At 37.7% G+C, this 138,671-nt stretch overlaps 18 protein-coding genes and 2 long non-coding RNA genes across 33 annotated transcripts; 10 read left to right on the top strand and 10 right to left on the bottom strand.

Moving 5' to 3' along the window:
- Positions 1-1,632: 1,632 nt before the first annotated feature.
- LOC124301684 (farnesol dehydrogenase-like) lies at positions 1,633-6,000 on the bottom strand. Of its 2 annotated transcripts, none has more exons than XM_046757052.1 (5): positions 5,870-6,000; positions 4,311-4,590; positions 4,096-4,219; positions 3,826-3,961; positions 1,633-3,614 (listed from the first exon to the last, which is right to left on the bottom strand). In XM_046757052.1, exons 1-5 carry the CDS (start codon positions 5,888-5,890, stop codon positions 3,402-3,404), a joined length of 774 nt encoding a protein of 257 aa, XP_046613008.1. In that variant the 5' UTR covers positions 5,891-6,000; the 3' UTR covers positions 1,633-3,401. The 2 variants fall into 2 exon arrangements, with proteins under 2 accessions (XP_046613008.1, XP_046613006.1); XM_046757050.1 differs by lacking the exon at positions 5,870-6,000 and adding an exon at positions 4,780-5,152.
- Positions 5,360-9,734, top strand: LOC124301688 (uncharacterized). Its single transcript, XR_006907538.1, has 3 exons — positions 5,360-5,826; positions 5,903-6,434; positions 7,909-9,734. It is a non-coding gene; the product is annotated as an uncharacterized LOC124301688 (long non-coding RNA).
- LOC124301685 (farnesol dehydrogenase-like) lies at positions 6,888-10,126 on the bottom strand. Its single transcript, XM_046757053.1, has 6 exons — positions 9,988-10,126; positions 9,160-9,462; positions 8,458-8,584; positions 8,206-8,338; positions 7,941-8,090; positions 6,888-7,552 (listed from the first exon to the last, which is right to left on the bottom strand). The coding sequence occupies exons 2-6, from the start codon at positions 9,458-9,460 to the stop codon at positions 7,511-7,513; spliced, it is 753 nt and encodes a 250-aa protein (XP_046613009.1). The 5' UTR covers positions 9,461-9,462; positions 9,988-10,126; the 3' UTR covers positions 6,888-7,510.
- Positions 10,127-12,050: 1,924 nt separating this feature from the next.
- Positions 12,051-15,417, bottom strand: LOC124301686 (farnesol dehydrogenase-like). The gene is made up of 5 exons (XM_046757054.1): positions 14,640-15,417; positions 14,200-14,326; positions 13,995-14,121; positions 13,723-13,875; positions 12,051-12,319 (listed from the first exon to the last, which is right to left on the bottom strand). The coding sequence occupies exons 1-5, from the start codon at positions 14,938-14,940 to the stop codon at positions 12,278-12,280; spliced, it is 750 nt and encodes a 249-aa protein (XP_046613010.1). The 5' UTR covers positions 14,941-15,417; the 3' UTR covers positions 12,051-12,277.
- Positions 15,418-15,965: 548 nt separating this feature from the next.
- Positions 15,966-18,391, bottom strand: LOC124301687 (farnesol dehydrogenase-like). Of its 2 annotated transcripts, none has more exons than XM_046757055.1 (5): positions 17,450-18,391; positions 17,072-17,284; positions 16,732-16,982; positions 16,427-16,573; positions 15,966-16,267 (listed from the first exon to the last, which is right to left on the bottom strand). In XM_046757055.1, exons 1-5 carry the CDS (start codon positions 17,535-17,537, stop codon positions 16,226-16,228), a joined length of 741 nt encoding a protein of 246 aa, XP_046613011.1. In that variant the 5' UTR covers positions 17,538-18,391; the 3' UTR covers positions 15,966-16,225. The 2 variants fall into 2 exon arrangements, with proteins under 2 accessions (XP_046613011.1, XP_046613012.1); XM_046757056.1 differs by having other exon boundaries at positions 17,357-17,482.
- Positions 18,392-19,428: 1,037 nt separating this feature from the next.
- Positions 19,429-20,023, top strand: LOC124301689 (uncharacterized). The gene is made up of 2 exons (XR_006907539.1): positions 19,429-19,781; positions 19,887-20,023. It is a non-coding gene; the product is annotated as an uncharacterized LOC124301689 (long non-coding RNA).
- Positions 20,024-23,183: 3,160 nt separating this feature from the next.
- LOC124300532 (farnesol dehydrogenase-like) lies at positions 23,184-24,499 on the top strand. The gene is made up of 3 exons (XM_046754742.1): positions 23,184-23,387; positions 23,627-24,067; positions 24,182-24,499. The coding sequence occupies exons 1-3, from the start codon at positions 23,256-23,258 to the stop codon at positions 24,353-24,355; spliced, it is 747 nt and encodes a 248-aa protein (XP_046610698.1). The 5' UTR covers positions 23,184-23,255; the 3' UTR covers positions 24,356-24,499.
- Positions 24,500-27,314: 2,815 nt separating this feature from the next.
- On the bottom strand, positions 27,315-31,703 carry LOC124300481 (protein GUCD1). 2 transcript variants are annotated; one of them, XM_046754636.1, is made up of 5 exons: positions 31,527-31,703; positions 31,100-31,259; positions 30,878-31,004; positions 30,211-30,505; positions 27,315-30,056 (listed from the first exon to the last, which is right to left on the bottom strand). In XM_046754636.1, the coding sequence occupies exons 1-5, from the start codon at positions 31,546-31,548 to the stop codon at positions 30,043-30,045; spliced, it is 618 nt and encodes a 205-aa protein (XP_046610592.1). In that variant the 5' UTR covers positions 31,549-31,703; the 3' UTR covers positions 27,315-30,042. The 2 variants fall into 2 exon arrangements, with proteins under 2 accessions (XP_046610592.1, XP_046610591.1); XM_046754635.1 differs by having other exon boundaries at positions 27,316-30,042; positions 31,527-31,700.
- A 13-nt stretch (positions 31,704-31,716) lies between these two features.
- On the top strand, positions 31,717-36,156 carry LOC124300478 (2-methoxy-6-polyprenyl-1,4-benzoquinol methylase, mitochondrial). The gene is made up of 5 exons (XM_046754633.1): positions 31,717-31,940; positions 32,213-32,625; positions 33,224-33,312; positions 35,589-35,712; positions 35,930-36,156. Exons 1-5 carry the CDS (start codon positions 31,754-31,756, stop codon positions 36,017-36,019), a joined length of 903 nt encoding a protein of 300 aa, XP_046610589.1. The 5' UTR covers positions 31,717-31,753; the 3' UTR covers positions 36,020-36,156.
- A 2,094-nt stretch (positions 36,157-38,250) lies between these two features.
- Positions 38,251-42,761, bottom strand: LOC124300482 (dynein light chain 2, cytoplasmic). 3 transcript variants are annotated; one of them, XM_046754638.1, is made up of 3 exons: positions 42,582-42,761; positions 40,683-40,800; positions 38,251-39,979 (listed from the first exon to the last, which is right to left on the bottom strand). In XM_046754638.1, the coding sequence occupies exons 2-3, from the start codon at positions 40,788-40,790 to the stop codon at positions 39,818-39,820; spliced, it is 270 nt and encodes an 89-aa protein (XP_046610594.1). In that variant the 5' UTR covers positions 40,791-40,800; positions 42,582-42,761; the 3' UTR covers positions 38,251-39,817. The 3 variants fall into 3 exon arrangements, with proteins under 3 accessions (XP_046610594.1, XP_046610596.1, XP_046610593.1); XM_046754640.1 differs by lacking the exon at positions 42,582-42,761 and adding an exon at positions 42,180-42,285; XM_046754637.1 differs by lacking the exon at positions 42,582-42,761 and adding an exon at positions 42,208-42,229.
- An 874-nt stretch (positions 42,762-43,635) lies between these two features.
- On the top strand, positions 43,636-48,525 carry LOC124300479 (serine/arginine-rich splicing factor 1A). The gene is made up of 4 exons (XM_046754634.1): positions 43,636-43,923; positions 45,545-45,938; positions 46,343-46,537; positions 47,545-48,525. The coding sequence occupies exons 1-3, from the start codon at positions 43,754-43,756 to the stop codon at positions 46,532-46,534; spliced, it is 756 nt and encodes a 251-aa protein (XP_046610590.1). The 5' UTR covers positions 43,636-43,753; the 3' UTR covers positions 46,535-46,537; positions 47,545-48,525.
- Positions 48,526-51,554: 3,029 nt separating this feature from the next.
- On the top strand, positions 51,555-55,711 carry LOC124300475 (phenoloxidase 1-like). Its single transcript, XM_046754629.1, has 7 exons — positions 51,555-52,192; positions 52,501-52,911; positions 53,101-53,556; positions 53,696-54,017; positions 54,144-54,443; positions 54,536-54,768; positions 55,094-55,711. The coding sequence occupies exons 1-7, from the start codon at positions 52,082-52,084 to the stop codon at positions 55,337-55,339; spliced, it is 2,079 nt and encodes a 692-aa protein (XP_046610585.1). The 5' UTR covers positions 51,555-52,081; the 3' UTR covers positions 55,340-55,711.
- Positions 55,248-57,815, bottom strand: LOC124300477 (peroxisome assembly protein 12). 3 transcript variants are annotated; one of them, XR_006907223.1, is made up of 7 exons: positions 57,503-57,805; positions 57,316-57,424; positions 57,037-57,230; positions 56,548-56,916; positions 56,290-56,375; positions 55,954-56,159; positions 55,248-55,322 (listed from the first exon to the last, which is right to left on the bottom strand). XR_006907223.1 is itself a non-coding variant. In XM_046754632.1 (6 exons), the coding sequence occupies exons 1-6, from the start codon at positions 57,620-57,622 to the stop codon at positions 56,048-56,050; spliced, it is 990 nt and encodes a 329-aa protein (XP_046610588.1). In that variant the 5' UTR covers positions 57,623-57,805; the 3' UTR covers positions 55,474-56,047. The 3 variants fall into 3 exon arrangements, 1 of the variants encoding a protein (XP_046610588.1); XR_006907224.1 differs by lacking the exon at positions 55,248-55,322 and having other exon boundaries at positions 55,474-56,159; positions 56,537-56,916; positions 57,503-57,815; XM_046754632.1 differs by lacking the exon at positions 55,248-55,322 and having other exon boundaries at positions 55,474-56,159.
- A 593-nt stretch (positions 57,816-58,408) lies between these two features.
- On the top strand, positions 58,409-66,150 carry LOC124300476 (merlin). 2 transcript variants are annotated; one of them, XM_046754631.1, is made up of 9 exons: positions 58,409-58,668; positions 58,794-58,923; positions 59,689-59,894; positions 60,139-60,366; positions 60,645-60,854; positions 60,957-61,063; positions 61,699-61,828; positions 61,935-62,270; positions 62,441-66,150. In XM_046754631.1, the coding sequence occupies exons 1-9, from the start codon at positions 58,570-58,572 to the stop codon at positions 62,816-62,818; spliced, it is 1,824 nt and encodes a 607-aa protein (XP_046610587.1). In that variant the 5' UTR covers positions 58,409-58,569; the 3' UTR covers positions 62,819-66,150. The 2 variants fall into 2 exon arrangements, with proteins under 2 accessions (XP_046610587.1, XP_046610586.1); XM_046754630.1 differs by having other exon boundaries at positions 60,645-61,063.
- Positions 66,151-68,161: 2,011 nt separating this feature from the next.
- Positions 68,162-70,804, top strand: LOC124300483 (ubiquitin-conjugating enzyme E2 L3). The gene is made up of 4 exons (XM_046754641.1): positions 68,162-68,319; positions 68,686-68,781; positions 69,838-70,024; positions 70,320-70,804. Exons 1-4 carry the CDS (start codon positions 68,293-68,295, stop codon positions 70,484-70,486), a joined length of 477 nt encoding a protein of 158 aa, XP_046610597.1. The 5' UTR covers positions 68,162-68,292; the 3' UTR covers positions 70,487-70,804.
- A 1,666-nt stretch (positions 70,805-72,470) lies between these two features.
- Positions 72,471-79,740, bottom strand: LOC124300471 (DNA replication ATP-dependent helicase/nuclease DNA2). Of its 2 annotated transcripts, XM_046754623.1 has the most exons (15): positions 79,499-79,740; positions 78,867-79,389; positions 78,152-78,725; positions 77,637-77,901; positions 77,143-77,320; positions 76,732-77,008; positions 76,138-76,554; positions 75,812-76,054; positions 75,585-75,731; positions 75,087-75,483; positions 74,607-74,800; positions 74,291-74,477; positions 73,850-74,050; positions 73,495-73,680; positions 72,471-73,416 (listed from the first exon to the last, which is right to left on the bottom strand). In XM_046754623.1, the coding sequence occupies exons 1-15, from the start codon at positions 79,529-79,531 to the stop codon at positions 73,204-73,206; spliced, it is 4,035 nt and encodes a 1,344-aa protein (XP_046610579.1). In that variant the 5' UTR covers positions 79,532-79,740; the 3' UTR covers positions 72,471-73,203. The 2 variants fall into 2 exon arrangements, with proteins under 2 accessions (XP_046610579.1, XP_046610578.1); XM_046754622.1 differs by having other exon boundaries at positions 78,152-79,389.
- Positions 79,741-80,076: 336 nt separating this feature from the next.
- LOC124300474 (dual specificity mitogen-activated protein kinase kinase 7-like) lies at positions 80,077-89,161 on the top strand. Of its 2 annotated transcripts, none has more exons than XM_046754628.1 (8): positions 80,077-80,437; positions 80,862-81,352; positions 82,752-82,931; positions 83,048-83,182; positions 83,261-83,508; positions 86,154-86,846; positions 87,035-87,322; positions 87,533-89,161. In XM_046754628.1, exons 1-8 carry the CDS (start codon positions 80,266-80,268, stop codon positions 87,666-87,668), a joined length of 2,343 nt encoding a protein of 780 aa, XP_046610584.1. In that variant the 5' UTR covers positions 80,077-80,265; the 3' UTR covers positions 87,669-89,161. The 2 variants fall into 2 exon arrangements, with proteins under 2 accessions (XP_046610584.1, XP_046610582.1); XM_046754626.1 differs by having other exon boundaries at positions 86,148-86,846.
- Positions 88,892-94,305, bottom strand: LOC124300473 (integrator complex subunit 2). 3 transcript variants are annotated; one of them, XM_046754624.1, is made up of 5 exons: positions 93,925-94,305; positions 91,359-93,451; positions 91,058-91,262; positions 90,347-90,653; positions 88,892-90,033 (listed from the first exon to the last, which is right to left on the bottom strand). In XM_046754624.1, the coding sequence occupies exons 1-5, from the start codon at positions 94,206-94,208 to the stop codon at positions 89,581-89,583; spliced, it is 3,342 nt and encodes a 1,113-aa protein (XP_046610580.1). In that variant the 5' UTR covers positions 94,209-94,305; the 3' UTR covers positions 88,892-89,580. The 3 variants fall into 3 exon arrangements, 2 of the variants coding, with proteins under 2 accessions (XP_046610580.1, XP_046610581.1); XM_046754625.1 differs by having other exon boundaries at positions 89,896-90,033; positions 90,347-90,519; XR_006907222.1 differs by lacking the exon at positions 88,892-90,033 and adding an exon at positions 90,738-90,941 and having other exon boundaries at positions 90,528-90,653.
- A 1,846-nt stretch (positions 94,306-96,151) lies between these two features.
- On the bottom strand, positions 96,152-100,061 carry LOC124300571 (uncharacterized). Its single transcript, XM_046754804.1, has 4 exons — positions 100,019-100,061; positions 99,713-99,872; positions 99,130-99,231; positions 96,152-98,037 (listed from the first exon to the last, which is right to left on the bottom strand). Exons 1-4 carry the CDS (start codon positions 100,045-100,047, stop codon positions 97,720-97,722), a joined length of 609 nt encoding a protein of 202 aa, XP_046610760.1. The 5' UTR covers positions 100,048-100,061; the 3' UTR covers positions 96,152-97,719.
- A 2,123-nt stretch (positions 100,062-102,184) lies between these two features.
- LOC124300484 (uncharacterized) lies at positions 102,185-109,655 on the top strand. Of its 2 annotated transcripts, XM_046754643.1 has the most exons (4): positions 102,185-102,218; positions 102,678-102,900; positions 105,245-105,336; positions 105,756-109,655. In XM_046754643.1, the coding sequence occupies exons 3-4, from the start codon at positions 105,256-105,258 to the stop codon at positions 109,080-109,082; spliced, it is 3,408 nt and encodes a 1,135-aa protein (XP_046610599.1). In that variant the 5' UTR covers positions 102,185-102,218; positions 102,678-102,900; positions 105,245-105,255; the 3' UTR covers positions 109,083-109,655. The 2 variants fall into 2 exon arrangements, with proteins under 2 accessions (XP_046610599.1, XP_046610598.1); XM_046754642.1 differs by lacking the exons at positions 102,185-102,218; positions 102,678-102,900 and having other exon boundaries at positions 104,864-105,336.
- Positions 109,656-138,671: the final 29,016 nt, after the last annotated feature.

The raw sequence follows: 138,671 nt of genomic DNA, 5'->3' as shown, positions 1-138,671 counted from the left end.
TACGCACGTATATTGCATGCATTATGCGGGATTGAAAAACGCTTTGCATGAACGAAGTTGCAAAATCGAGAAGCGTTCGTACGTTTACAAGATATAATTTCAATGCGTTTGAATTCCATAGCTTTTTCTTCATTCACATACTTAGTTGGGATACGGTGAATTTGTTTGTGAGTCAAGTTTGTGATTTAGATTTCATTGATTTTTGCAAAAATTTAAAACGCGACTAAATTTATTTTTTCCAGGCTAATTAGCTGCTTAATTATTCCTGCTTCGGTATCTTGTATCAATGATAGTGCTACGTGTTTGATTAGCTTTAAAAACTTGTCAAGTTTTTCAAAAACGTCTTACTCTTGACGCGTAGAAGTTATTTGCTAATAACTGTTGCGAGTGTTGGAGATTAATATTCAAATACTATTTAAACCAAGTACGGTGTGAATTGGGTTTGGAATGGCAGAGAAATGGTATTGGATATGCGGCTTCGTTTTACCTTACAATAGTTTAGAATTAAAAGGTAAAGCCAACGAAGTTGACGTAAAGTAATGACTTATAATTATAGGCGATGTCGAAAACCGCAAAAATACATGGCAGTAAACGTCTTACTACATGAGAGTTGATAAAAAATAATCACAGATATATTCAAACGTACGCTTACGATGTGTAACCGAATTAAAATCGCAAAATAATAAATTGGAGGCGCAATTATTCATTCGACTTTCTCTCAAGAATACTCTATCATCCAAAATTCATGCTGAAATACACGTGAGCGGATAATTAAAAAATAACCGAAGCTAATTCCAAAATTATGACGGTAATTGAAGTAAAGAAATTTACTATGTTTCAGTTGCAAGGTATCGATAATAAAATAGCGTGCGAAGAGATACAGGAATAAGTTTAGCGTATGGCCTGAATTCAATTCATTGGCCAATAACAAGGTTATTGGTTTTTTAAAACAGATTTTGTACAGCGATAATGTTTAGGTGAAAAGATTACTTACCTGTTAATGGAAAATGAAATTACTGAGAAAGTCAATATTGTTAACGATTATTTTATAAGCATTAAAAACAAGATGTTAAAAAATCATCAATTGTAAACAATCAAATGAAATAAGCAATTGTTACTGAAACTATCTGATTTGCTTTGAAGATAGTGAAATTCACAAACTTTGCATGATTTCTAATCGAATTTTAATATTTTCAAAAAACAATTTATCCAATGCGTTTCGCTGGAGAAAAAACCCCTTAAATCAATAACAATTTGTTTCGGTATTTTGTATAAAGTTCCGAAATTTGAAAATATTTCGACATAACTATCAGAAAAAAAACATTGATCGAAATTTTGTCGCTAACAATTGACATTCTGACATGAATTATAGAACATCATAAACAATATACATGCATTCACAGTCATTGAAATTAATACATTTTGTCTCTACGGTATAAAATCGACGCAAAAAATGGTCGAAATGTCCCACCACCAATGATTGCGAAACATGCCAACAACTGTAGACAATAATCATTTAGATGGTATTAAGCAATAACGTCTTACCCAACAAAAATGAAAATTCCGAGACTTTTACGTTCACATTTTTACATTGATTTTTGTCTTCCACAACAATAAACTTAACTAGCACCGAAACTTTTATTTTTTATTTACCGTTGTTTTCTATAGTGAAGGAGTACAAAATGACAAATACCAAAAAATATCCTGACGAATTATAAAAACAGTTGATTTGTTTTTACGTAAAAAACGTTGTTTTACGGAACTTTTTAATTTAAGGAGTGGTTGGATAAATTTGTCTAACTTATGCTGATATTAACTTATAATTGTGTCAATAAAAACTATGAAACTTGAATTTCGTTGGTGTTATTCAAAGTATTTGTTGGATGTAAACGCGAGAGTTATACATATGTATAGTTGATACGTCGTTATTACGAAATACGGTATTCAAGTTACACTTGGCGTGAGTATCGATGTGGGGAGAAAAGCGAATAAAATATACTCGAGTCTCATTCTCTGTATGCATTCGTAATTCCTCGTTTTTTTTTTTAAATGTCGGTTCAAGACGTTATTCCCTAATACCATCCATTTGTAAAAGGTAAGAATGTGTAAGTCAATACTTGTGGTGGTGACAATTCGGTTGTTATAAGTGCGAAGTGCGTGCTGTCCTTCGTGATCCGAGTTCCGACATCCAGAACAGGTGAAGACTACACGATGAAGAAAGCCGGGCGATCGCCAAACACTAGATACGGTTATTCGAAATATTTCGTGAGTTGTGCGTGTATGTATAAATTTACATTCGTACTGAAGAGTGATCGTGTTGTTGACCTTTGGATATCGGTACAACAAAATTATGCCGGGAACTAAAATAGTGAAATTATCCGGGGCCAAACACTCCGCATTTCCAACCCGACATGAACACGGTCACATGTGACTCGATCGGCCTTTGTTTATACCCGCCACTCCGTGAACGTTGCCATCCATGGATCTCGAATTCCACACGCGTGACGCCCCGTCGCGGTGAAAACGTGTACTACTCACCCTGCCTTGTTTGCGCGCGATATGACACGAAATTTGAATTGCGAAAATTATGCAAACTTTGACTGGAGATTTGCGATGGTCACTAACGCTTGTGAGAGTTGATAAATAAATTGAATCAGGGTGCACAATTTTTATGTATTATTTAGACAGTGTGAAAAAGCTGGGAAATTCCAATTTTAGACAATTACTGATTCGATTTGTATACCGTTCCGGTTGAACGAGTCGATAAGTGTAGGAAATTAGAATTCGATTGACAACGAGCAGAATTACTTTCCTAACTTATTGTTCAAACTACTAAATAACATGCAATTTCCAGATATTTCTGGTTTCTTGTTTTTTAATGCAGTTGATATTTGGACTGCCCTCGTATAAAAATTGATGAAAACAAGAAATGTAATATTACAGAATTTGAATCCAACATTTGATCAGCTGAATTTATTATTTCAAGCCGTTGCATTAGTACTATAATATTGAGTGTTTCTGCATTTGAAAGTGAGAAACGTCTCGAGGACGATGCTGACTTTCATTATTCATTGCTACGCAAACTTTTAAATATTCCTTTTTAGAAAATGTAACGCATTTATTTAGCCGCGTATAGTTGAAGACTTTTATCGAGATTCATGCCTAGCACATAGTTGAGATCGATAATCTAATCTTATTCTTAATACCGTATATATTTTCATTCTCATTAATATTCTCGCTGAGATTATGTCAGCTGTTATCACAAAGGTGTACGAATAAATAAGAAAACTCATTACGATTCGTTCCATTCCCCCTGGGATGAAAATGAGATAAAATCAGATTCTTGTATCGGCGTACCAACAATTTGAAGAAGTACGTAATCATCCTCGTCGACGCCATGTTTACAAAACTGCCCCCAACGGCTCTATAATCAACTCGCGTATCTCCACGTGCGGGGGTGTTTCCAAAACGTAGAGCACTGCGTCGGCAATGTCTTTCGACTGAAGAGTTACTTTGTGTTGAGAAAGCTCCGCCATATCCTCCTCAGTCAATTTTTCAGACAAATTTCCAAGCCCCGCTGCCATTTCCGTCTGCACGGTGCCCGGACTCAGGTTCTGAAATGTATTATATGTACGTAAATTGGATACTTCTGGACGTGTTTTCGAGATCCGGCGTGGTAAATCGTCAGAGCATAAGATACTCGAAAGCCTCGATCCGCAAGATCGAATTTCGGGTGAGAGAAAAAGAAACGTATAGAAGAAGAAAAAAAAGTCCAAGTTCACTGGATGCCTGGGGGCTATTTTTTATGCATGCAAATCAACTCACCGTGACTTTGATCCTCCTCTTATTGCGGGCACACTCCGCCCTCAGACTGTCCGAAATAGCTCGAAGAGCGTGTTTGCTTGCGGGATAGACGTGCAGGAAGGATGGAACCAAGTTCGGAATCCGATGACCTGCAACGCTGCGAAGGAAATCGGGAATCAGAGGATATTTCGATTCTAAAACGTCCCTCTTACCTTTTCGCGATCCAATTTCATACCCAGGATACAGGAGAAAAAGGAGTAACAAATTATAACAAAAACTAAAGCAACGAACCTGCAAATATTTATCACATGACAATGCTCACGATCTTCCATCAGCTGCATGGATTCCCTCGTGCAGATGCAAACCGCCAAAACGTTAATGTCCAGGATATGCTTCCAGTCCTCGGTGTGCCCGTCTGAAACCATTTTCCGATTGATATACTACATTTACTTTTGACACGAACTCGCGAGAAACTCGGAACCGCGTGAAATTTCTGCAACACTAACTTGTCAGGGTGGATAATTTAAAGACGCCTGCATTATTTACGAGCACATCAACTCCTCCCCATTGAGCTTTGATCCAACGAAAGGCCGCAAGGATGTCTTCCTCCTTGGTGAGGTCACATTCACAGGCGTGTAACTTTCCCGGTTCTTCTTTCAATTCCGTGGCAAGTTCTTGAACGCGATTTTTCCGTCTGGCAAGACCGACAACCGTGAATCCTTTTTTGACCAGACCTTTTACGACTTCTGCACCGATTCCAGCCGAGGCGCCAGTCACGACGGCGACCTGAACAAAAGATCCCAATTTCATTGTCGATTTTCGGATATATCAGATCGCAGGCTCTGGCCGTAAATTACGCGGCATCGTAATTGCCTGGTGATTTACCCCAAAATACAGCTGACGCTTACGGTGCGTTTCGAGGTGCGTGCAGCCGTCTTTATAACCGGCTGGGCAAACTCCTGAGTGAATATTTACCTGCAAGTTTTCGATGAGCCAGGATTTCACCTGAGGCGAGTTTCGCAAACTCAACCCTCCCCCGATATACACGTATAATCTACTCAGTGATTTCGTGCGTATGTTCAGGAATATAATTTCCCAGGAGCATCGTGTACCTGGTACGTATGAATACATCAGCAAAGTATGTATACATATATCTACACAAATTTCCCTGCCGAAAAATATTCTAAGGGGAAACGGAGCGAGTGGCATTTTTATGCCACACGTTCGACGCGAAGTGCGTACCTCGTAAACAACGTCGTTTGAACCGTCTTGTTCGCAGAGTAAAGACCGAATTCTAAGTAGCCATATGTTAAAGTGTAAAGTCTGCGTGCAGGTACGGATAGAACGATTCCGCAGACTCTTTGATGAGGCAGAAATTACCTTCGTTCGTAAAATATACTCACGCTGTCTCGTCGTTTTCACAGCAATGGAACTAACGAGTGTTAAGTGCGATCCGTTGCCGATTTCTACGACTTATCACACGTGTTCAAGTACCGGCACGATCAGAAGTTAAAAAATTATTTTCTCGGGGGCCCCAAACCTCTATTCGTCCCTGGGCTCGAGCGTCACAAGTGCCAAGCTAAGGAACCAGCTGTAATAAACACGACTCAAGTTGATACGCCAGCGATGCTCTCCGAGCGAGAGATAAGAGGCAAGAAACGGAATTACACAAGAGCGTTGCGCCGCGAGTTTTACGCAAATGCGCACGTCGAATTATTCTCTGGCAAATAAAACTTGTAATTAGAAATCCTAACGTCAGTCAACGCCGTCATAGTATTTGCATGAAAAGTTTAAGCCTGAATCTAACAACGACGGTTTGTGCAGTGTAACTACGTTGTGTGACTACGATGTACAGTTTCAAGGCGACAAATTCGGATTGAATACAACGGCAGTGTATAACGGTATAATCATCGTGCTTTCGGTCTTATAATTAGCTTGGAGATGCTGCCTACGCTGGGTGAATATTTAGCAAGTTTGCGAAACCTCTAAGCCACATCTAAGGAGGCCTGCGTCGGGGCTCTGGTAAGTTATATGGGAACCAACGGGTCCAGTGACGGCTGCTTACCTTATCTGCCCATCGTTCCATGTCCCTGCACAGAGTAGGTATCCGATTGGCGAGAACGCTGTCGACGTCTACGTATGAATACCGGAGTGACGAATCCTGCGGACCTCGAATTGAACCCAATTCCACTAAAAGCCAAAGCCAAACTGACCACCGGGCTCAATTCACAAAGGAAATAAATATTCAGATAAGGTCGTCTACTCGGCAGAATCCCGAAGGTCCCACAGAGGATACGCCGGGCGACTATCGACGGACGTCGTCCGTTCAGAGAGAGAATATACTGTACACTGTCATGTTTTTATCTTAGCGACAGACTCTCGAGCAGTCTCAGCTCGCTATTCCGTAACCGGATCACACAAAGCCCCCTGTATACGACGCGCTAAAGATCCAAACAATTTGGCTGACACAGGCTGAATACGTAACGTACAGCTTACACATTTTCCAGAGATTGACACACGACTTTTAATCCAGGTGTATTCGCACTTTCAGCTTCCAAATGCCGACTGCGGACGGAACGATCCGTGCCAAATTGAAAAGCGATCCAAACGATGATCGAACGCTCAACTTGGTGAGTGTAATTTTATATAAACAGGTTTTCACGACCGTCTCCTTGATCCTGGCATAGTTTCAAGGCTAAGATTCAACGTCACTTATCTAATAGATTTATTCTACGTGATAAACTTGAGTAAATTGTGCAGCTCCGATACGGTTGTTTAACGGATTTTGTTACAACGTAATTACTTATCGCTAATTGATGAAGATCGCACGCAATTAATGACCTGATAATCGCACGACCTGTGAATCGAAATGTCGATGTTTGGAAAATTTACAAAGTGATGCGTTATAACATGCAGGCAAGGGTATAACGATCAGGCTTTTATCAGGTCATTCACAGGAAATGATTAGGCAAAATCTTACATTAGCAATTCAAATCTCTGTACTGACGACAATAAATGGTATCCCCAGCACATGGTGTCTTTAAAAGTATTTCTAGCTTTACAGTCGAGCTCGTGGCTACGAATAAGATTAAGTCATTTTATTTGCAAAATGTATCTAAACTTAACAAAAACACATACCTAGTACCTTCATTAGCTTTCAGGAAAGATTTGACAATCGCTGTATCGGTATGGAAAACTAATTATCACAACTATGCGTACATCACATATCTTCGTCAAAGTGAACCAAATTAGTCTCTTATCGTCGACGAGAATGAAATATAACGTAGTTAAATTCACATTATAACACGCGGTTTTAACTACGTGATTCCTTTCACCTAAGAGTAATAACTTCGTAATGTATGTATAATCATCCGTGATGGAAAGATACAGTTAAATCTGCGACATTTAATTTCCCGCGGTGAACCAGCTAATGCTTGCTTGCTCGATGGTTACGATGGTTACACTTGGAAACCGGCAGGGAGAAGGTAAACCAACGTAATGTCCGAGTCTTCGTTATACTCGCCAATCTTCGATCATTTTCTCCCGTTACGGCAGGAAATATCAGAGGTTTCACTGTTCTATGTACGGTTAGATAGGCGTCTTGTCTCGTCTTGTCTTCCCTCGACGGAAATGGCGAACAAAAATACCGAAGCGTTTTCGGCAGCGCAATTCCACCAAGAAATTTTCCTTCTCTGCCAAATCGTACTCAAAGTTGTTCTCCGACTGGTCGAATGGTCAGTTCTGTTATCTGAAATAAATCCCATATGCATTCGTGCATTTCAAGGCACTTCAAAAGTTCACAAGTACTTGTAGAAAAAATTTCTGAATAGCTAATGAACAGGGAATGAACAGAAACGTCACGATTCGTGGAGAACTTCGGAATTCATTTGCTGTATTCACAAGGTCAGCGGCAATCGTTTAAAGTCGTTTGCTGTCGTTGATCGTCGATGCGAGATTCGATCACAGTCAATTCTATAATTCCTGCACTTTAGCCAAGAGAAGTTATACAGGCACCGTTTCCACAATGCCAAAGGCTCAAGGCTGTTCGGAGTAGTTCGAAGCTACTCAGACACAGAGACTAACTGGTGTTTTTCATTTTTTCAGGAAGCATCGCTACCACGAAAACAAAAATTTACTTGAACGTTTGGCGGTGTGCTGAGTATGTAAAGAACCGCATCTGAGATGTCCTTGGCCTGCAATGTCGGAGCATCGGGACTTCCTGTGTTTTCCACGCAATATTCTGCAGCCTCCATGATCTCGGTCTTCACCAGTCCAGGACTAAGACTCTGAAAAGCATCTCAGCTCTGATTAGAACGCTTAAAAATACAAGAGTGATACGCGGTACTGTGAAAGAGATAACATGTCCGGACATTCCGCTTTTCACTCGGCTTTTCTACTCACCGTCACTTTGATGTTCGTTTTAGCGGAAATTAGCTCCCGGCGAACAACCTCCGTCATGGCGGTCAATGCGTACTTGCTACTTGGATAAAGGCTCAGATGATTCGGTAGATTCGGAATAGCATGTCCGGTTACGCTGGAGTCGGAATTGTTTGCAAATGTAAGATAATTTCGTGAAACTGGGAGAGGAATTTTACGTATACTGATCTGGCTTCGCGGGCATCTGATAATGATAATAGCGAAGCGTCCGTTTACCTGTTGATGTTTATTATATGACCATCGACTCGGCGAGCTCGCATATTCGCGACTGCCTCTCGTGTGCATATGGCCACTGCCAAGACATTGACATCCAGTACACGCCGAAAGCCTTCCGTGTCCCCGCCTAAACGAGAAGACCTTGAAAATATATTCACGCCAATCGAGGAAATTTGGTATTCCTATAACATGCAGCAAGTATATGCGAATGCCTATGAGACCATTCGAAAATCGTTAGTGAAAAAAAGAGCCAGAAATCTTGTCTCAATTTAGGAGAGACATCGCGTCCTTCATCTTATTGTTGATTTAAATTCGACGCGATGATTTTTGCAGCCATTTTATAAAAATTATATCGAAACCGAGGCGTTGGGTGATGGATATTAGGGTGTATCGAAGAACCACGTTTTTCAAATTTCGACACGGTCTAGTGTTTCACTACCCTACAGCTATCTATTGAAAACAAAAATATACCAGTATTGACTTTTCTTGTTCTCCTTACTATATTCCAGAATATTCGACTGTGTTAAAGAAATTTCCAAATTTAACAATGTTTTCCTTGAAACCGATTTATTTTTCTGTCAAGACCGAAATTTTCCACGCCAGTCCGTGCCGAAATTAGAAAAACGTGGTTTTTCGATACACCCTAATAGATATACTACAAATTCATTCTTGTTGCATGGAGAATCGAATAGTTTTCTTTACTGATAATATGGGCGAAGTGGGCGACACCCGCATTGTTCACGAGGACGTCAATTGCTCCGAGATGATCCCTGATCCATCTGAAGGCATCCAAGATTTCTTGCTCGTTCGAAACGTCGCATTGGACCGGATACAGCTTCCCTTTCGCGATACTCAAGGCCTCGGCCGTGTCCTGGAGGCGATTTTTTCTCCTCGCTAAGCCTACGACGATCATTCCTTCCCGAGCCAAAGCTTCGGCGATGGAAGCCCCGATCCCTGAAGAAGCTCCCGTAACAACGGCCACTCGACCCGCCCAACGCTCCATGACTTAAATTTTTACGGATTGAAATCTTCGTTCAACTTATCCGAATCTCCTGATGATCAAGTTTTTATAAAGTTTTTATGAATCTATCGCAGTAATGTATTCAGACGTGTTGTATAACTTGGACAAAGACAGAACCGTTTCCGTATTTGATCGACGGATGATATCATGCACGGGCTCGAACGCTGTGTAATTATCGGTGAAAAAATATTGCGCAGTCACGGCAAACAAAATGATGTGTAATACATGTAGAGGTACATCAGGTATTCATCGCTGACAAAAATAAAATTAATGGGAAAAAAGGACTACATATAATAAGAACGTGATCACGAACTGAGAACCAGTGGCCACGGAATCGTTTACGAAATTGCGTTTCTAAGCTAAAATTCATTACCACCGAACGTATCCTTGCAAAACTGACCACAATTGGTGCTCGCCAAATACCGCGGTTTTCAAAAACTCGAGAATCGAGTAAAACAGATTTATTGCAATTAAACCAAACTTGTAGAATCGAAAGTCACCTGACTTACCTCTCAATGTGAATTAAAGTATCGAACGAAGTGGGTAACTTTATTAATTTCACTCCTGAATTACGGCCCAATTATTTCTCCTTGTAGCGATAACTAACAAAACCAAAAACCACTCACATACAAGTTACGCAGACATGAAATAGACCTATAATCGCAGCAGAGACGCTGACCGACTCGTTCGCGTACAGCAACTGAGAATGAAACGATGCTTTAACTAAGCAAAGACTATCCTTGACATCATCATCGTAATATAGTAGACATCCCTGAACCGTGTACCCATTAATTTCTTTAGGAGGGGATTGCACTGGGACTGACGGCGTCGAACAAAAAGAGAGATATGTAGACGGTAGACATGGTATTATGGGATGTTGAATAATACCAGAGGCACTTCGAGCCTCGTATATTTTTATTCCAGTTTTTTCGCATTTTTTCTGTTCAATTTGTCTTTACTTTTCGTGATTGATTTTGGCGATTGCGCAAAGAGAGATGAAAGAAATAGTTTTTACGACTTCCTATTCGTGCGTTGGGATACTTTGTTACGAAGTTCTTGAAACCATAATGCTGTAAATTTTTCTATGCGCTTAGATAAGTTTTTTACCAATTGGATAGAAAAAAATTAAATTGGTAATTACGACCGTTTGCCGCTCTCTCTTTTTTCTTATAATTTTTGGTAAGAAAGGCTGGGTTTTCGACCTTATGTCATTACACGCTTGGTATGTTATTAGTTACACTTATATCATACTAGATTACTTTTCTCCACTTATACGATTCGAAAGCAACGGAGTTCTTCAATTGCCGGTGCAGTAATCGAATTATCAAGAACTAATTTATCCACTAGGTGGAATCGGCGTACGCTTAATCTCAGATTTTAAAATTAGACATTAGAAATGTCACAAGCTGATAGGAATTAGTGAAGTAACAGAGATTGCAAATCCGTTACTAAGGTTATAAAAATTTCACGGAATTACGAAAGATAACAATAACGACCAACCCTTTGGAAATTATACGGACACAGAAATTTCAAGTACCCCTAAATGTGTAAAAGCAGTATTAATTTTCAAACTTTTGATTATGAGTTCTAAAATTGACCGAAGGCTTCATTACGTATAACCGTATTAAATTTCTGTAGTGATTTATGATTGTGCATGATTTCTGACATTCGTAAGACACGTAATTGCCGATATTTATCTTAAAGGAAAGCAAATTTAGAGCAGACTTTACTCCGAGCTAATAATAGAAATTAGTGTAAGCATGCAAAATGGATTGAAAGTGTCAGAGAAATGCGGCACTTCGTTACCCTGTCAGACTTTACTGTTACAATCCTGAGTGGTTTGCAGGGCCGAAACATATTGTACTCGTTATTTTGTGCTGTCTTCGTGAATTCGTTATGAAACGTAATGACGCAAAACGACGTACAGCGTTGAATTGACGTGATTATATGTACATATATTTCGACGCGTTTTTTCGTAGGCATTCAATACGCATATATATATAATTTCAAGACCGCACGCAACTACGTGAAACCTGCACGTAGTTTCGGAATTTAGCCAAATTCGTTGTTGAAATAGTGGGAACCTTGAGATATCTCAAGAATTTATAATTCGCTTTAATATCAATCGAAGTTCCTCGCGAGCTGCTTATCAATGCCTGGCCTCAATTTTCCACTACGACACTTATTTTATTCATTCAAAGGCATGAACTTTGTGTCCGTGAAGCTTCAGTGACTGACTTAAAGCCGAGGCCTTCATGATTAACACATTTTAAAATCATTTACCATAAATTGTGAGAAAAATTTAACTTCACAATTCATCAGTATAATGGACAATCGATTCCGGAATCTCGTGTTTACTTTTACGTCGTTGAGCAAACTACGGCCTCGTCGAGTAATTGAAAATTTTCTTCCCATCATCGTTAAAATCACACTCTACGTATAGTTATGATACACATCTAGGCATGAGTACAGATTTAAATTTTGTGAGTTTCGGTGAGACGCCTCACGATCAGACCAAGCCGTGCAGTGTCTGAACACTTTTCATGTTCTCGTTAAATATAGGGTGAAAATATAACGTTTCGTTTCTTTTATTTGCGGTGCGTAACAAACGAGTGCACTGTAAATACTAGGTGTAGTTATCGCAATTGAGGATTGGCAGATTGATGATCCTTTCCATAAAATTATACTCAACCAGGGTGTTCCACACACGATATCACGTGTCTAATCAAGCAATCGAATTACGGTTTCGGTGTGCCAGAATGCCCCAGAGTGCCGGCATTGTTGGGTACATTTCATGCCTCAGAGAGTTTCCCCAAGGGGTCGGAGTGTGAATTCCGTGATCTGTAACAATTAACAAATATCCTTACGACAAGCCGGCAACAAGAACCGACACGGGATCGAGTAATTAATGCAGACGTAACGTGGTCGAACAAGAATCGCACTGTTTCACATCACCCCGACCGGTTCCTTACCTCTGTCGTCAAGTTTCGTTTAGAATACAAAAATGCGAAAGACCAAAAAGTCGAGTGAACGAAATCCCGAAAGTCAAAAACACGATTTGGCGTAATAATTTCTTGAATGAATTGAACGTACGGTGAGAAAGACGTAGCGTTTAATAATTTATTAAAAATATGCTGCCCATTCCTTTGCGTTCTTTTTTTCTTTCATCAGACGAACGATTGTCTGATACAATTAGATGATCTTGATAAAACTACCATCGAGTTGACGAATTTCACAAATTCCGAATTCTCAGGAGATTCGGTATTTCGTCCTGTCAGGATTCTGGTCCTCCTGCATTTTGCGGATCGAGATTTTGCTCCTTCTGAATTTTGATTTTCGACAAATAATTATTTTTTTGTTATTTGGCTGTTCGAAGTATCAGCCGCTCTCAATTTTTTATTTCGGAACTTTCATTTTTCTATATTTTCATATTCTATGCTTTCTTCATTCAAAATGCCGACTGTTCTGAAAATACTTTTTCGGATAAAAGAGCGTTCGATTAAATGAACTTTCCGGAAAACAGTTATTTTACTGGGTGACTTATCGAAAATTCCAATTTCGATACATTGATTATTCGTTATTTTCAAATTCGTATCTCGAAAATTTCGGCCTTTCGACAAGAAGACTTTTTAGTTTTCCGGGATTTTGACCCCCGCTCCAACTTTCATACACACCGCCTTACAGATAGTTGTAGAAAATTACAAAGCCATTCTGTTCCGAGACGTTTCCTTGAAAATCTACATAATCTGCAGTGACCACGCCTATGCATACGGCATGAGAGTGTAGAATTTATACGTGCGTACTACAAGATCTCGAGATTTTTATTCTGGAACTTATGATGAAATTACGGAAGTCTAGTCCACGGAGATATAGAATTTACATCAAGCGGGCGTCTCCGAGAAGCTTCGGAAAGTAGTGAAACGATATTATCTACAACAGCTAGCATTCGACATAATTCTCCGTTGATATTTGGATGCAAATAGATTTTAGAGATTCCTGCAGAGTTACTGGCGTTACAAACGGTGAGCCCGATTCGATGTCCATAATGGATAAATATATTTATATATTTCACAGTAAGTGTTTTCCGCCATCTTCAAGGAAAAAAGCTTACCATCTCTACGATACAAGAAAATATTCCCGTTTCACAGCAACGTATCAGTGAGATGAAAACCGGCCCAGTCACGCTAAGCTCAGAAATAGTACGCGAATTTACATTCGTAGACGTATTTGATTCAGTTTCTTACGTGAACGTTGGGTGGAGTTGACAGAATGTAAATTGCGGCATCTGCGACATCCGAGGGCTCCAGTCGTGGAACGTCCTTTTTCGATACCGGAACGTTTGCTTCGGCAGCTGCTGCGTCCAGGATTTCCGAATTTACGGCACCCGGGCTGATGCTCTATAGAAATAATGGAAACTGCACGACGGACGCATTTCTCGAATTCCATGAATAAGCATCTGACAGTAGTTAGATCGAATGGAAAACCTTCGAAGAATTCACTGTTCGATTATACTCACCGTAATTTTAATTCCACTTTTAATACCAATCAACTCTCGACGGACCGTCTCTGTCATGGCAGTGACTGCGAACTTGCTGGGCGCGTACAAGCCTCGATTGATGCCGACGACTTGATGACCGAAGATACTGAGAAAGCAAAGGTGAAAGTAGGAATCCGTGGAGATGAACTGTTATTTCATCCTGCCCTGTTGGCCATGTGAATACCTGTTAATATTGATGATGTGCCCATCGACTTGACGGTCACGCATCGATCTGACTGCCTCCTTGGTGAACAGAGCTACGGCCAGGACGTTCGTCTGAAGGACCTTCAGGAAACCTTCGGTGTCGCCATCTGATCGACGGTTGATAAATGACAATTAGGTATGGCTCGTGCGATGTCAGTCAACGGACTTCTCAAACGTAACACTTGAAATAGCATTGGCATTAGCCAGTTACCGGTTATCTAACAGGCCGATTCTTCTAATCGCGGCTACACAGGTATATCGGAAATGGTCCGACCACTCGACCGAAAGATAATTACCGAAACTTACACTCGACTCGATTTCTCGACAATTCGATCGCATCGTTAATTGGGATTTCTTTGACATTGACGTTGTCCTCAATGAGAACCACCTCGTATCCATGGGTTAGTAAATTTCACTTACCAGTGATGTTTGAGAGATGGGTGACTCCAGCGTTGTTTATCAGAATATCAACACCGCCCGCTGTCTCCTTTGCAAACTTGAAGGCAGCCTCGATCTCTTCCAACTTAGTTACGTCGCACTGTTTGGGGTAGAGCTTTCCTCGAGCAAGCCTGAGTCTCTCTCTGAGGGAAAATAGCCGGACGATCTTGACGTCCAGGGCGAGTACGTTGACCCCGCCCTTGACCAATGCCTCGGCGATGGCTGCACCGATTCCATCGGCGGCGCCGGTTACCATCGCCAGTTTACCTACCCAACGTTCCATGACCGTGCTGTAGAAATTTTGCTTACAGACTCACGAGGGTAACTGTCCGAAGAAACTCGAGTGACTTGGGCATATCCAACTTGGAAACCACAATACGGTCATATCTTTACCACCTATCAATGCGATAGCAATCTTCGAAATAAACCTCGGAGATGGGGGTTACATAAAAGTCGGCGCCCACTTAGGTCTCAAGTTGTTTCATATCGTGGTCTGGTGACACACCTTTCAGAGTGACTTGTGAGGAGCAGTTATGTACTGCAATCGGTGCTAAAATTTCACTTTCTTATTGTGCTGATGCTTTGTTTTTTTTGTTTGGGGGGGGGGGACATACTCAGACGGTTATAAATCGGTAATAGAAAAGGAGCGAATGTTCAACACGTGTCCAGTCATCATCGTCTACCATCATTTTTTAAACGTTGAAGGGATCAAATAATATTTCGAGGATGTTCGCATACGATGGTCTGAAATATGGGATCCAAAGATGAAAAATGTTGCAACTAATGATAAACGAACGAATTCAAGATTACCGCTGTAGTACATACCGCCTGCCACTTGCGATAAGTTACAATTTATGAGTGCAATTTATCGATAATATCGATTACTCAACAAGTAGATTGACGGGAAGAAATATAGCAGAGCACAGTGTATATTTAAGCCGACGGCAAACTTCATTTTTCACCTACTCAACTTTTAGACATTTTGCCGTTCTGCGAGGCCTTGGTTCGATTGTACTTGATTTGAGTCGATAAGGCTTCCGTGATTCATTTTTTCACTTTGAAAATTTTAACCCTACGTGTATCTTCTCGTTCATTGGCGTGGTTATAGAAATATATATCGCAAGCTTGTGACTTACCTTATCCAAATTGATTATTCTCTTACATCTCGTCGTCGAACGAGTTAATACAGTGGCTTATTGTGCCGATAGGAATATCAGGGCGTGGATATTGAAGGTCAAAATATTATTGCAGTGCAGCAGCAGCGAGTGAAATAGACGTTTCATACTTCGGGGGCGTGTGACAATCGACTTATAATATGCCTGCATGGTTTATTGATAGGAACTTCAAAGAATCATAAAACTTTTCCAAAGCGAAATACCACAACCGCAATTATTATCAGCCTACAATTAAATTGTTTGGTTAAGAAATCGATTTATATTACATCTGCGTTAGTTAAACAATGCTTGCTACGACCACAATAAATCACTTTTGCTATCTGACCACGTTCGGTATTAGATTCAAAGAATCAAACTTGAAAACTCCCTGTGATTGCATCAGACTGCATTAGTTTACCAAGATTCGCCAAACGGACGGAGCGAAATATCTTGCACCTAAAAGATAAACGCAGAAATTGACAATGTATTTATTGTAAAAAATAAAATCGTTTCGAGAAATCCTGATCTTGTTCAAACTTCTGACACATCATACCTTCCATTACTTGATTAAAAATGGAAACACATTATTTTTCGATGCACGATTAAGTACCTCACCTGTACGTGAGGCGGTGTCGATAATACGTAGACAATTGCCGCCGCTACGTCATCGGGTCGAAGAGCAGGCATGGCTGCCAAAGCTTCTTCAGAAAAAGCTGAGTAACCGGACAGTAACCCCGTCGCTACCAAACCAGGACTGACGCACTAGAATGCCGAAGAAATAAAACTGTATGTAATAATGCCGTAGGTGAATTGCCCTCTCGGCAACTGCAAATATTAAAATGTATAATTAATTATCCGAAACGTTGTCTCTGACTACGTAGACGTTACATCTGTTAAAAAGATCGTCAACGCCGCCTTACCGTGACCCGAATCTTCGTGGCTCTTAATTCGTGGCGCAGAGTTTCCGCCATGGCGGTAAGGGCGCGCTTAGACCCTGGATAAACGCCGAATCCAGGTACCGCAGGGACACGTTCCCCGGCGAGGCTGTTTACATGGACAACAAGTCCCTCGACGTCACCCTCGCGCATTAACCGCACAGCTTCTCTGGTACAGAGACAGAGGCCAAAGACGTTAACGTCGAATACGGCCCGCCATTCCTCCAGGGAACCCTCTGCGCGTGAGAGAAGGATCGTTAACGCCCGTTATTGCTACTGGTCAAATTGTTCGAAATTCAAAATGCGGAAGGGCGCTTCTACTCACCAGTCAGCGTCGTTTCCTTCGCGATCCCGGCATTGTTCACCAGGACATCGACGGTTCCAAGTTCCTCCCGGATCCAGGCAAACGCTGCGAGGACGCTTTCCTCTTTGGAGACGTCGCATTCCACGGAGTGAAGTTTACCCGGGAATTCGATTAGCGCATCCGCAAGCCTTTCGACCTTTTCCTTCCTCCTCGCGAGCCCGACGACTACCATTCCTGGGCAAAAAAAATAAAATGCGAAAATGATGTTCCGAAGAAGCAGATTGGCCGTCGTTTGAGCCAACTAACGCTGTCTTTTTCGGATTTACATTCAGGGTGTTGTTATTATGTTCCGCGATCATACGCAGCATTTTTATTCTTCTCTTAGGATAAATCGCTTACCTTGACGGACCAGCTCCTGGACAACGGAAGCCCCGATGCCGGAACTCGCCCCCGTTACGACCGCCACTTTGGAAACCCATCGCTCCATTCTGACGAACTTCTGGACCAGAAGTGACTCGTGAGCGAGGCTCAAAGTAATAGGATCGCACTTGCGGGGTTTGAAATCGATCCATTGAAGATCGTTTGAAAAATATATCAACTGGTTTGACCGGCTACTCGATATTCTGCGGTTCCATCGGCATAACTGTCATGCAGATGTATTCTCCGAACACGTCCGGCTCTCCTCGAGTTGCACTGCATAAATCGCATAGGGCATGAAAATGTATGATTCAATTTGCAAGACATGTCTCACTTGGTACACAACTGTATACGTAGCCTGAATCGTAAATGCATCGCCGATGCAAAAAATTATGTGGAATTCTGCAAGTTCACATTACCGAACATATATACAACAACCGTTAGAGCAAGCATGAAAAAAACTTTTCGAAAGTTAATTCCTACAACGCCAACTAACGACTGGTCTTGTTGAAAAAGTCTCAAGTGCACCTGTTAGGTCTCTCTGCCAGTCTTTACTCACCCGCACCACATCTTGGCATACCTACGCAAATGACTATTCACACAGAGCTAGTTTACGCGATTGTGTCCGTGCTCTAGAAAGGGCGAAAATAATTGCGTAACTACCGGCTAAGTTTTCCAATAATTTCTAGTTTGCACTTGTAATTCAGGGTAATTTCTTTACGAGAAAACGAAGTTACTTTGCGGCTTTATCACTTGACTGCAGCTTTCTCCGGTGCCTGCGTGGATACTATTGCCGCAGATACGACGAGACGCGATGAACAAGTATATGTACTACTGCAAGTTTTGGCTAGAGTGCGTCGGTGTCTTCGATCGTCATGGAAAATGGTGTTACGTCTTAATGGCCATGTCGCTACTTGTCAATGTATCTGCTATTGTTGCTGGATTCGCCGAGCTCATCCACGTGACAGACGATTTGCAACTGACCGCCGAACTCATGAGTTCCTGGCTGCTCACCTTCAATGCTTTAGCGAGACTTCTCTGCTTGATTATCAATCGAAAGAAAATGAACTACCTGAGAACCGTCATTGAAACGGGCAAGGTGAGCGAAGGACAGAGATCCGAAGCCGATGATCCAATTCTAGAATATTACGACCAAGTAGGACTACGATTCTGCAGAGTTTACGGATCCGTAATACTTTTAGTGGGCGTGGTTATGTTGGTGCAGCCTGTGCCGGGTGATCATTGATCTACTTTACCCTTGACTTTTCGAAATTACGATGTAAGATTTGAAAATTTTCCCTCCCCAGGCATCTTACTCGGATACGAACGAAAGCTGCCTTTTCCGACCCGTTATCCATTCAGCGTAAACACAACTATTGGCTACAGCGTCGCCTACGTTCACCCAGTCATAAGCGGCTGCAGCGTCGTTGTCCACGTCTTGGCCTTTGACACGTGGTTCATATTCCTAAACCATCACGCCTGCAGTAATTTTCACCTACTCCAAACTTGGCTGGAAGAAATTAGCGAGGTTGATCCTCGCCGTGAGCACGAAAAGATTTCCAGGTGCATTCAACTTCATCAGATTGTCAATAAATTTGCCGCGGATATCGAGGACGTCTTCAACGGATCTATCATTCAGCTGTTCCTTGTAACTACCGTCAATACCTGAATCAGCGGCTATGCGTTAGCCAAAGTGCGTGAGACATGAAATTGATATCTATGTACGTGTAGCTGCGGTGAAAAAAAATCAATGGTCAACAAAGTAACACACTCGTAAGCGTATTATATGTATATGCGTATATGTATATACGACGTTTCCAGATATCTGACTCTTTCAGAGCCGTAACGAGGTGCGATTGATGGTAAAACATTTCTCTTCAATTTTCGGACTAATCTTGCAAGCCTTGATACTCAATTGGTGTGGGCAGTTTATCGAAGATAAGGCTGGTATATGTGTTAACGAAATAATAAAGGAATCTTTTATACTTACAATCAATGCGAAATAAACAAGAAATTCCAAGCTGTTGCAGATATCCTGATTCGGCATCGAAACATTTCAATTGAGATTTTTATATTTTCTGTAACTTCTGATCGAAGAATTCAACTAAAATTTTTTTCTCACATTCGTACTTAATTTAGGCTCGACGTGTTTCAGAGCATCGGGGTAAGCCTTGCTATTTCAAGGTCCAAGTTATACGAACTAAATGATCGTCATCAAAGAGATCTGAGCTTAATTATGCTCATACGAGCTCAGAAACCGACTTCGCTGTCAGCTGGAAAATTCTACAGCTTATCTTTACCAACTTTCACGAATGTAAGATTTCGGAGCATGTATTCCGCTTATTGGATCGACATGCCAAACTTATATCAAGCTTGAAAAGAGAGACAGAAAAAAAAAAAAAAAATTTTACGATTGCAGATCGTACACGCGTCCATGTCGTATATGACCGTGCTGATGAGCATTCAAAAATGATGAAATGGCTGTAAAGGAATCAGCTATACACACCTGTAGTGAAAAAACAATGTGAATACCAATAAAAAAAAGAAACAAATTAATCGCAGGAATTCACTCGACTGTTCAGCTACAATTATTTATACATTTTGGAAGATACCCGTATCTTCCATCATCCTTGTCTCATTGATACACAATTGTAGCGAAACAGCAAAATCGATTGCTAAACTGGGCGTAGTTTGAAAATTGATTTCCTAATTCAAAATCTTCGCAATATTCAAATATAGCTACTATAGTTCATTCAATTGAAATATCAACAAATTTTATTCTTGCAATTCAAGGCGATAGCCTATTTAACGGATGAACGTTTCATTAACCAACGAAAGTGGACAGTAAACGTCCAGTACATAATTACGCAAGCGGTAAATCAGAAGAAATATGCATATAATCGTGATCTGCACATGATTTTCAGCTGAAGCTGCCCAGTCGAAGGTCGATTCATGGATTATGCAACCGCGATACGGCTTGGGCACTAAAATTAACTTACTTAGTTGCAATTTCGATTATCGTAATCAGTTTAATAAGTGATACATATTACGCCAATCTTATACAGACTTGACCAGAACGGGTCGAATGGAATCAGAAAAATCATTTTAGGCGGCCCGGGCTGAGGGTCCCAAAAGTTGAAGACATCTTGCAAGCATTCGGCCATAAACTCGAATTTATCGCACAGACTGTGATTCTATCGTGGAATCGCTTCACACCGAAGCGGAATGCCTCGTACAGATTTATCTTCACACATCTCATCGTGTCTAAAAAAAATGTCTCTTTCTCAACTTTCAAATATGTTTCATCACCCTAATATTCGTTTTCGCGTATTTTTATGCATACGCAAAAGGATGAACAAGAAAAGCTTGATAATTTCAATTTTATTCACCGTGTTTAAAACCGGTACACCGATACACTGCACGCCCGTAGATTAGCGCCAATAAACTTCTGTAGGTCGAGACGATCGAGACCTTCGAATCAGTGTGTAATCATATTTGTGAGCTTTATTATTAAAAAAAAAACATCATAACGCCCGACCAATCTTTGTACAGTAGCAGCTGGTATCCGCGATTACGCGACGTCCGACAGTTGAGCAAATCTAGATAGACGTGCATGTTCGAAAACATGTTTTTCACTGGATTACTGCGAGAAGGAAAACTACTCTGCATAGACTTGACACGCCATGACATGAGATGAAAATAACAAGGACAAGTAGAAATGACGATAAGATTCTTGCTCATAACACAATAATGTGTTTTCGTCGATTGTTGCGTAAGGTTAACGTCGTGACATGAAACTTTAGAATGGAAAATACATCATCGTATCAATATAGAGCCGATTAATCCACGCAGCTTTACCTTGGGCATTAATAATTCAGGAATCAATACTTGCCTGAGAGTTATTGAGAAATACAAAATCCCTTATTTCCTGTTATTAATTGCTGCTCGCGTTTATTCCATGCGACTTGGCGTGTTTTGAAAGACCTTAAAATCCATTTCCAGACTTATTTATTTAATGAATAATAGGCTAAACTAGTTCATCCCTTTAGAATGACGAGGTTCTTTACATTCAACATAATACCTTTACAAATTAAAACTTATTGTTCGTATGCAATTAGGTATCGATTACCAATGTTTTATGAATCTCTTATTCAACGGAATTATTAACAGAGTCCAGTGCAATAAAATATAGTTTTTCCTCGGGCAGTAGAGCATATTCTGGACAGAAGACGTTTTATTTCTTCCCGTCTAGGGTAAATCTACACTCGGAAAAAACTTTTGGTCGTTATGATCAAAATTTAGTCCTGGTAACGAAATTTCAGGATTAATATTCATTCGACCAAACGTTATTTTTACCAAACAAAATCGTTTAGTTGATATTATAGTGCGCAGAAATCGAAAGGTTTCAGTAATGTCGAAGAAAAGGTTCGGCACCACAATCCCATAGATTCTGTTGCGATTGCGAAGTCAGGTCATGTACACAGTGAAATCATTTTGTAAAGATTGAAAGATGATTCATTAATTGCTGTAATTGAAAAAATTATCGTATGATTCTGATTTATGCTACACGAATCAAGTGCCACGTCCAAAAACGACAAAGAAATATGCCACTGGCTGATTCAATGGTATTAGACCACAAATAATTTAGTTCTGCCGATTATACTACAGATTCCTGGAGCTCCTGCTAATAACTGCTCATCTTACTTCTCTTGCGAGAAAGGATTTTTAACGCGTTGCAAGGTTTTCAAAAGAATATTTTGTAGATTTTCGGTGCTAGATATTATTTGATAGCGGCAATCAATTAGTAGCTCCCATGACTTCGTAAATTTTACTGACATTCATCGAGCCAACAGATTTAGTGAACTATATGAAACGATTTAGTTGAATCTACCAGAGCGTGTTCAGTATTTTAATTGTACCATGAAAAAATTATTATTGCGTTGAATCGATTAAATTAAAATCGATATTTCATATTCAATTAAAATCCCTTTGCGATTTATTACGATTATTTCATTAATTTTGGTATTTTCAATGAAATATTGTGTACAAATTGATTTCTTTAACAAAAGCAAAAAGTTTTCTCTGATTGTAAGCGCGTACAGCAATCTTTGCACTGATTGCGTCATTTCCTGCAGTTCATAAAAATATTGGTGCTGTTCAGAGATTTTTCTACCTCGGAACAAAACATGTAGCAAACGAATTTACATTAATTTATATTTATACGAACACATCATAAGTCCGCATATAGGACATGATATCAATGATTGACAAACATTATACACTAAAAATTTAATAATTCAAAGTTTCTTTGAGCACAAAAGTTCATTTTACCTCCATTATCAAGTGATTTCAAATTATCGAAACGATTACGCTTTTGTGCCGAAAAAAGTTAAATAGTCTGTTTTAGCCAGACAGCATATATCCGGTTATCTTTGAAGGTCAGGCCTGATATTTCATTCCCTTGTTTTCAACATTGGAACTGCGGACGGGGTTGGCGGCTAATCTGCATGATTTAGCGAGCATCGAAGCTCTGCGAGAGAAACACTACCTATAGTAAATCGATAAGGATAACTTCGAGGAACATAAATTGTTGCTGTTTACAGAGTAAGTGAGAATTAATCTTGCATGGCTATTAATGTATACTGACCCGTAACCCTCTCAATCTTGGACCACGTTCGTTTATGTATAAAAGCCGGATTCATTCGAAGAAAAGCATCAACCTTTCGAGGTAACTTGCTGAGTTAAGTCTTACTACCGCAGTAAAAGCCGAAACCACTCTAAATCCAAAATGGATCGTTGGGTCGACAAAGTTGCTCTAGTCACCGGTGCTAGCTCTGGAATTGGCAGAGCCATCGTCGAGGAATTAGTCCGGAAGGGAATGAGAGTCGTCGCCATGGCTCGTCGCATTGACAAAATCAAGGTAAGTCATTTTGGTGATTTATTACAATTACTTTATTGCCGTTCTGACAAACAATAGAAAACAAAGATACATTCTCTAGAGATTTTCAAAGATGAACGGTCAAATTTTACACCTTTTAAAATAAATACATGTATCGGTGGAATTCTAATACGAAATTTTTCGCTTTGACTGGAAGCCCGAATCAAGAAATGCCAAATATCGAAACGGTTGCGTCCATAAAACTATTTCACATATCACAGGCGTATGCCGAGGAGTTGAAGCACCACCCAGGAAAGCTCCACCCTCTGCAGTGCGACCTGACCAAGAAGGATCAGGTGATGCATGCAATGCAGTGGATAGAGAAGAACATGGGAAATATCGACGTCTTGGTGAACAACGCCGGTGTTGACACTCACACCTCTTTCCTCAACGGGACAATGGAAGACTGGGAGAAGACATTTGACGTAAACATCCTGGGCTTGGTAGCAATCACCACCGAATTCCTGATGATGAAGAAGAAGCAAGGCTTGATGGACCGCGGTCACATCTTCAACATCAACGACTTCCGATGCTTCACCCGCCACAATACCATGGAGAACAGGATGTCCGCTCCATACATGGCCAGCAAATGGGCTATGCGTGGAATCACGGACATGCTTCGTACGGAACTCAAGGAACTCGAATCAAAGATCAAAGTTACCGTAAGTCCGAAAGAATTTCAGTCTACTGAACATCCTATCCGTATCATCCTTCCTTGTATACACGTAATATTACTCAAACTGAACTTAACACTGTTTATATCGTTTTTCAACCAGAACATTTGTCCGGGCATGGTCCACACCGAAATGACAATGAAGACCATAAAGGAACACGGTTGCGCTGCTCTGGAACCCTGTGACGTCGCCGACTCCATCATCGTCGCATTGTGTACTCGTGACACCGTCCTTATCCGAGACATGATCGTATGTCCCTCTCGTGATCTCTACTAGAGAGCCAAAAGGACGTCAACGTCGCAGATCACTGACCGCTCTTGGTACATACTCGTTCCAAATTTTCAACTATGTCGTTTGTTGTAATTGTATGTTTTCGTAAATGATGTTATAAAATAAAGTCTTTGGATCTGAGCATACAAATCCGTTCTCTGTGAACTTTATTTAAAAAACCCTGCGCAGACGAGATATCATCTGGATTGCACAATATATTCGAAGAAACGATTTTTCGAAACAAACACTATGAAGCTGTCTGAATATAGGTACAGTACCGTTCTGAACATCTGATATTCGATAAATGAACATTTGCTATTTTTCATGACATCTTCCAGTTGTACTTTTTCTATGTGACTTTTTATATACTCGAAACGTCGTATGCCTAATTACATACATAACATTCAATCTAAATCGGTTTAAATTCAAGACTCAAAATGCGCCCGGCACAGGATTTAGGCCATTTGGAAAAGCTGCTGATGACTACGAAGACACGTTATCAAAATGCGCACAGTGAGGCTATGATGGTATAACAGTATACCTTCATGTCATCGTCATCGACTCATCTTCTACCTCGTAGTGTCGGCAATATAGGCTATTTGGAATAAAAATTCAAACATTATCGGGCTGGATTAGAATATTTTGGACTGTAGCAATATATCGCTGTGAAACTCAACCCTCGATAAATATTACTTAGTTTTCGCAAAACTTTTAAGGTTTCAAGTACTTTCGACTCTAGGTAGTATTTAATTCAATTCAAGCAAGTTTTCGACGTTTACAACAACTGTGACGGTTATTTTCACCTTATTAAGATTATCCTTATGCGTCATTCCTGCACAGTTAAAAGTACTTTGGACATACGAAAAAACTCTTGACAAAAAAGGTGAAATCGAGATGGCTAATAAGTACCTCAAAGAAGCTACTGAATTAGTCAAAAACCCTGACGAACCATCGGAAAAAGCACTTCCTGTTATCAGGAAGGGATTGCACATGAACCCTCATTCACATCAGCTGTATGCTCTTAGAGGACAAGTTTATGCCCAAAAAGGTAAATTCGAATATCTTACACGTAGAATTGAGATAAACACGAAACACCATATATGCTCAAGATTTTAAGCCAAGTGGCGACGGACCTCGAGATTTCTCTGGATTCTGAGATACAAAATTCTTCGATGTCTTACACACACGTGCAAAAATGTTTACGCTGTTTAGGGGATTGGCAAAGGGCAACGAAATGGTACGAAACCGCGAGGAGCATGGTGAAGTTTGATCAGACATCCGATGGTGAAACGATGGCACAGTATAGAGAGGAATTGGTAAATGCATACTGCAAAAGGGGCCAATGGCATGAGAATAACGAGAGACTGATAGAGGCTGTAGCTGATTACGAACAAGTCCTAGTACTTGATCCCAAAGCAAACGGAGGCTACGAATTACAGGCGAGTGCAAACATCGTCAAATGACGTTGGAACGTCCATCCCAAAAACACGATCAACGTTGAATCAAGTTTTTCTTTCCCCTTCTTAAGGACATGCTCTTGAAATGCCTTCGGAAACTCGATAAATACGACTCGTATTGTTTGGCATGGTCCGAATTCGTAAAAGGGACGAAATCGCAGAGGAATGCAGAATTGATGACGCAGCATGCTGAATTCAAGATTCACATCCGAGAAGTCGCTGCCGCACGGCGAATGTTGCGCCAAGCAATTTCTCTAGACAAAAATAATATGGAAGCTCAGGATCTACTTCAGGTATTTTTCCAAATGCCGAGCACCGATCCTCAATGGAAGATAATTTTCCCCACCGTTTGGTATTTACCTACCGTCAGTCCTTCTTGCAGGTGATCTTCGATACCGGGCACACTATGCTGTCTTACGCCATAATATGGTGCATAAATGGATGCTACGATAAAGCTCTAATGACAATCGACAAAGGGACAGACTGCGATCCTTACAACCCAGGCTTTACAGTCCTCAAAACTATCGTATTACGACTTTCCGGTCGCCTCAAGGAATCAATGCAATGGCTCGACAACGTGAACAAAGCTTTCTACAAGCTGCTTGAACCATCCGAAAATAAACGGGGATCCCTGATGGGAAATTTGACGGTAGAGCAAACTAGGGAATTGTTGATTGACCAGTGGTGTTTAATCAGGTACATATTTTCACGATTGAACCACATGCGCTTGCAATTGGCTCGACACGACTTTATACGCAAAACGACGGTGCAGGTACGACATGGCGATGGAACACATGATCAACGGGAGATACGAGGAAGCCATAAAGGTATTACAGAATAAAAAACTCTTGGAGAAATCCGGGGAACCACGACTTCTGATGGGTGATTGCTTTATGCAACAAGGAAAAATCGATCAAGCTCTGAAAGCGTACATGCAAGCGCACGAACAGAGCGTCGCGACGGGCTGCTGGAAGACGTCGGACAAAAGGAACCTCCTTGCTCAGCGAATAACGGAAATTTTGAACAGTCAGTCACGCCCAGCGATTCAAACGAAGCAAACTCGAAAGGCCCTTAAGAAATCCGAGGGTGCCCTGAAGGTGTTGAGGGAGGAAAACGTCCCTGAAACACGACTTGGTAGTCAACGTAGCGAGGCACTGATGTACCTTGCTAGATCCCACTATCAGGCATCGCCAACGCATCCGACTTGCCCTTGTCTGAGATCATTAGTGGATAGTTTATCCTTTGGTCGAGGTGTCGATGACGGTGGCATTCGTAATTCCGTACTGGGAGACAATGCGAACTTGAAGAGAGCGATCGCTTGCTTTGCTTCAAAAAAGAAATTTCCGTATTGTACGAAAATTTTGATGCAAAACTGAATATGGCATATTTTTGAGAATATATTTTCAACAGTATATAAATCAACTTTCATCGTTTTTCATGCAACTCGTATGCATAAATAATTCTCTGCTGATTTCAAATATCAGTAATAATATATAGAAAAAAAATTATTAAACGAAAAATAATGTATCGACTATATTGCACGATAGACAAAGTATCAACAGATAGATATTATTGGAATCTATTCACGATTAGTCCCTGGCTCTAAACGAGTTACACGAGAATTTTTACGTAATGTATTAGCTATTTGTCTGTACATATGGTGTGAATCATGAAATTATCACCCAACGATATCTTCAAATTGTGACTTGTTCTTTTCTTATCAAGAACCATTATGTATAAATGATAAATTTCTTTTTGGTTTATTCGCTAGACTTGAACTTGACCAAGACGAAAATTCGATCACTTTCATTTCTATATTTTTATCCTTTCTTCCAGCAGCATTCGTTAGTAAGATTTTTTGCATAATATAAATATACCTGCACGTTAATTTATGTGGAATTTTATTATGAATTTTTTACCCACCACTCAAAACCGGATAATATAGATTAACTTCTACATAGATATACACACTCGTTAAATGTATTCGAGCGACTTTAGCTAATTGGTGGTCTACGATCATGTAATAAAAAAAAACGCATAAACGAATTACGTTATGTTCGCTTCAAGTAAATAATTATGTTCGGCGATGGATAGAAAAAAAAAACAGTTTACTCATTGACCTAACTGATAATTCATCTATTTTTGATGTGTGATACTTTTATTTTTCCTTTGGTGAAACTTCTATTCATGAAATGATTAGTAGAATTGAAATCGTTTTCAGGACTCGTAACAATATATGCATGAGCCAATTGGCACGTAATTTTTTGCACCATAATATTTTTTATTTTCACGAGTATAACGGTTTCGCAAAACCACAAAAGGCGTAAACAACAAATCAGTACTTTTATGGATGTAGCGAGTAAAATTTCCAAAGCTGAGCTTCCACCAACATATTATGTTAAAATATCGAGAATTCGATAGTTACGTGTATAACAAAGGTGGTCTATGGGTGAAAATAACTAGAAATTAAATGCATAACAATATTCTACTTATGTTATTACCTAGTGTTGTTAAATCCACACATTGTACATCGAATCTAATTAAATAGTTTTAAGAAATATTCTGGGTACTTTATTCGTATTCTTTACACCTACGATTGATTTGTCTCCGAATACCCTTGTAAACTGGTATCTAGTTAGTACATTTGAATTATGTCAAATTTTACCAATATCGATAATATTTACAATGTAAAACCTACAGAGAAGATTAGGACAATGAAGCTATACGGGTCAGAGTGAATAATATGTAAAATGTACGTTTTGAACTTTCATGAAAAATAGCTTTCATTTTGTGTATTTATTACACTGTATTCCGTAACTTGTTAATTATTGTAACAGGCATTATAGTCCAATAATTTGTGTTACACCGTACAAGCATTTCACCCTCATCTTCCCTAATTCTATATAAATATGACATTAAGTTCTTGTATTTTTTATAAAATAATTGCATGTTCGCAATTTGTACTTGTGATCATAAAATGGATATTGCACTGTGAACTGGAAGAGTTCTCAAGTATTCTCAACACTTATGAAAGATGCCCATTCATAAGTTACGGCAACAATGGTAGGCGCAATAAGTACATGTCAAAGTTATAGAAAAAATGAATACTTTGTATTTGTATATAGGCATTCATAATAAACTCAACATGACTGTTGAGGTAAATTTGAAATTGATCGTAAAAATCATATGCACATACAATTCATCGATTTTATAATACGCTGTTCGAATCACTATTGAAAATCCATGTACATTAATATATAAATTTGTATATATTTTTTTTTATGCTTGTGTAGTTTTATCACAGGAGTCTGCCCGGCCAATATACTACAACGTCAAATCAAAACACCTATGTACATCAAGGCTGCATAATACATTGTTAATAATACATGATACCATCACCAAGAAGTTATGCAAAAATTACAAAGGTTGTTACAATTTTAACCTAAGAAATTCGTCAACAGTGGCTGCTGGCTCAATGTGAAATGGGGATCCTAATCCTTCAGAAAAAAAACGTAGCGTAACCGAGATTTTAGCGCCCAGTGGTTATAGAAAAACTATTTTATAAAATTGCGTACCGTGGAGAAAATTCCATATTGTAATTTCAAAAATTTCAGATTCGAACAACCCTGTTTATTAAATTTGGAAAGTACTGTTAAATTCTACGGAATTTGTAAAAATTTACGTATCTAATACGAAAATAGTTTTGTAAGAATTACTAAATCTTCATCATTGTATGTGAACTGTTGCACTTTGTTTTATCATGAGATCATGAACCAGAATAATGTATCTTCGACCTTTAGATCTGGTAGTTAATCTTTTAATTAGTTCTGGATATAATTGCACAGTCGTACGTGGGTATGTCATATTATCAATGTTCTATGTTTTAACTGATTTATCATTAATTAGTAACGAATGATCGAGGCACTGAATTACATGTCATAAAAACATGCATATCTTCTATCCCTCCACCTACGATGTGTTTAACGTAGATTGAGAAATACATAGGTAATTCTTCAATATTGATTATCAAAACTATTAATCTCAGTGATAGTGATTTTCCTTTGAAAAATCCTATCATAAAAGTGACTATATCTTTAACTATGGAAATCAATTAGCTACATCATGAACTATTTATTAACGGAGATAAATTTGTACTATATATCAAAATAACATCTTCATCTGTTCCATAAGATTTCCTTGCTTCTTCCATATGGTAGTAGGACATTGCGCATATACCTATATGTACAAATCTGACTTTTTAATCAGGTCTTGTCCCGACTATTACATGAGGGATAGTAAACAATTAAAATCTCTGTCGGTGATCATTTCTGCCATTTCTCTTATAATCTATTATCTAGTGCAGTAAGTAGTATAACATGTCAGAAAAAAATATGAAGTACTCACGTTCTCTATATGAAGGATTTCTATAAAGGAATCTCTTTCTACGGTCATTGTAACCCACTAAGACAATGTAATGGCCGTTATAGCTTACAGGCCAAGGAAAGCAGTTCCGTAATTCGCATGTAATTTTGTTATTTTTGCAAATATCACACCACAGCAAACTTGCATTAGTTAAGAGTATAATCGGTCCTTCAGCAGTCAAGTGCCTTATGAGATCTGTATTTAACAATGACGTTCTTTTTACTGTAATATTATTCAATCGTGCCTCTTGAAATCTCTTATTCACTCTGTCTTCATCCTGTTAATAAGATAATATAACTTTGACAAGCAATTCCAGCTTGGAATACCACATGCCAAATGCATCGTTTGAATCGCAATAGCTTCAATAAAACCATTTTAATTAATACAGGTAGTTTACCCTACAAAAATACATCGCCATTCGCATATAAATTTTTGTTTACGACCTTAATTTCTCACCAGTTTTAGTAAACTGCCTTGTCTCAATTGTTCTCTAATTCTGAATTATTAGATAGCTGAATATTGAGTATGCAATCATAAAACACCGAACTGAGAGTAGAAAAAACAAATACTTGAAAATTAAGAGAATTCTCTGACGTAATGGTACTGACTTGCAGCAGCACAAATCAGATAGAACATATTTTGTGACTACCTTGTGTAGTATCTTGTCGTAAAAATGTTCTCCACGGTATCCAGGATGAACACCAAAGGTTATAGTGCAATATTCATGCGTAACCCCGAATCTTTTCAATAGATAACATAGATCTATACTCCAGGTGCTGGAAGTATTAAACGTATAATTTCGACTATTCGGATGTAGGAAACATATCCATTAAATATCATAGATGCATTGTGGCGAAGAAAGGAAATTTACCTCTTGTCGAATCCCTCGTCTTTACAAACTTGGTCAAAATTGTCGATAAAATATTTTCTCTGCTCGTCAGGTAGGACCATCAACACGCAGGATACCCCACAGTCCCAATTAAAACGTTGCCTGATGTGGGAAATCTTGACTTCAATAACATGCTGTGCTTCTGGAAGGTTAGAAACACAATGAGGATGCGAATAGTGTTGGTAAATTTGTGGTCTGTCGTTCTGGGGATCTAAGGAATGACCAGCAAAGGTTACAGTGCAATACTCATGCGTAAGCCCGATTGGTTTCAATAAACAACAGAGATCTGTACTCCAGGTGTTGAAAGTATTAAACACGTAATTTCGATTCTTGGGACGTAGAACACTTACCCACGAAATATCATAAGCACACGATCGGAGAGAAGAATACGACAGCATGGTGTACTTACTGTCATTTTTGGAGCCAGTCATGGTGCAACGAGCTCACTAGCGAGCCTTACTTTACCGTGTTTACAAACACATGACTTTTATATTGCGATCTTTTTTGCGCCATTTCGCCATGCGACACGCCCATTAATTGTCATTGATCAAGTCGAGGTCGTCGACTATCGAAATTGAAGGCTCGATCGGCCTGATCGTCCTTGACCCTATCGACATATGTCGCTTTGACATAAATATGGCGCTCTCCAAGTGTATCAATTTTAGGTTAGCAAGGACAGGCAAGAGCTTTGCCAACCGGCGATTCAGCGTTACGTCTTCCCAGCGAAGTTCAGCTTATAGTGAAAAAAAAAACGACGAAGATGAGAGCAGAGAAACACATTTTGGCTATCAAACTGTCAAAGAAAGTGAAAAAGCGAAAAAAGGTAAGGTTAGGTCGTAACCTTCGATGTTTACGGTTTAATACAAGATTTCTGTGTATATTTTAATTGTTTTCATTGAATGGGACGGGCTAGACGAAGTACATACACTTCACATGAAATCATTTGCAAATTCTACTCGTTACCTTTTCCCTTTGAAAATATATCTGAACAGAATTACAGATTACCGCAGACTTATTACAAAACTACAATAGTGTTTTTGATTTGCAGATTAAACTTATTGTTAGTTTGCTATTAAACGTTGCTTTATATTGCAGTTCATGCTGTGTTTGAAAACGTTGCTGGGTCATACGACGTGATGAACGATGCAATGAGTCTCGGTATTCATCGAGTGTGGAAAGATATTTTCATCCAACGCTTGGGACCGACACACGGTACGAAATTGTTGGACGTAGCTGGCGGCACGGGTGACATAACTTTCCGATATTTAAATTACTTGAAAAATACGAGAAACCCAGAAAATTTGCAAAGCCATGTGACTGTGTGCGACATAAATGAGGCAATGTTGGATGTTGGCAAAGCTAGAGCTGAAAAACAAGGATGGACTGTCGACAAAGGCTACGACATCACCTGGCAACAAGGTGACGCCGAGAAACTACCTTTTGCCAATGATTCTTTTACAGCCTACACTATTGCCTTTGGGATTAGAAACGTCACGCATGTCGAAAATGTAAGAACAGGCATTTAGAGGAAGATTATTCTCAATATATTTGTGTAAAACTTAGACGACCATGATTCGTTTTCTCAATGAATTTACAACGCTATGCACGTTTTCCTTATTGAAAAATAATCTGCCAGTACGCATTACACGCTTGTTTGAATCAAAATTTAACTATTTATATAATACTGGTCTTAGTTGCTACTTAACTTGAATATCCTTCAAAACTGTACACTGTAAACGAAATTCTGTTAGATCTAGAATATGTATTACTATAAATTGAGTGAAAGCTATGTTTACAGAAAAATGAACTGTACATTTAAGCAATTCTTCTTATGATAAGATATGGGTGTTGGATACAATACGTTACTTTTGCAAAGATTGCAGAATGCCATGAAAATAGAGAATGTAGAAAAGATTATTGAAAATATTCAAAAAAATAATGCAAGGAATCAGAGGATGCTTCGTTAATATGCAAATTGCAATAACGGCTTTTACAAGAAGCCAATATACCCTCAAACTACATATACGCCAGCTTTAAAAGTGGCTTGGAAATATGAATCATGTAACTAGTAAATATATCTCAATATGAGTATCCGTTACATTCCAGGTACTCGCCGAAGCTTATAGAGTTCTCCAGCCAGGTGGACGTTTCTTGTGCCTTGAGTTCAGCCATTTGAATAACGAGGCATTGCAATGGTATGAAATAATGGCTTGTCTTTCATGTGAAGTGTTAGTAAATTCAATTGTGATAGTTTTACAATTGATACAGTAAAGTGATATTATATGTAATTATGATAATTCTGAATCAACAAGAGGAAATAATTTTCGTTATTATTTCAAGATGAATGTACCATGACTGGAATTTACGATTTGTGAGTCTAAATCTATTATGCAATGTTTCGTTAGTGTAACTTTCTCTGAAAATCAGTTGATAGACTTCCATCAACCCATCATCAACTGGTGTACTCAGTACAAAAATTGGATAGTTATTTTTTGTAAAAGTGAAGTACTGAGGGTCAAATAAGATCTTTAATTTTCTCTGTCTTTCAATACCATGTTTGTTCAGGTGATATACTGTTAAAAAATATCCGTAGTGAATGTTAGGATGACAATGATGTAAAGCTTAAGGGTGGGAAGTCTGCTACTGCATGTGTATTGATTTACTCAACTCGTGGAGTTAACTTAATTTCTATAGCAAGTCGGGTATATTGCAGATGAAACAGACTACTGCCTTGATGCAAGTTTTGGGACTCAATGAAACGTTCCATGTTTTGAAAAAATGAAGCACATATTGAAGAAATCCCCTTATACTCGCCTTAGTGCCAAACGTGAAATGTTGTTCTTCTGTGATTTGTCTTTACATGTGTATATTCAAGTTTTAACGAAGCTTTATGCAATTTCATCTACCATTTGTTTTTTCACGCAATTACAGCTAAAAATTACCTCCACTGCGCTTTTAATATCCTAGCAATAGTTTCAAGGATTCAAAAATCTCACAATTTTCCATTTTTGTACTGTAAAGGAAAGCTGTCCTATTGTTTGGCATATATTAATCTTCTATCACACATATCATAAACTAGACCTTTAACATAAATTTTTAAGGCTTTCCACAGCAGTGGAGAGTATTTTCATTCTATAGCTATCCGTGCATCTCGGCTCCCCTTCATGTTTACCTTGATACATCAATATCCTCAGATTCTATTTATAAGCACAAACGCACAAGCTACCCCTAACAGAAAGTAGCATCCTTCGAACTGGTGAAAGTACACTTCCAGAAAATTGTCAGCTATTAAGAAAATTCACGCATTTGCCTGAGTGAGCAAATACTGGTATATGGGAATTGCATATTTTGAATTTACGGTAAACTGCACTCTCAGCATCGCATTGATATAAGTTCGCAAGTAAATCTTGACAAAGATATTTCTGCATGAAAAATCTTTCTTCCACTCTTAGATCTCGAATAGAATAACAACACAATTAAATTTCCAGTCGTGAGGATTACTTTTGTCTGTAATTTCCAGTGCAGTATCAGATTGCACAGACTGAGATTTTGTGATTGCATCTCGGTGGAATAAAACTTGTTATTATTTACACAGATTCAATCCTATACAATTTTTTTAATCCTGATACTCATACACAGGACAATTTCAATTTTTAGTTAAACTTCAGCAAGTACATACGTATATGCGTCCTCTGATTCTACCCATAATTTTGATTCAGTTGTCATCTCTTTCCCAGCTGAAAAAAAAATGTGGAAATATACTGAACTGATTAAGACATATCTCAAAATTCTGTAATGTCATACTGATTGTGAACAGTAACTGTTTGCTGTGGTTTATGTTAGCCCTCTCAGCGCCCCGTTCATGTGCAAGTAGAAATTCATAATATGGTAGTCTATAAAAAAGAAAGTTAAATCTGTTCGACTTGCATTTGAATTCAGCTAAATGCCAGATACCATAGATGCAAAAACTTAGTATACGACGTTTCAATTTTTGAGTGTAACGTAAGAAAATTTTTGCTCTTGTTCAGTTGGGTCATCTTTGAGCAAGAGAGTTATGAGAATAGCATCAAATTCCTTTTCAAATCAATAGAGAGTACGTTTATGCTTGATCAATACCGATGAGACAGAAATTATTATTCAAATGTGATTCAGGCATTATCATTCTATATTTACCTGATACAATGAGGAATCTTGACCTGACCTGACTACGAGTTTTCCATTGACTATTTAAGATTTGAGTTTCAAGTGCATGAATGTGAATACCTACAATCGCAGCAGTTATATTGAATTTTTCAATATTTATACAGTTTTACGATTACCCCTTACAAGTTACACTGCGTGAATCCAAACACTAATATTCCATTGCATTGGTATGCATTATCATACCTAAGCATTGTCCTTTAAATTTGATCTAAGAATAAGATATTTGTGCGATTTACTGTATTCTTCATTCATCATCATTTTATCACAGGATCTATGACAAGTACTCCTTTCAAATGATCCCAGTTATGGGCATGCTAATTGCTGGACAGTGGGAACCTTACCAATATCTTGTTGAAAGTATTAGAAAATTTCCCAGGCAAGACGATTTTAAGGTAATTTTTAACTAGCATACTTGATTATTTTTATAGTTTTTTAATGGTCCCCTTTAAGAAGCGAAGTAAACGTTTTTGCATATCTAATTCAGTTCATTTATCGCAACCCACTCCGAACAATCGGAATCCAATTGCGACGAATTCTTATGTACTTTTCTCATCTGCAGCTCCGATAAGATAAGGATAATATACAATGTGACATTCTATTTACTTTCAGAACATGATCGAGGATGCTGGATTTAGACAAGTAAATTACGAAAATCTAACTTTTGGTGTTGTCGCCATACACTCAGGATTTAAACTATAATTACCTAATTATTCTTGATGAGCAGCACGAACACATGTATCAATAACTAACGTGTATAAAGTTATATGATAATTTAGTGTATTGTGTGTAATAAATAGTAAAATGTTATCGCATCATTAAATAAACAGAGAAATGTTTTACATTCGTTTTTATTACACATCTCTAAAATTTTAGAGATGTCAAGTTATGGATATTCATATCATACCTTCGAGTTTACTTCTAGGCATTCATACTTGCTGTACCTCTGATACAAAGTCTGAAGTATCAAGATTGGACGGCGAACTGCTGCAAAGTATTCAGAGGTTGGCGGCTCTCGTATCCTCTACACACAGGCCTACAAACATTCACAGCTTCCAAGAATTTTCTATAACTGTTTTTCCTATCTAGATTGAATTCCAAACAACCTAAGAAATTTTACAAAATATAGAACCGCCATTGACGATTACGCAAGAAAAATGAAAATATAAGTCTAATTACTGATAACTCTTTGAATATTATCATGCTCGTTATCGTTTTTGATAATTTTTATCTAAAATATGTGTAGGACACGAAAAGGACATGTAATCAGGATAATAATCACGAGTACTTTCAGGGACAACTGTATTAATATTTAGTAGTGAAAACAGCAGCCTCAGATAGAACAAGTAAATACACACGCAGTACATTCCATCCAGAGATCCACAACATTAAATTAATACCGTTCCCCCACAGGAATTGTTTAAGGCTGTGTCTCAAGTTGTATAAATTTTATGTCTTGTTTTTGTCATTGAATATCACTGTACCCTGCCAAATTTCGAATATAATACACTGCAATTATCCAATTGCAGCGTGCTAAGTTAGCATACACTCCAGTTTTATAAAATTTTTCTAGGAAATTCATGTTTGCCTTACAATAATGCTTACTGTCAAATATCATCACTATCTTAATTTTTGCTGTATAATGCAATTAATATACCTATACATATGATAAAGTTATGTAATATTAAAATTTGAGACACGCCTGTCAAGCATTTATCTGCTAGATTCCATAGTTAAACTTTAATAGCCAACATGAGGTATCCGACACATCATAAATTCGCCCAAGTCTCGTTGATAAAACTAGTTAATACTGGAGCATGTACGAAGATTGAAAAAATGTCTATCTAATAACTTGCGAACGTAGTAATCGTTGCCAAGATACAGGTGGTGCGAGGATGCAAGATGATTGCTACACAGAATAATCCGTGACATAAATCAATGAAACTTATTTCAGGCTGTGTACAAAGGTGGTCATATTAGTTTAAAAGTTCGACATTGTGAAGGATAATTAATCACTTGTGGTGAAAAAAAAAATTGTGTGTACAATTGCTAGGTTGGTGGCACGTCAGTTTTTTGAGACTATGGGTCGCTTCTCACACAGAAACGTCGATTCAGTCTCCAACATTCAAGTTGAAAAGTATACTTTCATTTTCCAGCTATGTGTATGGGATTATAATACTTATTCCAAATATTTGACGAGATTGCTATGCAAGTGAGGAAGAAACTGTGGTGTGAGATACACTTAAACTATTTCAACTTAATCTTCATTAATCGGGTCAACAGTTAATTCAGAAGAATCCGTATTTCCATAGTACTGTGCTGTTCTGCATTTTCTGATATTAGAGAATTCTTCAACCACAAACTCATAACTATCCAACACATAGGCCAAGAATTTCGTTATGTTTGTTGATTTATTCCAGATTTTCGTAATAAAAATGTAATTGAAAAATTGTTGAACTAGCACAACACTTGCAAATATCCAGGGTATAGCACTCGAAGAAGCAAAGATTTTGCATCTTACAATCTTCAAGTCACAAAATTATTTCACCTTGTTCTAAGCTGTTTGATGCGACACCCAGATCCCAAAATAGTGGATGTTTGAGTAAAAATAGGTTTGAAGTATGATTCATTATGGCATTAGGGTAGGATAAGTATAATCAATTCTCATTACTCATTATTTCGCATTAAACAATCGATTTTCTCAGATTTATGAAATAGCTTAGTTACTAGAATCTGTGCATTTGGAATCACAGTTTCAGATCTAAAGTGAGAATAATTTCCTCAAAGGAGAATTCTTCTGCTAGGAGATGACGGAATTAGGTCCAATCTAGATGTAAATAATAAATGTGTACGATATATACTTATCGTGAAACACTTAAGTAAAAGGATGAGGCAAATAATTCAGTGATACTTAGGAAAAAACGAAAAGGAAATTGGATTTCAAAAAAACAAGTATACTTTATTATTAATTTATATTAAATGTAATGAATAAGTGAATGACACAGATTCCAACAATGGTCCAGACTTGCAAGACTTACGATTTGAATAACTTGATGAATTAATCAACTATTCAAGCAATAATAATAAATGTTTCAAGTGCTTATTTCCAATAAATTGTGAGATTATGCTTTCTACACACTCAAGAGGTACAATTCTCTCCTAGTTTTTTGACTTTTGCCCTTGTGTTCTGGCAATCCTTAAGTCCTACAACGCTATCAATGTTGTGAAAATATTACCTAAAGATACGCACTATATGCGTAGATGGTGGTTAATTAAAATCATGCTGAGGCCTGAAATTTGGAAAAACGTTGTTACTCTTATAGCAACACATATAATTTATTTGCAGGGCGCAAACCCGATTCATTCTGAATTAGAGAATATCGCATGTGGATTGCACTATGTATAAATAGCATATTTGTATAATCTATTTATTAATTATGTTATGTGTAATTAGCGTATGGAGTATTGAATGATCAATAGTGACGATGGAACAGACAAACATTGTCTGAAGCAATTCTGGAGCCCGAACATACCACTGATTTTTAAGTATGCATCGCCCTGATAAAACGCCAGTGAAAAATCCAGTGTCAGTTACAAAATACAACAATAGTAACACGAATGTTTCTAATAGTATTAAGTAGTATCGTTCTTTCTCTTTTCCTTCTTTATGAAAATCGATATTCAATTGTTATGTAATTAATATTTATTCAATGTATAATATATATATGTGTGTATATATATATATAAAAAAAAATCTGATGCTTTCATCGGCACGTTAAATTTTTAATACTCCTCTTCATCTTAATATTAAACAAAACGTCATCAAACAAGTAAAAAAAATCATTCAACTAATTATTCATTGTGTGTAGCATTGTGGGGGAGGAGGGGGTAAGGCTAAGTAGGGAAAATTTCGAAATTTTTGTTGTTAATTATGATAAATTGTAATTATTAGCTTAATCAGTGTTCGCTAGTGATAATTTCCAGCACCAGGGGATCTAGTTTCTGACATAATGTATACACAGACTAGTCAACACGTTGCATTTTCGTGATCCTGAACAATAACGCAGTACCAAACTGCAACGATGAACATAAGGTGGAGAACCCTGAGCAACTGTACATTATCACGAGTAAGGTCTGATTACACGTAGTATATACCTAATAGAAACAAGAACACAACAAAGTTTTTTGTTTTTTTTTTCTTGGCATACGCAATACATTTCAACGTGTAAGGTAGTATGTCAATATTTTTATATGTCCCCCAACCCTTAGATTCTCTACACAAATAGATTTATATTTTAGTCCATATATTGTTGTCCAATACGCAATTGGAGAACAAACGAGATTGTTGCGTCATATATGCCATCTTTCAGGACCCTCCTTTACCTTTTTTTTATTGAAATCAGTTCTTATCATATATTTGTATATGTAATACAATTTAATTTCTCAGATGACATAGCGATTGAAGGGGGAAGGGGGATAGTACAGAGGATAGAATCCAGCTTATCCGCTCTTGAAAAGAAGAATGGCTACCTGGCCCAAATAAAAATAGATGAAATGTCTTGTTTCGTGCGTCACATAGCTACCAAAGTTACGTCCAACGATACAATGCCACGTGGGATTATATTTTTTGTCAAACTCCTTCTTTATGAAAGCTGCAATATCCTATAACACACCAAAACATGAGGTTTATTATTAAATATTCATCAAAATACCAAATCAAGTTAGAAGTAATATTATAGGGGTATATACACGATTTCTTCAAGAAAACCCACCTCCCAGAATAATAATCAGAGAAATTTTGAGATTAACAATAAGTAATGTTAAATGTGAGCAACTCCTAATTTGTACTTTTGAAATATAAAGGCAGATTTGACAAGATGGATTGGTAACATGTCTTCAAATATGAGTATGAAATATGTCACTTTTGCAATGGCTAATTCAAAATATAGATATTATACGTAACATTCATGTTGCTTTTGCAGCGTTTGCTTTATTAAGGTTACTATATCGTCATTATCTTAATTAACTAATAAAAACTTCCTCTCATTTGCGTAACGCTTCCATTATTAGGACACCTTAAGAAACTTCCGGGAGACATGTTAATCTCTATATTTAGACAGATCAAAATAGCTTAGGACAAGCTGTTATCGAACTTTCGCACCCAAGTGAACCCCAAAGCGCATTAATTAGTATTCGTACTTCTAGTTTTGGATAGTAATGACAAAAAGAAATATCAGGTTATCTGTAAGTAGCAGTCAATTACTCAAATATTCAATAAACATTATTGACGATCAAAGAAAAAAATTGAGCACAGAAAATAAATTCAGAACACTTGAAAAATTAATTTGTGAGTCAATTCCCTCACCTTTTCAATATTAAACTTCTCGAGGGCCTGAGTGGCGCAGTCCACGGCGTCCTGTTGCATCTCCTCGGACATGTCAGCATTTTTGATCACAGCCTTACGGTCTGACATCTTGTTTGGTCTGAAAACAGCAATGAAACGTTTTTCTCAAGATAAGAATGATGGCCCGATAGGTATTTGTCTGAAACCTTGCATGTAAACCATGTTCAAAGACGATTAATTACTCGGCATTAATAAATCAACTGATTGCTATATAATGGATTACTGACGATTAAATAATTCATTGAAATGACACCTGCGCTGGGATTATTAGAAATGAAAGTGAGAAGAAATGGACCCAAATTTCAAAGTTAATTATTTTTGGACATATTTACATTGAAATTTATCAGTCAATGTTGATGTTCATAAGTTTTCGCGATTCCTTAGATATTAAACTTTCTAGTTGGCTACTCTTTCAAAAATATTTCATATTTACAATCAGCTGTAATATTCATGTTGTTTGGTATTCTTGTCAAGTTTGTAGCAAAATGAGTGAAACATTCGTTCCACATTATGCATTTAGTTGGTATGTGGAAAATTAATCAGAAAACAGAAAAAAAAAACGAGCAGATGCCCAAGAGTATAAAATAAATCCCTACTGTTTCAAATAATCTAGTACGTATGTTGTTTTACCAATAATAAACATTCCAAATTTTGCATCTGTTTTTACAATTTTATGAGCCAGTTCTCAAGTGCAAAATATTCTCAAGGTGGTAGGCCAATGTGAATTATTATCTTTGCAAAGCATACAATTAAAATTTTATCTCTTATGCTGCCTTCTCATGTTTATCGTCATTCTAATGGGTGCTCATGTGCATTATACAAAACTATAAGTCGATGCATTAATTTTTCCACAAGATATTTTAGGACGTCCAACAAAAAAAAAAGTAAAATACTTTTCTCAATAGATAGCAATCATGGTGAACTAGAAAAATTTCATTTGCTCATTTTGTGATAAAAAGATAATTCTAAATTTTGTAAAAGATTCTGCTGAGAAAAAAGTGAGTGAAAAGCTTTCAGATACTCGTCAGTGGTTAATAGTGTCAAGTCGCAAACAGCGTTAAAGTACCCTTTGGAAAATTAACCAACAGTAGCAGCACTTGAAAGATTTGTAAGCAGAAAAAAAAATATATCAACTTGCCACAAGACTTTGAATATGTGCTACAAAAATAGTAATAAACTCTGTCTCACCACCTCGAGTAAATACTTTGTTCAGTCGGCAGGTTGACATACAGTTTCGACTGCACATCGACAGTAACTGGTGGGGTGACTGATACGTAATTACAATAGACACGTAAATTGTGGAGCTACTTGATCGACATGAGTAATTCAGAGTATAAATTTAGGGCTATGCACTTAGATGAAATATACTAAATCGCACAAACGAAAGAAGACGATGAGATTATGGAAACGAAAACAACGAATTTTGGAGAGTAAGGTGTAATTTGTGAGGTTTCGCACCTAATATGCGAATTAATTTTAAATGAACCTCGGAGGTAGAACACGCGCGATTTTGACAGTGGCGTGAACGTCAAATACCGGCATGTCAATACCAGATGCCAGATCGCCAGCAGCAGAAGAGGCTCGGTTAATATAAGCGGGCGGGAGCGACGGCGAAGCGCGAGGAGAAGCGCGGGACGGGTATTGTTTTATCGATAAGAAAATATGTCGCAGGATCGGCACGCGATCGAGAATAACGAGTGATAGAATTGTAATTGGTAACGAATATATGTCATGTTTAATATTCGCGAATACGTAATGGGTGATATAGAGACCGCCAACCAAAGCCAAACTTGACAGTAAGATCATTGCCCCCCCGACCGTTTGAAACCGAAATATTTCGTAAAGTAGCTGTTAACATACCTTTTAAAAAGCTACACTCAGCTAGTTTATATTCTGGCAAACACTTGAGGCTCTTTCGATTACGTTTCACACAGTTTACCGCGGCAAACCGAATTTACTCCGCGATTTTTCCGCGCTCGAGCCAAACACCAAAAATCCCTTCACGGGTTGAAGATTGTACCTCAACGTATCTCGACCCTGATTGGTCGAGGTGTAGGGTCTTCTATCAGGGTCCTCTATCAACCCGGCATGCCTTGCGTCGTACAGCCCGCGCAAGAAGGGATACCGATGACGCATTCAAACGTTATTCAAACATTATTACACCCGCAGCCAGAAATATCACATCATTTCTTGTTATTTTTCAAATTATTAGTTTTGCGGACTTATTTTTTCTTTATTCACCATTTTAAATCGAATATACACCAGCAGCAAGGTATTTTGGCTTGTTCCAATTAATATTGTACGTAATGAAAACATAATGCAACATACGCCTCCAAGCCTAGCGATTATTGTGAAATTTAGTATATTGACGGTAAAATATTAGAGTTCATGAAACGAAAATGGGATGGGATACGTTAACGAGGGATTCGTACGGTAACATGTGTAATCAAATATCTAAACTTACCTACTGTAATTTCTGGAAAAACGAAAATTTTTTTAAGACTCAATAGTGACTTCACAAATTTCAGGATCGGATATAAATAAACCGTCACGGTAACGTGCGTATCTTTGACAATCACCAGCTTGCTTTTATTTATATGTCCTTTTTCCGTTTATCAAAGCATAAGTGATCGATTTTTTTCTTCTGAATATATATGTACGGAGTGAAATGAAAACTACAAAAACATCGTACTTGCAACAATTGGTCACCGTCAAATCAACATCTGTAACTGAAATCAAAGCTCCCTCTCGGGTTTGTAGCATTGAAAATAAGTTGAAAAATCTTCGACCCATGAATAATGATTAATTTTTTCTTATTCACAAGAATCTTTCTCTTCTCAGTTTTAATTAAACCAATTCAAAAAGACTAGTCAAATCAATTAAAGTATCCGCTTCCGAACTGTGACCGGGCCACGCCATCTTGTTTGTTCCACTAAGAGTGAAGCAGCGGCCGTGAACAATTAAGGCGCAAATATCGTCACTGTTGCATTTGATGATTAACTAGACTCTGTTAGTTATTCCGTTTAATCAAGATGTCTCACGGTGGTAGGAACGAGTGTAGGATTTACGTGGGAAATTTACCACCAGATATTCGTACCAAAGACATTCAGGATCTTTTCTACAAATTTGGTAAAGTTACCTTTGTTGACTTGAAAAATCGTAGGGGGCCGCCATTCGCCTTCGTTGAGTTCGACGACCCAAGGTACGTATTTTTTTGCGTTTCTACCTGTTAGGTTAACATACGGGTGTTGGGCATACTTGTTTATCGCATATTATGCTCAGCGCGCTCTATTCCGCCCTTGTCGCTAATAATCATGCTCATCTCTAGGCCTATGCAACGTAACCTTGTACTTACATTGCGTGATCTATTTTTGATAGCAATCACAAATTTACCAACCATTTGAATTCATGAGCGAATTACGTCTATTAACACGTATCCGCATTTATGCACAAATACACGCCGATACTTTAAAGTTAAATTGTGCTTAATCGTTTTAGCGGATGAGAGTTCATGCATATTGCATAGCTTGCAGAAGTCACTGTGAAACTTGTTACACCGAGCGCACATTTGAATGGAAATTACATATGACTGTATTCAAACTTTACATCAATTAAGGCCCACAGTATCTAGGCACTGGCAGTCAGTGGATGTAAATGACGGCAAGATTGGCAGCCGAAAAATTTCACGGCTTTATAGCAAAATACTCTCGGGTATATTCCATCCTTGAGCGAGCAGGTGGCGCAGTGGCTAAGGCTCTGGAGCAGTGAACTGGCAAGCTTGGGTTTGAGACTTTGGGCCATAGAACTTTCTGTGTCTTATTTTTTGAAAGAAGTTCGACCTTCATCATACTTTTGCTACGGGCTTGATAAATTATTGTATTGCGTTGTTATCCGAAACCCCAACACACACTGGGTAATGATTTCGCTGCCAGTTTGTAGCTACCAACCATGCTGCTATTATAGTTGTTATTCTATATGTAAAAACTCTGGGTCTATTCCATCTATAAAGTGAATTACATATCACTCCAAATACGTAGTCTGCTAACCTCTCAGCCAAAAATTCTGGGCGTGCGTCTGGTTACTTTGTAGTGCAACAAGCCACACTGATCTAAAAAATACAAGTTTTGCAAGGTTACTGAATTATTAACTTTGCGCGTCCTATAGTTTTTACAAGACAGCATAATTGGGAAATATCTAGGAATTTTACTGAACAGATCAAACGTTATAAAAACTCGAAAAAAAAATTAAAAATAAATAAATAAAATAAAAAAAAAAAAACAAGAAAAAACAAAAAACTGCAGGTTTTGGTTCTCCGACTTGCAGTTTATCGAAACTCAAGACTGTTTCAGATATATTTTATGATACAAAACAGGTTCTACTCGGAATCAAGATTTGCATAGTTGATGAGGAGTAGTAAAACATGATTTTTTTAAAAAAAAGATTGTATATTTTTTAATAGTAAACCTTACTAGCTGTCATGTAAATCAGTCTTCAATTTCATTCAGTTGGACAGCATAAATAGCTAGGCAAAAGTTTTTTTCAAAGTTACTACAAATTTTGCAGAGTTTGGCGATTAGGAATTTCTAACAATCTGACTTCTTGACAGTGTCTTTTGTATGCTCAAAGTATCTCCAATAGTTGACTAATCTTTTCGAAGCTATTCAGTTCATATTGTAGAACGATAGTTTCATGTTGCAAACCAATTTCATATATGATGTGAACTAATTTTAAGTTACACAGCTTCAGTAAACTTCACCTGAAACATTTTGATCGAATGAATAAAAATAAATAAATAAATAAAGATGTTTATATTGAAATTACAGGGATGCCGAAGATGCAGTACATGCTAGAGATGGTTATGACTATGATGGCTATAGGTTGAGAGTAGAATTTCCCAGGGGTGGGGGACCAAGTAACAACTTTCGCGGGGGACGTGGTGCAGGAGGTGGTGATAGTGGCGGTAGAGGTGGCAGAGGTGAAATGAGCAATTCTAGAGGCCGTGGTCCTCCGGCTCGTCGATCTCAGTATAGAGTATTGGTTACGGGGTTGCCATCCTCGGGAAGCTGGCAGGATCTCAAAGACCACATGCGCGAAGCAGGTGACGTTTGCTTTGCAGATGTCTACAAAGATGGGACTGGTGTCGTTGAGTTTCTACGTTACGAAGACATGAAGTATGCGGTCAAAAAATTAGATGACTCCAGGTTCAGATCGCACGAGGTACAACTTCTATGTTTATTTGTAATTATTTAGTGGAGTGCAATTAACTGAACTATCTTTTTCCATATCACAGACATATTTTCTCTTCTGTAAATGACAAACTAGACATTGAAAAAATGTAATTTTCTAAAACTGAAAATTCTAGCTTATCGATTTAAGTTCATTTTTGATGTACTGCAGGTAAAAATATTGCAGTAATTGAATTGGCCTAAAATTTTTTGAAGGATTGCACCTTATTTCATGACAATTACAATAAATTTTGTTTGCCTCAATATTAATACATGCCTTAGCCACAACAGTTTCTCACTACTTCAGCATTTTTCAAATATATTATTATTTAAACAATGATCGTAAATGTCTTATTTGTTGTGACTGTCACGTTAACTTTTTATCCCAATTCTCAGGGTGAAGTTGCATACATTCGTGTCAAAGAAGACCACAGCAGTGGAGATCGCGGCCGCAGTGAAGATCGAGAGAGAGGACGTACTCGTTCGAGGAGTTACAGTCCACGTCGTCGTGGTTCTCCTACCTATTCGCCATTGCGCCGCAACTACTCGCGGTCACGCTCACGCTCCAGGTCTCGCTCATACGATTAGTGTGTACGTATCAATACTATATAACTTCAGTGATAATATGAGTGATTTTTCAACCACTCATGCCTTGCCGAATTTCGTTTTCACTGCTTTGACTCACTAAAGACATTTGTCTTGGCTGAATGAATTGTAAATTGTATTTTACAAACTGTATTCAGGTTGTCGTTGCATAATTGACAAGTATGTTGTTACCTGTGTAATACATACGATCACAGGTGCAGTGTAACATAAGATATTTCACAGTCTTTGATAAACATGATTCTTTTTCCTAATAATTTTTCATCCCTTTCTTGATCACTTCAGAGGGAAATCTTGACAAGTTTTTGGCATCGAAAAATTGAAAGAAATGGAATACTATCATTATACTTGTTGTGAATTGCATCACTTTTTTTCTACAAGTTAAACCTAATCAGTTTTATTAATTGTCAATTGTCGTTGATGTACTGATATTGAAATAGCTTTTCATGCATAATGTCTGTAAAGTTAACAGTGTTCGGTTTACTCAAATAAATTTGTACCAATTGAACTAGACAATTACAAAAGTTCAAGGAAAACATCTTTAACGGCCACATTTTTTTTTAACATAATAGTGCTTTGATACAAGATATGAATCGTCACCGAAACTTATAGTGATTGCCGAAATTTTTGAATATACATCGTGAGTAATATTCGATATGTCGAATAATTCTGTACCACTATTGTTTTATCAAATCAATCTGCAATTTCTTGGAATATTACATAAAGTCTTCGTTCCCTTTCTTGGTACCATAATATTAAAATGTGCATATTCTTTACTATGCCCATGTAAAGGAATAATGTTTTCAATCCTGATTAATTATCATTATCAGCTAGATCAGGGATAGGATTGTAGATCCGGAGCTGGCGTAAAATTCGCAATTCACAACAAATATGACGTGATATATCATTATCATCTACAAATACGGATCAACGCGTGATTTAATGTTTTATTTTTTGCCCATAAAAATTGTTTTAAGCCATAATTATTATTGCAGGATAACAGATCTTTGTCAGATGAGACCTCATGGTAGCCAAATATGAGAACAATGATTTGGTGATCATGAGCATTGCGAGACATTGCGCTGACAACCCCACTGCATCTTTTTACTCATAACATGCTGTACACCGCGTCATCTCCCACCTTATGTTTAATACGTTGATAACTTTTAATGAGAAAACTATCTGCAACAGACAAGTTTCAGTATTCATAAGTCTTAACACTTATGAAAATGGATTGTGAAAAACACTTTTTCAAAGCATATACGTGGCAAACCACAAAGTATAGTCATTTTAAAGCTTATGCGGAAAGTAAAACGTATTCTCCTGCATTATTAAAACCACCAATCCATTTCTATAAGTCTTTGATGGATAACTCAATCCTGTGCTTAAAAGATGTAAATGTGAAAAGATTTTCTAACTGCACACATATTTATAAGCTTTCGCTCTGAGTCGATAATGCAAAGAGGCTCTGAATATTATAAATATTTTTACCAATGGGAACATCTGAATATATTTACATGTATTACATATTATAAATGTTTAAGTAAAATATCCATTCCTTTGAGAATATTATCAATTGTATATACGAGTCATAGGTCAGAGTTGCATGCTCAAATTCAGCAATGTTCCTTACACAACTCGTCGCAAAACGATTTCACACCAATTATATGTTATCTGAATCTTGAAGCGATTCCTTCGATTGCAACAGAGGAATAGCCTATAACGTATTTTCATTGTATTTTAAAATATATTTAATTCTATTACAGAGTTAATATGTGTTCATAATTCGAAAGAAATACAAAGATTCATTCCTGTTGTCGTTACAATCGCTTAGGGATTGCAGAATACGCGTTTGGGGTTTAAAGTTTCGAATCTGATATCGATTATCTATTATTGTATCAAGAAACTAATGTATTTTTTCTTCTTTTGTATATTGGATTGGATTGTAACACAATGAATGAAAAACTGAGAAACTACACGATGTTACTTCTTGGATGGATATAATGCTTCGTTCATACTTGACGATGGGATGGGATGGAATGCATTTTGGATGGATTTGTATGGAGCATAAATTTAAGCGGATTAAAGATAAGTCGCAGTGAGGATAATCAGGATTAAGGATAAATTTGGACAAGAGGAAATTCAGGAACGCGATCCTCAAGCAAGGATATATTCGATTCGAGGATTATCGATTAGCTGGGATTGGATTCAAGCTGATACACATTGGCAAGTCCATTGAAAACTCCGTGAAATTGACGTGGTTTTTTTCGTGTTTCTTCCTTTTTTCTTCCTAAATTACAGTCTGTTCACGTCCATCCACAAACACTTCAGTGTAGAAATTTAATAATATTTTTAAACGTGGCTAAAACATCAAGAACATATACCATGTTTTAATGTATCAAGTTGAGATGATTTGTTCTTTAAAAATTCATATGCATATTCATTTCATTTAAGTTTTATTATTTTTTTTTTTTTTGTTTCAAGTTAAAAAATTTGTGAGTGGTAAATATCCATGTGTCAATATTGAAACATCTTTCACTACCAATCAAAGTTCTTCAATAAATCACATTTTTTTCTGTAGCTTATACCCAGGAGTTTTATATCCAGGCATCAATCAAAGTAAAGCACCACACCATTCTTACAATATTATGATCATCTTTTTGCATTTCTCTCTGATATATAGTAATACTTTGCATTAGTAATTGATATTAGTATGATTACTATTAGTACGACTGCTCAAATTTAGAGAAAAATAGTTAGCGCTAATAAAATGTTGTTTAAACCCTTGGATTGATTGTGAAACATTCTGCATACTATGTTAAACAAGTTTTAGCCAAGTACACTCCTGGTCTCGAATGTGTTAGAATCAAACTAAAGGTCTATACATTAACTATGCAATCATCTCAAAAAATACATGGATAGTTGTATATAATTATATTTTGAACTTTAACATCATTGGAATATTATTTTGCTTCAAAGTTGTTTTTCTATCTCAGGAATCTGATATCATAAACAGAGAAGCTTCAACAAGAACAGTTCTATTAATGCCAATTTTATCGGTTTTTGTTTGACTTCAACAATGCTATACTTTGGCTAAACTAAAAATTTTTAAATCACACTTTTAACGATATACTTCGAACTTATTAAAACATATAAATACCAGTGTTTAATATTCGCATCATTTATATTTAAAAGAAATGCAAAACGGAAAGAAGAGGATTTCACTTAATTGAGACTTTCTTATTTTGACGTGAACGGACTATAGTTTTTTGTGGATTTGGATACCGCGAAAATATATCTGCTGCGAAAGGAACGGGGAGATGGACAGGACTGGAATTTATTGGGATTCAGAAGCCTCGCGGGATTGATTATTACGCATGGAGGATTCTGCGATCTGGATAAATTCAATGGATAATATAATACATACCATTTGGACTTGTCAAGTGGATGGGACAGGATATTTGGCGGAAGGATTCATATTTCGATCAGTTTCAATTACATGAGACATGAATGAGGAACGCGCCTCACCGCATAGGGTTCATGGAATGCTCTAGGTTGGATTCGGACTTGCAGTCGCTTAGGAGGAAAGGTTCAGGATCATTACAGAATAGTTGGAAATCATTTTTAATGGAGTCAAAAGGATTGGATGGCTATTTATAAGGTACTTGTACACCAGTTTTGAAACTGAGGTACTTTCCATGTTCGCTTTTTGCATGCCTTGCTTTATTCCCTTCTGTCGTCTTCTTTGAACACCTCCTAATTATCTTTTCATTCATTGGCTGAATGCATTCAAGTTGATCTATCCATTAACTAACACACGTCCAGTACTTAGCAGGAACTCTACTCACTGGATGAGTTTCTCTAACTGCGTGTATATACACATATATACACAATTAAGTATCGCTAGTGGCTTTGTGACGATATAATCCATTGATTTGATGTGAAGATTGTTCTAAACAAACTTATTTTCAACATCAGAGACGAAACATCCATGTCTTAGAAATAATTCGACACCTCATACATTTGCAGAAAACATCCACATAGTTTATTGTTTCGAAGTTAAATCTATACATCCTCAGGTAACGAGGTATTCAAAATGGATTGAACGTATCGTATATTAAAAAGTAGCTGTTTTTTAAGTCAGAATGATCAATAATGTAAAACTGACTATTTTTATGATAAAACTGATATAACGATATTTCTTCAATATTGATTGTCTTGGCCATAAACTAAAAATGAATTAAAATGCTGAAAAAATCTTCATAGTAGTAAGTACATAACGGGGAATTTAAGTTCGTCAATCTCTGAAATAAATATATACTCTTCATCAGACTTACAGAGAATTTCAATTTATTTGAAAATTATTATCAAACAAGGGTTTTTATGTGAGTTATACTGACTACGAGCAGTAACAAAACCTGAGGCTGTTTAGATGTTCTTTTCGTTGGCTGGTTACTATCTTTGGTTGAGTAGACTAATTATATAGTTAATTCGTTTTATTACCACCTTTGCAGTTTGTTCAAGCTAAGTTTAATATGTCATTGGTGGTAAAGTAAAACATTAGGCGATTTTAGTTTTTAAAAAATTGTACCCACTCATATTGCCACCAATCCCATAATCACTCATTTCTTTCGTGCATGTTCTGATTTCTCTACAGCAAGCACTTTGAGAGAGCTTAATACAATAGGTTCGTTTTGTAAACTCACTTCTTTTTCAAGATGTAGAAATATATCACGAATAGTGATCATTCCATATTTGTTTACTTGAAACATTCTGCTGGTAATGTACATCCTGGGATTTGACCACAATAAAATTTATATATGCCGATTAAAAACGTCGTTTATTCAACCAAATAATTTATCCTATCCAAGATACTTGTACTCGTTCATACTTTCCATATACTTTCATTCGCAACTTAATCATGATTATTACTGATCTGAAAGACCTAGAAAATTGATAATTTATGTTAAGAATTCCACAATATTTTATATTTTAGTACTATAAGTCAAAGCAAGATCTGTAGTGTTATTTTCTAAACACAGAAGACTTTACTATCTTCTGATTATTCAAGAAGATATAGATATTATCGTAGTAAAATACAATATGATGGAGTATGGTGATTTCACAGCAAAGGATCATCCAAACATTCTATATCTTGTTTAATCCATGTGCAGTAATCAACCAAATCATAGTGTAATATATTTTTAAATTATAAGTGTGTAACAGCTCTAGTACTTAGTTTGCTTCGAAAACAAACAGTGGTTTTATTTATCAATCTGTTCACCACTTTCAATCTTGGAAGCAGGAAAGGCGCAAGCCATCAGTGGACATCCGGCATAAAGAACCACAAAAGTTGTTTTTATCGTACATAATTAGATACAAACACGAGTTGACCGTACATAACATTCAATGTTTGCTAACAATAAGGATGTGGTCTCTTACTCACCCCTTTCTTTCACTATATAAGATATCTGCAAGGATTCCTGCAGTAGTTAGTCTTGTGCCATCTTATACGCTAGACAGTTTCCCAACATGTCGCGAAGTGTGACAGACATACTGTATCTCTATGATCGTCCATCGGAACCAATATTTGTCTCACGTGGCAATAAATCAACCACATTTGACGTTCCACCAAGTTATTTAGTAAGTATTATTCAGGGCGAAAGACCAAATATTCATAATTCGTTTTCAAGTGAATTACATCACCTATGAGGTTGAAGTGATAAAATTGCCAAATCACATATCTGGATTTCGAATAAAATGGAGAAAAATTTGAATCTAAATAATTCAACACTGAGTTAATTGTGATGTGAATAGATGTAAATTCATGATTGATACCATACTTGATACAATCAATTTATACTGTCTCTAATTTTAATAACTTATATTTTACATAGTATGATCCATTCAACGGATTATCAATTACCGAACTTTATAACCATTCATTACAGGTGGAAAGATATCAATCTGTTCCATCGGTTTTATCGCGGGTTGGTGATGATGTCCCTAGAATTCCTGTCAAGAAAATAAGCGTACCATCACTCGGCATAGCAACCAATCTGGGTCGCGCAGAGAATTTTTCTCTTTTTATGCCAAGCCACCGCAAAATGGCTGGACGTCTAATTGAGATTCTACTGGGAATGGCAACTTATGATGATTTTCTATCTGCATCTGTTTTTTGTCACGATCGAATCAATCCCCAAATGTATATTTACTGTTTGTCCGTTGCTATTCTGCATCGACCAGATACCAGAGATCTGCCAATACCTACCTTGTGCGAAGTCTTCCCAGACAAGTTTGTAACAAGCGGAGTTTTTGCACAAGTACGAGAAGAAGCAAACCTTGTTGCACCTGGCTCAAGGGTGAGCAAAAATTTTGATGTAGTTTTTTAAGTAATAGTACAGACAAATGCGACTCAATTACTCAGTATGTAATTATTTAATAATTATTGCTTCATTGTGATTTTTCTGCAATATTTTCTGAAATAATCCAATCCATGTGTATGTTAGTACCAAAAGTGTATCGAAGTTCTAACATTAAATGCCTTTTAGATGCCAATCGAAATTCCTCGAAACTACAGTGCATCTGATTTGGATGTGGAGCACAGACTTGCATATTTTCGCGAAGATTTGGGTATCAATCTACACCACTGGCATTGGCACTTAGTCTATCCACCTTCCGGGCCAATGCAAATAGTTAACAAAGATAGACGTGGCGAACTTTTGTATTACATGCATTCACAGATTATGGCTAGATATAACTGTGAACGATTTTGCAATGATCTTCCACGAGTGGAGCGTTGGAACAGGTGGCGCGAACCAATTGCCGAAGCTTATTTTCCCAAACTGGATTCGCTTGTAGCCAGTCGTGCTTGGCCAGCTCGTCCAGCTAATTCAGAGCTTAAGGACGTTAATCGTACAATTGATCAACTTCAATTTGACATACAAGACCTGGAAAGATGGAGAGATCGTATTGCACAGGCAATTTCAACTCAATCTGTAATAAATGTAAGAGACTATTTTTCTCTGTCTTCAACTAGCCACAACACGGTAATACATTGAAGACTGATTCACAATCTGAAAACTGTGTCCTCATTCACATTATGTATGATCATGCAGACATTTTTAAAGGTAATTTTAACTATAGGAGAGAGGTCAAACTATACCACTGACAGAAAAGGATGGCATAGATGTATTGGGAAACCTCATGGAAGCTTGTATTCTTTCTCCAAATTTTAATTATTACGGTGATTTGCACAACTATATGCACATAGCACTATCATTCGTACATGATCCGGATCACAGATATTTGGAATCCTTTTCTCCTATTGGGGATCCAGCTGTCACTATGAGAGATCCTGTGTTTTATCGTCTACATGGTTGGGTAGAATCTATTTTTCAACTGTATAAAGGGACGCTCCCTCCATATACAGTGGAACAATTGAATAACCCAGGAGTTGATGTTACAGGTTTGTAGCAGTAATTTTTAAAAAACTACTGAGCCAATTTAAAGAGTATGCGTGGGTGCTCTTTACATAAAAACTACAGAAGTGATAAGCAGCAACTAACGAACAGTTTTATTCTGTGAATCGCAGGTGTGGAAGTGGTGACAGAGAATCAGCCAAAGAACGTATTTCATACTTTCTGGCAGCAGAGTGACGTTGATATGTCACGAGGCTTGGATTTCATACCCAGAGGTTCTGTTCTCGTAAGGTTCACACATTTACAGTATACTCCATATATTTACAGAATTCAGGTAAATAACAAAAGTGGAGCAAATAAAATGGGAACCTGTAGAATATTTCTGACACCAAAACAAGATGAGCTTGGTAGACCTATGGCTTTCACAGATCAAAAAAATATGATGATTGAACTGGACAAATTCACCGTGAACTGTAAATAACTTATTACTAAAAATTTTAATACCAGTAAACATGGCACCGTAGCGCATTCCTTTAAAATTTATGCATAATTCACAAATTTTTAGTAAGACCCGGAGCCAACACCATTGAGCGTAACTCGACATTATCATCTGTAACAATTCCATTTGAAAGAACTTTTAGAAATTTGACTGTCAATGTTCCAACTGATATTAATGAGCTTGATGCTTTTAACTTCTGTGGTTGTGGTTGGCCTCAGCACATGCTTCTTCCAAAAGGAACTGAAAGTGGCTATGCGACAGAACTTTTTGTTATGATCTCCAACTACGACAATGACAAGGTATTTTCACCTGGTTAAAATTATTTAAAGAAGAAAACAGCAATTTTTTAGAAATACACAAAAATTATCAATGGATTTGAGAAAAATACTAATGAAGCTTAATTGTCTATCATTCAATAAGATTAAAACGCATTGTAGCATGAATCTATTTTGAGCCAGAAATAATTCAACCAGCTGTAACGAACAGATTCAATTTAAACAAGTGGACTTACATTTTGATTATTGTGACGTATCAGAAAATGTTTGCTTGAAGAAATATCTGGATATTTTGATTTTAAATATATACATTGCAATATTGCTAATAAAAAGTTTCATTTATTGTTAGATCGAACAAGACATAGGTGGACAATGCAGTGACGCTGCTAGTTTCTGCGGAATACGAAACAAGAAGTATCCAGATGCTCGAGCAATGGGGTATCCATTTGATCGTCTACCACGTAATGGTGTTGATACTTTATCCCAATTTTTGACACCAAATATGAGAACTACGAACGTGCTAATACGTCATACAAATTCCATCTTACGTCGACCAAATCAATCTACTGCAACTCCATCTGCAACAAGGATTTAGCTCTTTTAGAAGTGTGTAAATCTATCTCAGAAATACAACTGTTGATGTTATATGAAGAAACCATAACATGAATAATTGTTCATCAACATATTTCATTTCATTTGTTATGACTGAATTTTATGTAAGAAACTATGTTTAATCGAATATCACATAATCACAGTATATTTAATACAAGAAATCATGCTACCTTAGCAGAAGTTTACATGTATGTACACGTAGTTAAATAAGGTAATTTAATATTTGTCTCTATTGCTGACATCCATATTTTATCCACGCTTATGAATTCCATTCTTTGCAAAGTTCTATACTTATATATCTCAATCAATTATTATTCAGAAACAAAAAAAGTTTCTTACACTACACTTTTTTATACACTTGTGTGTTTTTATGGTAGGAAAATAAGAATAAATTGATGTATCTTCACATGGAACGTATAACAGTTGAAAAACCTAAACCTTACATATCTATACAAGTACTCGGTATTTGATGCTGTCACATGTATCCATCAGTATAAAAAAGTTAAGAATCACAATTATTCCCAATCCACACGGATTGTTATACTATTTTACTAAACAGGAAGGCAGCAATTATTCTTCAAGTAATATCATAATTACTTTTCAGTGAAGCTTCAGACTTATTTCTATTTTGTGTGCATCTTCACATTTGGTATCGTGAGTGTATGTAGTTGAAACGTTATTCTGAAACTGTCTACTCTACATATAACCGTATCAAGTCATCCTCTTTGGCTGGATAGTTTGTGATCGGGCATTTCTCGTATTCTCGTATGTATTTTAGAATACACTGGTAGCAGAAGACGTACCTACGTAGAGAGTAATATTTATTTTTGGTAGAAATTTTATTTGCTTGGTAAGGATGCTTTGTAAAACATATCAATATTTCCGCTATGTGAAACTACATCATAAAATGGAATTAAAACATGCCAAACTTACCCTGAAACTGGCAGAGCTGTGGGGATTTGCCGACCTTTCCGACAGATTGGACATAATCCTTTATACTGTAACGCTATTTTTGGAACCTGGATTGAAAATTAAAATGGAATGACATTCATCCATGTCTAGCTTAAGTGCAGCAAACAAAAAATCCGGATTTTTCGGAACATGATGTATACATTGTTAAAAACATCAGGAGAGGGAATATGAACTCCCCGTATTTTGTTGAAGACAAATGTAAGTATACCTTTCATTTACCTCAGGAGGCACAGGTGTAGGCAGAGCCATCAGGTTTACGTAATAATTTTCTTGATTCCACCATCGAAGAAACTGGAGAAAGAAAGCTCCAAATTCAAGTGATCTAGTAAAAAGCATTCCAAACAAATCTATGCCATTACTGAAGGTCAATGTTCCGAGTCTTATCTTCATCAGAAGGTCAGTGATGGTGAGGAATTTTTTACCATCTGCGTAAGACAATGTAACAGAAGCCAGCCAAAGAAGCGGAGTTGAATATTCTGACCGTCCAGCCATGTACCTCAGGTACCGATAAAGTATTAGGCATTCATAAATAACATGAAATATCATGTTTCCATTTATTACCAATTTCCTTACAAGTTTCTGCCATCGCTGAAAACAATTAGTTATTTAAATAATGTGAAACAAATTAAAGTGTTTGTACTGTTGATGACAACAAAAAGCATATTCAAAGCTTATAAATTATATAAATAGCTTTTCAAATTCACGTACCTTCTGAGGTATTTTACCATCAGCAACTTCGAATTTATATTCTTCCGCAAGCCTAAATAATTTGGTTCTGAAGTGCGGAAAGACGACTAACAGCAATAAAGAAATTTTCTCTTGCTTAGTAGATAACTTTCCATCTGAACCTGCCACGACTGAAGAACGTTTCAACCCATAAAATGTTTCGGAGAATGATGCCGCTAAAATAAATATGGATTTGATTAGGCTGACGAATACTTGGAGAAATTAGTTAGAAGCGTAAAAAAAATCGCTCAATATATTTACAATATTTTTTGAGATAGTGATATTGTAGAGCGGCATTAAAAACCAGATACGCCTCATCGCACCATCTTTCAAGCCATCCATATCGATGTGGATTGACCAACACCAAATACTGAAATACTGTGTATAAGATTCACTATGTAACAAATTACAGGATAATAATAATGAAAAAAACGAGCCTGCGACGTACCGAGATGATTTTTTTGAAGACTGGCTCGAGTGTAGAGGCTAAAGATTCTTGCGCAACAATTTCAAAAATCGAGGGTTTAGCTTTGACTGTATCCGTTAAATACGCTCCTTTTTCAGCCATAATTATTGTTGTCTAATAATAAACCATAACACGCTCCGTAATGACGCTACTATTTTCATTCATAAAATATACATGAAAGCAATTGGCTATGTTATGTTAATTTTTGACCTGATAGAGTTCAAAGAGTTCAAGGTTAACAACTCCGTTCACTTGACCACCATGTTCAATTTTGTACGTGAAATCATTGAAATACGCGGCTTTTTATCAATGTTCAAAATCATCTCTTAGCTCCAGTATGTATTTGAATTGTTCCAACTTGACCATCGAAAACTTTAATATTTGTCACAGGTTACGGATCAATTTCGGTTAGAATGAATTTACAGAGACGCGTCAATTAAATCCATCAAAACGCGAGCTGTCAACCGCTTTGTGATTATGAATTTTCTGCAAATTTATTATGCTTATTTACGAAACTTTTGGCTAAAATAGCAATGGAATTAAATTGGGTAAGATTCGATCTTTAATGCAGATAAATACCGATTCGGTATATAAGCGGACTACGGAGAAAATCTTTTTTAAAACATATTTGCATTTGCTAACCTCGAATTTAATAACTTCTCATACTTTGACGAAGATTATTGCATTTCCGGACAATATATACTTAAAAAATTGGGCCAATTTCTAGAGGTAGTAGCAAAGCTTTTGAGTACAATTTTGTGTTACTGAAGTGAATATCTGACCTCTGACATTAATTCGAGGGAAATTTGTATACGTAACAACCGATAGCAGCCGACAGCTAAGGTCAGTGTGAGAGAATGGTGGTTCGTGGGTGGTTCCAATTGCCTGTGTCAGATGTAGCTACTCTCGTGTCAAAGTGAGTGAGAGAAGACGGAGAAAAAAATACATAATGTTTTCTCTTGCGAGTGGGTCGACGTATATTCCTTATAAATAAATAAGTGATATGGTGAAGAAAAAAAATGTAATAATCGTGATGTCAAATAAATAAAATGAAGGATAAAATGCCACCGTTTCGTAGGAAAAAATCGGGGAAATCGTTTCCGGTGAAAGTCTGCACTTTGGACGCCGAGCTTGAGTTCAATTTGGAGGTTAGCTTCTGGAATCTATTGTTGCAAAACATTGTTCCCAAATTATACGAACAATGTGTTACGTAATGATTCCTATCCTCCCTGTCATTCGAATGTTTTTCATTGTAAAATTCTCCCTTTCTTAGTGGCGAGCCACTGGGAGAGACTTATTTGATTTAGTGTGCCGAACTATTGGTCTCAGAGAGACCTGGTATTTTGGACTTCAGTATGAGGATGCCAAAGGATTTATTTCTTGGCTCAAGTTGGACAAGAAAGGTATCTCCCTCATTCTTTCCTCTATTTATCCTTTTAATTCGCAATTTTATTCAACGCTACCAAAAGAACTGCCTACACACCTACTTCCTGCTATTGAAAGAAAGTGAAGTCTTATTTTTTTTTCAATTTCCTGCCTAGCAGGTTTATTATACCTAACACAAGAGACTATGCACTGCAAATTCTGTTATTAGATCCCAAGAGATGATTGAAGATGATAACAGTGATTTTAGGAAGATTTGTAATCTTGTTATTTTGTAATTTAAGCAAAGCTCAGTGCTCAATTCCTTGATTGATCTAAACTTATATTAAAGCTATTAGAATTTAGGTGCGTTTACGAATTTTCGAGAAAAGGCTCAATAGTTATATTCTTCTTACACCTGTGTCAAAACCAAGAGCACAAAATATGTTCTGGCATTGCACCAAACTTCCAGAGCAGGTGTAGTTAACATATTTTCGATGGAACTACTGGTAGGAGCCTTTCTCCATAGAACTGTCAATAATTTTTAGTCCATGCAGTTACTATGGCATTTAAGCGTTTTGCTTAGTTATTCTGACTGCGGTCAAATATCTATGCATTTGAATTTTAGTACAAATACAAAACAATCGATCACTCATGCTAATCACTATTATGTCACGTGATAAAAAAAAGATTAACGAAAAAAAAAAGGTATGGTGGATGTGCAAGTAGGTAATGTTTCTGTGCTTTCTATCCTTCAATTAACACAAGTTAAAAACTTGGCACTTCATCTATGTATAAATTTCTAGTCCAGGACCAAGGAATTTCACAACAACCAACGACGCCGTTTATGTTTCTCGCAAAATTCTACCCTGAAGATGTGGCTGAGGAACTTGTTCAAGAGGTAACGCAACACTTGTTCTTTTTGCAAGTGAAGCAAGCCATTTTGTCTATGGATATTTACTGTCCACCTGAAGCCTCTGTACTACTTGCGTCGTATGCCGTGCAAGCGAAGGTAATCGAAATTTTTATTGTTAACTAGTGTGATTTTTAGTAACGTGTTGTTCACAGTTTATTACTATCTGGTTCGTATATCAGGTTTTCTCACTTTGAGATTGCCTCGCTTACAAAGCACCTTTAAAACTGCTGAAGAAGTCCAGAGTGTAAAAATATTGAGTAAAATCTGTCGAGGAGATGTCAAAATGTATCATCACTATATTGATAATGAATACCTGTGGGTGTTATTATATTAAACCTAGTATGGTGATTACGACGAGGTATCATACCGGCCAGGAATGCTGGCTAGCGAAGATCTTCTGCCACAACGAGTGATTGACCAATATCAAATGACTCCTGAAATGTGGGAAGATAGAATCAAGATTTGGTACGCTGATCACCGTGGAATGTCTCGTGACGAGGCTGAAATGGAATATCTAAAGATTGCCCAAGATCTGGATATGTATGGCGTCAACTATTTTCCTATTAGCGTAAGTATGAAAGATATAATTCATTTAATACTTACCGACGTATTCTCAAAGACAGAAAATATTGTATGTTTGATAAATTGGGCAAGTGCATAACTCTACTTCTTCAAATTCATGGACCATTGGCAAATCAACTACAAAGCGGCAACAGATAAACTCTATAGCCTAAGTCTCTTCAAGCATCCTTCAGTCCATCTACATGTTCGATTTGTAGTGATCATAAAAAAAAATTTGACACGTTTTATATGTGGCAAATAACAGCAGTTTTCTCTTCATTTTAGAACAAGAAGGAAACGGACTTGTGGCTCGGTGTTACAGCACTTGGGTTGAACATCTATGAGAAGGAGAATAAGCTGGCACCTAAGACAACTTTCACTTGGTCAGAGATCCGGCATATCAGCTTCGATGACAAGAAGTTTGTAATCAAACCTGTAGAGAAGTCGTCACCGAACTTTGTCTTCTTCTCGCAGAAAGTTCGCATGAACAAACTGGTAAAAAAACAGTCACATGTTGGCAGCTGGGTGAAGGGCTTGGTAGCTATAGGGGTCGACGAGCATTGTAGTGAAAAAGCCGCACGGTTCTTATTTGTTAAGATTCTGGACTTGTGCATTGGCAACCACGACCTCTTCATGCGTCGCCGTAAACCAGACTCAATGGAGGTACAGCAAATGAAAGCACAGGCCAAGGAAGAGAAATCTAGGTAAGCATAAGATTATCGAGACTTTTGTATGTACCATTAGCTTTTGCATCATTCCTAAATTAATACTTTTCAGAATTGTATTTCTTAGCACACAATTATTTTTATTTCACATATTAGTTCGTACAATTTGTCATGTACCTGGAAAGCTTATTTTCAGCTCACAAATATAACAACGGTCATTTCTGCATCATAACCCTTGATGTTTTTCAAACTGTGTTCCGTTCTGAATATTTTAACATATACCATAAAGAACTTATTATAATATTCATATATTTTTTTTTGAAAGAGGAAAATTCGTCTAGTTATTGATCCATGGAGCAGAACCTGTAAATCTCGAACTTGCATTTGCTTGATTCAGTTATTTAACCTTGACCTCAAATACATTTGCAACATTATATTGCGCAGCAGTAATTAGGAAAAAGATAAAAACACATGTGGCATGTATTCAACAAAATATTACAAAAGTATTTGTTTAAGGAATGATCTAATCAGTGCTTCTGCATAACACTTAACACGTGTGTTCTATTCCCTAACAGGTTTTCTAACACAATTGGTATATTGTGTTCTTTGTTTGTACTAATGTTGTCCCAGAGTGTCGTTGTTTTTCATATTGATACGAATTATTTTACATGTAGGAGGCAGATCGAAAGAAACAAACTGGCCCGGGAAAAACAGTTAAGAGAAGCTGCAGAAAGAGAAAAGGCAGCTATGGAACAACGGTTGTTACAGTATCAAGAAGAAATAAGACTTGCCAACGAAGCATTGGTAACATTTTTTTGTGTGTTAAAGATTTGTTAGCCAATTACCTATTCTGTTAACAACAAGTGGTAATGGCAACAAATTACTTGTCTCACCATACTCATTATTACAGAGAAGATCTGAAGAGACAGCAGATCTGTTAGCAGAGAAGAGTCGCGTTGCTGAGGAAGAAGCTATGCTTTTAAGCCAAAAGGCAACGGAAGCAGAACAAGAGATAACTCGTATACGACTTAATAATATGAAAACGGAGGAAGAAAAAGTTCACCTAGAGAGAAAAACTCGTGAAGCTGAGCTTCTTACAGAGAGATTAGTTCAAGAATCGGAACGACGAGCAGCTGAAGCTGAAAAACTGAAAGATGAACTGCTACGTGCTCGAATTGCTGAAAAAGAGGCTAAGGAAAAGTTGCTGGAATTTTTGAGCAGAAATGCTTACAACGCATCTATCACTGTAAGTTTACATTCATTCTATTGAATTTTTTTATAAGATACACTATGCATGCAATAGTTTAATATAGTCTGATCCACTTTCAGCCTTCAAACAGTAGCTAATGGCTGAAAATTTGCACATATTACATTTTCACTACTAGTAAATAACGAATTCTTTTCTATTTACTTTAGCCTGTACCAAATTTATTCCCGTCAACACAAGTATTACCATCTGAACTACAGGCCGATCTTCAGACGTTGCAATTGGACGCAGAACCTCTTCCAGCGGACCTTACGTCATATGATCTTATTGCCGATGGAGATGTCGATCAATTGTCCCTTGAAATAGAAAAAGAACGGGTGGATTATTGGGAGAAAAGCAAGCATCTTCAAGAACAATTACGTGAATTACGATCTGAAATTGAGGTAATGAAGGTTGGTGAAAAGCAGTGTGAGCTGGACCAGCTACACGAGGAACAGGTGCGACTTGGTGAAAATAAATACAGTACGCTGAAAAAAGTGAAGTCTGGATCTACCAAAGCTCGAGTCGCATTTTTCGAAGAGCTTTAGGTATTTATTTTTTGAAATTACGGTTAAGAAAGATTAGATCATACGATAACCATTTCAATTGAAAAATATTTTTGTACAATAATCAGTGCCTATCTAGCTTAAACATTGCGTAATATCGATGTTTTGCTAACTGTATATACCCTAATTAAGTTGTAGATATTTTCTACAAATTTTTGACGTTTATTTTGGCCAAAATTTATAGCTTATCATTGTTACAAGAGAATTTCAGTCACGGAGAGCAGGCTTAACGACAAGCTCTACAGAGTTATTAATTATATACTTTGATAGAATCTATCAGATAGTTTTAGAAATAGGATGGATACAATTTGATATGGTAGAATTTATCTGCTTGAATTTCCTATTGGAGTTATCACTTTGCGAAGATTTTTTTTCATAAAACTTTTAATACCTATTACTTATCTGCTTGTGAATAAAGGAACGTATTTATCATCAGACTAATATTCCGATACATAGATCATGCCACAAAGTTCCAATATTTTGTACAAGGTCATTAATTTCCAGGCGCTTGAAGTAAAGTCGTATTCGTAACAATTAGTCGAATCGTTGATTTTCAGATAGAGCGTAATATAAGTATAATTTTGCCTATTAATTATGAGATATACCTTGCAAAAAATCACATAACATTTCAGGCTGTGGCATATGTATTTTTTCGCCAATTTTCGTAATGTTTCCGTAGTTGTTTTCTTCAGTCATTTTTTATTTAGTCAAGTAAAATTAATATTCCCTTCATACATTATTGTTAACGTTGATGAAGACGGTGTAATAGCTTCATAAGTTAACTATAATATGTAAGCCTTTAAGGAATGATCATAGGTATATAGCTCCGAGCACGAAAACGCATTACCATAGAGACATTATGAGTTCGTGTAATAGAATCTTAGGGTAAAAAATGATTCATATATGTTTATATTTCAGTGTTTGCATGGTATTTATTATTCAAAATGCAACGTTGATAGCCTTACTAATAGAAAACAATTCGAATGTGTTTAAAAGGTAAAAAAGGTCGCTAAGAACAAAAACATCTGGTATAAGTAGGGTTACTTCAATTGGACACTTAACAAATGTTTATGCAGAATAATTTAGATTTTAATCTATATAGGTAAGAATGTTTCCTGATGCTGTTTAATCGGGTGAAAAGAACAAATATTTTATCTACCACGTAGACAAGATGTACACGTTATGCCGCCTAGAATAGTTGTATAGTAGTTATGAGTTATGATACTATTACACCTGATTTGAATTAGCACCTTGGATTTGCTTTTATCGCAGTATTTTGGAAGTGATTTAAAGGATGTATATATCATTAGTAGTTCCTTCGAAAAGTTGCATGTGCGTGCAGAATGCTTCCTTTTATCAACCCATACAAAACAATAACTGGAGCTTTCCGTAATAATCAGACTACTCGTTCACCTTGTATTTAAAGGCTCTCATGAGACTCAAGTGGTGCTTTGTTCTCACAACCAAACAGACTAATAAGAAAATGTCTGATAATTGGAGACGTCGAAAAACTCTAAAATATAAGTTATTTTTACACAGTCCAATTATTGTGTGTAAAAAAACTTGACTCGTCTGTCGTGAAAATCTGCTACCATGTCAATAATAGTAATAAATATTGCCACATTATATTGATTATTTGATTAATAGACTTTTTACAATCTCTTCAATTTACTCAACCAGTGGACCGTAAAATTCATCAGTTTATCATTTTCGGCAATCAATTATTAGCGTATAGAACAACAGTACGGTTCAGATCAAACTGGCAATAAATATTTTCATTGATGTTCCTCGCGAACGCTACGGTGATATAATTTTTAATAAAATTGATTGATTCTTAGTTTTAACGTATCAGTAAAAAATGATGTTTTGAAATTGTCAAATTGTTTGTAATAGTTTTTTTGTCAATCTTACGTTTAGGGAATTACGTCCCTCTCAATATGAACTTGTCGCAGCGATATTTTCATATTTTATCGGCAAATTGCTACATTCGTCAGGCTATCAGCAAATTTCTGGTGCCATGCTAGTCTTAACAAAAATGTATTTAATTTGCATCAAAACCGCATCACGTTTTATCCACTATTATACAATTTGATCATTATAATGTAAACATACGTTTTCATGAGTAGATACAGGTGTACATAAGGATTTATCTTGAAATAATTAGAGCAATTTTTCATAATATAGCAATATAATGTCATAAATAAAATTTAATTCCAATTTAACAATGCTCTCGTTCTGTTCGTGACGTGGTTTATAAACCGAGATACGATTTATTGTGATTTTATTCCAGTGATATTTGAGTATTCAACGCAGCTTCTTTTTTGCAAGAATAACAAAATACATTTGTCAATATGTAGCAACACCTGTAACACTCGTGTAAATGATTAATAAACGAACTGAATATGATATAGCAGAAGTGTAGAAAGGTACTTGATCTATTACTTTAGTCCAGTCAAAATGTTCCTGAAATCGACGTTCCGAGGTAGAGCGCTGAATTTTTGGGGTAGGCTGTGATTGACGATCACAATAGATGTTACAAAGTAGGAGGGTTGCAGCACTCGGGGGGCCGAAAAAAAAAATTGTAAATGGTGAAAAAACATATTTTTAGTTTATAACTTGAAAACTAAATACAAAATTGGAAAAAGTTTCACATGAAAGTTGTAGAGCATTAAATTGTATGTGAAAAATGTCATCACATTCTTCCCTCATCTTCAATAGATCCGCCTTCAGAAGTATGCGAAATGTGGGGGTTGAAAGAAACCTTAAAAAAATCGTATATAATCCCAAATTTGACATATTATATATTCAATTTTATTTTTTAAACGTCGAAAAAATCCATTCTACAGTCTCCGACAGATATTTTGCAATTTCAACCTTTTCCCGTTTTTCATAACAATTTTAATTATTAAATCAATGGTTTGCCTCAATTCGCGGGGTGCTCAATTTTTTATATTATTTTACATTATTATTTTTTATATGATTACTTTCCTACGAAAAGGTACCCTATGACTTTTTTAACTTCCCGTTTCTCTGTTTTCAGAGATAAAAGGAAGTTATTGTAATCAGGCCGAAAATGAAAAGTCGAGTTTTCACTAGATCTCGACGTTTCGAGATCTAGAGAATCACCTCCAACTATTTTCGTATGGACGATGTGTGTGTGGTCAATGTTTTCATTCGACGATATTTTGAGACCGTGTAATCGGATTTCAATGATTTTCGTCTCTATCGACGCGGCTTTTCCAAATTTAGAACTGATCATATTATCGCTTTGATCGGTGCAGTTACTTTTTGAGTTATGTAATAACAAAATTCCAGAAAAAAAACAAAAAGATATCCTGAGAACGAATGAATAGATTTTAATGAAAATTGGTACTTCATAGCTTGTGGGTCGCTATTCACGAGCCTAAAGTCAGATTTACAAAATTTAAATTTGGCGTATTCAATATGCTGGAAAAAACTACAAACACTTGGATTTTTATAAAAATTGGTACTCGAAGGTTTCTTGGGTGTCTCGTCCCGAATTTGAGGTCAGATTTGCGAAACCCAAAATGGGGAATATGTTGGAATATTTTTTGTTAAACATTCGAATTTTGGTAAAAATTACTAGTCGGAGGTCTTTGGTTCACCGATAACTAATCTGAAGTTAGATTTCCAAAATTGTAATGTGCGATGTAATATGGGATCTGAGGTCTCAGTAGCGTAAATCGTTAATCACGAATTTGAATTTACAGTTCGAATTTCCAATGTGATGTTATTAATTTTTTTTTTTTGTGAATTTGGAACCATGATGGGACCTGCAGTATAGAAACGGGAAGTTCGAGGGCTGGTTTATAGCCACCCTAAACCGCTTGTTTTACCTGCATTCCTTTTATGAGCTATGATTACTTACTTTTATTGCCGCGTTCAACGTGCTTCCTCGCATGCTTAAAATGCATATCAATTCTTCGTATGATAAAAATCATTTGGCCGAAATAAAATGAGATGAAAATCTTTTTAAATGTTGTACGTGAATTGATACTATACCGAAATTCGTTTCTGACGTTTCGAATTAAAAAAAAAAAGCATTCAAACTAATATGAGAAATTATAGTATAATTGTTTTTGTAGAACTCAAAGTTCTCGAAAGCTCTATCACAGCATCAGACTGATATTGATATCATCGAGCATTTCTTTCTACATTTTTTTCTCCCATCTCAAAACCTTGAGAGTAGACAAATTTCACATTTTTATTGTACTGGACGGGTGAAGTAGAAAAATAAATTTCTGAAATATCATAAATCTCAATAATTTCAATAGAAGATTGTTCATGTGCTCTACAACTTTCCTTTGAAATTTTTTTCAATTTTATGTTCAGATTTTAAGTTATAAGCTAAAAATGTTTTTCCACTCTTTTTAATTTTTTTTCGGTACCCTAAGTGCTGCAACCCTGATACTTCGGAACATATTGTTTTGTGATTGTCAAACACGGCTTACCCCAAAAAATCAGCTTTCTAGTTCGGAAGGCCGATTTCAGAAACATTTTGACTGGACTAATTTTGTACGTTTACTTTCTTTAAATCATACAAAAAATTTCAACGTTAATTCTATGTGCAAATGTGACTGTAAAAAAACAAGTCGAAGTTTCATACTAGCGTGTAAGGTGTCACGAATCGGAATAATTGAATAATTACTCTAATGTTGTAAACGATTTAATTATATAAATAATATTACATTATCACATATAGGTCTATTATGCATGTGCATACAGTTTTACAAAATACAATATTGGCGTCCGTACTGCATCATTGATTGCAACGGTAATGCAGCTGTTATAAGAATGTCCCTATGTAGATTATAATGTTAATATTAACAAATAATAAATTTAGTTTATATTTTATAACAGGCATGTATTGATTCCATTCATGAGCTTATTAGTAACCATGATTTTGTAGCGAATAAACCCCATAGTAAAAGTAAAACCGAACGCAGTTATCCCGCAGCTCCTGTAAGGTCATGCTAATCATACGATTTGAACTTAGCTACGAGGGTTTCAACGACTACCAGCAAGACAAGGTAAAATATTACTATATTCAAATTCAATAACATTTGTGTACGGAAACTGGAGGCAAACTTCAATCGACGAATGTTGAATAAATTATAATAGAATAACTAATATGCGATATGAAACATTCTCGGGTTCGCATAAAACGAAAATGAAAATACAATTTGCAAATGATGCGAAGAACGAAGCGAGATCTTCTATCTGGTATTGATAATTAGTGAAAAGTGATTTCTGTGGTAGGATCACACGTTCCATGCCATGACGTCCTTGAGATAAATTCTCAGCGCGCATTGCAGAGAATTCTGGGCCATTCACTGCCAACTACAGCGGGAGTCTTGCGTTCTGAAAAGGTTCCGAACCAACGTTTCTTGAACGGACGACTTCCGCCCAGTTTAGTGAAATTTGTTATATTCAAAATGGCAGCCACACGGAGGCTGCAGAAGGTAATTTGACATTTTTCAACAATTTCATTCCATAGTACTTATATATGATTAGAATTAATGATTATAACCTGAAAAGACACATAGGACGGGAACGTAACGTTGTGTTGGAGTAATTTTTTATTTCCCGTTGACAAATGTCAAAAATTTTTGAGTGACCAATTTAGCATTTACAATTTTTCTTATCAGCGGGAAACGTTATGAATTGATTAATTATTGAATCCGACAATCATTTGAAGTTTTTCAAATTATTATTCTTAATTAAGTTTACCTGCGTTATGAATCATTCTTACTAGGATTACCACTTAAGTGTTTCGTTTTTTTCCTCTACCACCATTGTCACGTTTTAACTGTTCTTTTTTTTCGCAGGAACTAAGTGACTTGAGGGCGTCAGCCATGAAAAATTTTACCAACATCCAAGTCGACGAAGCTAATATTCTTACTTGGCAAGGTCTTATCTTACCGGTATGTTATATTTGTAATTAGTTTCAAACATAACCTAACTTACCTGCTCCAAATCCGCTCTGTATGCTTCTGTGTATTCACGTAGAGGTATTCATGCATATATGTATATATACACATGTATAAGTATGTGCATGTTTCTATGAACTTTCCAGATTCACCTTACATGCATGCATGATTCATCAGTGGTATTTGTGTATTTGAACAAGCACAAGCATGCTCCAATATTATAGGATTAAATGAAGGTCGTAATTGTGTCATCATTTTAACATCAAAATATCAGTTTATTAGGAGGCTTCATTGAATTGTACTTCCTTTACATGCATGAGGAATTCCTTGATGATTATTCATATACATCAACCAATGATCGTTGAACTGGTAACAGACCTCACACTCGATTCAAAACATATACCAATCTGTTTTTGTTTAGTATTGAAGTTGAATTGAAGCACCAATGAAGTAATGGGTTCGTTTTATTAAAATTCGTTTAAAAACTTTGTGTGGAGCAAATCAGTTCCCTGAAATTTGAGAACTTAAGCAAGAACTGAAATTTTTCTTGTAGTAGTAGGTACAAGTTACTGCCAATAGTAAATTTTGCTTGTGTTTTGATTCAGTTGTAATTGTTTACACGACCAAAGAAACAAAAAAAATATGAAATCTAATTTTTTCATGAACTGTAATATATTTCATCGGAAATAAAAAATTTTATGTCAAACTGCTAATAAAATCACTTGAAAGATGATCAAAAATATTGTATTTTTTACAGACATTTGTTGAAATTCAAATATTTCTTCCCGATGAATTGCTGAAATTGCATGTCCGTTAATATGAATTTCACTCTAGTAATTTGAAATTTTAACCATGTCGATGAACTTGTTACACTTACATAAGAATCTTGAATTTTACGTTGTTTTTGGGAAACCAATGTGAGAACAAAATTGGAAGAAAATGCTTTGATGCAATTGAAAATGTATCAGTATTTTATAGTTTTTAAACAATGTTAATTATAACTATTCTAGTTGTCAGATGATTAAATTTAATCTACCAATAAAATTTCAGGATGATCCTCCGTACAACAAAGGTGCCTTCCGTATCGAAATAAATTTTCCAGCAGAATATCCATTTAAACCACCAAGAATAAACTTCAAAACAAAAATATACCACCCCAACATTGATGAAAAGGGTCAGGTGTGTTTGGCAATCATCAGTGCTGAAAATTGGAAGCCTGCCACAAAAACCGATCAAGGTAAAGTGGTTGTAATATTCAACAGTAATAGTTATCTCAATATTCTTGATCGACAATCATGTTCCACGAATCGAATTATCAGTATTCTTGTAAAAATCAATTGTTTACATTATTCATACGTTCACCTTTAATTAAGAAAGTCATTCCGGCATATTTTTATTTATTCATTTTTAATAACATATTTCTTGATGATGTTAGTAACCACTTTAAAATGTCTGATACAACAAATAGCCCAAGAAAATGAATAACCGACATAACTTTTTCGACACTTTTTTGTTATACCTTTCATCTCTAGTGATTCAAGCATTGATCGCATTGGTAAATGATCCTGAACCTGAGCATCCACTGAGAGCAGATTTAGCAGAAGAATTTTTGAAAGATAGAAGAAAGTTTTTCAAGAATGCAGAGGAGTTTACAAAAAAACATGCAGAGAAGAGGCGAGAATCGGCTTCAGCAGAATAACATCAATTAGCCTAACTCACCGAGATGCCTGTTTGTCCGCCCGCCTCATGACCTAATTGGTACCCTGACTTGACTCAGAGAAAACCAGGATGTTGCTAGCTTCAGGGCTGAAATCCCATCGTACAGTATTGGTTAATTGATTTAAAAGAGAATCAGAGTAAAAGAAGAAAAATTGAAGAAAAAGAAATGAAAATCATAATAATTATTCATAAGATGGAGAACTTTTAATAATATTATAAATTATAATAATAAATATTGTATATCATTCAATAGAAGCCATCGAGGGCGGTTTTGGTAGCCATTGATGTCAATACCCGATTTTCCGTTATTGTTACTAATTAATAATAGGGATCAAATGATCGCGACAATACAATGGTAAGACCACTTTTAAGAAGAAGCCTTTTGGAAACGTACACTGACATCGTATCACACATAATTGATAGTTCGTTACTATTTTTATTTTTTACTCACGAGCTTGTGGTCGGGAATAGTGTGTATTATACAAGACTTGAACAGCTGTGTATTATGAGTAACTTTGTGCCAAATTTGTCAAGAATGTGCTTTCAGAGCTGCTTGATTGGTTATCAGTCAGAGAAATGATTCGATATCTAGAGAAGTAAGCGCATTGGTCCTTTACTTTCTAATTTAAAGTTGCAGTTAATTGGCTTGAGGTTGCAATAGGGCTATGCTCAAACGCCATTTGGTGAGAGGTTGAAGAGAGCACTTGTTGCTTATTTATCAAAGATTGGAAATCTGTTTCAGTTTTCATCGAATGCTATATTTTCATTTATTGTCTCGACTTCTATTTGCAACTACGTGGAGTAAATAGTATGATGACAAAATAAATGAATCTATGAAATGTTTCAGAGCCAAATGATGTGATTGTCTAAATAATTGCGAGCAAAAATGATTGAAAATGCATATGACAATTTGTTACGTAACAGAGAATGAATTTCACCACATAAAAGCCTCATGAATCATTTCAAGCAGTAATTGTTCCCAAGAATCATTCTACTCCAAAGGTCATGCATGATTCTGTATTCTCTCCAATTCTGCAGGATAACATATTTCTGAGTGATTGACTTTAATCTCTTGACTGAAAATTGATAAATCATAACAGTTTTTAGGCTGATTAGTTGGGGAAAAATTTTATTCATGGCCCAAAACTGGATGAAAAACCTTTTTGTAAGTCTTTCGCATTATTCTTTCTTATCAATAACACTGATGTATTCTCAAGAATTCGATCGAATGCTTGGTAAGCACATGGTGCCGCTTTGCGGCATTTACACCGGAGTTGAATCATTTTACTGAATAATAGTGAAACTAATTCATAGAGGTCGGTTTATGCAGCTTCACCCCTGTGGTACTTGTGACTACTTCTGTATCTTAATTTGATATTTGAAATAAGTATCCATTATGGATGAATAGGTTAATGTCTCAGATTTGTCGCAGACAAAGTCTTTAGTTCAATTTATGTAGGAAATTCAACGAATCTTTACATTTTAGTCCATCTGTACGAAGAAAACTAATTTATGTAGTTGCATTTACCGTATTCGTTTGCATAATAATTTCAGTAGCTAACAAAATAGCCCTTAATGATGTACAAAAATAAGGAAAACAAGAAGTTAAATAATAGAGCTGTATCTATGTGCATCTTCACCACGAGGCAGGATCATACATCCAGCGATCTATGAGCCAGGCTTAATTTAATTACTGCTACGCTAGTCAGCTATAACGAGGGTAACTTTCTTTTGCTTCTTCAAGAACAAGGAGGAAAAATTTTGTTATGTTTCCTAAAAACATCCAATTATCGAACTATGAAAATAGAACGATATAGGTATAAATGATAAAATCATTGTGTTTTGAGCATTGGGTAAAAAAATATTTATTCATTTTACTGTAAAAGATCATATTTACATTCTGAGTTCTCTTTGGATTTTTTTCTTAAAATTATATAGCTTTCTATAATGTCACTCTTGTATTGTTTATACTTAATAGTTTATACCAAATGGGAGTTGCAAAAATCATTGAAGATATTACGTTTTTTTTTTAGATCTAAGGAATGTAAAAATAAACTTTTAAACAAAACCTAACTTTTGTCAATTATTTATGTATAAAATCTGGCTATTAGGTTTTACGGTAAAGACCTTCCTCACACAGGATTATTACTATACAGGAATCATTTTGCGTCCCTGTGACACAGAGTTACATTTATAATCGAGGATCCAAAGAAATGAACACAGGTGTCGTATGTGTAATTATGAGTCCATACATGACTTCGATAGTAATCTTTTCAGTTTATTTACAGCAAAAATCACTTGATTTTAATATTTTTATTTTATGCGCAGTGAATCAATCAATTATTAGATATGAATAAAATATCTTGCGTTATATCAGGAGATTCAATTTAGTGTCGAGTTAAATTACGTAATCTAGTGGGACAAATAAAACATAGGAGAAACTATAAATCGTACAATTTCATAAATTAGCACACGTAGTTAAAAATCGTCATTTAGATTTCTGAAATATTTAGTTTACAAATTGAAAAATACGAATAAATAGGAATACACTTCATGACACAGCAACAGATAGAAACGACGTCAAAATACCTCTTACCTCTAAAAATAAATTCGAAAGTAAAGCTGCACTACTTCACCATAAAACATATTACAAAACAAGTTACGATAAAGCAACAATTTAACAAGTAAATGTTTGAGCTAGCACTTTACAATGGATAGAAGTTCTCTCCACTGAAAATCGGCACAGCCGTTTTGCAATGTAATCAAATCTTTGCTCCTAATTTGATCAAATAATTTCTTAAATGGGACAAACTGTTTCAGTGTTATGATATCGCCGACGATAATTAATTTGTGCTTGGCTCTTGTGATAGCAACGGTGAGTCTCCGATAATCATCTAGGATATTGAACTCCTGTAAATAGAAATTTTTTTTGTAATACAAAAATATGTTCGCCAGATTTCAACTCAAACTACTGTGTATGGTACCAACTTTTTCTGCATCAACAGACCGAACGTAATTGGACCTAGTTCCAGAATACAAAATGAGCTCTTTATCGCGCCCCTGATATTGATCAACAGTGTTTACTTCCACATCTTGCTCAATAATATCTCTGAGAAGGTTTACTTGTTCTCTGTATGGTGCTATCACACCAATTTGTCCAGCAACAACGCCTGCCTGTGTAGGTAATAGTGAAAAGATCGTTAGATGTATGATCAATAGAGACCTCTATAACGTGATATCAAGCGCTCAGGGAAAACTTAAGAAGCTTTGAGATCCAAAAGAGCAAAACTGTTTCCTTTTATTTCTGATATTGGCTTATAAATTATCATGTTGAAAGTTTCACCTGCATAAGGATGGTTACAAGGTGTAAAATAACTGCAGCTTCGCATAAATTTGAGCATTTTCTTTCTCGGTAATTATCATTTTCGGGGCTTATGTCATCTTTGAAAATGTTATGTGTGTCACCGGTATGAAGTACAACAACAGAGTCGTCCAAATCAGTTGATAGAGCACTTTTTACCCAGTTCTTGGATGAATTTAGTACCTGATTACGAATAAACACACAAAAATCGTTCATACATGCTGTAATTACAAGTTAGATCGTTTGTTTTTATTTGAATACCAATAATTCATTGACCCAAATTGCAAGCTTTTGTACAGGATATTTCTGTTACCAAACATAGTTTTTTCTGCAATTTATTACTTAACATGCTGTTAAGCCAATAAGCATCTGTAAGTGGATTGATTTTCGTGTAGATGTATTAAGAAGAAACCTCATACATACTGATTTGTCAGGAATATGTAAAGTTGCAGTGCCAATATCATCTGCGCCAATAGTCAATTGGCCTTTGTATGTAATTTGGTTGGCCACAGACATAATTCTTTGGTTCATCCTGTATTGCAACGTGAGCGTGACGGTATTGTTTTCATTATCCAATCTTTCGAACAGAGATTGATCCATTCCGAGTTTCCTAGGAAATATTACAATGTATTTATTTGAAGACAGACTTTGTGAACCATCTCTTCTTAGCCTTCATACTCCCATTTGAAAATCTGACGTTAAATTAATCTCTCAAGGGTATTCATTCAATAATGCATACCTAGCTTCATTACTTTTTACTACTGGCGGCAACTGATCAGGATCTCCAATGAGAATGAATTTTGATGAGCTGTAAAGAGGCCGGAGAAGCGATGATTGCAGTACTTGTGTACTTTCATCCACCAGACAGACGTCAAAAATTCGTCTTCCCAAAAGAGGATGGTTAGCTCCAAGGCATGTAACACATACCACATTCTATAACAAAAAATGAATTTACACTAGTTTAAGTATGTGAAGTTTTAATTTAATGGGAAATAGGTACCTCAGATTTGCAATGCATAGAAACGTTTTGGATTTTTTCCAAGAACATAGAAGTGCACACTATGAATTTGCTTGAATTGTCTTCAGAAAGTTTTGACTTATTTTGGCTTTGTTGAATATTCTATTACATATATTTGCTATGTTTATACTCCTAGATTTAAAAATTTATCCGTTCTTGATATATAACAAAGTTGAACAATTTCAGTTCTAGTGCGCATACTTTACTGTTGTATGCTGTGTCCAAGCTTTCTGGTGTACGACATTCCTGCGTTAGCATTGCTTCGCTTTTGGACAACAATTTAGGATTAATTCTGTTTGTTGATCCCAATCGTACAAAATCCACATTAGTCTCAATTAATTTCAACAAAACATTGTCTACTGCAGAGTGAGTATGAGCAGTAAGTAGTACAGATTTTCCCATTTTGACTAGTAACTCAATTATAGCAACCAGTGTTTGAGTTTTTCCTGTGCCTGGCATGCCTTTTATTAGCAAGTACTCATTTGCTGCGACAACCTTCAGAACTGCTCTTTGTTGCATTTTATTCAATGGTTTTAAAACTTGTGCAGCTACTACTGCTACTGAGCGGTCTAGTTTCTTCAAAAACGTTGCAGGCGCCCTGAGACAATCACGTAAAATGCAAACAACATTGTTAATTTGTACTGTCATTGCTCTGTTCAAAATGAAAGTAGTTGAAAGAGAAAAAAATTATTAGGAGACCTTTCTATAACAATCTTCCGCATTCTCTCAGTGACTGCATTGTCATCCAATAAGTAGCCAATGTTTGAAAGATTTGCTATCAACATACTTTGTGAAACATAAGGATCAATATGAAACACATCTTTCGGTTTCTTTTCCACAAGATTTCTGTAAGTTTTTTTTTCAATTTAGGACATATATAATGCAATAGGTTTATGGGATTAGAGCTTTGCTCAAAACATACGAACCGTTCAAGTAGTACCGTTATGGTATCTTTAGATAATTCAATCACAGTACCAGCACAAACATTAATTTTAGTATCAGTACTAATAATGACATATTCCATTGTATTAAATCCAAACTTTGTCAAATCGCTTGTGACCTTGAAATCACCAGAGTTGACACGGGTAAAGGTATGGCGAAAACGATTGCATTCTATAAATACTTTACCAATTATTTTCAGATTGGATATGCATTTTCCATTTTTCTCTCTGAAAAAAGAGCACATGGTTTAGATGAGTTTAATATTAAGAACAAATTCGAATTATATTTTTTTTGGTGCTATATTCAATACCTTTGAGTTGGTGGAATTGTCCATAAATTCCGCAAAGGCTGGTTTTGGACCTCATCAGCTTCGTTGATCTGGAGCATTTTCACCCATTTCTTCACATATTTGATATGTTCAGGCTTTAAATAATTATCCAATTCCCTTATAATTGAAGTAAGCGGATGTCGGTCAGTAGGTTGAAAACTTTTGTCGTTCTTAAGGTATGCGCAGCACAAAGCACTGTAGGGGCAATTTTGACAAGCTCGATGGTTGATAGGTTCTGGTAATTCCATAGAATCTTCGTTGGATTCTTCTCCGACTCCAGAGTCAACTGGTTTCATTAATTTTGGGGTACGTGTCAGATAATATGCCAGATTATTCCTCAGCAGAATTAGATCTCTTTGTTCAGGATGACTCACTTTGATTTCACGCATGATGTTATCCCTGTTGTAAATGCCGTCATGAAATTGATTGGAAGGATAAAGAATATATAGTTTAGCATTTATTTGCATACTTTGCAAATGTATAATGCCGATTTTTATCGTTGTGTAAGCCCATATTATGAAATATAATCAGACTTCTCAGTATAAATCATACAGCTGATGTAGGTTTCTTTCTTACCTAAGATATAACAGGAGACCAGCTTCGACATCCTGTCCTGTGACCGTCATCATCATTGTGTAAAGAATTACCTGGCCTCTGTGTTCTAGTGAGAAACTGGGACGACCAGTTTTCAATTCGAGTGGCATAGTTCTCGGTTTCAAATTCACATTAACTTCAACCGTGACATCAACTTTTCCTTTAACACCTAGTTGCGGAACCCACAAGCTCTCTTCAATGTCACGAATGACATTGATTTTTCCATTGAAATTCTCATCAGCATGTTTGGATTTTTCACCTAGTTGAATGAGCAAAGCTTCATTTTAGATTTATTGAATTTCATGACATAGAGATTTTATTCTAGAGATTTATCAATTTTGTTAAATATCAGAAAAATGTCAGTTACAACAATAATGAAGATATCTATATTACCTTTGATATATCGCTCGGTGAAATGGAATATTTTTGGCACAAACGGTAACATTTCTTTTTCACAAGTTTCCATAGCCATTCCAGCAGAATATAACATACTTGCAGTATTATGTGATTTTATTAGATCTTTTAACAATTTGGTGATACCTGGTTTGGTGTAGATTTTTTCTTTTAGTACCTGGTACATACATACAATATTCATCTCAGTGTTAAATAAACTTTACCTTTTGACATGACCTTTCTAGCAACACGGCTGACTTTCTATACATGAAAGCTATAGTTTAGAAAAAAGTCTTTCTGCTTAGACGTTTATACATCTTTATTATCAATTATTAATTGTGTCTAAGATTGAAAAGTATCAACTGTGGCCAAAACTGATAGTGATTTTAATATCTATTGTTCAAGCAGAATGGCAACCATGGAGATTATAGAAACCAAGAAAAAGTTAGAGTCTTCAATGTACAAAAAAAACAGCCAATCAAAAACAATCATACCTTTTGAAACAATTCATGGACTAGACTTCCAATAACCATAACAGAGGCACCTTGTTTACAATCTGTGACAGACTCGATTCCTTTAAATCGATCACTCAGAATGCCTCGTCTAGCACAAAACAAAGCTCCTACAACAGAAGTTCCAGATACTAAGAAATCTGGTTGTTCCACAACAAAACCACTTGTATTGTCAACAACCCAATCATTTAATTGTTTTTTCGCTTGAATGTTGACAATGTCACCCGTTTGAAGTCGAGTATCTTTCCTGGAAAAAGAAATTGTAACTAGTGCATGCTCACAATTAGTTATGAGAACATGAGAAAGAATGAAGATCATAAAATGCAGTGCTGCTGATTTTTCTCATAAGACTATTTAATAAAACCCTGTCTGACTTTTACTCTGCAATTCTTGTTTTAATAATAGCAGTATGTCCATGTCTATAGAGTTGAATAATTTGTTTTTAATTTTATTGTAAACTATAATGTACGATGTGACGGTACAAGCAATTCACGTACCAAAAACCTCTTAATGTTATAACTACTGGAATTTGAGATTCAACATGTATAACATTGACGATAAGATTCTGGAATTGGTCTCTGGTGGTATTAGATACTTGACAACGTTGTAGAGTACTGAGATCTACTTTGACCTCTGGATCTGCATTCCAATCTTCGCTAAAAAAATCACTGAAATCAGCAGTTACGGCGTTAGCATTGAGCATTTTCTCCGAATCATAGTCCGATTTGAATGATTCATCAAATGTATCGAACAGAAAATCATCATCAATGCTGAAAGTTTCTTTTGTAGGTTTTTTAGGATCTAGTTTGATGTCTTTCTTGTCTTTCTCCTCTACTTTAATTATCTTCAGTATCTTTTCAGTGTTTTTAAAATCCAAACTGCTAGAATATTTCCCGTCTTCTTTCTCAGTTTGGTTTTGAGTAAACTGGTTGCCAGAGACTTTCTGAAAATCACATTCAATTCTTCTTTGGCTACTTTTTAAAATCTGTTCCTCTGCGCCAAACTCACTGTTCAATAGCTCTTGAGGAATACCACTCTCTCCCTTGATTCGATAATTAACATTTTCAGATTCTGTATTCAAAGATGAAAATTTTTCAATAGTACATGTTAAATCTGTGATGACTTTCGAACTACGTTTGCTAGGTTTCATTTCTGAACTAGTTGCCTTGGGTGAATATTTTTGTTTTAACACATCGCAACAGGATATCTTGCCTTTTTTTTGAGGCGAATCACTCATTAAAGTTTCCTCCCCAAAATCCGGCCATGTACTGCTGGTCATTTCGAACAAATTTTCTTTCAATGAAGAATCATCATCTTCTTCCATTACCAGAACTGGATTCTTTTCGCAGTTTATACTTTCCGTAGATGTTTTGGACCTACAACTTTGTACTCCAAATACTTTCTTGCTGTAATGTTCAGTCGAAACCCCTTTAGCTTCATTGTTTACAAGATGTGTTGTCAATTGCCTGGCGTTGTTGCACTTCATGGTGATATCACTGATATGAGTAGTATATTTTTTTTTTGAGTTTGATTCATTGTCGTTGACATCGCTGCTACCTGGGCTATGTTTACGTTTCTTGCAGAGTTCTATATCAGTCGAAGATTTAGCTTCACTGCAAACATTCCGGGACTCATTAGGTGCCGACTTTTCAGGAGAGCTAGAACTCTTTGACTTTGTACTGAAGAAAAATGATGAAAGCGTTGCTTGATGTTTACCAGGCGTTTTTGGAGTAGTCTGAAATTATAGATTTAAAAAAAAAGAATTTCAATAAATACCATAAATAATTCTGTGTATGGTAACATATTATATTGCATAACTCAGTACACTCATGTAATTAATTAACCTTTTTTCGTGTTACGCTGGAAGACGTGTTCATCGCGCTTGTCAATTGTGAGACAAAATAAAGGAGGATTAGGTTTATAACTCTTAGGTTTTAAAATAATTTTCGGATATCTAAATTATATTTCCATTTTTTCAGTAAAAATTCCGCGAGAATGTCTATCATCTGAACACTCTCCGTGTCGATTCGCGCCAAAAAACGGTAAACCCACGATTTCAATTTTCAACCCTCAATCGCTGTGACGTCTACGCGACGAGAATCAAGGTGATTGGTATTAGGGCGGGTTTGATGGGCAGCAAAATACTGCCGCAGTATTTTGCTGCCGAGCTCTCGGCCAATAGGAATGCACATAAAGCAGAGAAGCGCTACCTGGTGCATGCCGAATGCGAATTACGTATTTTATTGGCATTCCTATTGGTCAAGAACTAGGCAGCAAACTACTGCGGAAGCATTTTGTTGCCCATACAAATCCAGACCTAGCGTTCTCATTGCAACTGATGTATGATGCAACATATACATGTAATTCGAATTTCACGATCAGATGATACAACATTTTGTGTGTCAGTCCGCCTTTATACACTTAACGCCTTGTGTTGATTGCGAACCACTAGTGAACATATAAAAATTACGCATAATATCGAAATATGGATACGCCAATGTGCGCACGCCAGCGGCGCAGAGGTCCGCTGCCAAAAAGGGCAGAAAAGTGTCGTGAAAATTGTCAAATATTGCGTAAAGTCTAGTTTAAAGTGCATCTGTCGGTATTCGTAATGATGCCGAGTACGCTGAAAACCAAAATATTAAATTTGCAACAAAAACTGAGAGCTGAAAATGAGTCAAGTGATAGAGATAGGCAAAACACCGTAGGGATGCCAGGAACGGGCTTACCGCCGTCATCCTCGGGGCCTGGGACTAGCCCTGCTGTTCGAAGGCCAAGACAACGTAAGATTATTCGTCTAATTCCAAAATTGTTTATCACGATAATCTCAAATTACACAAAATAATGAACTAAATTCATTCCCTAGGATGTAATGTCGATTTTGATAGGTTATGTTCACCCTACGCATCTTAGCTCCGCTAAATAAAATCTTTTAAACACTGATTCTGCAAAGCTTCGTAGAATGCAAGCAACAGCAGCTGCGTGAGCTTGATCGTCTCGTCGATATAACTTACTGTACATAATTTGCAACTAAAATCGTAATCAGAGAACTGTACATCCGATAGTTTGTTCGTCTGCTATAAAATTAGTTTGCTATTGATGATTCCAGTGAGAGCAAAAAATTTTTGAGGCAAACCCCATTTGAGGACATTTTTTTTATCACTTGGCTCACATACACATGATTTTTAATATTTCTTTTGAGAACAGTTGTTGATTCTGGAACACCAACGCGCCCTAGACGGAACCTGGACTTGCCTGTATCACAAATGCCACCCCAGCGTACACAGGATAGTGAATTTGACTCTAAACTTCAAGAGATTATGAAAATGAATGGGATTTTAAGTATTAATGGACAGAAATATCAAACTGATATGAAAGACTTGGAACACCTTGGAGAATTGGGAAATGGTACTTGCGGGCACGTCGTCAAAATGAGGCATAGACCAAGTGGAGTGGTCATAGCTGTAAAACAAATGCGAAGATCCGGAAATACGGAGGAAAATAAAAGGATAATAATGGATTTAGACGTAGTGCTCAAGTCTCATGACTGTCCGTATATCGTACAGTGCTTAGGATGTTTTATTACTGAGTCTGATGTGTGGATATGTATGGAACTGATGGCCACTTGTCTTGACAAATTGCTAAAGAGGAGCAGACAAGCGATACCTGAAGAATTTCTTGGAAAAGTTACCGTTGCTGTAAGTGTGAGCAAGAAATTTTTGATTTACGTCATTATATTTCAAATTGTACACCTGCGGTATAATCTATTTCTACAGATACGATTTGGGATAGATTAAACGAGTCAAGGTTATACAATCTTATGTAAACAGACCTGAACCAATTGAGACAAATCTATGTAATCTTACAACAGATAAAGAATCACGTTACCGGTGGTTGAAGTTGATTTTAAAGTATAGGTCCAGAAATTTGAAATGTATATTAGGTTTAAATAAATGCAAGATGCTGCTCGTACCCTTTTATGGGTTATAATTTTGCCAGCTAATCTTGTACATCATTTTCTCAATAGTTATAACTGTTATTATGTGACTTATTGTGACTTACATGACCACAATTTCGATGGCAATCCATCCAATTATGTACCTGCTTTTATTCATGGTCACTACATAGTCAGCTTTGAATTATTTTGAAATTAAATACTTGCTTTTCTCACTCTAAATTATTTTCATCAATATGCATTGTCAGTAATTGCAAAGCAGAATGATGTAATCCTAAAATTTTTATGTGATGTGTAATATCAGTACCAACAAAGGTTGAGTTGAAACTGTTATTAATAATAGGGCTCGTATGGTTGCAAGAAGTATTCAGACCAGGTCTATTGTATCATTTATTTATATATTAGCTAATGCGTACTGAAGGTTTGGAATCATGATGAATGATATGTAATCATTGAACATTCAAACATTTCCATAGAAGAAAATTAAATCAATATTATTTGACTTGTATCACACGGCTGCTCCGCCATTACTCTTATTATAATTGTAAAATGCATTTGTCGAAAGCATTTAAATCCCAAATCATTTGGAATTATTCTCAAAAGAAATAGACCTGCTCGAACTCTTATATAAAGATCATACAATGTAGTGAGGTTCATTCAACATGCAGATTAACTGGGCTTGCTGCGAAATAGTTTATTGTTGTTTTCACATCTGATAATCTACTTGACCGTCAATAGATTGACCACACATCTAGTCAAGGAGCCTATCGTACACATAAGGAGGTGAATACTGATCGATACTTAAAGACTTTTTTAAACCAGGATAATAATAAAAATGTTATATTTCTTTTCAGTGAGTGAAAACAGTGTTATCAACTCTCATCCTGCAGATAAACAGTCTTTGATTCATAGTCTCTTCTTGCATACTTGGTTGTAAATTTGTTGTAAAAACTTGCTCAATAATTTTTTTTCGCTTTTGAAATTCCTTTTGAATCTCCAAAATTTATAAAATAACTCTCAGCAGTACTTAAATTTCACAATTCTGTGTAGTAATTCTTCGGTCATCCCACTTTTTATTCTCGTTTTTAACAGGAAATGTAGCTTACTAATTATTTATTTCATTCTTTGATACATTTGAACAGACAGTGAAAGCGCTATCGTACCTGAAAGAAAAACACGGGGTAATCCATAGAGACGTGAAACCAAGTAACATTCTACTGGATGAGACGGGGGGTGTCAAGTTATGCGACTTTGGGATATCTGGTCGTTTGGTTGATAGTAAAGCCAAAACCAGGAGCGCAGGATGCGCAGCTTATATGGCGGTAAGTTGTTTTTTTTTATGCCTTTGATTCAGTAAAGTTTCTAATTTTCTGTAAATTCAGGGTGGCCATGAAACCTGGAAACGAAAACAAAACTCAGAATCCTTTTTGTCCTACAGCCCGAAAGAATAGATCCGCCTGACCCAACGAAACCTGATTATGACATAAGAGCCGATGTCTGGAGTCTGGGAATTACTTTGGTAGAATTAGCTACTGGAGTGTTTCCATATCGAGATTGTAAAACCGATTTTGAGGTGCGATATCGATGAGATTACCTATATCTGAAAATACTCACGCCAGCGATTGTGCAAGTAATAATCTATAATCACTAGGTTCTAAGTAGGGTGGTACAGGACGAACCTCCCTCTCTCCCTTTGGACTCGTCTTTTTCCAAAGAGTTTCGCCATTTTGTTTGCTGTTGCCTCACAAAAAACTATAAACATCGGCCCAAATATCATAAGCTCATGGAACAAGCTTTTTATAAAAAGCACGACTGCGAACAAGGCGAGGCTGAAGGCTCTTCATCACCTAATTCTTGTTCTGAGTGGTTTGCGACAGTTATGCGTCAGTTGGAACCAAGGTCAGCAATAAAACTTAACAAGATTTCCCACTTTTTTTTGCATAAAATATCTTTATTTACCAGCACTGTACAGGACGTTTTTGAATTTATGTGGAACTTGCAAAATCGTTTCAATGAAATATCAAAATTCAATGCTGCTTAGAAGAAATCTATGTGGTTCAGAAATCGAGTTTAGCATAGTTACATTTCATCAGAAACAAGATATCGTATAATGCGATGAAAAAAAAGTTTCTAACATGTTTATATTATCAAAATTTGCATACTAAAAGCTTTAGGTGTAGGGCCTCGAAGCAAACAATATCTCAACGGCAGATAGGCAACTGAAGTTTCATCAGCTATACTTACAGCATGTAAGATGTGTTTTCGGTTGCCTATGTGCGTCGAGACTCTTCACCGAAAACTTCCGATATGGCAGTGCCAGCAGCAAATAGATTTTCTGCCGTTTTGAAAATACTGCTACTTTTTTGCAATTCTTTTCTCTTATACTAAATTTCGACGGATCAATATTTGCCTAAAATGACGTCATTAAACTTTTTTCACATATGGTATTAAAATCTCAATAAATATGTGAAATTGAATATTACAGAAAGTTTCATGAATCATACAGATAAAAAATAAAAAAAATGTGACATCCTGTATGAAGATTAGTTTGAGTTTTAAACATGGCATGAGTTTTCCCAACTAATATAGTAATGTTTGGTTTGGTTTGAAAATAACCAGTAATCCGTTCAAGTACTGAGTTGTCGTAGGGATACAACGTTAACTTAGAGTTTAGTTAAAAGTGTGTTAAATGTTAGTCTACTGATATGTTATATATTTGATATTGGTCGCTCCAAGGTTTTTTTAATTATTTTTTTCATCCCATTGCTACCTTCTTATTGATAATTACTTTCATATAATGAAACTACGAATAATATCCCGATTTAATTTGAACCAGTCACTTAAACGTTTGCGTGCGTGTTGAATTGTGTTACAGCGTTGAGCTTGGGGGAGGCAGCGCAGCGTAGCATCCCCCCTCTCTCACCCCTACCCTTATTTCCATCCCTTTCAATAAAGTACCCTAAAATTCCCCAAAAGTATAAAAAAAATACCTCAAAAACGCCAAAAAATCTGCCCGATTTTCGTTTCGATTCGCCTCCCAGTTGTTTGGTTTGTGCACGCGCCTGTTACACACCCCACCCTTCAACCCCCATTTATGGTAAGCATTTGTCTTTATTTATCTGTTTATTTCGTTATATATGGTTGTAGAGCGAGAAGACGTCTCTGAACTCCCTACGTAAATCAACATACAGCATTTATACATTTTTTTTACTTCGATAGTCTTTAAAAAAATTATCAATTATTTTAATGTATATAAAAATTCCATGGTGTTTGCTTCATTTCACGACACTATAATAGGTGATGATTAAAATCGTTATGCATTCTCTCAAGTACACATGGACATTTTTTCGTAAAATCCTTTAGTATTTCATTTTGTCTGGCTGATACTGATATGCAAGGAAGACTGTAATGTTTCCAAGAACAAGCACACCATTTTGGAATGTAACTATTTCACTTTTAACTTTAAATGCAAAACTTGTTTGCTCCTTAATTCGTTGACACTTGTAGATAATCCTTTCACCCTTATCTGTGTTGCATGGTTTTTTCTCAATTTTTAACAACCTTCTAACTTTTACTTACCAATTTCATGTCCTTCATATTTAAAAAAATATGTATGTTATGTAAATGTTACGAAGTCAGTGAACAAATTATATAACATTGAGTGCAAAGGTAATGTCACAGACTGCATTAGTGTATTTTTGGTCTGACAAAGCGTTATTTTATTTTATCTGCACAGTAGAAAATGGTTTTTAATTTTTTTCGGTATAATTGTGTATAAACGTTCAACCGAACATTACTTACGATGTAGTGTTATGATGCATTGATGATGAATTAATTAAGTTCTGAGTCAGACTTCGTCACCGCAATTAATGGTATCACAATCTCACTTAATGAAAGCATTAAAAGAATCGATAACAATCATAATCACTTCTGCTTTGTAACATCAATAATACTTTATGGGCAATAAAAATATTAATTTATTATATCTGTTTCAAAAGATAAATATTATGATGTTTCAAAGAATTTGTATGCCTTTATGTCGTTCTTTTAGGTTTTAAATTTATGGATTTTAGCTTCCGATTCTCTTCCTTAATACCTAGGATGAAACCTTATGTAAGGATATTACATCTTAAAGTACAAGTAAAAGGATTGATGAGCGCGAGTTAAGCGAAAAAATGAGAATAGTTATTTCATTACCTTAGTAAACACTGACAGAAGTGATTATAAATTTAATTGTAATTTAAGACTAACAAAATTGTACAACATTGTCAAATTAAGTATATGATATTTTTATTCCAACTATTAACCCCCCGGGGACATGGTTTGAGTATAAAATGGTAATTGAGTTCTTCACTATTCACTTTTATTGATTTCTGGAATATTTGGAAACATTTGATAAATGCCACAGTAAGAATCATATGATAAACATTGAATCTTCAAAGATTCCCAATTTGGGCATAGTGGCCCTGTCGCTGAATGGTCTGTGCGCAATGTAGAATAAATGGGATGCTCAGATTTTTTAGTATAATGTAATTTAGTTGCAGGCCAGCGGGAGGGCAGCCACGGGTTTCCGGACACGTATCATTGAAACAAACAGCTCATCTTAGAACACACTCTGAAGTTCCAGCGTTCCTACGAAGTGGTATCACCAAAGATCTACAAAATTCCAGTTTCGTACCCTTTCACCAACGCCAAAGTAGTGAAAATGGTTCGAGTTACGTCCCGTATAGTCCATATGCGTTAAGAAGAAAGGAAATTGCTAGTCCATTCTCAGCACCAACTACCAAAGAATCAGGAGAAAGCTTGGATTCAAATGTAAACAGGCAATTTTCACCTTTTCGACGACAATCCAAAGGCACTGATCATAATTGTGATCCATTCAGTAAACCTGTCCCAGAGATCAATCCAACAAATGGTCAAGGCGGACCATTTTCTCCATTCAGGCAGGATGCCAATTTTGCAGAAACCAGAAACAGACCTTACTCACCGTTTTCTTCAAGATTAGAAGAACGAGATGGAAGTAGGGATCGTTGGCAAGGTATTTCGAGATCTTTGAGTCCTTTTGCTCGCGATTATTCACCATGGAGACGAGAAAATGTTGACCCTCCAGGAGTTGTTCAACCTACTAATGAGGGGGGAAAATATTCACCGTTCATGCAACGAGTTAGACATCAGTCGCCTCAAACTCACCCACCAATTCAGGATATATATGGAAGTCCTTTGGTTAGTCGAAAAAGGCAAGTTTCACCAACCTTACACATCATTAACAAATTTTTTATTATGTTTTATGAATTGAATATGCTTGATACCATACTTTGTATGAAATTTGCTCATTCACAACGTCTCCAAATTTCAATACCTTCATTGTGATACAGGAAAAATAACCAAGTCTTCTGATCTAAGTTAATGGTATTTGGATTCCTAGATTTCCATCGGAGCCACCAGCCCAGGGTTCTACTAGTCCACAATTATTGATATCACGCTATGCTCATCAGCACCATCAGCGCAAGCAAGAAACTTCTCCACCTCTTACACAGGGTCAGGGAGTTTGCAAAGAATCAGCGAAAAAACGATTCGCTTCCTACGTTAGGCTTAGACTTGGGAGCGATCGTGCCCCTTCGCCAGAACCTCCTCCAAGATTTAATCGCGGAGAATCTCCGCTTGCACTAAGAAGGAATATTACGGATCCAGCGTCACCTTCATTTTCCAGAAGGTAATGTTATGAAATATTTCTGTTATAATTAATCAGGAAAGTTGATATCTTTTAATACTCCAAAGATTATGTGAAACTGTTCAGATCTACTAATCCTAGCCGGCAAATGGTATTAAGAAATGGTTGACAAGTGTCAATTGATAAAGTTTATTGAAGCTAAGCAAATCGCAACTGCAAGAAATCAGCACTATTGTAATTTTTATAATTCAGGTATGTGTCGCCATCACCCCCACAGCCACCACCTAGAAGACTTTCTGAAAGCAACTCGGTCCCTGGAAGTCCGCAGCACATACGCACCCGTTTACATTATACTCCTGAACCCCAAAGAAGGCCTCCACCCACATAACCCAATACATCTATAAAGACTTGGTCTCTTATCAGTGCCATACACTATTTTGCTCTGCCAATTTGACGCACGGCCTGGACCGATATTACACTCAATATTACACTCAACTGTCTGCTGGGCAGTCTATGTACAAAGTGGTGGAACCATAGTGGAATCAGATGAGTCGTTTGGCTATCGCGCACTAAAAATCAAACTTTTATACTTACAGTTTATTACAGCGCTTAAAATCACGGTGACAATTGGTGAATTTTCGTACTTGCACAGTCACTGAAAATTGTAAAACATAAATTTTCCATTGCGCAGCAATTCTTGTAATGAAGCGGTATAATGAATTTTTGTAATTTTATTTATTTTCATTTTTATTACAGTGTGTAAGTGCAGGGCTGGTAGGAAGTGATTTGTAGTAACTTTCGTTATTCTACAAAACCTCTGTTACTTTTTTAGTGCAATACTACTTTATGATTTTCAGTGATATAATGTAAATTAAAAAATTCTATCAAATATTACTTCCTGTCAGTTTGGACAATATTTTCTTCCAAAAAACTTTTGGATGTATGTAACGGTTTTCACAAATTCATTGCTAATAGTCTAATAGTTATTTCTGAAAGATTCTATAATTCTGCGCTGCAGCTCGGGGTGGTTAACATTCTTACTGTGCATGCATCGCTATTTGAAAATATTTTCATAGTGCAAAGCGAGATCACAGGGCACAGCTATGAAACTCACGTTCAGTTCAGTTTCAGTTGGCTTGGTTATTACCAGGCCTGGTACAAGAAAAAACTGCTTTCAATAATTGACAACGTTAAAAATTCGAATTCTAGTAAAATCAAATTCTCTATCAAGATTCATGGCAGCGAATCACTATCAAGTTCCCGTAGGCCGACACACGCTAGTTATTTTTAACCTCGAGTCATTGTGCTACGAAAATCTAAGTCAGTCCTGGAGAGTGAAATTTAGCCTGAACGTATACCTTTTATTTATTTTATAAATCTCAGATACAGAAAATGGTGTATACAAAGTTCAATTTACGTTTATTTTTTCAAACTACGTGTACTGGTTTTCAGCATCTTTTAACAGAACATTGTTTCACGCTTGACTATACATTTTGTTATTACTACAATTTCGAAATATAGAAAAGAACCTGATGAAATCCTTTGCCAGTTTTAGCTCATGGTGATAGTGTTCTGATTGGATAACAGCTAATAAATTTTTATTTCCAATTGTAAATCTATTTTTGAGCAATCGAACGCAAACCAAATGACAAGGACCATCGACTGGCTCCTGTAAGTAAGCATAAGCTCCACGACTCTTCAACGCTATAAATTTCATTGTATATTACTTAAAGGAAGGGCGTGGCAGCTAGCAGGATGTAATTATTATTTTTAAATAATATTATTAACATTAACTACGATGAAGTCTATGCTCGTAATCACTTTTGTCGCTTATTCGGCAAGAGGATTTTTTGCAATGTAAATAAACTTATATTTATACGACACTCTGTTTTATATGAAATGTGCCTATCGTACTAATTGACATGTTCCATTTTTATTAGTTTGTTGTAAAAAAGAATACAAAAAATTAGGAGTCTTCTCCTGGGTGACTTAAGTTTAAAAATCCAAGGAAGTAGACTATATAACTCAGTAGATGATTTATTATCTGTGGAAAGGTAATTTGAATACAATCCAAATTTTATAATAAAGTTTCACCGCTTAAACTGTACATACCTATACACACACATATATATATATATACACAAACAACTTCAGTATATATATATATAAAATATAAAAATGAATTTGTCTTTATAAATACAAAAGGTACTTTCGTTCAATATTAATTTATATTTTTATATTTTTAGTGATAATGTGTATACAAAATGTATGTACAAGTCATTTCATATGTATGGTACAATTTAGAATACTCTTGACTGGAGAATTGCTTTTTGCAGCAAAGCAGCGAAAGTTTTGTTGACCTCGCGACATAATATTTCTGCGGATTTATCTCCCAGGGCTGCTTGGGCCACACTAACTCGTCCAAGTTGTAGCAATAAAGCAGTTGTATCTTCAGCCAAAGGTGGAAATGCCAAACAGATCCTTGTAAGAGCTGGTAAAACAGGCATGAATAACAACACTCTACCTTTAGCTGGCAAAACTCCTAATAAAGTTGCCAGTGTATTAATAGCTAGCCGTGATACACTCAGAGCTTTTGGTAGGGCATACTGAACTGCCAAATGAGATGCTAGATCAACAGCAAATACTTGCTTCTCTGGTTCAGGCTGCGACAACAACTCTGGTATCCAATCGAGACAAATGTGCATAGAGGGAATACCAGAAACAGTAATTGGTAATAGCTCTCTTGGATATCCCTGAAATCATAAATAAGGATGCTTCAAATATTTTGTTTCATTTACAAAGGCTGGAAACCTGCAAAGGAATACTTCAATCAGTGTTTAGGGAATGTAACAGGATGCATCATGAAGTTAGTGGCAAAATTTAATCAGCCAAGTAGATATTTGGAGCTTATTCAGTTACAGAAAGCAAACCGAAATTTGTGCTAGTATTTCCAGTTCTGTTTAGTTTTCTTACTCGATTAGTGAATGGTAATTTCTTGTGTTATAGCCATAATCATTCAATAAAGTTGATAGATTAACCCAGGGTTTAAAAAATAAATATACTCACTTGAAAATGCACTAATTTTGCTAGTGAAGGATCAGCAATAAAAACTTGATGAAGGTATGAACAAACGACACTTCGTATTTCCCTTAGGGACCACATTTGACCAGGCACTTGACGATCTTCTTCTGTTTCTAAGCAGGCTTCTAAGAGAATTTGTACTGCTGCACTCTCTTGCCCTGCAACCAGAGCAGTTCGTAGATCCTCTCTTTCAGCTTCGCTGGTTAGTTGACCAATTTTTTCTGTTAAGGGTCTGTCCTGCATATGCCTAGATAACTGAGATCGAGATGCAGCTAATGTTGCTTGCAAAATACTGTTGGATTTGAGAAATAAATCGAGTCAGTTTCTAATTCGTCAAGAATGATATACTGGACTTGTATTCAACTCAGCCTTTTACCGACGCTTCTTTCTTTGATCTCTCAAACTTATGCCACACAGACTTATAACGGCATACTGTTTTGTTAAAGGAAGTTGTGTACGTCAAGAATTCGTATCCATGACTTACAAATAGGTGAAAATTTTCCAATGCAATAAAATCCAAATTTTAAGAAATAATGTCATGTCAAATGTTGAAAGTATGAAAAACAATTCGTAGAAACGTCTGTTGAACAGAAGTGATATTTTACAATGTTTCTGTAGAACACCAAAGAAGCAGGCATTGAAAACTGATTACAGTGGGCTGCAGTAGGCTGAAATGAAAAAGTTCATATTTCTTACCGTAGAATAACTGACAAGACGGGCGCACATCTAAAAACTCTTGTGTGGCATCGCAAAACTTGCAGTGGGTCAAGGACAATGTTTTCTTGAGTAAGAAATACATTCCTGACCATTGTATTTTCAATGATTAATGCATTGATTGATAGTACCCAAAGGCATCTTGGTAATACAGTGTTTAATCTTAACCAGACTTGTTTATACAGTTCTGAAAAATTAAATTGGTATTAGAATTTTCAACATTATATGTATATTATTTTGCGGTAAGATTTACTTAGGAATCATTGTGAAGTACTATTTATACCTTGAATGTATCTTGGTACTTTATTGTCCAATATTGCTTTGAAGAAATGTATAATGGTTTCCGCATGTGGCCAAATATCTGTAGGCTTCATGTCTATAAGCTGACGTAGTAATCTTCCTGTTCGGGATGGGCAAGTTTCGATATGTCCAAATGCCTCTATAATTGCTACATCATTAATTACAACATTGTCGTAATTAGCTGTCATTGAGTCTATATTTATCATCTCTTCATCCAACCAGTCATCCACCAACGACAGATGTGGAAAATGTGTGGCTAAGAGCCGCAAGAGAGGAGAAAACAATCCTGCGTAACTCATTTGATCCCTTTGAACTTGTTGTAAGAGATATTTTATTGGCAACTCAGATAAAAACTCGGTTGAATACGACTTCACTTTTTTACCCTGTGATATGAAATTATGCATATTTGATAATCTCACATCCTCGTACAATAATAAGTAATACAATAGCAACAGTTGTGACGTTAGGGATGGTTTTGAAGTGTCGACATCCATGTAATCATTTTCCATATCAGCAATATTTAGAACAGACTTTTTTGGATCGAAATTTGCTCCAAAAACACTATTCTGGAATACTCTTCTGATTTCATCCTCTGTGATTGGTTTATTGGTATGTTCGGAGGTTTTGTTAGTTGTAACTAAAATTGAATTGACGTATACCTCCACCAGAGCTGGTAGTACAGGATGTAGGGGAGGTACACTGTCGCATATTTGACGATAAATCCAATTTTTAATTGGTACTTTGTGTTTGGCAAAAGCTCTTGATTTTAGCAACTGATGTATGCAGTGCACAGGCAAAAACCCAGGGATGTTTGCGCTGAGATTTGCTGTAACAGGGACCTTCACTGCATGAGATGTGACAACCTGTTCAGTGAATATTTCTTGTGTGAATATCTGCTTCATTCTAGTGAGATTATTTGGCCTGATGGGTATTTTCATTCCGAGAGTAGCGCAGACCAGCTCACAAATAGCGGATAGCTGATTGCTGTGGAAATGAATAGCCATGAGAAGTAACATTTCACCAAAGCTGGCAGACACGCCACTTGTACTTTCGAAGTAAACTTCTTCTCTGACAAGCCACTGTACCCATTCTATGCTACGTTTTTCAAGATTACTGTGTCCTATCAGCGACGGGCAAGCAATTAGCATGCACAATCCCAAAGACACGAATCTGACTCCAGCTGGAGATGGTGGGGGATGAGAAGTCAATAATTGCACTATCATGACAACTTCGTCGTCCTGAAATTTTATTCCACCGATTCCTCTGAGCGCGCAATAAAGTCTGAGCAAGGCACTGGCTTGAACAACATAAGACTCTGCCAACTGACTGTCTGAGCTGTGGGAAGTAATTGCCTTTAGTCTTCTAAGCAGTTCTTCTCTAAGAGATTGCAGAGCTGTATGGGACTCCCATTTTCGTTTCTGACCATTCCTAACAAACATCGCGATCCAAGTTCTTACTTGCTGATCATTTCCAAGCAACAATCCAGACACAAAAGCAACCATGTCGCTTTCTGGTTGTAAGTTATCGATATTCTCATGTTCAAGACTCAGAGTTATGGCAAGTGCAGGCATGCGGCATAGTTCAACACATTTTGCTCTAACAGCTAAAGCCTGACTGGGATTCATTTGGCACAGCATGGTCAAAGCTTGGGTACGAATTCGACCTAAGGCAGATTCTTCTTGTCTCTCTCCATTTGCGATCAGATGAGCACAAACCTCTGCAAAACTATCTGGACTGTTGGCTACGATCCAGCATATTATCTCTGGACCATGTTTAACATGTAACAAAGTTTCCGCTATGTCTAGAATCGACAATAGAGCAGGGAGTTCTGCCAGGGCTATGCAAATAACATCGCTTATTTCTTCCATGTAAACCGCATTATCAAATAAATCTGATTGCTTGATCTGAAACTCTTGATTTCTCTGGAGCTCTTGTATCTGAGAGGCTATAAAAAGGATCTCACTGAGTACTAAGCGTAGTCGTCGAGTAGAGTCACTACGTTCGAATTCCAAAGCTAATCCGCTCTGTAATGACTGAGCAAGAATGCTGTCGCTTTGAACACTTCCAAGTTTTTGTCTGAAATAAATAAAATTGAATCAATCAAATTCCTATAAGTTGACTTTGAATTATTTCTTTCACTTTGCTAGAAATAGAGTCTAGCAAAGCCTTTCACCTAAGTGAAATACATTTATGATATTCCATATACACATCGGTAATGTGTCTTTGATCCAAAACATTTTTTATTTCTGGTGTATTTTCACAGTAAAATCTTAATGCACATTACAACATTTAGCTAGAGATTGCTGCCAGAATATGGATAAGAAATGGAATGAGGTGATAGTACAAATAGAAGAATGATAAGAGAATTGTTTTCAAAATTTGAACGTGCTATTAAGACCATTCTCAGGTTACTGTAAATCTTTCAAAAACTAGAGATAAGACAGAGTTTCAGTAAGTAGGTTTTTTGATTTCATTGTTGACAAACTGTTGTTTGCGTGCCAAAAATCTATGACAGAGGTTTGGGATAACCTAACTTAACAAAAACTAACCTCAATTGTTGTTCCTTACGAACGTCAGTTTCTAACGCGTGAAAGTCTATTGATAGAAGAGCTACGATGGAATTAACTAATTCTATCCCGGATAATATCGTTAATATTTCTTTTCTCCCTTCTGCGCATTCTTTTGTGATGTCCAAGGGTGAGATCAAGCTCATCCTAACCAAACAGGGTAGAATTGGTCGTATTTCTTTCTGAGAGCACGTCGATAGTTCTTTGATATGTACATTTTGTATCGCAGTAAAAACTCGGGGCGACACTGCAGTGTTGGTTGGCATTTTTAAACAACTATTTAATAACGTTATTAGAATTAAATTAAATATCACCACATTCGCGTACGAGCAGACGCAACGTCAACCTCGTTTCAAGTTTCAATTCAGCTATGTCGCTTTCAGGAAGTAGTAAGCCTGACGCTGTGGACGACGGCAATTCGGTAAGCAAAGGTTAACGCTATCCTCCAGAGAAGCCTGCATGAGGAGAGAGGCCAAGCTCTGACGACGAATAGGTTTTTTAAACTAATTTTCGAGCTACGGGGACGGTAAATACGTATGTCCATAGCTGACTAATACTTTGCCGTATTTAGCATCACGAAGACAGTGTATTGTGCAGTGCATATTTTCCATAGCAAAGTGCCACCGCAGTGGTCGAAACAGAGTAATTCACAAACATTAAAAATTCATTGAAATTTGCAACGGCATTTACGCCGAGCCGTGTCGTTGGCCAAAGACAACAACGATGTGTTACGGAAATTCAGTAAACATCCGATCGCATTGCGCGCAGCTCTTAGCGCTGCTGACTGGTGGAAACAATTATTTATGAGCGCCTCGCAGCATCAGTCGCTTCCGAGCAGCCGAAGCGAAATTACGTGCCGATTTAGGCCAGAGTTCAGATCGCGTTATTCAGGCTCTGTCACGTTACTTGAACAGTGCAGTACTCGTACCAAACTCATCGGTGTATAATCTGCGAATGATAGATTGTGGCCCAAAGAAAAATTTACGCGATGCGAGGAGGGAACTTACCTCAGGCGGCCACAAAATAAATGGTTTTTGGGAGTCTTTTCGACGTGGAAGAATTGAATGAATATTTTCTATACTCTGATGATCTTTTATTACTAGGTTGCACTATATCTGGTAATTCTTACAAGTCATTTGAACCATAACTGCGAAGATTGTAATTTTGATCTGAAACTAACTGAACAGAAAGTTTTAATTTTCAGATTATTTTTAAAAATATGAACTTAAATCCATCCATTAGAGTTAAAAATTTAATGTTTTACGCGTGTTCTAAGAAGGAGGTGCGATTTTTTACCGTTCTTTCACAGTTATATTACAATCAACAAAGGGTACTTTAGATAATGAAATCACCTCAACGATAGGTAGGTTGTAGCCAAAGTGCCAACGCGAATGAAGACTCGCTTAATCAATTGTGGTTCAAATGACTCGAAAAAATTACTAACTGATTTTTCTATTTTAACATATTACGAATTATATTCTAATTCGTTTCAGGTCACTGAGTTTCATTGACTCCACTGAAAAATCAACATATCTTTATTGAGGTTGAGATTTGACCACAAATCCAATAAATGTTCAATCTAATAACATTTTGCAAATGATACAAAAGTATTGACATATATCTTCTGTAGTATTCAACATACCCGAAACTATAAAAACAATGATTTTACGGGGGCTTCGATATTTTATTTATCAGTTATGTATACTATTATGTTATTAATTATACTCTCATCCCTTTAAGGTGGATGAGAAGTTTAGTTCAACATTTAGGCGAAAACAAACGAACACGAGATTTCATTTACGTCAGTTTGTAATTGATATTCATAAAGTGAACCAGAGTTACTAAAGGGCACTAAGTTTCTCTCTCCCTAAACAGGATCAATGAATTAATAGGGATAAATCATTATGGAACTCTGGCAAAAGTGTCAGTTTGAAAACTAAACAGCGCGTCTCGTCTAGCGCTTTTTACTATGCTTTTTATCGACGGTCACGTTTACGCGGCAGGTCAAACCGAATCCAGGTGGCACTACTTGACTCGTATTTGTTTGATTAGCCACAATTCAATACACTGCCGGTTCTTCTGACACGTCGAATCGAAACTTCAAAACGGTCGTAATTTTAATACGCGCCAATTCCTGCCATACTTTTGTATTGCATAAAAAAAAATTGCCATTCAGGATCATATTGAAATAGGCTGAGAACGAGTTTGGTTACAAGCATCAATATATAATGGTAATTTCATTTATACATGGTTAATCGTAATTGTAACATATAATTTATTCGTGAGAATCAACAAGCGGTTGTGGTATATTACATAACAACAATAGCAACAATATTATAATGCAAGTACAATAACTCTAAAATTGATTTAAACTTAAGAAACGTTATTTATGATATAACATTGTATATTATGTAATACATCGTAAATCTCTCAAATATTTGTATAATTCATAATTAACAAATGTATACATACATGTATAAAAAGTATGTACAATTCAGGTATGTTGATAAAATTACACCAGGGAACGAAGATTTTGATCTTGAATCCCAACACAAGTGGCTTAAAGTCAGTCTATGTAATTGTATCGCCTTAAAAAATTTGGTAAATTTTTTCAGTAAATATCTTTTTACTTCCAATGCATGGAAAAGACTTATCAACATTTTTTATGTCAAATCTATTATAGACGTAAATCACCTCAAATGTATGTATTACCGGTTTTTAAATCAACGAACAAATTAATTATTCTATACGAATGGATGCTGAGGATGCGGCATCTGCGGCTTATAATTAGATATTAATTATGCATTGTAAAGTATAAAAGTTATTTTAAGATAAAGAATATTTCGTCGACTTCGTAATGACTGGAAGCTCTCAACCTTCAAATTTGTAATGAATTGTTGATTTATGGTAAGTTTGAAGAGATGTTAGCTTAGACGCTCAATGAATTCAGACGAAATTAACTTGCTAAGAGTTAGTGAAAATTTTTATGAAAAAGTATTCATTTGCCGTTTAACGGGTACTCATCATGAATTAAGTATGGCTGATAATCGATAGAAAAAAGAGTTACATTTTTCCGTGGAACAGCGTACAATCCTTGATTTCTCCAAGCAGAGTAGGAAAGCTTAATCGAGCTAGTATGTTTCGTGGTAAATTCAGGCATTAGAGCTTACTGTCATGCTATAATATTATAAGCAAAAACTGTACTCCAAAGTTGCTATAAAGTGCATTCGGAAGCGAACATTATTCGTAGGGTATATACACAGCTTGATACAACGATTACTGCGATTACATTTGAAGCACCAACGACCGATTAGCAATACCATAAGATTGAGAGAATTGATTAATCGTTGTTGAGGTATACAGATATGAATTCGAATTTTGCTTATAAATAAGTTTTTCTTTTTTTTTTTCTTCGTAACGATAATAATATTATCAACAAAGAATGATCACTCTGCAGAACAGCCACTTACGAATAATTTTTTTAAATCGTACAGTTAAGAAATTTGCAAAATCTTTATCCTGTGTTATGTATAGTTTTGTCAAAAAGAGAAAAACATCATTAATAATTTGAGTTTTATGCTCGAGGCCGTGACGTAGAAAATGGGCTGAACGCAACGACTAGTTTAATTCAACCAATGCCTGCAGAAGGTCAACGTCTAGTTTACCAAAAGTAAGAATACGCCTTGTACGAGTATGTACGAAAATTTATTCGAATTCCGGCTTTTAGCGCATTTCCTATATCGCGTAGTTTGATTTTTCTAGTAGTAAGCGCGTCGACTATTTCAAAAATTTCTTCATTTGCTTCGTTTGATGCTGCATACTGTACTGTGCGTTTTCCGCCTTCGATATCAACAGGTCCAACTTGTCGACGTGTGACTCGATCTTATCATTGATATCGTGCCTCCGAGCACCAGCCTCGATCTTTTCGACCGTTTCATCCACCGTACACTCCACAGATATAGTCTCATCGGCCGTCAGGGTGTCACTCAAGCCTTTCGAGCTGTCCGGGTTTGGCTGGAGAGGTGCATGGTCTGGAGTGCTTGACCTGGAGCCCACTCGTACCTTCAACATGGCCCCCAAGCTACCGCAGACAGTCTGGAATCGAAGCTTACGCTCTAAACTCGGTAAGCATGAGGAATTTCATTCATCGCTGGCCATCAAGAGCCCCGGAGGAAAAGACGCGCCGGACCATTATGTTGAATGGTTTTCGTGATCGATGGAAAGAGCTGACGGTTAAGTGTTAGCGAACGGGACCGTGTAGAGTGTAAACATCCGCTGTATTCATTCAGTACTCATCGACTTTAAAAACTGCCGTGAATACAAATTTGAATGGTAAAATAGCGACGGCCATAAATTATGCATTGTGTACCCAGCGTTCGGGTTATCAGGAATTACTACTTATGTGAATGCTGCGAACTGAATCTATTCAGAATCACTTGTCGGCGAACTGACGGACGGTCGTAATATATTTTATTACTCAACGTCTGTACGTTAAAGTAGTATAAATCTGAATACATTAAAAAAGCCTTTATCGCTTGAATGAAACGGTTTCCAATCAGCGTGCCCATAATTCTTGAACAGAATTCGTGAATATAAAATTGCAGTCGCAAGATAAACTTGATTGTGCGACCGAATCGGAGTACGGTTGAAATTTCAGGATGACATCGAGTATAATCGAGAAACAAAAAGTATACATATCATCTTCAATCGAATAGTAGGTATGGAAGCACAATAATCGACGTTTAACGTCACTTATACTGCTGAGAAACACAGACGAAAGTAGTTGGACGAGTTAATGAACACGATGAGAGGCTGACGACGAGTGAAATAATTTCCGGATAACCGGAACCATGTAATACACAGACGAAACGCCAGTTAGTTTATTCGAATCGAATTAAACGCGATTCAATGCGAAAATGCCGTGCGATGTTTTTTTTTTTCATACTGCATCTGAATATTTATGAAGCGTCTACCATGGTAAGAAAGAATTGCGACTTCAAAGCCATGCGATTAACTTTTTTATCGGTCCACTGTTCGATCGTCTTGAAAATATCCGGAACAGATGATGTCTTGAACTTTGTTGAAATTTTTTATGAAAACAACAACCGTGGTAAAAGTCGATAAAACGCGCAGCAGGCTGTGCTGTGTACTACCTAAAAAAATACACTCTCCTCTGCTTTATCTTACTTTAAACCTGTTCAGCTTCTTTTGAGTTGCGCTTAGGATGCTGTTGAGTTCATCCAGACCGCCCCCGACGCGTTGCAAGCTTTCATCTTTCATAGTGGCATCCTATAAATTAGAAGATTCGCTTATTATTTTACGAGTCTTTAAAATAATTAGGGTTTCGCGATTACTTCTCGATCATAATAAAGATGATGACTATAATATAAGGTTTTATCGATAATCACCTAGAGCTTGTAAACTCGATTTGGCCATCAGATTAACTTTTGGTACACTATTTGAAATAAAAAAAATTGCTCCAAGAATATATATGCGTTGAGAATGTAGCATGCATGGTTAACGATTGCAATGAAAGAGATGCCACTCAACTCATCGATATCAAATGAACAAATATAAATAAATAAACAACGAGGAGAATCCAGACACAACAATCCGAGGCATGGTTTAATTCAGTTTACCTCCTCGATATTTATTTTGTTTCTCCATCTCACACGATTACATCAGAAATTTTTTGGGCTTCTCATAATAAATCGAAGGGTATTGGAAGCCCCGAATTCAGGTCATCATAACGCTCAGTCTTAACACGTACCTCGACTATCGAGTCCTCGATCTCTTCTTTGGTGGGTTCAGTGGCTTGCCTTGACTTGGTCCATTCCTCCTGACTAGGCAGTGGCAGCCCGAGGAGCTCGGCTCTTTGACACGCGTAGGCGTAGTCCTCGGCCATCTCTAGATCCCCGGGTCCCGAGGGACTGAACCAGATCGAAAAAAATACTAGTTGAGACACCGCCAAAACGCCACCAAAGTCCAAGCCCGCCGGGTACTCGAAATGTTACGAGATACGCGGCAACGACACTGTTTCTTTAGTCACCGAAAAGGGACACGCTTAGTACGTTACCTGCCGCCTATCGAGGGCGAGGAATCCATATTGGTGTACGGATTGCGCCGACTCGTCGACGGTCACGGTTGCGCGGTCAGGATAGGAAATTCGGAACGGGTGGAAAATCAAACGGTAGATTGAATTGTTCGTAATGGGGACATTCCTTGCCTGATCGCCGACCCTTGGAATCGGGCTCGGGATTGTCATTCTTTTCTGTGATCTTCGGGTCAAGTAATCGAGTTGCTCGGTTGATCAATGGAAGACTTTGACGATCGTCAAAACCGAATTAATCCCGCGAGTACTTAGGAATTATCGCATAAAATGTCCTATTTTCTCAATTCAACTGTCATGAAAATATATAGTAAGATTTTCTAATCACTGCGAGTAACTAGATGAGTGTTACTGTAGGATACTGAATGATAATGACGTGATTAAACTCATATGGACAGCGGAGAAATGGAAATATATTAAACGCATTATTACTATTATTGGTTAACAACGATACGTGAAGTTTTCAACCTCAATCGGGTGAATTTTTTCCACATACGGGTCATCAATTCTTATCAATTACAATTGAATCGTAGACCAAGAGCCTGTCGAGATTTGTGGAATTAACAGCAAACTCTTTTAATGCTAGGGGTTAGGGTCTATTTTATTAACGTCCAAGGTTGTGGATACTGCATTGGTTCCACAACCAAAAATAGATTGCTAAGAAAACCTTGGAGAGTAGAATAGGCTGATAGTTTTTGACGACCTTACGAGATGAAAACAGTGTACAAGGTATTCTCGTTTCGTTAAAATCGGTCTTCAGTTTTACTCTGTCGTTGATTTTTCGACTACCTGTAATTTAACTAGCTTCGATTTCATTTTAATGACACTAAATGTATAACTTCGACTCTGTCTTCAGAAAATTGTTACACCGTATCCTACCGAATGATCGATAAATGTTTCAAGATAATTCATATACTTGTAGAGAATGAGTGAGGCAATCGATCAATTAGTCAGTGTGCTGTATAAATCCAATAGACTGGTTACGACCGATTAGGAGTTACTGTATAACTTCTTGCGTCAACCGTATGGACGATTATAACGCTTGGAAAGATATACGAAGCAGCATCGATTGTGAACTTCGTGCAGGTGTGGATATAGGCACAATAAATGTACGAATGAAAATCTCAGTCCCTAACTATCAATAAGCAAACGAATTTCGGAAAGTTTGGAAAAATTTTGTACCGCGTCCTTTAATCGTTAGATATGTCCATAAGGTGACAGATGAGAACGTTTGATTAATCGCGCAGTGTTTATTGGTAAATTTTTATTCTCTTATTAATTTTGACAGTTTATAATTGGAAAAGAATAATTGGGTACGTAATATCAAATATTTATCAATTTGTATAAAACAAAGTACTTATTGCCGATTGTGGAATTTGTAAATAATTTAGTACTTATGAGCCTAATAAGTATTCAGAACCTACAATTACGAACGGAGAAAAGAAATATCGCGATAGTAAATGTTTAATTGAAACTGCCTACAGTTGACAGCAAAATATTTCCTCTGACAAGCCGATTTTCATTTAATTTAATTCGATAAAACCTCCGAACCGATTCCCAATAATTCGCCGAGAGGTGCTTCATTTCTTTCCGTATATTGAAGCAACGACGTTTTTAATCTTTTCTAATGAATTTTTCATTAGAACCAGTAAAAAATTGAATGCGGTCGAAATGTCAGCAAGCTGCTAGAAATACGTTGGGTTTCCCTCTCTCAGAAAGAGAAACTCATCAAGCGTTAATATGTTATTTCAAACAAGTACTTCGGGAAATCACGACTTATAATTGTAAATGCTCCGTAATGGCAATTACGTCAATGTTACATCACTGTTGGAAGAGGAAATTAGTGGAATAGCTTGAAATAATTGACCTGCAGGCAAAAGTCACGGTACATGTTGACAGTGTTCATCTAACGATAACAATCATCATACATCATATCATACATAGCATTGAAGTCCGAAACCAAAGTTTGGATGTTCGTATGTTCAGAAAGTGACGTCACCCAATTTTTTTTTTCTTTTGACGTCATCGATCTATTGTAATCGTTGGCGACGAAAATCAGCCGAGTTCCTCAGTCTGGAAACAACCGCGCATTAGAGCGGACGTATGAGAATCGCGCTCCGCAGATTTCGAGTACCGGGTTCTCTACTTTCGGGATCCTGCGCTCTAGGTCCGCCACCTGGTGGATCTCGACCTCCAGGACAAGCGCTCCGTAGTTTCTGCGCTCAAGGACCACTACCTGGTGAAATTTAACTTCCAGGACAAGCGCTTCGTGGTTCCTGCGGAGCAAGTACGCTACCTGGTGCAACTCGAGTTCCAGGACAAGCGCTCCGTAGTTTCTATGCTCCAGGTCCGCTACCTGGTGAAACTCGACTTCAGAGACTAGCGCTCCGTAGTTAAGCGCTCCAGGTTCACTACCTGGTAAAACTCGACTTCAAGGACAAGCGCTCCGTAGTTCTGGTTGACCTGGTGACTTTTGACCTTCAGGACTAATTTTCCGTAATTCTAGCTGTCCAGGTCCTCCACCCGGTGGATCTTGACATCCAGGAAAAGCGCTCCGCAGTTCTGGCTGTCCAGGTTCTTGACCTGGTGACTTTTGACCAAGCGCTACGTAGTTTCTGAGCTCCAGGTCCGCTTCTTGGTGAAACTTGACTTCCAGAACAAGCGCTCCGTAGTTCTGGCTGTCCAGGCCCTTCACCTGGTGACTTTTGACTTTCAGGACAAATTGTCAAGTGTACAAGTTTGATTATTGAAAACGTCATGTCTTGTACCATCAAACCAATATTCATGCTTCAGATAACATTTTGAATCCGAAAAAAAACCGAACGACCAAGATCAACAAATTACAATCGGTGAGTAGTTGGCATAGTATACATAGGAATACATGACAATAACGTCGTTCGATCAGAGCTAAAATTGCTGTGCGTCGTGTTTCAAATCTGTTAGCACTTAGCTGATTGTTTTGTGGTATTTTTTGACGAAATTTATTGCCATAAAATCACAATACGTTATACTTACATGCATGTGTAAACGTGATTTGTAACATTATATAGGCAAAATCTTACGGGCAGATTCGGTTTGCGTCACATGCACAAAGACAGTGTTTATTCTGTATACCGTGAAGCAAATACCAGAATTTTTTGGGGAGTCATCGTGCCCCAGTCTCCCCTACAACTATGTTATCTGGTGAAACACTGATAACTAGTAAGCGAGCGCACGAGCACAAAAACCAATTACACTAGGCATGCGACCCCGAGGGAGCTTTAGCGAGCGAGGGTTTTAAAGCTAGCATTAAATAATCTGTAAAAAATAATTAGTAAACGTTTCCTCTTCAAAGGAAGATGGAATTAAACGGACGGTGATGGAAAATAATAAGACCAGATTTTGTTCCGCCATCGCTGCAGTTGTAATCGGACTGAATTGCATTTTCACGAGCATCAACGCGCATCGAATTCGATCCTTTGGCACGATTCGTCGCGGTATAAAAAAATAATTTCAGATCTACTATCGGAGTGGAGGTGGATACAGCGTTACGAAAAACGGCCTTAGATCGAAGACGAGTGTTTGCATAACCGTATACAGTGCAAGTTTTATTTACTACGTTTTGATGAATTTTTTCACGCCATCGATCGTGACTGTCCATTTACCATCGCCAAATCACTCGTAAAATGTTCGCTTTATCATTCACTTTGCCAGAGTTGATTAATTTATGCCCAGAGCTTGACTGACGCTGCCTTGCGACGTTCGCCGGTTTGATAGGCGTCGAGGGGAGATTAATTCCTTAATTACACGGTTCAACGACACTCTCAGACAGAGTTCAACGGGTCCCGAAGGGGTTGGAAAGGGAAAGGGAAAGGGTTTCTCGGCCCTGTACGTAGTCTGTAATAAATGTAGGATTTTCTGGGTAGGACATGGTACTTAGGTATACGTTGAATCCGTGAATCTAACGTCTTCATTCCTCGATGATAGTGAATCTAGGTGGTAATTCTACCTCCTCCTTGTTCCTTTGATCGAAGGATCCCGGAGTGAATGATTCCGAGTTATCGATTGCCATTGCTTTTAATTGTGCTTCTAATATCCTCGTTCGTTTTAATCGAACAATTATGTACCCCGTCGTTGAACAGTTACACTATTTACTGCTAATTATATCAACACTAAATGGAAATATCAATCAAATTCCGACTGAAAGCCGTTTCTAATGAACTGCTTACAAGTGGCTGCAGTTCGTTCAACATTTTATAGACCTGTTGAGGGGGGCAATTTACTGTGGGAGAATTGATATTTTAATCTCGTCGTTGATCCCGTAGAATTGAACTCCCTCTAGGCCGCAAACGAAACCAATTTCATTTTTGTAGAGTAAAATTCTGTTTGTAATACATATATTCAAGAAGTAGTGGTAAAATATTTCTCATATTATTTCAACGTCGATTGTTACTACGTCAATTACTGCAATTAACATTCCATTATGGGATCGAGTGACACGGGGAACAAATTTCAGTTGCAAAATAATCGGGTGAAGATGAATTTTACGAAAAAACTTTTGTTCAATCAGGATAAAAACGAGAAAATTGAATCTCAAACAAGGACTACCTAGTATAGATCCGGCCTGAAAATGACCGCATAAATGCTATATAATAACACAGTGAACTGCGCGTACGCCAATTGTTAATTTAAATTTATCGTCAACCTGTTTTCAATCGTGCTGATTTTTCTATTTACACTTATTTAACATTTGGCAAGCAGGCAATCGATCGGGGAAAATTTAATCGGCAATTGTTTGAAATTGAATTATAATTCGCGTGCTGATAGAGCGGTTGTTCCAAACGTATCACAGGCGGGTTACAATCTTCGAATACTCTGTGCTCAGTGGCAAGAGTGTGTCACTGATCACGACGTCTTCTTCGTGCGTCGAATACACACAAAGCTGAAATTTATTCTCAAACTTCGTGGTTTCTCATTCCCACCCACACTGCGATCAGCGACTTTACAGCTTTTCGGATGTGCAGGGGATGCAAGTGTGACTAAAGTGACATTTACAAATTTCGCATACACACATGTCACATCTGTACACAGTGCATAAGTTTCAGGTTGCGTGGGTCGTTTACACGCGAATACAGCGTGACTAGAGTACGCGATATAAACAGCAGACAGGTTGTTGTCCAGGAGTATATAACTGAGCCATTGTTCCGTCTGCAGCATCTTTGGCAATGTTGCTCCGGTGGAAAGAAAATCTCAATGTATTCAACGTGTTTATCGTTGCTTTGGTTATGCGGACAGAAATCGTCACAGTAAGTATCAGTGCAGCGTAGAGTAAGCCGTGACGTTTTATTGTTCATCAAGATATATTACTCTAATAATACTGCATTTGAAATGATTATTAGATACTCATGAACTCGGTTATTAAAATTCGATGCAAATACATATTTATTGCTATTGAAATGCACTACATCGTTATGGCATCGTGTACCATATTTTATGACATGAATATACAACATGAATTACTTTGTGGGATGATTTTGTTATTATTGAGAACATTTTAGCTCAGTTCAAAAAAGGATTTATCAGTTGAGGGTCGTAACACGGAAACATGTATTTTGTAAAGTGTGTAAAAGTATTTGTCGAAAGTCATAGACTACGTAGGTATTTTTTTAAGAGAATAAAATCCATGGTGATATTATTCGAGGACTGTGGTTAATTGTTGTTACAGGGTTTCATCGATTACAGTGAAATACGGCGCAATGAACACCCGATCGTATTAGACCCACATCTGGCAAGGACAACTCGTCAATTGTTGGAAAAGTACGATAGCTGGGCGGTTTATAGGACGTCGTACACACTGCAACAGGCAACAGAACACTTTCTCCACTACGGAGCCTTCCTACGTAACCAGATCCTCGATATCTTCGGGGCACTCGTCTACGACCATTACGACGATTTTAGCACGAGTCAACTCGAAGCTCTTTACAGAGTTTACCGGGACACGCTCAAGAGGAAGTACAATATTTTTGACATAGTACCGAGCGTTCTTGCGCAGTCGGACATTCGGCCGTCAAGCATATGTCGGCACATCAACAAGAACGTTCGCACATGCTTGAGGGAAAGCTCACTGCGGTGTGCAACGATGAAACAGCACGACAAGTCACATCCGCACACGATCTTGACCCGAGTTTTCAACATAACGCGATACATGTTCAAAACTGCTGGGTTGAAGCAACAGTTCCCAGAAGGATTTTCCCTGCCAGCTATTTTGGAACGCCTAAAATCGGGGCATCTCTCATTGACGGCTGGAATGGTGTCTGGGCTCCTGCAGAGCGTTCAGTACGATAGTGTCAACGATGAAGTTCGTGCGGCGGAAAAAAATGTCATGCAGTTACTGATGTCCGAAAAATTGGACAGTGGTCGTAAGCAAAGTCTTATGCCGAGAGATCAGCTGCGACAGGTTTTGACAGTGAACGAACTGCTTAAGAATATTTTTGACGGTCGGAAATCCATGTACGATAGAAATGAGAACAAGAACTTTGACGTACTGTCGCAACACGTCATCAGCGAGGTCGAGGCCATCAGTCCTAACATTGAAATTCTTGGTGCGGTTTACGATAATAACACAATCCAGATGAAGTATCTTTTCGATTTGGTTCTACCGCCAGATGTTGTTGACAGGGATATCAGTGACGCGAAAAATTACCTTTTGAACAAGATGCAGGATTTTGACGTGGTGCGCAAATATTTGAAGGTTGAAAAATATCAGCAGAGTGGCCCTGATCAGTTGTTAATGGAAATACTGAGGCAGATGAGAGACATCAACTTTGCCCCTGATATAGTGACGGCTCTTCACACTCACGCTCGCTTCTGGCACCAGAGTCGTATGATAAACAACCTGAACGACTTGCTCGATCTTTTCGATGCCTACGAGAACCTTCGCAACGTTCCAAATTTCTCAAACCTAGTCTCGTTGATGGATGATATTCGGGGAAGTTTGATAAATTCGAAGGTCGTGGCGATAGAACTGTTGTGCAGTAACCCTAGATCGTGTCTGCAGCGCGGCTTGAAGATTATCGCACAGTGCACGCTAGTGAATTCAAAGACCAAATCTCTCCTTGTTAGATTGTTCCATAATTTGAATCAGGATGGGTCAATTGATATTGACAAGTGTAAGCGATCGACGAATCAGCTGATTACGGAAGTGTTGAAGCCTTCGTTACAGGCAAGATCGGAAAAGACTGGTGAAGTTACAAGCGAGCTGACAATTCAGAATGACACCCATAATATGGAGTTGTCTGGTGCAAAAAATAAAAATACCGCAGACCATGAAACGGCAACTGAAATGATCATCGTAGAAAATTTTGTGGAAAAGCGGCTAGAGGTCAAGCTGCGGGCAAGTGAGGAACCAACAACAATAACGACAACCAACACAAATTCCTTGGAAGAAGACGATTCCGATAAAGCCTATAATAGATTTTTTGGCCACTGTTTAGGCATGGAATGCTCTGACTACTTCAGTTTTGATTCAAACTACCTCGATTATTTTAGTGGTGATTGGCTTGAAAGCTCGAGTTCCGAAGAGGAGCAGCACCACCACGAGCACAAGTGCATTGGGAAAAATTGCCCGCCATCGTGGATGCCCAATAAACCGCAACATTGTGCAAACGGCAATTGTGGAGCACCATCCGTACCTGAGCATCCGATCGAATGCATCGGTTCTGACTGCAATGACTTTATTCCTCCCAGTGTCAGTTATCCCGAATGTATTGGCAATCGTTGTGATGATAAACAGGAGTGCATTGGGAAAAATTGCCCGCCATCGTGGATGCCCAATAAACCGCAACATTGTGCAAACGGCAATTGTGGAATACCATCCGTACCTGAGCATCCGATCGAATGCATCGGTTCTGACTGCAATTACTTTATTCCTCCCAGTGTCAGTTATCCCGAATGTATTGGCAATCGTTGTGATAATAAACACGAGTGCATTGGGAAAAATTGCCCGCCATCTTGGATGCCCAATAAACCGCAACATTGTGCAAACGGCAATTGTGGAATACCATCCGTACCTGAGCATCCGATCGAATGCATCGGTTCTGACTGCAATTACTTTCCTCCTACAGGTCCCAGTCCTTCCGAATGTATATTTCCCAATTGTAATAAGCCTCCTCTGAGCAACAATTTAGTTTGCAGTGGGAATAAATGTAAGCCCAGTGGTGAGGTCAACCCTTGGACACTAGATGAAAGTAAACTTACCATGACAGTTCTGCCCTACAATCAGTGCAAGTTCAAAGATCCCCAATATCAGAGAAGGCTTGACCGACTGAAAAAGATTCGTATCTTAGATTCTTTTTATGCAACGGAATCGGTTCCTACCGACGCTGCTGCCAGTTTTTACGAAAATTATTCGGACGAGTCGCATGGCCAATCCGCACCACCGACAAAACATCGGCAATCATCGCATCTGGTTGGCTCAACTCAGCGAAAACCCCCGCAAAATGAACTTTTGACGCACCATAAACGTCCATGGCCTTTTACGTTCTATCCATTCGCTTCGCACTCTGGTCAGGTACTGAAAATCAAAAAACCCGTTACATTCAACGATTCATACGCTGACTCTAATATGGGATCGGGAATTAAGCCCGGCATCAGTGCAATAAAGAATCACACAAATAAGCGCAGAAAAATGAATGTGAATGTGAATGTGAATGTAAACCGCGATAGCAAAAATCGGCAGAAGAGATTGCGGCGGCACTTTATAAGTGGTTCCAGAGGTGTTGTTACCAGTCAAACGCTTGGTTCGGAGGTGAAACCACTGAGGAACACGGATTATCGGAGTTCAGCAGTCGATGTTCGAGTTGGGGAGCATTCAGGTCTGTCGAATCCTTCGACGATGTATTCGGATATTAAGAAGAAGCAGGCGAATAACCAGATGAGAACGAACCATGTTCCTTATCAGACCCGGTCCGATGGCAAGATCGATGTCGTCAGGAAACGTAGATCCATCATTACGGCACCACGGAGAACGAACCATCGCTCTGGAAGTCTTTGATCATATGATCATGTCACGTCTAAAATTGAACACCGGATGAATCATGGAAACCAGGATGGACGAGTTTCAATCTGAGAAGAAGAATCGTAAGATGACAACAGTTGGCAGCCTATTATAGCAGTATAACTAGTTCACAAGCTTGCCGATATTGTACACGCAGAATGGAAATTTAGAAAAACCTTGCCTAATTACATTCGTTCTATTCAAGTATAAAAATTGAAACTAAAACAAGGAAAGGAAACCATAAAAAAGAAAAAAAAAGGAAACAAATCTTCAGACAAGTGACCTGGCTATATGTTTCACTGATATTATTTATAATCAGTATTTGAGATGATTACTCAATTTGAACTGAATTTGTAATAGCTTCCGGAACGGGAGCGGAAGCTCAGAGGTTAATTGCCATCGTTAACTGCGATGATGTATCTGTCCTTTATCGGTCCGACGAAATTCAATTAGTTCGAGATAGTTGTGAAAGCCGTAATAGCGCGTGTAGCGTCGCTGTTGAAGAACAAGGTTCTATAAATGTAAGATAAGAGCCGCGTTGAGATGAGATTAAAAACTCCGAAGACATGTCCCCTTTCCCTTTTCCTTCTATCCCGATTATTCACTGGCTGAATAACTTTTTTTTTTTTTCATCTTCATATTGTTCACTGATTTGCCTTCCGTACGCAGTAGAAACAATACTGATTGGGAATTACGATCGTGATCAATATATAATAATTATGGCAATGGACTTTGAAAGTAAAGTGGAATCTGAAACTCTAGCACAGCTAATTATACTTGCCGGACAGTACATCTGGCTCGTAACTTTTATGAATTTAAGTTGCTTACTTAGGATTTTATTTGAACGATAAAATTATTAGGAAAAAAGGATTTTTTATGCAGAGTATTGTTTTGTATCAAAACAAAAGATCAAGCATGTGACTAATAGAAGATCAAGCAAGAGTAATGACAATGGCCAACAAAAACTAACTATTTTTTGCCGTGCTTCGCAATTATTTTTTTCCACACCTTGGCATGAGATTACTTAGTTGAAATATCAAAGAACTATGAAGGCTTGGAATGCAACATGTTTTAAAGATGCATTTCCTTGATTCCTATTTATATATACATATTTTGTGCAATGAAATATTTTCAATACTTTTCTTTTTATACTTATGCATGTAAGATATAAGAAATGTGTAATTCAACTAACGGGAAAATCCGTGTTGACCAGTAGATACTACAAATTCCGTGATCAGGACCGGATTTATGATCAGAACCAATCAGCTGATTTCAAGTTTCGAATTAAATCACGTGGGCCGTGAAACATTGTTTGGAGTCATTTCGCACGGGTAATGAACAGCAAATATTTCTCGACCATCCAGCTTCAAACGGCAGATTCGATACCCTACCTAGTGATCAATCTATCAAAATTTGAACAAGCTGTTTCATCACAATTTTCTACTATCGCAATGGCAAGGCAACTGTGTATTATAGCTTGCGGCGGAGGTAAAGGTATACATATATGCACAAAGTAACGTTGCTAAATAACAACAAACATAATACATGTGTTTGCCCACATCTAAGAAAGCTGTAGGTCCGTGGGTGGCAGAGGTCCATGGAAAAACACATGACATCATATTTTTAGCGTTAAATCACTGATCTTTACTGCACACGTGTTGAGTTGAGTCACGGGTGAACTTTGTTTGCAAGTGATTTGTATCGAGAAATCTGATCGACGGAAAAGTGTCGGGCTGGGAGAAATCTTGATTCCCTTCTCACGTGTCTCTTGTCACTCCGTGGCACTCTTTTTATGCGACGCACTTCGAGGTATTGGCTCTTCGGACATTCGTATTGTCCTTCATTCTATGAAGTCTTGGGAGCCGAGTTATTATCGAGTCCATTGTGTTCCTTAGCTCGATGAGAAGATGAAAACGCCGTAACCCTCTTGACTGGCGGCTTAGCTTGGAAAAATAGGTAATTTCGACTTTCTTTCGTATCGCCACTTCAGGGAACCAGCTGACGAGCTAATCCTCTTGAAGAATATTAATACCGATCCAAAGGAACCTAGCAACCCCCTCAAACCGCCAACCTCAAAACACAGTTTTTCACATTTCATCACCGCGACAGAAAAAGGAAAAAAAAATCATTGTGCAGCTTGGTTTCTTGGAGATATTTTGCAGGTATTACCGTAATGTGTGCAACAAGTGTTCCGCTCATCTGATAAAAGCATTTATGTTGAGTAATTCGGCAGGCGATTTTTTTAACTTATGTATTTTTCGATATTATTATGCATGTTTTTTGCGTTCAACTTGTGTCAATTTTCAAATATACTACGTGGCTAAATGTTCCAGTTCCGTCGGCAAAACTCTTAAGTCACAGGTCACTTTGAGCATGATTATTGCCCAACGGAAACGCAGCTCGGATTCGAAACAGGCAGCATTTTGATTCTTATCGAATCTCCTGAGAGTTTGGAATTTGTAAAATTCAACTCGATGCTAGTTTTATCAAGATCCTCTCGTATCAGAAAATCGTTCGTGTCATGAAAGAAAAAAGAACGCAAAGGAATAAGCAGCATATGTTTAATAACATTAAACATTATTACATTAAATCGTATTCTGCATTCATGTAAGCGCCCTCGTGCCCAATGTCAAAAAAACAAAAAACAAGTTCGGCATAAATTTATTAATACATTTTTGCGTTCTCAATTTTTATTTTTCTATACAAGACAAATTTTCTTCTTCATGGTCTTTCTACGTCTTTAACTGTCGGTAATTTGACTCTCCAGATCTCGTCCCGTCGAATTTTTATCTTTCGCATTTTTGTATCCCACCCACGGTACGTAATGATACCGAAATACCTCCGCCTACTTAGGCTTTCCTAGAATGTTTTCGTGGTATTGAGAATACTAACCCACAGCACACGAGCAGTTATAATCATTTCTTTGAAACGTGACAAAACACACACGCGTGCCGACGATAATGAATCGCCATAAGAACTCGTGCTTTACGGCGATTAATGCTTAAGTTTCGCCCATTAAACGATCGCCTCAGCGGTTGGACTGCGCTTCGCGTTAAAATAACGAAGTACCTGCGTAGAAGAAATTTACTCGAAGGGGTCACTGGATCGTGAATCAGCCACGCCGCCCGCAGATATTGGGGATGAAGCCAATCGATCCGGAGAGTTTGAACTTTAATCATTCCAGGCAAACAATAACATGCCGTATGTTTGTTCGAAAACAATCACTCGACCATTACTGCTGAATTTATGTACGTTGCAGGGTATTGCAAGACTTTGTTGGCGCCAAACGGAAAGCCGATTGACGTCATTCGACGTTTCGCGCGAAGCTTATAGGTCGAAAAAACGTTCAATTGTTGACGGAAGCATCGAAATTAGCAGGTTCGTTGCGAAACGAACGACGAAGCTTTTCCTCGTCTCCTCGTACGTCTTTGACAAAAAGGCCGCAATCTGTACGACAATCAGTCTTAGACACGCACATCACAATCCTAAGTGCTAAGTCCTATCTCCAATTTTTTAGCTAACTTAGGTACGTTTCCGAACATAAAGCAATAATTAACACGCGATATGACTCGTTTAGTCAGTGTGGTCGTTTGTGCCAGCCACGATACTATCGATGTCTTAAAACTCATGATTATAAGTCAATTATTAATTAAATACGCGAGCCTCTGTGATCGGGTCGAATAGTCCGTACAGGTATCAAAGTGCCTTTGGACTTGACGTTTTCTTCAAACTGTGCTGTAGGAAGAATCATTGTACACATCGTCGACGTAGAAGCTGATAAAGGTCATGTTCAAATATGTGATTGATTCTTGTCGAATCTCCTCCAGTCTCCGAGCCGATTTACAACAGTTGACTTTCGTGAACTTTTGCCAATACGTTTCGCAATGTCGCACATGGTGCAGGGAGTCGAAGCGTAGGAGTCTAGGATTTCGTGATATGTAACTAATCACCTTGAACGAACAAGCAACTCGAAGTGGAGTCCACCGCCGGATTTAATAGTAATTTGCAACAGTCCCTGAGTAGGATTTTATAAGGTATGTAAGTGCTTAAGTAAGCTACGTGCGTACGTACCCTCCGTTAGTGTACGCGTTGCTTTCGTTTTTACGAACGCGGTGTTTACAAATAATTTCAATTGTAACAATATCCAGTTATTGTTACAGCGAAATTACTATACACGAAGCAGAACAAGGCCGTGGAGTATCCAAATTCTTACTACGATAGGATTACTCTTCCACCACAGAATCAAGTTGCAAGTTACGTAACGTGCATTTTTATACAAGATCTAATGGGGCACTACCGAAATTATTGCGGAGCGTGGTGGATGCAATTTTGTGTCAAAATGGCAGCCAGCATCGTTAATATTTTCACGGTCGTTAATGGTCGAGTAATTCAGTATCTCTTACCGGTAGGCTAGAACTGCACTAGATTCAGAGAAATCGTTTTATTGCTAGGATTTTGCCTTTGCACGGATCTAAAATTTGCAAGAATCGATCGATTATACGCTGACGCGAATGAGAATGTCCGCGCAGGTATTTCCGATATTCACGCGCTAGGAATTCAAATACATATAATTGATATACTTTCAATAGACCGGGAAATTTATGTAAGAAACGGGTTATCGGAACGCATATTTATCTCCCAGTTTACAGGTATGTACACATTACTCCATGCCACGTACGAACTCGAGTTACTGGGATCTTGCAACGCACGAAACGCGATGACGAAGCAGTTTAGAAAAAAAAGAGGCACACGGTAAATATATATCGTATTTCATATTCGAGCCTGAAGGAACTGGATGACTTGCCGAAAAGACTATTCTATATAATAAGCATGACAATTAATTCGTATCTGCATGTCAAACAACTTTTTGTCGACGCATGATATTAGGAGGATATACCGCATGGTAATAGTTTCGCGATCCGTTCTTGGGAATGGTTTTTCCCCGCGTGTTAATTTTTTTTTTTTTTGTTGTTCCACCGTAACTATAATTGCGAGAGATCTCCAGAGTATCGCACGAACCACATGCAAGGTGAACGGTGTCACAGGTGATCGAAAAACAATGATTCGGAAAATCGTATCGGGCATTAAAATCAGTCCGACTGTCGGTACGGCATGCAAAGTCACGCTCTAATAAGTCGTAGTCGGTAAACACATCTCACAATCCTCCGGGATGTTCTAATTGGAACAATGCAACTATTGTTTTTCATCCGTTTACCGAATTCACGTAACGGTGCTTTAGAATGACTCATCGTCAACCGAAAATGCAATAAAATTTTCAATCTCGTGCCGTGCTTGCGCGTCGCAATGACTAAATTCCAATTACTGCAGTGGCTCAAATCTGTCACAGAGAAAATCTTGCGAGAAATTTTTTACCCCAGATTTTCCTCGAAGTTTCAATTAACCGGCTAGACGGCTGAGGATCAGTGATCTCGGTGAAAAACCAACCTCCACAAATATTACCCAGTATCGGAGCTCGAAGAATTTCTCTTCCTCTGTACCTTGGTGCGGTGTCAAACTATAAATTCAAATTCTATGGCGTATTCCCTAATTTTTTGCGCCGAGCGATCGCGTTTCTATTAGCATTAATTTACTGACGAAAGAATCTTCGGTTTTTGTGTCGAACTTCGTGTTATTAATCTCAAAATTGGTATATACATTTTTATCGTCACAAATTGCAGCGGGTATTCGAATCTTGCTTGCATGAGTATCGTTGGAATAACAAAGTTCTTCATTTCCTCAGTGAAAAAAAAAAATCAAACTCCAAAAAGAAAATAGCTTGTCGTTAGTCATTATTAGTTGTGTACCTTGAAATTTCTATTCGCGTGTCAGCGTCGTTAATGAACACTCGGTATAGCTTCTCTTGAATTTCATGAGAATTTCTATGGAAGTATTCTATGCCAGTTACGGCAGTGTTATTACACTGATGATCGAATGGGAGGTCAAAAATACAAGCCCAAAAATGAAGCGGCAGGTTATATTTAGACATCACGTTCCCTAATAAATTTGCACTCCGTCGTTGAAGGTACGCCGAAACCTATTTTGTATCCCCTGACAATCTGAGCACACCCAATAATTAACGTAACAAGCTCAGAATTCTCCAATCGACAATTATAAAACGAAAATCGTAATCCATTTTTAGCATTTTCGTCGGCGTAAAAATACTGTCTCATTATACTTCAAAATATGATCTAATTTTAACCGCTCTAAATCCGCTCTGCATTATCTGTCGTTGTTCCCAAAACTTTACGGGCCAAATCCCTGGTAAATTCGCAACCCTTATAATCGACGATTTGAACCCGAGATTTCCCTTAATCCGTGTGATGAATTTGATCCAAACATGAACCCCGGTCCCTCGACTCGTTAATCGAGGTCTAATCGTAAATCGCATGTGGGTATAGTGTTCTCGATCGATCGGCTCCGATCGATTCAGCTCCGTGAAAATAACGAGCGCGAATCAACTGCCGGAGCTTTTCCTCCGCACGACGTGTCTCCTCTTCAGTCACGATACGCTGCTTTTGGACATCCTTGTGTGTCGCACAACCCATTTGCTACTAGTTTACTTGTCAGAGGTTAAAACAAAAATGGCTAATATTGACGTAATATTTATGCGAGGATGGCTCCTCCGATTGCTTGATTGATACGAGCATGCAAATTCAGACCCGATCAGCGACGAGTATTGAATAGGCATCGACACGTCTGCACGGGAAACGCTTCAATATCCATGGAGTGTCAATCGATGCGATTGACGTCAGACACGCCGCTTACAATCACGACATTTTTGCAATTGAAACGACAAGGCCCTGCGCTTATGTTTCGATTTTTCTACCCACACCGGGTCACGTTTCAATTCCCTCGTGTTCACCGTTTAAAATATCAGTCAATTACCTGTTTAGATCCGCTCGTTAATTCGTAGCAGGCGTGTTTCTTCGAGAAGTTTTCGGTGCGGCATTTCGGTTGGTCCTCAGCCGGGAATTGTGGAATAGACGGTTTCGATCGGCGGATATAGGCATATGATTAGTAAATTGGTACGTAGGTATTTATATAAACGTATAACGTAGTCATCAGACAGGCGCCTTTTCATTTTGTTCCGGGTTGACTTCGAGCCCGCATCTCGTACATGCTTTGCTCGCATTACCTGTGTTTGTAGGCTTTGATTTTTACTGTGGCTTGTATTGTTGTCTCGCTATGTTTTTCTTTTCTTCTTTGTTCTATCGATGATCTGCACGGTGGGTATCGCCGTGGTTTATTTATTTTTCGGAAATAGCCGTGGGCAGCACTTGAAATGCGAGCAATCGTAGGAAAAAAAAAAGAAAAACTAAAAGAATCGTATAACCGCGATTCATTAGTCCAGAGAGCCCTTTAATTTCTACTTACGTGTCAGACGATTCACAATCAAAATATAAGAGAAACCATCCTGTCCAGAAACTTCCGTTTAAATTAATGAAACGGTAAGCGTGAGCAAAACGCATTATGTCGTAAGCGGGTTAAATAAATAATTTTATTATTTATAAAAACAAACTCCAGCAACTGTTTTCAGGAATTTACATTACTTGAGTCAACGATGTTTTAATTTTAAATTCCCAGAATATGCGGGAAATGCACGATTGTGAAAAAACGTGAAATGAATGTATCAATTTTACATATTTAATTTCACCTCAGAGCTCGCAATCGGCATGCATTGTTAAAAGCAATTCGAAACTTGTGACATGTAATAATATACGCGCATTCTTGTACAGCGTACCTATCGATATTGCGATTGCACCAATTCTCTAAACCTAGCATGAAATACCCGATTCTAGCACAGTTGTTTAAATTATGAGGACCGCAGCATCTGAGTCTATCATATTTTATCCGACTAGGGCGCTGAAAGGCGTTCGGTAAATTTGTATAAATTGTAAAAACAACAAGTTTTCATCATCCTGATGTAACACCTGTGAGTCAATTTTCTAATCCGCCTTCCGACGGCGGAATAATAATAACTCAAGAGACGTAATCCTGAAATATCCTTTGTAGAATGAATTTACAAGCGTGTGTAAGAATCGTGATGTTATACAAGCGTTGACCGAGGTAACTTTGTTTATTTATCGTTTGATATACTTGAATCGGCTGGCGCCATCCGGTGCGTCGCATCTTCAAAATCTCAATACATACATACAAAGAACCTCGTGAAATATTCAAGACACAAACCATCAAATGGTTGAGTTGGTGTGAGAATAGACTCGGGAATCAATATCGATCGATGCCGCTTTTTTATCTCAGTCATCAATCATATTTACACAACTATCGTGTCGGTTATGGGCAAATCCCGATTGATGCTTCATGCATGTTTCAAGATTTCTGCGTACGTACGCAGAGTGACATTTAGGGGTTGATTGTAGAAACGTGGTATTTTCCTTTTCCCCAGACGCGATTTCGCCATCTACCTGCAATTTTCGGAAGTGACAAATTGCCGGAAATTCTAGTGTGGAGCACTCACGACCCTCATGAGGGTGTTAAAAATTCATTACCACTCGAATCGGAGAATCGTGCCATTTCCCCTGATTCGTTGGCGTGTACCTAATAGGCTAATTCGTAAATATAACGACGAGGCATGCACCGCATGGATTTGCGAATTTCGATACTTTTGTAAGTACTGCTGGGAGATCTGTGAAAGAGATAACGCGATTCACGTTGTAACACTTCCCGTCAGAACTTACGTTTACTCGAATGCTACAACGAACTTTAATTAAAGCCAGTTTCACCGTTCGTTACCTTTAGTCAATGAACAGAATCCACCCGCGTAAAAGTGCCTGCCACTCGCAATCAGCAGAAGTGGAGTTTATACACTCGGCCAATTTCGTTGTCTTCTTTTTCTTTGCCTCGTATGCAAACCGTGCGTACTTTTACATTCTGCATGCGGAGCATAATTTTTGGAATCGTCAAAGTCGCAGATGTATACATAAAAATGTATAGAAATTGCATTTTTTCACAATCACCAACATGTCAAAAGTTTTTTCAATATCTGATCTCTCTTTCGAGTTATATATTTATTTGAAGAGTCGAAGAATGAAATCATTCGAAAATTTATAACTCAAGAACGATGAGAGCTGAAGCTTCCGCGAAAAAAATTCGAATGGTCTCCACGATAGGTGGGGAAAAATGAGATTAGTTAAAAAAATAAACATTAAAATATTATCTGATTTCATAAATAATTCCTCATACAAGTTTGAATCGGTGGGTGTCGATGACAGCTTTGTTCTCTTTCTTTTTCTTTCTTCCGAATGTTTACGCGACGTTTTTCGCTTCGGTTTCACCTGCTTCGGCAGTCAGAATCAGTCGACCCTGGTAGCACTTTGTTCCCCGCATTATCGACCGCTTCCTTGACGAAATAATTCATTTGCGACAGATGCCTTGTATAACGGCATCGTACAATATCATTTTGGCAAAGCTGTGACTCATAATCAGTGTTTAGTTTCTCTGGGAGATTTTCGATACAGGCAAAGTCGCTGTCTTATATTTCCGGAAACACAATCTCAGGGGCGCTGAAATAATATGGATCGAGTGGATTAAAAACGATCGAAACTTGTGAAGTTTATTTGGCTCGATCTCTTCGAAAAGAGTTAAAAAAAAAAAAAAATTCGCTAATTGCCGTCGTTTTGTCAATTTTCGAACTAGTTTAAATATTTATCTTTAATGTTTGTTCAATTGAAAGCCAATCGAGAGCGCAAATATTTGGAGCAAGTAATTAACTGAATATTTTTGCACACTCTTGTCCGTGGCAAAGAACGTCTGCGAAAAGACTTGGATACTTGTTGTGAGCTTGTAACCCGACCGAAGCAAGTTCATGGGCGTTAAAACGTTAGGCTGTATAATTTACGTCTTGTACAAGCAGAACGGTGTGAAATATTTTTTCTCCTTATTATCAATTGACAATCTTGTCCCAAATGGACGCAGTTCGAGGCTTCGGACCTCCCGTTCAAAATTCATCAATTTTCGTCGAATTCGGATCTACGTAATTCGACGTGACAGATGTACCAACGACAAGTCGTAAGTATACGAATCGCATCAATCAGCAATACGAATCGCAGATTTTGATTGGGCGTTGCTTAATCGCTTCGACGAAGCGGAAAAACTGATCTCCGCAATCCCTGCAGAGATACAACGGCTGTTGTTCTAGTTGATGGCCAGCATTGCTGATTGTCAGAGCTGACCCACGCGTGACCTCGGCTTAGATTCTACAGTATGCGCTAAACATCGCGGGCGATATTTGCCGTTGATTAAGGCAGGTATGGGTAATTGAATTGATTTCCTCTCGCCTGCAGGACTTCAAGGTAGCGACGTGCGTCCGTATTATCATAATATGCCCGCGTGGCGTTCGTCTGCCGATGCAGAAACGCGTGACGTTATTTATTGATCGTTAGTTACAGCCAAGATGGCAAATGCGTTGGACATCGAATATGCTAATTTCCCAGCCTCCTTTGCCGCCTCGCAAGTAACACATCCGACGGATCCTCGCCGTAAACGTGGTGACGGACGAGGATGACGTTCGACGAGGAAGAAACAAGCTCCGCGACACAGAAGAGGAACAATCGTTATTATTGCATGTCACCGAGGTATAAACGAGCCGCAGTAAAATCACTCTGCTTTTCGACACTTCAGGGTTCACTTTCCAGGAATTGAAGGCATCCGGGTAGTTTACCTTCTTTTTTCAAGGATACATACGGCAGGAACTTGTTCCTTTTGTCCAATTTTCATATTTCCACACACTTACCGCGATAGTCTCACGAAATTGAACACGGAAATGCGCATGCGCATGCGAAAAATTGTGTGCTTCCATTGGTATAGATTCGACTATAATTTGCGCTGATTTTTTCGTCTGCTTGACTCAGGTTTGCCAACTCATTCGCCGTCAGACGTTGTCTATCAAAATTCGCAGGCGTCTCGAGGTTGTGTTGCGTCGACAATTTGACGCAGCCAAAATCAACATAACCTCGAAACGAATACGCGTATCGACGGTTCACGTCGGGGCCCAACAAGACAGAGTTGGCCAGCCTGTTTAAACAAATGAAAAACTTGGCGCATGCACACTCGGGTGTTTAGTTTCTTGAGTAGTCTTCAATGTTCGAACCAAGGAATATTTACGGCTGAGCTGAAGTAGCGAGCGTGAGAGCTTTGGGCTGAAAATTGGTTGGCACTCGTGTGTTCGAAATCTCGGGGTCACAACCGATGTCAACGACTCGCGATTGCAACGGATGGCTGCACCAGTCAAATCTCTTCTCAGCGTATGAATTGAGAGGGCGTCAGCCTTCTTACGACAGTTGAGAGGGTGGCTCAATTAAACCGTATTCATGAGAACATTGCCGAGCTCCAAGAGCGCCGTCTACCTCCTTAGAAGCGACGCAAGCTCATTCCATTTTACAACCAGGCGGTGCAGAAGCTCAAATCGTCAGTTATATTATACCGTCGCGTCGGTGTGAAACGCTATCAAAACTGATGTCGAGAACCGACAGCCAGCCAGCAGCGTCGCAAAAGCAAGAGGTATCGAAGACGTATATCGGTGGCAGCAAAAACGGAAATTGTTCTTAGCAGGCATGCTCGTTTATGTACTTTGTGCAACAAACTTTCCACCGGAGTGTTTCAACGCTCGTTCAATTGGAATCCTCGCTCGTTTCAGGAATCCATTATTCTGCTTCGAGATTGGTTTTAGCCGAGGTCAGTAGATTGTCTGAACGTTGTGTATTATTTTCAGAAAACTATACACCATGCATTCATGGGATATGTAGAATTTATGCTGTAATATACAGTTGCGTAAATTACGGTAATTTCATCTATTTTTAAACAGTGTTTGCGAATTTTCATTCTTTGAATAGGTCCGTTCTTTGACGGTGACGCTCTTTGTGACGACATTTGAATCTTTCTGCTCACCAATTATTGAAACACGCTCCTTTTGTGCCGGAAATTGAAGCGACTTCGAGCTTTGCTACGTACAGCGATAATTGCAAGCGTATTTGAATTTTAGTTGTAACGTTGTGACGCTCTAACAACAATTTCCAACTTATGTAGGTACTCGTTATTTCATTGGCAGTGAGTTGTCGATGAATTACTTTGCCGATACAACAACTAACCATCTCATTTCTGCAATTAGCATAAATCGAACGAAGTTACAGACCTTTGTTTAGCCGATACAAGGAAAACAATCAGGTTTCCAATTCTCTGCGTTGTTCTTGTCGCGTGGTATCCATAATCAGAGTCAATAAGAATATTGGAAGATGTTAATTCGTTGGTAAATATGTACACGATACACCAATCACGTGCACGTTTGCCAAGTAAATATTAACCGATTTTCTTAGAATCTCGATACTCCGCGGTGCCGCATTGACGTTTGTCCGTTCTTAGCCACGATGGACATTGTTTACTGGCAGTAATAAATCTATACGTAACGATGAGGACAAATTGGCAATTTTGCGATGTACAAAGTTCACCTCTCAGCCTCGTTGAGACTAGTCGATCATTTACCGCCGCAGACAAAAAGTCCCCCAACATATTCACTTACGTCCCTTCTATTGAAGATAATTATGATCGAATATGTAATTTACTAACTTGTAATTAAAATCATGGACCGAAAGACGCGCGGGTTCTTAATTGCGAGACGAAGGTAATTCTCGGATTAAATTAGCCGAGGGATTCTCGAGCAGCTGCAAAACTTATAATTTAATGCGCCTTTTGCTATTCAATTGAAAAACGGACAATTGTTCTAATTCACGTGCTAATTTCATTACTGTAGCTTCCCCCCCCCCCCATACGTCAGGTTTAATTAAATTCCTCTGGTGAAAATATCAGCTCTCGTCAGTCCGAGGCTGCATCCACTTTACAGGGCCATCCGTTTCTCATTGTTAGTTAGCCCAATTTAAAAATACTAGAAACTTTTACGCTATGATAATGCCGGCAGTCGTCTCATTCTACGCGTTCTAATTTAAATTGTCAAAGTTTTTGAATAAACAATGCCCGTGGAATTGATCGACGAGCGAATTGACCTGCTTGGTCAATGTCGCGTTTTAGATGTTGCTCAATATATTGACAAGAATATTTATTCGAATTTGTCTTTAAGGAACAATGATATTTGACTCTATAAACGTTTATCGTCAAACAGTTTTAACTATGATTTTATATCGTGACCGATTATGTCTGAAGTCTATACATCTGTATATGTATAAGTGAAAAAAATTGACCAAAATCATGGTCATAAAAACGAACGAAATTATTTCGACAGTTTTAACATCTACCATCATTATGTTGAGTGAGATAAACATTATACAACTGCAATTAAAAATGACCTCTAAAATAATTTCACCGTCGATAAGAAGAAAAGAAAGAAAAACACGATTTGGGTAATAAAATACGTGAGAATCTAGAATTACATTTTTTTATGATCAGATATTTCTGCTATTTATACGTGTATGAGTTATTGTTACTTTTTTATCCCGTGGCTGGATATTTTTAAGCGCACATCATACATGCGAAAGTAGTATTCATCACCTCGAAATTGGCCCGTGAAGATGTCTGTTGCGCTCAATCCTCACATTGTGATACGAATTATTCAATGTAATTACGCGCTGATGCAACTGACTCGGCCTTGAGAAACACGAAGATCGAGGCGAACTGAGCTTATCAGTATGCGAAATGTCGTCATCGTCATCATCATTATCATCGACTTTTCTTTACCGTTTCCGGCTCTTTTGTAAAATTATGGATATTCAGCAGTGATCGTAAAAGTCTTGTATACCTGAAACTCTTCCACGTGTATGTTCAATACTTGTTTTGTCACATTCCCACATTAAACACTCTGCATTCCTCAAATATAACCTTTCTATGTATGCAGTGTTACTAGCTGCACATGCACAAGTAACACACGCATTATGATTTCCTGATCGGGAAAACTTTTCCTGCTTTGCATGAGTTGAATTTTTGGTAATCGTTTAAAAAAATTCTCAGAAGTGATATTAATACGAGGCAAACATACGCATACCAAACGCATGTTCACACGTAAAAGGACACGAATTTCGAACGCTGTATCAATCCTGTTTTTCATTCAGTTTGTTACAACCACTGGCTTCGAAACACTCATTCCGGTTTAATGTGCATTGCTTCTGTTACGTTTAATCTCATAGCGGCAGATTCGTAGAAACGAAGCAAGTAGGTATACCTAATGTGATATTGCGAACAGCTTGAAAAGCATTTCACGTTGTCCGAAGCGTGTTACAAAGTAATTGCGCGAAATTACGCTGCTGTTTCAGTATCGCATATCTCGGGTATATCTGTTGAAGACCTCGCTGCCCGATGATAATTTATTTCAACTCTGTTGCGATTGAGGCAGGTATAAAATAAAGCGGAGTCTTTCTCGTGACAAGGCCGTGCGCATGCCATCGCTTTGACATATTTATGATATTTTAATTGATTGATTCTATTCGCACTTGGGGTAATTAATTGCTCTTGCGAAATTGCTCGATCGAGTATCACGGTTATGCAAATGCGTATCGATAACGGAAAGAGACATGGTGGGTATTACAGTAAATGTCGATATATCCGTCTCCAATAATGCTCGAGATTTTAATCGGCGGCTTGGTTGAACACAATTTCTACCACATGCCGGATCGTAACATTGCTCTCGCTGTTTTGCAGCTATTTTGTACAGTTCGGCATGACAAACAGGATCCAAGTAGAGTCAGAATCCACGCAGCTTGAATAACCCGCAAGACTCTGTGACATCAGCCTGCTCACTGACCAAAAATGATTACTGGCAAACGACTATTCGTAAATATAAATTATTGGGTCTGCTCTTAGTCGCTGGACTCCGCTTAGCAGCACAGGAGTTGTAGACCTCTGTCTGTTTCAGGGTTCAGTTCATTTTATGTACTGTATATTGGCCAGAAGTAGTTCAATGAGGAGAAAGAAGTCCCGTAGGTTTACTTCAAGTAAAACGAAAAAGGAAGTATCGTAAAAATTTCGCTTACTCCATCGCCGAGTATTGTAAATTTTTACGGAGAATTGAGGCTTCATAATCTGAGTAAATTTCTCTATCAAAGTGAAAATGTTTGCAATTTCAAATCGCATCGTTATCATCGCCATTGTCGTTCACCTCCGCATTGACATGATCGGTCGGCTCGAAGAATAAATTCCGCAATAAGAGATAATCGTAATTCTGGAATACTTATCCTTTTATCGCTGCTGTAGCTTTGCTCGATCGTGGTTTTATCGCCAGTCATTTGACTTCATTCGAATGCTATTCTTCCCTCTACAGGGGAAAATTTATTTATGTGACGTAACGTTTATCTGGCCACATCCAGGCAAGATGGGATCAGTAAAAAGGTCGTCCCACCTTGGATATTGCCGAATCCAGGTATACAGTTTGACTAGAATTGCGACGAAAATTTATTGGAACGAATTTTTCACAAGCATGGACTATCGGTATTTATACATGGGAAATTAATGTGGAACATGATTATTACCGATTTTTAAAATCGTGTAACTCCAACATCTCGCTGCTAGACTGGAGATTTGTTGACCAATTGTAAGACGAACGCGAAAATTCATGAGAATCATCTTGACAAATTCGTGTGTCGAGCCAAAAACGGACGGAATGTTTCGGATGTTTCGGAATTCTTGGAATGCGATTGTAATCGAATGGGCGATCAAAAATGCCCGAAGCTTGTCTTATGGAAACGCAACAGCTCGTCAATGTGTCCACCTCTGTTTCCGTTTGCTTCACTCAATTTGAAAGATAGAAATGAAGAAAGAAAAAAATGTCAGCATTGAGCAGACGCGGTTTAACAATCTCGTTTTACTGCCTTCTTGTGTGTGATTTGGCATTTATAAAATGGTGATACATTTTTTTTATCAGTTACCAGCGTACAGTTTATTTTGCACTCAGTGTTTCCTTGACGGTATTTTTCGAATTCCTACTGCAACAATACGTACATTCGCTAATCGGGTAAGTGGAAAGCTACACCAGGCATATAATTAACGACTGTTATATAGATTTATATCTCACGTCGTGATTCACCCATACACAGGCCGTATTTTCCCAACACCTAGAATCTGGTGGTTTTAGATCGGCTGCCTGGGCCTCGGGGAAGCATAATTATAAGAACTGTGGAACATTTGTGGAACCAATGACCTGAAAAACATTGTTACACAGTAATTCTAGAATTTTTCGTAGTCGTGTAGGTTCGTTCTGAGCAGTGTCGGATCGTAAACCTTTCGGAAAAGTATGAATTCGAATCGAGGGCAGATTGTTTGAAAAATTATTAACGCTCTGAATCTCGTCACGTATCTTGAAGCAGAGGAAATTTCTCGAACAGCATCGAAAGGTTGAGTGGAATATATGTGTGGAAATGTAATTAAAGAATTGTCAGAATCACTGTAATAAAAAAGGGGCTGTCGATTTACAAATATTTATATACCCACATCTGCCTCTGAAGTATGTGTAACGTGTGATATGTTGTCGGTGTTTTTTTCCTCGTGTAATTAATTTGAACTGATACAACGAGGTCAAGTGCCACAAGATTAATTGTCAGGGCGATAAATATGTGATATTACGCTAAGAATCGATTATTCGGTACTAGGAAGCGAGTGAATGGGATGTTGGTAAGGGTTTAGAAACTGGTGTTGAATTGCTTCTATCACTAGCGATCTTCCCGTGAAAACAGATTAACAACGGGTCTTGAATTACTCTCTTGTATCAAATCACGACCGTAGTATCAAAGTGGCACGTGTATATGACACCGGACCAATTGTGTGGCAATTTTATGAATAATTCTGTCTGTGTAGGCCGAAAGGTCTTGCAATTTATAAGGCGGTGCCGTCTGACGATAAGAATCCGACGGGATTGAGATATCGTTCCCCGACTCGAGTCTTTTATAAATTAGGATCACAAGCCACGTAGTAAATGTAGTTCTCTTTTCCTGAATTATCGACGTCACCGTGCAGAAGAATGGGGGAATTGTATCTGAAGTTCAAGTGATGAATTAGTTTTTTTTCCCTCTACCCAATGAGTTGCAATAATTGATGCAAATTTTGATCGATTGGCCCTGATATCGAAGTATATTTTAGTGTTGAAGTCTATTAGAACGAGGAATGTATACTTTTTGAATTCATGCATATCGCTGAACAATAGATGAACTTATCGTTAGCAGCCAGGATTCCGTGCGTCATTGCAATGCGGAGTCCATTCAAGCTATGCTTCTCGAGTGATTTATATTCAGTTAACACATACGTGAAATGGAATTTGTTTATCGAGCTTGTTTGAAGAACGCACTTTGTTGATGTTTTTAGTTAGCGACGTAATTGGGCTGCTTTGAAATTCACACGTACGGTATCGAGTTCTCCGGTTGACCGAAGCAGGTGGGTTGAATGAATGGGCCAATGTCAAACCGATCTGTATTCCTATCCATCAGAATCAAAGATATTCAAATCGACTATTTTCAATACTCGAGTTAATTAAGAATAGACGGTGACGAGTTCTACCAGTTATGCCATTTTTACCAAATTCACATGCGACGTGATTATTCGTTTCCGTAAAATCGTACTCTCATAGAGTCAGCTTATTTACCACGATTTGTCGCTTGAAACTCACTTGAAATTCCTCGGGATGATGAGCGAGTATATTATTCTTTGCGCTTTGCTTGTCGGTTATATACAATCGGTTGATGTCATTGACGCCGTTTACGCCCAAGAGACGTTCAGTGTTTCCTCAACAATCAATAAATTAAGTGCTTGAAGATTGATGAATCTCCGTTGAAAAAATAATAACCCGTCCGTCCTCGTTATGATCCTCGAAATGTAATTATGCAATCTCTTATAGGACACTTTCGCGCACAATCATTCAATTAATGTGGACCCCGTTTCTTAGAGGATGTCGTCATCCGTAAGATTTGGGAATCGGTAGGTAGGAAAGGCTTCTTTCTCTGCTAAAACATCTCATTATTACACACTTGAATTTATCCTACGTCTGTCTTGTTTAATTTCATTTCTGCCGATGACTCTGCAGGTGAGAATCGCTCTACGCACGATCGCGAAATCGCGAAAGGTGTGCGTGAGTCTGGACACACTTTAGTATTCAGGCAATACGCATAACCTAGTGGCCTAAAAATTTGGACACATATATAGATATGCATAAGCGTTACTCGCACATTCGTTTGGATTAGTTTGGTTCAAGTTCCGCAACAACGTTATGGCAGGGCTGCGAATAATAAATTTTTAATAATAACGAAGCGCAACAAACGGCTGCTGCATGTAGGACAAGAAAATCTCACGATCGAATGCCAGCACGGGCTGTTTGTACGTAAAACTTTCACGCTGTGCCCAAAACGCGTTAAAACCTATTCAAACTAACGCAGTTTATGCGTAATCTGGCCAAGCCGAAACGTGAAACCTGACTTTTTCTATTCATAGTCACGGTTATGTTATAAAATTATCCAAGGCTCGCAAAGTTTAATAGAATTGTAACGTTCAGGACGAGGAAATTTTCGAATGTAATTTTAATTTCAACTCCCGACTAATTATACCAAGATGCAAGGATTCTGTTTGTACTCAAGCGAGCGGTTTTATATACCTTCTTCACTCTGAATCAAGTTCCCCTGTATAAGGAGTTGTCCGATTCAGGATTCCGCCTCAAAGACTCGCGCGCGAGATAATCTCAAATTAAGTCGAACTGTTTAATCGAATATTACCATCGCGAGCGTTTCACTCCGGGCGATATCAGCTTCGATCAGTGAATGCATAATTCCGAAGAATCTTTATCTTCGTTTAATTTTCTTTCTCTATACAGCTCTCGACGTTTCGCTTCTCGTCGTCCCGCGTGGGCCGTAATCCGAGAGCTTCGTGTCCTTAGTTAATGAAGGCGATAAAGAAAACAAAAAAATTCTCATACAGTAATATCAAGTAATTTTAACGAGTACCCGTCGAGCGATAGCTCGATTAATTCATGCCATAAAGAATAATTAGGTATAAAGGAAAAACACGTATCGAGTCTGTAATCAGCCTTCGTCCCTGCCCCGATGCAAGTGATTCAAACGATCTTCAGCAGCTTCGACTTGAACTTCAACTTGATGATAAACCCTGACCAAATTAGATCAGTGCGTGCAACCGTGTGAGCGGCTTCGAAAAGGAAAGTGATTAGGAAAGAGAAATCGCAAATGTTCATCCGTTCGTGTTTACGGAGGATGCAGACTCCCCTCAAAGCGCCTCGAGCCTTCCACACTTTCGATCACTTCCAGTTCTCACAGTCTCGCTCCGGGACATGGACCATCCTCGAGTTCTTTGTCTCTGAGCCGGTTTTCGACCCCCAAACGTACAGGATTCTGGACCGCTGTTCAGATTTCCCTCGTCCTGTTCCGTGCATTGTCATTTTCTTTAGGGGCAGGCCAAGTTCAGTCCGCTTGGCTTGACCCTCGTGAGAACCGACACCAACCTTTTCAGTGCAATCGGACAATGGTCAGAATCCTCGTGGGACGACAGGCTGCTTTTAGAGCGATCGATCCATATTTCGACGGTCAAATACTGGGTGATTATTGCTGATTATTGCGCAGTCGCCGTACTTGTTTTCCAAAATCGAAGGACTAGATCGATTTCGTAATCACTGTGTTATGTCCAGACCCAACGTAATGTCGGTCTACGATGACATTGGTGATAAACCGAATAAGGGATCACAACCTTAAAGCTTTGTACGGAACTAGGTTAAATGCATACTGCGGTGATACGAATATACACTGCGGAACGGATCTTGAAATAAAAAAGTGTCCGTTCTACCTGCCCACTGGACTTTCGGAGGGACTGGCTAGATGGAATGTGGGCAAGTCTGCTCTATGGTTACACGCTTGCATGTTCTTTTATTTATTTCAATTTTTATCCAACGGACTGAACTTCAAAACCCAGTGGTAATTGTGAATTGAGAGCAGCGATGTGCTGCGCGAACCTCGGGAGGGGTATTTATAGAGCTTGGCTGGTGTAATAAGCGTTGCCTATAGAGTGGAATGAGCTCTATATTCGGTAAAACTAGTCTGACAATACTTAGCCGTTTTATTCGTAGCGTATGGTATGATAATTTACAACGGCTAATTATTTTCTCTTCTTTTCCTCTCCTTCCTTTCCTTCTTTCAAGGCTCTTGTAGTTATACATATAATATACAGCTTGACTAATTATTCTTTGAACGATTCAAATTTAACAGAGCACGCGATTCTCTATATTTGTACAAATTAATTCAACGCGATGATCATTACATAAATCCCATGTCGTCTTACTGACTTAAGATCGTGAGCTATTTTACATAACTTATTATCAACACCCGCAACGATAGTCGCTTTGCTAAGTAATTACCGGTGCAACTATTTTTATGCAAAATGAATCTATTAATATCTTGAATTCCGTCTGTAAAAAAAAAAAAAAAAAAAGAAACTTTCGTGTTAAAACCAAGATTATGATATTCCAATTTAAGCGATAAAACAAAACAAAGGTAATTGATAATTTGTAATCTTGTCTGAACTTGATTAATTGTCGATGAAATAATCGATTGAGCAGCGTAATCACGGCACCCCTAATCACCGGTGATTTCAGCGAGTCCGATTTTGTGAAATTACAATTTTCGCAATGGAAAGAATATCAATCAGACCCCGAACTCGTGGATTGGCTCGAGGTGTGTTCAATGGCGCGTTATTGATCGCACCTCCAAATAAGGTTTATGTTTATGGCGAGTATAAAGACGTAGGTACGTGGAACTGACTGTATGGAAGAGATACGTTTAATCGAGTGGAACGTATTTAAGTACAGATGGACATGGCACACGGCTCGAGAGGTTTGACAAGCAAGCTTACTTTACACTCACTCGCCAAGAATTTGTCGACCGTTTCGTCGGCGGCGGCTTGATTCCGTTCCTGACAACGACAATTGATGCTTAATCATCTGGACGTATGTTGCCGGAATTAGTTTGTTAAGAATGATTAACGTCGTTTTTTTCTTCACAGCCGAGATAACGTCAGCGTGGATGTAATTCCTGGAAATCATTCCATTATCTGCCCAAACGTTGATCGCGGTGATTCCGTCATGTCATTGTTCACTCTTATCTCCCGTTTCGGCGTTCCTGGACATCAATCAGGTACTACCAAAGATTCTCAGAATTCATCTTTCACCGTTCCTCCGCACTCACATTAACAATATTTTTTCCGTCTTTGGCGGACGGTGTTTATGGTCAACGATGGTCAGCTACTGGTTCTTTCCTCTTTCCTCTCTCCTCGAAACCTCAAGGCTGGACCGTTTGGGGTAGGGACATGGCAGCGCCAAGACGAGGAGTCAAAGTGTGACCGAATGTACACAAGACCGTAAATTTCGTCGCATCTGGAGCACCGGCGACGTTCGAGCAAACATCGGACTCACCGGAGAAGAAAGACTAGACTGTATATTTAAGGGTCAAAGAAAGGTGACCCAAGGTCTCTCTGCACCTTACACGTCTTTCCACCCGACAGCTCGAGACTAACTAACCAACCGACTAACTAAGTAAATCTAAACTGTCTGCACAGTGTTCACCACTGTTATCTAAGGGGGTAGTTTTTCGACGAGACTGAATTTGCTACACCTGATTTATCAAGCTGAAAATCTATCGAGACGTCTACCATCTCATCCGAGGTAGAGAAAAAAAATAAAAAATTGGGCTGCATAAAAAACACGTCGATATTTCTTGTTACTGTACTGACAATGAATTTCGTCCCGTCCGCGTCGCTGACTTGACGAAGGAATTAACACGCAAAGTCCCAGCCGGTATATCGATAAATATCAACCCGCGGTACCTAAGGGTGTTTATCCTGATGGTGAATCGCGACAAGCATTTTTCCCAATGGTACGAAAAACGAGAGGATGTACTTCATTGGCAGAGACCGTCGAATTAATTGCTGGACAACGTGGTTGGTGCCTATAAAGCAAGCCCAGGGTAACGCCAAGATGCTTCTTTCGTTATTACCAACTGGAATAGAAATTTTTATACGGCTTTGCGGCGCCGCACGTCGTGTCTACTTTATTCCTACTAGGCCTCTGAAGCGTCAGCGATGGATTTACGAACAGATCTTGATTTTTTCTCGCAAATTTGCGGGTCATCGTGATTCAGGAGAATTTTTCCTCGGGTCCCAGGCGTATGTAAGAGCGCTTCACTGCAGTGCAGTCCGAACCTCGGACAGTCGAATAATTTATTCTAATCCAGTATTACCGCTTAATCTTCTTCTCGTATCATACCGGATGGGAATTACTCTCACGCGACTCGGCCTATCGGCACGAATACATTTTACTTGGTTGCGGAGAACCTTGTCGAACATCGCCAAATCCGTTTTATAAATATTCAATACGAAGTTTAATCAACGCTCCACCGTCCTGGGAAATACGGACGGAACGTGCAACGTCAATGTACGTGGAAATTGCTTCGAAAGCTCGTGGAATATGTATTGGATAGTTTTTACATGTGGTTTTCTCTGTATTCGTTTACTCGAAGAAAAAAAATAATGAAAATAGGTAAAAATAAGGAACAATAGGAAAATAGGAACGAGCTTTAAGAATAGCATCGGCCTGGATTGTTATTTCCAAAAGTTTCGAAACTGTGTCTGCAAACCGACGTGACATCGGTGGACAATTATCATAAAGGGACTATTTGTAGCCGGCCATTTATAGTGCACGGGATTGTTAACACCTGTACTCTCTAACAGATGTTAATCGTCTATTACAGTTTGAATAACGTCACTGCGAGTCGCCGCTGCAACTTTACTAGCGTAAACAAGCCAGAGGTGAATTTTCTGCGGGAAAACAAATTCGCAAGTCAATTATTTTATCCCCGGTAAAACTGAACCATTCGATAATAACAATGCGTGTAATTAGTCAAACCGGAACGTTCCATTTTTCGTCATTAATCGATTAACGGGACCGAGAAGCAGAAGACTGAAAAATACGAGATCACTGTGATCAAGAACGAATTCATCCTCGAAAAATAGACGAGAATTATGAGATCCGAACAATGGTGTTGACAATAACGAAGAGAAAACAAAGAACGAAACTGGCCAAATACGTAAAACGATTAAAGAAGTGTTCGTCGACTGGTTTCACTGTGAATCCCAGGGATACCGTGTCATTTATTGTTCCCAAGATTTTGTCTTGAGGTCAAATCTGTTAGTCGACAATAAAATACACGAGGTCCAGCCTGCGGAAATTAAGCCGATCCAGTGCGAATTGAGCGAGAAATAATCACGAACGTGTACGCATGTTATGTACTTACGAAAACGCCGTACGTACGGCCTGTGGATGCAGTAATAAACTATGTTTAGATCTTCCGTAAGCATAATAGAGAAAGGCTGTTGGAAAGATGTAAGCAGAAATTAACCGATCTTAGTATGCGTTATGGTATTTATATACCCATGAATACAAGTTGGGTTCATTTTTCGCAAGGGTAGGTCCATTATCGATCGTCAGAGTAAATGGTTGCAAAAATGGTTTCTTAAAGCGAGAAGCTGACGTTGGCTAGAGAATTTTCATTTCATTTATTTTTTATTAAAGCAGATACTACACGATCATGAATAGCTTACGAAAATAGTGACAAGTTTAATTTGTTTCTTTGTTTTTTGTTGATTAACGTCTGTACGGGCTCTCGTGTGGAATAAAAAAACATCGCAAAACGACGAATGAGACACGAAGGTCAGTTTAATGTTCAAGTTGCGCACGATATCAAGACTGCGTAAATAAATAATCAAAATGAAGAATAACAATGACAATGGGTATAAGCGGCTTGATTTTAGTTCGCAGAAAACCTGTTACATGCGTGTTCCTTTTCGCTTCCTGCAACAAATACTTGGTCAGTCTTACCTCGTAACTTGCCGTATTCGCATTCCGGTTTATACATCTTCTCTCACTGCCAGTGCTACGACTTACCGCAATATAATCCAGATTCAAACACGTCGGAGATGCGGAAAATTTTCTATCTGCACGTTTATAGTTTCGTGACGCCAAATTGTCGATAAAAGAAAAAGAAAAAAAAGAAAAGAAAGAAAGAAAATATCTCGAACCATGGCTAAAGTTGATACATATGTTGATCAGGTATCCAACCGTATCACCGAGTCCAGAAAGTTCCTCGAAAGTTATATACCCACGAAAACAATGCCAGTGAGAACATTGCCGCTCACCTGTGCTGATTTAACTTTAAATTAATCAATGAGAATCAGTGAGTTACACGAGCTGTGCATCAGAAATTGTACCATACGTATGTGTAGTTGCATAAGAAATCCCTATGCCGAATGAGGGTCGAAGCTGTTGAATGATTGGAAAGGTTTAATAAATGGGAGCAATGCTTGTAATACGACGCTGTGAAACATTGCCCAACTTTGGCGACTCGGCGTAGTAAATTTACTTGGAATTTGTATTTATTGTTAACATTGAAGAAAGTTGTCGAACTTTGCTCGCTGAAATGAAAAGCATCGCTCGATCGGGCGTTGATACTTGACAGGATTAGACGGCCACCTTGGGATCTGGCGGATCGCTTCAATTCGTTGCGTTGTTGCAAAACGAGTCAGGTCCTCATTTGTCGTTCGATTATACATATGTATTAAAATTTATCGGGAAGATTCTGACCTATATTGTACACGCGATATCGGTACAAAAAGTGTGGCAAGACATTTAACGATATCGTTGACCCCGTTGCATCAGCGAACGACTTCATGTTCCAAACATATATCTCATGAGAATGAGGGTATCGTATATGTAGTTTACGCGCATGTGTATTTTACATTGTTTACGACTGTATCCGTATTTGTATGTCACACGCATACGCAGCCTACGACGTCAAACGGTCAATGTTTGCTCCTATCGTGATTAAATGGGCATTTGTCAATCTCCACTATTGATATCAGAATTTTTCATGACTTGGGTAAACTGTCGATGCGGTTATCTCTGATCTCGGACGCGTTTTTACTTTATCTATCTACCTACGTAAATTCTCCAGGAACGAGTCGCCGAAAGAGAAAGATTTCCGTTTCACCAAGATCGTGATAACTGAACTCGCGATCGGTTTATGGGATCAGTTTTTGAACTGATGTTTTAATATTTGTCTCGATTGTTTTTCGTTTTTTTTTTCGTATGATTCAAGACCGCGTACAGCGATATTTACGTAAACCAGTGTAAAGTGACGTTAATCCGTTATTTTCTTTCCATAACAGAACGATTATAGACCGATACTGAAAAAAACAGTCTCCATGTAGAAACGTTTGGTACAACTTCAACAAGTAATTGATTTGAATTAAGTATATATGAAGAAAAAAAATTCGATACCACTACGAAATATTTTTAACTGGCCTACATAACTTGCAAGACTTCTCAGCAAGTGCTTTCACTGATATATGTATGATTGATCTTCTCTAACAAAGATTTCGCCATTCCAATGACGCATGGTGCCGATCGTGTTGGTTTGATGGAAAAAATGACGAAACATTTTAATTCACAGATGTTATTGTTAAATGGAGCAAATCTTATTTATCTGCACTTTGCGAAAACTATATCGGCCCATTCTCGGTAGACGAACATGATGTTTATTGGGTATATGGATAAGCGGTCAATTCCGGACAAAATTTCAACCGCGAATTAATAATATTGATGCAATGTTGCGGGACGTTGTATTTGTTCGTTATATTTCAATAATAGTATAACAAATATTGGGAGTAGAGGCAAAACCGTATGAAATTCCGGTGAGTTGACACTGCAAATATTCATTTGAAAAACTTCCTCTCTCAGGAAACACGTGATTCGCGTATGATTTTGAATATATTAAATCCTTCCTGCAGCATATTATATATATATATATATATATATATATGTATATATATATATACGAGTCGAGAGCGTCAATTTGCGGAATATTCGATGCACAGAATATTCATTGAAAATTGAAGAATTTCTTTGACTGCCGAACACGTGACGTGATTTCTTTCAGTTTCTACTTTTTCACTTTATTCGGTTGCCGAGTGCGATTTGTTGATTTTTTTTTTCCTCCCTCTTTTCGCACACGATGGCGTAACTGCTCTGACACGTTAGAGTTCAACGTCCCTGAACCGCGAGACCCTTCCACAGCCGACATTTTTCTTATTTGTAACTTTCGCACGATTTCACACCTAACGAGATGATGAAGAGACGGCGGCCAATTTCCCGAGACGTCTCATACCGAACGATAAATCCTGAGAGATTTTTCCAGGCTTAGTCGCGAGCCGAGGATGCTATCGATCGAACAGAGTCGATGACCTTCGCGGGAGGCTCCCGCAATCACCGAAAACCCACGTTTCGATGGGGTTCAAGGTCCCCTAGGATACCTAACGCGCGGCTTGGAGATATATGAAGTCTGGTTCCGAAACCGGAAATTGTTTTCTACTCGATTACAAGGGTAATGTAAAAAAAAAAAAAAAAAAAACTCGATTCCTCCGCAGGTTTTGGCCGCCGTGCGAATCACGGAATAGGAAGAATCATTTCGACGTGACGATGCGTGGCCAGTCGAATAACGAGACGTTGATTCCTTGATAGTCCGAATCATCTCTCACAGAAGGTGGTCAAATGTTATGTGTTCGAAATTCATCTTATAAGTCATAATTCCCTTAAACGAACAGTGTTCTGATTGACTTGACACGTGCTGTACACCGTTGTTCGAACATTAATGGATTTTTATGCTTCGTAGCCTCCAATTTTCCGAATTTAATACAACACCGTGTGAAGATCGTTTTTTTTTTCTTATTCCATCGGTCGTTGGCGGTACAAATTGGAAGACTCGTCCATGTGTAGAAAAGTATAATAATACAATGTAAGGCGTTGCCCTAGGCGCCGTCTCTCCGCAAAATTGAATTACGCCCTTTCACCACTACGGTCCTTAACTATAGCTTTGTACGTTTTAATACCATTACTTGACGTGGTTGAAAAACACGAAATCAACAAGATGACGATTTCTTGAATCAGCCTTGCTAGAGGAAAGAATAAAATCAATTTTTAGGCATCCAGTTGGGATTCTCTTCTGTGCGCTATTCGACGTCGACGGATCAGCTGTTGCGTACAATATCTAATAATAAACCAATCACGAATAAGTTTCACCGAATTGCAGGCCAGAGCGAATTGTACTTACAAACATGGCTATTGTTTGCCAAGATGTCGAAAATAGTTGGTCTTTCTTGGGTCTGTGTACCTTAACACTTACCGAAATGAATGACTGTTTTCAGGGACGTGGCTGACTGACAAAGAGATACAATTTGTGGTATTTGATGAGCTGCGTACACATTTTCTGTACATATATGTGTGCATGTGTACGTTTTCTGCAGGTATATGCTATATAAGGTAATACAGCGGCTTGCGCATGAGAATGAGATTTGCAAAAGAAGATTAAGTCGTTGTTACTTGTCAAGTGATTAGTATGACTTCTGACGCATTGTAAGTAAAGCCTCGTGTTTGTCACAAGACCGTATCGTTGTAACTAGACTCACGTGCCTCGATCTCGGCTCACATGACCAACGGTTTGCTAACATTTGTATTGAGTGGTGTTATTTTCACACAAAACACGGCATCTCGGGTTACGATCCGTTCCTTTTCTGGTACCGGCTCTCCCAGAATCGAGAAATCGATGCCTTCTTTGACACGCAAGTGGCAAATAGCCGATGAATGGAACCGCCTTTACCGAACCTCTATTAGCACCCACCTTCCAATCGGAAGAGTAATTTGCCCCCCAAGGAGCGACGAACGTTTCGTTTCTTCACAAGCTTCTCGTTTCTACGCACTTACGCTCAATTTATACGAACGCAGAGCTGATTCTTGGAAATCTTGACTCTGGAGAAAATCACCGAGGAGTGTCGTGTGCTTTTCCCTGATCGTACCCTGCACGGATCGAAAGGTTCGTTCTGCGCTTCGTTAGCTGCGGTACGCCGACGCCAATTCGAAAAGATTTCCGATAGTTCTTTGTCGAGAGTAAGACTTGATGGTACAAGGTAATATAATCAAAGTGTAGGGAAACCCAGAGAGCTTTCTCCGAAGGAGAAGTCACTCTTGAAACTGACCTCTTGCTAATTCTGCAAATTAACCGTTTGCCTCGAGTAGGTATAATATCCGAGACGATCTCGTGGAATAAATTTAATGTTCACGATGAACTCCCATTAATTAAATCTGAAATACCGAGATCTGAAACTGTAACTGATTACTCCGGGTATAAAACCAATCGGTAACTTTAGTCGTCCGTTAATAAATAAATATGCAACGTTCTCTATGGATATTTTTAAAGAATATTAAACGACCGAATTATGCCGCTTAATCACTGCGTGCATTATTGCACCTTGGACGGTTACGCCACTGTCCTTAATCGATTTTACCGATAAAATCACAGCAAATATTCCGATTACAGAGCTCGAGGAAAACTACCGCATTCTGTGGGGGATGGGAAAAACCTCGCGGCATGTCAACTGGCACAAAGTCATGGGAACTATGGTCATTTTACCGATGAGTCTCTGCCCGCGGTGTAAATGTTTACTACGATATTAGTATTTAAACGAAATCAAGGTTGTCTGGGTCTAAAAGTGGGGAAGGATCGATGCTGCATAGTTTCTCATAGGAACTTTCAAGTTTCTCTCTACGCATATGTAGACGCATATGCATGTTATTATACGGTTCGCAGGATAGGTCGATGACGTAATCATGTCACTAAACGTTCGCAGCTGATGATTGAATATCGAACGAGTAGAATTCATTCGCACGGAGTGAACTTGCTGAACCCAAACACTGCCGCTTTCGAATTACATATAGAAGCATCTGAGTCACGGGATTTTGACGTTTTCGTCGATCATTCCGGTGATTTTCCATCCCGTGAACAGATTTTACGGATTCATTCGCGCGAAAGTTGCAACAGCTATGAATTAGTAACTTGCCGAATCGAAAAAAAAATAAAAAATATTCTCAACCGAACATGTAGATACTCTTACGTTCGTGACACAAGGGGAACTTTTAAATTTCGAATTCATAGGGTTTGACCAAATGTAAATGAACCGGGTTAGTTGAGGCATTGATGATTTATTAGTACCCAAGTTTGAATTTAGTATCTTTTTTTACTTTTAAGACCACTTTTGATAATACTGTCAAAGTTGTTAAGCCAAGCAGATGTTTTAAAGGCATTAATTTCATAAAAATATGAACTGCGCGAAGCTCCCTGCACCGTGACGGGTTTCATTCGACGATAAAATTAAACTCAAATTTTGTAACATTGTTTTGGCACATTGTTAGTACGAACTTGAATGTAAACATGTAATGTCAAAATGTAGTTAGGTTGTTCTAGGTATGTTATATTCCACGCCAACGCGACCAATGATTTTTCCTCGCCATTTTTGATTGTGCCCATAATTTTTTATACGATTGTCCCAACTCTAATTGTAAATAGCACTCCTGAATTATACCAGATTTTTCTATTTATGAATTGTTTTTCTATAATTAGTCGAATAAATATTTTAAAAAAAGTGTTTTCAGTTTCCGATTCAGCCTAAAATAATCCTCTCTGATCGAAGAATTTTTAAGAATTTTCTTCG

The sequence above is a fragment of the Neodiprion virginianus genome, chromosome 3 (assembly GCF_021901495.1).
Source record: "Neodiprion virginianus isolate iyNeoVirg1 chromosome 3, iyNeoVirg1.1, whole genome shotgun sequence".
Lineage (NCBI taxonomy): Eukaryota > Metazoa > Arthropoda > Insecta > Hymenoptera > Diprionidae > Neodiprion > Neodiprion virginianus.
Note: the sequence above shows the minus strand (reverse complement) of the source record. Positions and strands in the feature narration are given on the sequence as shown.

Coding starts and splice junctions, on each gene's coding strand:
- LOC124301684 (XM_046757050.1), bottom strand. CDS start 5,013: ATGCCACTCGCTCCGTTTCCCCTTAGAATATTTTTCGGCAGGGAAATT. Junction 4,591..4,779: donor GGCTCATCGAAAACTTGCAG/GTAAATATTCAC, acceptor TCTTTTGTTCAG/GTCGCCGTCGTGACTGGCGC. Junction 3,962..4,095: donor CATGTGATAAATATTTGCAG/GTTCGTTGCTTT, acceptor TTTCCTTCGCAG/CGTTGCAGGTCATCGGATTC.
- LOC124301685 (XM_046757053.1), bottom strand. CDS start 9,460: ATGGAGCGTTGGGCGGGTCGAGTGGCCGTTGTTACGGGAGCTTCTTCA. Junction 8,339..8,457: donor CATATAATAAACATCAACAG/GTAAACGGACGC, acceptor TTCCGACTCCAG/CGTAACCGGACATGCTATTC. Junction 7,553..7,940: donor GCACACCGCCAAACGTTCAA/GTAAATTTTTGT, acceptor GATTTATTTCAG/ATAACAGAACTGACCATTCG.
- LOC124301686 (XM_046757054.1), bottom strand. CDS start 14,940: ATGGAACGTTGGGTAGGTAAACTGGCGATGGTAACCGGCGCCGCCGAT. Junction 14,122..14,199: donor CACATCATCAATATTAACAG/GTATTCACATGG, acceptor TTGCTTTCTCAG/TATCTTCGGTCATCAAGTCG. Junction 13,876..13,994: donor AAAGTGGAATTAAAATTACG/GTGAGTATAATC, acceptor TTATTTCTATAG/AGCATCAGCCCGGGTGCCGT.
- LOC124301687 (XM_046757055.1), bottom strand. CDS start 17,537: ATGGAGCGATGGGTTTCCAAAGTGGCGGTCGTAACGGGGGCGAGTTCC. Junction 16,574..16,731: donor CCACGAAGATTCGGGTCACG/GTAAGGCGGCGT, acceptor TCGGCATTCTAG/TGCGTCAGTCCTGGTTTGGT. Junction 16,268..16,426: donor CGACACCGCCTCACGTACAG/GTGAGGTACTTA, acceptor TTTATCTTTTAG/GTGCAAGATATTTCGCTCCG.
- LOC124300532 (XM_046754742.1), top strand. CDS start 23,256: ATGGATCGTTGGGTCGACAAAGTTGCTCTAGTCACCGGTGCTAGCTCT. Junction 23,388..23,626: donor GTCGCATTGACAAAATCAAG/GTAAGTCATTTT, acceptor CACATATCACAG/GCGTATGCCGAGGAGTTGAA. Junction 24,068..24,181: donor AATCAAAGATCAAAGTTACC/GTAAGTCCGAAA, acceptor TTTTTCAACCAG/AACATTTGTCCGGGCATGGT.
- LOC124300481 (XM_046754635.1), bottom strand. CDS start 31,548: ATGACTGGCTCCAAAAATGACA. Junction 31,005..31,099: donor GACGAGGGATTCGACAAGAG/GTAAATTTCCTT, acceptor TAATACTTCCAG/CACCTGGAGTATAGATCTAT. Junction 30,043..30,210: donor AAATCCTTCATATAGAGAAC/GTGAGTACTTCA, acceptor TTGTACATATAG/GTATATGCGCAATGTCCTAC.
- LOC124300478 (XM_046754633.1), top strand. CDS start 31,754: ATGGCGCTCTCCAAGTGTATCAATTTTAGGTTAGCAAGGACAGGCAAG. Junction 32,626..33,223: donor ACGTCACGCATGTCGAAAAT/GTAAGAACAGGC, acceptor GTTACATTCCAG/GTACTCGCCGAAGCTTATAG. Junction 35,713..35,929: donor CCAGGCAAGACGATTTTAAG/GTAATTTTTAAC, acceptor ATTTACTTTCAG/AACATGATCGAGGATGCTGG.
- LOC124300482 (XM_046754638.1), bottom strand. CDS start 40,790: ATGTCAGACCGTAAGGCTGTGATCAAAAATGCTGACATGTCCGAGGAG. Junction 39,980..40,682: donor AGAAGTTTAATATTGAAAAG/GTGAGGGAATTG, acceptor GGTGTGTTATAG/GATATTGCAGCTTTCATAAA.
- LOC124300479 (XM_046754634.1), top strand. CDS start 43,754: ATGTCTCACGGTGGTAGGAACGAGTGTAGGATTTACGTGGGAAATTTA. Junction 43,924..45,544: donor GTTGAGTTCGACGACCCAAG/GTACGTATTTTT, acceptor TTGAAATTACAG/GGATGCCGAAGATGCAGTAC. Junction 45,939..46,342: donor CCAGGTTCAGATCGCACGAG/GTACAACTTCTA, acceptor CCCAATTCTCAG/GGTGAAGTTGCATACATTCG.
- LOC124300475 (XM_046754629.1), top strand. CDS start 52,082: ATGTCGCGAAGTGTGACAGACATACTGTATCTCTATGATCGTCCATCG. Junction 52,912..53,100: donor TTGTTGCACCTGGCTCAAGG/GTGAGCAAAAAT, acceptor AATGCCTTTTAG/ATGCCAATCGAAATTCCTCG. Junction 54,018..54,143: donor CCCAGGAGTTGATGTTACAG/GTTTGTAGCAGT, acceptor TGTGAATCGCAG/GTGTGGAAGTGGTGACAGAG.
- LOC124300477 (XM_046754632.1), bottom strand. CDS start 57,622: ATGGCTGAAAAAGGAGCGTATTTAACGGATACAGTCAAAGCTAAACCC. Junction 57,425..57,502: donor TCTTCAAAAAAATCATCTCG/GTACGTCGCAGG, acceptor ACAGTATTTCAG/TATTTGGTGTTGGTCAATCC. Junction 56,917..57,036: donor ATGGTAAAATACCTCAGAAG/GTACGTGAATTT, acceptor AATTGTTTTCAG/CGATGGCAGAAACTTGTAAG.
- LOC124300476 (XM_046754630.1), top strand. CDS start 58,570: ATGAAGGATAAAATGCCACCGTTTCGTAGGAAAAAATCGGGGAAATCG. Junction 58,669..58,793: donor AGCTTGAGTTCAATTTGGAG/GTTAGCTTCTGG, acceptor TCCCTTTCTTAG/TGGCGAGCCACTGGGAGAGA. Junction 59,895..60,138: donor CGTATGCCGTGCAAGCGAAG/GTAATCGAAATT, acceptor TATTAAACCTAG/TATGGTGATTACGACGAGGT.
- LOC124300483 (XM_046754641.1), top strand. CDS start 68,293: ATGGCAGCCACACGGAGGCTGCAGAAG. Junction 68,320..68,685: donor CCACACGGAGGCTGCAGAAG/GTAATTTGACAT, acceptor TTTTTTTCGCAG/GAACTAAGTGACTTGAGGGC. Junction 68,782..69,837: donor GGCAAGGTCTTATCTTACCG/GTATGTTATATT, acceptor ATAAAATTTCAG/GATGATCCTCCGTACAACAA.
- LOC124300471 (XM_046754622.1), bottom strand. CDS start 79,531: ATGAACACGTCTTCCAGCGTAACACGAAAAAAG. Junction 75,732..75,811: donor ATAACGGTACTACTTGAACG/GTTCGTATGTTT, acceptor AAAAACTTACAG/AAATCTTGTGGAAAAGAAAC. Junction 74,051..74,290: donor TACATATTCCTGACAAATCA/GTATGTATGAGG, acceptor ATTCGTAATCAG/GTACTAAATTCATCCAAGAA.
- LOC124300474 (XM_046754626.1), top strand. CDS start 80,266: ATGATGCCGAGTACGCTGAAAACCAAAATATTAAATTTGCAACAAAAA. Junction 83,509..86,147: donor ATGCGTCAGTTGGAACCAAG/GTCAGCAATAAA, acceptor AATGTAATTTAG/TTGCAGGCCAGCGGGAGGGC. Junction 87,323..87,532: donor TCACCTTCATTTTCCAGAAG/GTAATGTTATGA, acceptor TTTATAATTCAG/GTATGTGTCGCCATCACCCC.
- LOC124300473 (XM_046754624.1), bottom strand. CDS start 94,208: ATGCCAACCAACACTGCAGTGTCGCCCCGAGTTTTTACTGCGATACAA. Junction 93,452..93,924: donor CGTAAGGAACAACAATTGAG/GTTAGTTTTTGT, acceptor TATTTATTTCAG/ACAAAAACTTGGAAGTGTTC. Junction 91,263..91,358: donor AGTACCAAGATACATTCAAG/GTATAAATAGTA, acceptor TTAATTTTTCAG/AACTGTATAAACAAGTCTGG.
- LOC124300571 (XM_046754804.1), bottom strand. CDS start 100,047: ATGGATTCCTCGCCCTCGATAGGCGGCAG. Junction 99,232..99,712: donor TCGAGGACTCGATAGTCGAG/GTACGTGTTAAG, acceptor TCTAATTTATAG/GATGCCACTATGAAAGATGA. Junction 98,038..99,129: donor AGAAGCTGAACAGGTTTAAA/GTAAGATAAAGC, acceptor CTTCGATTCCAG/ACTGTCTGCGGTAGCTTGGG.
- LOC124300484 (XM_046754643.1), top strand. CDS start 105,256: ATGTTGCTCCGGTGGAAAGAAAATCTCAATGTATTCAACGTGTTTATC. Junction 105,337..105,755: donor TGCGGACAGAAATCGTCACA/GTAAGTATCAGT, acceptor TTGTTGTTACAG/GGTTTCATCGATTACAGTGA.